Genomic DNA, 107,483 nt, shown 5'->3' on the forward strand with positions numbered 1-107,483 from the left:
GTCACCTAACCCTCTAGTCACATAACCCTCTAGTCCTGTAACCCTCTAGTCACCTAACCCTCTAGTCACCTAACTCTCTAGTCATCTAACCCTCTAGTCATCTAACTCTTTAGTCACCTAACCCTCTAGTCACCTAACCCTCTAGTCACCTAACCCTCTAGTCACCTAACCCTCTAGTCATCTAACTCTCTAGTCATCTAACCCTCTAGTCACCTAACCCTCTAGTCATCTAACCCTCTAGTCACCTAACCCTCTAGTCATCTAACTCTCTAGTCACCTAACCCTCTAGTCACCTAACCCTCTAGTCACCTAACCCTTTAGTCACCTAACCCTCTAGTCATCTAACTCTCTAGTCATCTAACCCTCTAGTCATCTAACCCTCTAGTCATCTAACCCTCTAGTCACCTAACCCTCTAGTCATCTAACCCTCTAGTCACGTAACCCTCTAGTCATCTAACCCTCTAGTCACCTAACCCTCTAGTCCCCTAACCCTCTAGTCACGTAACCCTCTAGTCATCTAACCCTCTAGTCACCTAACCCTCTAGTCACGTAACCCTCTAGTCACGTAACCCTCTAGTCACCTAACCCTCTAGTCACCTAACCCTCTAGTCATCTAACCCTCTAGTCATCTAACCCTCTAGTCACCTAACCCTCTAGTCACCTAACCCTCTAGTCACCTAACCTTCTACTAACCCTCTAGTCACCTAACCCTCTAGTCACCTAACCCTCTAGTCATCTAACCCTCTAGTCACCTAACCCTCTAGTCACCTAACCTTCTACTAACCCTCTAGTCACCTAACCTTCTAGTCACCTAACCCTCTAGTCACCTAACCCTCTAGTCACCTAACCCTCTAGTCATCTAACCCTCTAGTCACCTAACCCTCTAGTCATCTAACCCTCTAGTCACCTAACCCTCTAGTCACCTAACCCTCTAGTCACCTAACCCTCTAGTCACATAACCCTCTAGTCATCTAACCCTCTACTAACCCTCTAGTCATCTAACCCTCTAGTCATCTAACCCTCTAGTCGTCTAACCCTCTACTAACCCTCTAGTCATCTAACGCTCTAGTCACCTAACCCTCTAGTCACCTAACCCTCTAGTCACCTAACCCTCTAGTCACATAACCCTCTAGTCATCTAACCCTCTACTAACCCTCTAGTCATCTAACCCTCTAGTCATCTAACCCTCTAGTCGTCTAACCCTCTACTAACCCTCTAGTCATCTAACCCTCTAGTCATCTAACCCTCTAGTCATCTAACCCTCTAGTCGTCTAACCCTCTACTAACCCTCTAGTCATCTAACCCTCTAGTCACCTAACCCTCTAGTCATCTAACCCTCTAGTCATCTAACCCTCTAGTCACCTAACCCTCTAGTCATCTAACCATCTAGTCATCTAACCCTCTAGTCACCTAACCCTCTAGTCACCTAACCCTCTAGTCACCTAACCCTCTAGTCACCTAACCCTCTAGTCACCTAACCCTCTAGTCATCTAACCTTCTAGTCACCTAACCCTCTAGTCATCTAACCCTCTAGTCACCTAACCCTCTAGTCATCTAACCTTCTAGTCACCTAACCCTCTAGTCATCTAACCCTCTAGTCACCTAACCCTCTAGTCATCTAACCCTCTAGTCATCTAACCCTCTAGTCATCTAACCCTCTAGTCATCTAACCCTCTAGTCATCTAACCCTCTAGTCACCTAACCCTCTAGTCATCTAACCCTCTAGTCATCTAACCCTCTAGTCACCTAACCCTCTAGTCATCTAACTCTCTAGTCACCTAACCCTCTAGTCATCTAACCCTCTAGTCATCTAACCCTCTAGTCATCTAACCCTCTAGTCATCTAACCCTCTAGTCACCTAACCCTCTAGTCATCTAACCCTCTAGTCCTGTAACCCTCTAGTCATCTAACCCTCTAGTCACCTAACCCTCTACTAACCCTCTAGTCACCTAACCCTCTAGTCACCTAACCCTCTAGTCATCTAACCCTCTAGTCATCTAACCCTCTAGTCATCTAACCCTCTAGTCCTGTAACCCTCTAGTCATCTAACCCTCTAGTCATCTAACCCTCTAGTCACCTAACCCTCTAGTCATCTAACCCTCTAGTCCTGTAACCCTCTAGTCACCTAACCCTCTAGTCATCTAACCCTCTAGTCATCTAACCCTCTACTAACCCTCTAGTCATCTAACCCTCTACTAACCCTCTAGTCATCTAACCCTCTAGTCATCTAACCCTCTAGTCACCTAACCCTCTAGTCATCTAACCCTCTACTAACCCTCTAGTCATCTAACCCTCTAGTCATCTAACCCTCTAGTCACCTAACCCTCTACTAACCCTCTAGTCACCTAACCCTCTAGTCATCTAACCCTCTAGTCACCTAACCCTCTAGTCACCTAACCCTCTAGTAACCTAACCCTCTAGTCATCTAACCCTCTAGTCATCTAACCCTCTACTAACCCTCTAGTCACCTAACCCTCTAGTCATCTAACCCTCTAGTCATCTAACCCTCTATTCCCCCAACCCTCTAGTCATCTAACCCTCTAGTCACCTAACCCTCTAGTCACCTAACCCTCTAGTCACCTAACCCTCTAGTCCCCCAACCCTCTAGTCATCTAACCCTCTAGTCATCTAACCCTCTAGTCACCTAACCCTCTAGTCACCTAACCCTCTAGTCCCCCAACCCTCTAGTCATCTAACCCTCTAGTCCCCCAACCCTCTAGTCATCTAACCCTCTAGTCCCCCAACCCTCTAGTCACCTAACCCTCTAGTCACCTAACCCTCTAGTCACCTAACCCTCTAGTCACCTAACCCTCTAGTCACCTAACTCTCTAGTCACCTAACTCTCTAGTCACCTAACTCTCTAGTCACCTAACCCTCTAGTCACCTAACCCTCTAGTCACCTAACCCTCTAGTCATCTAACCCTCTAGTCATCTAACCCTCTAGTCACCTAACCCTCTAGTCACCTAACCCTCTAGTCACCTAACCCTCTAGTCACCTAACCCTCTAGTCACCTAACCCTCTAGTCACCTAACCCTCTAGTCATCTAACCCTCTAGTCATCTAACCCTCTAGTCACCTAACCCTCTAGTCATCTAACCCTCTAGTCACCTAACCCTCTAGTCATCTAACCCTCTAGTCCCCCAACCCTCTAGTCATCTAACCCTCTAGTCATCTAACCCTCTAGTCACCTAACCCTCTAGTCATCTAACCCTCTAGTCACCTAACCCTCTAGTCATCTAACCCTCTAGTCCCCCAACCCTCTAGTCATCTAACCCTCTAGTCATCTAACCCTCTAGTCACCTAACCCTCTAGTCATCTAACCCTCTAGTCATCTAACCCTCTAGTCATCTAACCCTCTAGTCGTCTAACCCTCTACTAACCCTCTAGTCATCTAACGCTCTAGTCACCTAACCCTCTAGTCACCTAACCCTCTAGTCACCTAACCCTCTAGTCACATAACCCTCTAGTCATCTAACCCTCTACTAACCCTCTAGTCATCTAACCCTCTAGTCATCTAACCCTCTAGTCGTCTAACCCTCTACTAACCCTCTAGTCATCTAACCCTCTAGTCATCTAACCCTCTAGTCATCTAACCCTCTAGTCGTCTAACCCTCTACTAACCCTCTAGTCATCTAACCCTCTAGTCACCTAACCCTCTAGTCATCTAACCCTCTAGTCATCTAACCCTCTAGTCACCTAACCCTCTAGTCATCTAACCATCTAGTCATCTAACCCTCTAGTCACCTAACCCTCTAGTCACCTAACCCTCTAGTCACCTAACCCTCTAGTCACCTAACCCTCTAGTCACCTAACCCTCTAGTCACCTAACCCTCTAGTCATCTAACCTTCTAGTCACCTAACCCTCTAGTCATCTAACCCTCTAGTCACCTAACCCTCTAGTCATCTAACCTTCTAGTCACCTAACCCTCTAGTCATCTAACCCTCTAGTCACCTAACCCTCTAGTCATCTAACCCTCTAGTCATCTAACCCTCTAGTCATCTAACCCTCTAGTCATCTAACCCTCTAGTCATCTAACCCTCTAGTCACCTAACCCTCTAGTCATCTAACCCTCTAGTCATCTAACCCTCTAGTCACCTAACCCTCTAGTCATCTAACTCTCTAGTCACCTAACCCTCTAGTCATCTAACCCTCTAGTCATCTAACCCTCTAGTCATCTAACCCTCTAGTCATCTAACCCTCTAGTCACCTAACCCTCTAGTCATCTAACCCTCTAGTCCTGTAACCCTCTAGTCATCTAACCCTCTAGTCACCTAACCCTCTACTAACCCTCTAGTCACCTAACCCTCTAGTCACCTAACCCTCTAGTCATCTAACCCTCTAGTCATCTAACCCTCTAGTCATCTAACCCTCTAGTCCTGTAACCCTCTAGTCATCTAACCCTCTAGTCATCTAACCCTCTAGTCACCTAACCCTCTAGTCATCTAACCCTCTAGTCCTGTAACCCTCTAGTCACCTAACCCTCTAGTCATCTAACCCTCTAGTCATCTAACCCTCTACTAACCCTCTAGTCATCTAACCCTCTACTAACCCTCTAGTCATCTAACCCTCTAGTCATCTAACCCTCTAGTCACCTAACCCTCTAGTCATCTAACCCTCTACTAACCCTCTAGTCATCTAACCCTCTAGTCATCTAACCCTCTAGTCACCTAACCCTCTACTAACCCTCTAGTCACCTAACCCTCTAGTCATCTAACCCTCTAGTCACCTAACCCTCTAGTCACCTAACCCTCTAGTAACCTAACCCTCTAGTCATCTAACCCTCTAGTCATCTAACCCTCTACTAACCCTCTAGTCACCTAACCCTCTAGTCATCTAACCCTCTAGTCATCTAACCCTCTATTCCCCCAACCCTCTAGTCATCTAACCCTCTAGTCACCTAACCCTCTAGTCACCTAACCCTCTAGTCACCTAACCCTCTAGTCCCCCAACCCTCTAGTCATCTAACCCTCTAGTCATCTAACCCTCTAGTCACCTAACCCTCTAGTCACCTAACCCTCTAGTCCCCCAACCCTCTAGTCATCTAACCCTCTAGTCCCCCAACCCTCTAGTCATCTAACCCTCTAGTCCCCCAACCCTCTAGTCACCTAACCCTCTAGTCACCTAACCCTCTAGTCACCTAACCCTCTAGTCACCTAACCCTCTAGTCACCTAACTCTCTAGTCACCTAACTCTCTAGTCACCTAACTCTCTAGTCACCTAACCCTCTAGTCACCTAACCCTCTAGTCACCTAACCCTCTAGTCATCTAACCCTCTAGTCATCTAACCCTCTAGTCACCTAACCCTCTAGTCACCTAACCCTCTAGTCACCTAACCCTCTAGTCACCTAACCCTCTAGTCACCTAACCCTCTAGTCACCTAACCCTCTAGTCATCTAACCCTCTAGTCATCTAACCCTCTAGTCACCTAACCCTCTAGTCATCTAACCCTCTAGTCACCTAACCCTCTAGTCATCTAACCCTCTAGTCCCCCAACCCTCTAGTCATCTAACCCTCTAGTCATCTAACCCTCTAGTCACCTAACCCTCTAGTCATCTAACCCTCTAGTCACCTAACCCTCTAGTCACCTAACCCTCTAGTCATCTAACCCTCTAGTCACCTAACCCTCTAGTCACCTAACCCTCTAGTCACCTAACCCTCTAGTCACCTAACCCTCTAGTCATCTAACCCTCTAGTCATCTAACCCTCTAGTCATCTAACCCTCTAGTCACCTAACCCTCTAGTCACCTAACCCTCTAGTCACCTAACTCTCTAGTCATCTAGCCCTCTAGTCATCTAACCCTCTAGTCACCTAACCCTCTAGTCACCTAACCCTCTAGTCATCTAACCCTCTAGTCACCTAACCCTCTAGTCATCTAACCCTCTAGTCATCTAACCCTCTAGTCATCTAACCCTCTAGTCATATAACCCTCTAGTCACCTAACCCTCTAGTCATCTAACCCTCTAGTCACCTAACCCTCTAGTCATCTAACCCTCTAGTCACCTAACCCTCTAGTCATCTAACCCTCTAGTCATCTAACCCTCTAGTCACCTAACCCTCTAGTCACCTAACCCTCTAGTCACCTAACCCTCTAGTCATCTAACCCTCTAGTCATCTAACCCTCTAGTCATCTAACCCTCTAGTCATCTAACCCTCTAGTCATATAACCCTCTAGTCACCTAACCCTCTAGTCATCTAACCCTCTAGTCACCTAACCCTCTAGTCATCTAACCCTCTAGTCACCTAACCCTCTAGTCATCTAACCCTCTAGTCACCTAACCCTCTAGTCATCTAACCCTCTAGTCATCTAGCCCTCTAGTCATCTAACCCTCTAGTCACCTAACCCTCTAGTCATCTAACCCTCTAGTCACCTAACCCTCTAGTCACCTAACCCTCTAGTTACCTAACCCTCTAGTCACCTAACCCTCTAGTCATCTAACCCTCTAGTCACCTAACCCTCTAGTCACCTAACCCTCTAGTTACCTAACCCTCTAGTCACCTAACCCTCTAGTCATCTAACCCTCTAGTCATCTAACCCTCTAGTCATCTAACCCTCTAGTCACCTAACCCTCTAGTTACCTAACCCTCTAGTCACCTAACCCTCTAGTCATCTAACCCTCTAGTCACCTAACCCTCTAGTCACCTAACCCTCTAGTCATCTAACCCTCTAGTCACCTAACCCTCTAGTCATCTAACCCTCTAGTCATCTAACCCTCTAGTCATCTAACCCTCTAGTCATCTAACCCTCTAGTCATATAACCCTCTAGTCACCTAACCCTCTAGTCATCTAACCCTCTAGTCACCTAACCCTCTAGTCATCTAACCCTCTAGTCACCTAACCCTCTAGTCATCTAACCCTCTAGTCATCTAACCCTCTAGTCACCTAACCCTCTAGTCACCTAACCCTCTAGTCACCTAACCCTCTAGTCATCTAACCCTCTAGTCATCTAACCCTCTAGTCATCTAACCCTCTAGTCATCTAACCCTCTAGTCATATAACCCTCTAGTCACCTAACCCTCTAGTCATCTAACCCTCTAGTCACCTAACCCTCTAGTCATCTAACCCTCTAGTCATCTAACCCTCTAGTCACCTAACCCTCTAGTCACCTAACCCTCTAGTCACCTAACCCTCTAGTCATCTAACCCTCTAGTCATCTAACCCTCTAGTCATCTAACCCTCTAGTCATCTAACCCTCTAGTCACCTAACCCTCTAGTCACCTAACCCTCTAGTCATCCAACCCTCTAGTCATCCAACCCTCTAGTCATCTAACCCTCTAGTCATCTAACCCTCTAGTCATCTAACTCTCTAGTCATCTAACTCTCTAGTCATCTAACCCTCTAGTCACCTAACCCTCTAGTCACCTAACCCTCTAGTCATCTAACTCTCTAGTCACCTAACCCTCTAGTCACCTAACCCTCTAGTCACCTAACCCTCTAGTCACCTAACCCTCTAGTCCCATAACCCTCTAGTCACCTAACCCTCTAGTCCCATAACCCTCTAGTCATCTAACCCTCTAGTCATCTAACCCTCTAGTCCCATAACCCTCTAGTCATCTAACCCTCTAGTGAAGTCCCATAACCCTCTAGTCACCTAACCCTCTAGTCCCATAACCCTCTAGTCATCTAACCCTCTAGTGAAGTCCCATAACCCTCTAGTCATCTAACCCTCTAGTCACCTAACCCTCTAGTCATCTAACCCTCTAGTCATCTAACCCTCTACTAACCCTCTAGTCACCTAACCCTCTACTAACCCTCTAGTCCATCACAACCCTGACCAGCTCATTCTGTGACACCTGTAGTTTCAAAACTGACCAGGCCCCCAAACCAGGCTCTACACTAGCATAATCAAAATGGCCTTGCACTGGGCTGTTAGCTAGTAGTCTAAGGCTTTCCCTGTCAAGCAGATTAGCCTTTCTACACAAAAACGTGTGTGCGTGTGTGTGTGTGTGCGTGCGTATGTGTGTGTGTGTGTGTGTGTGTGTGTGTGTGCGTGCGTGCGTGTGTGTGTGTGTGTGCACATGCATGTATGCTGGGAGTTAGTGAAAGCAAGACAGGCAGAGAGAGCAGAGAGAGAAAGCACAGAGAGTGTGAGAGAATTAGAGTGAGAACAGAGAAGGAGCGAGTGAGAGCAGACAAAGATCAGAGAGAGAGCAGAGAGAGAGCAGAGAGAGCAGAGCAGAGAGAGCAGAGAGAGAGCAGAGAGAGAGAGAGCAGAGAGAGAGAGAGCAGAGAGAGCAGAGCAGAGAGAGCAGAGAGAGAGAGAGCAGAGAGAGCAGAGCAGAGAGAGAGCAGAGAGAGAGCAGAGAGAGAGAGTAGAGAGAGCAGAGAGAGCAGAGAGAGCAAAGAGAGAGCAGGGAGAGAGCAGAGAGAGAGCAGAGAGAGAGCAGGGAGAGAGCAGAGAGAGAGCAGAGAGAGAGAGAGCAGAGAGAGAGCAGAGAGAGTGTGAGAGAATTAGAGTGAGAACAGAGAAGGAGCGAGTGAGAGCAGACAAAGATCAGAGAGAGAGCAGAGAGAGAGCAGAGAGAGCAGAGCAGAGAGAGCAGAGAGAGAGCAGAGAGAGAGAGAGCAGAGAGAGAGAGAGCAGAGAGAGCAGAGCAGAGAGAGCAGAGAGAGAGAGAGCAGAGAGAGCAGAGCAGAGAGAGAGCAGAGAGAGAGCAGAGAGAGAGAGTAGAGAGAGCAGAGAGAGCAAAGAGAGAGCAGGGAGAGAGCAGAGAGAGAGCAGAGAGAGAGCAGGGAGAGAGCAGAGAGAGAGCAGAGAGAGAGAGAGCAGAGAGAGAGCAGAGAGAGAGCAGAGCAGAGAGAGAGCAGAGAGAGTAGAGAGAGAGAGCAGAGAGAATACAGAGAGAGCAGAGCAGAGAGGGGGGAGAGTAGAGAGAGAGAGTAGAGAGAGAGAGGGCAGAGAGAGCAGAGCAGAGAGAGCAGATAGAAAGCAGAGAGAATACAGAGAGAGCAGAGGAGAGAGAGAGCAGACCAGAGAGGAGAGAGAGAGAGAGAGAGAGAGAGAGAGAGAGAGAGAGAGAGAGAGAGAGAGAGAGAGAGAGAGAGAGAGAGAGAGAGAGAGAGAGAGAGAGAGAGAGAGAGAGAGAGAGAGAGAGAGAGAGAGAGAGAGAGAGAGAGAGAGCCGAGAGTAGAGAGAAAGCAGAGAGCAGAGGGGGTCCATTGTGGCTCTTTGTGTGGTTCAGATTGTTCCTCTTCTCTGGGAAAGTGGAAACTCAACACTCCTCTCCAGAGGTCTGGTTACCAGGTGAGAGAGGAAAGAAAAGAAAAACAGAGTGAGAGAGGGGGGGGGGCAGGGAGGTGCAGAAAGAGCAACAGAAGGGAAGGCGAGAGAAAAAGAGTGTGATTTGGACGGAGAGATGGAAATCAAAAGAGGCAGGAGGGAGGGATGAGGAGGTGAACACACAGATAAGAGGACTAGGGGAGAAAAGGCTTGAAAGCCCACAGGACCGCGGGCTGCGCTGGCCGGGTACACTAAGTAGAACCATTTGTGATCCATTTATCTATTTATTTATTTTCAAAGAGAACGCATTGTACATTTGTCATTCGAGTCACTTTAAGATAAGATATTTCTTTATTGATCCCCTTGGGGAAAGACAATAATTTAGTAGACACTCTTATTATGACTTAGTTACAGCCAACTGTGGAGTCATCTCGAAATCTAGGTCTTAGCCAGTGAGGAGCCAGAGAGTCAACAGTATGACGATTGAAGAACAAGCTCAAAATAAAAGTAGCCAATGAGGAATAAGCACAAGGTCAAGGAAGAAGCAATGTGTTTTTTTTTACACTGGCCACTGTGCTGTAATGTGTTTGTGTTCTGAATCGTAACACATGACATCATTACATTATGACATCATTACATACGGCCCATGGAGATGAGTGACAACATCTTATGTGTGCTATGATTAACCCTTATCTATAAATAATGACCTCAACCCCACATTGGAAGACACAGCAGCTATTAAAATCGACAAATATAAAATGTGAGCATATTGGTATACTGTGCCTATACATGCCTAGTACAGTAAGCTGCTGATCCGGCCATTTTTAGAACATAAATATGAGGCTTTGAACGGAAAAAACCTCAAGTGCTTGTTTTCAACTTGCCGATGTTGTGATATACCTCCCCCTAGAGGCCAAGTGTGGGTAATTACACTTGTGTTTTGGTCCCAGTACAGTATAAGAGGAATCCATCTCAACTTAAATTTTAATCTCATCATTCAAACAAAACACCACGCTCCACACACATACATACATACACACACACATGCACACCCACACATTTAAAAAAGTACATTTATTTCACTTTTTACAATTATTTTTACAAACAAACCCTGAAACACCAAAGGTTACAAAGTACAGACATGATGTCGCTTTAACCACGACCATCACCACCAATCATATATGTATGTATGTATGTATATATATATATATATATATATATATATATATATATATATATATATATATATATATATATATATATATATATATATATATATATATATATATATATATATATATATATCATATATCTAATATACTATCATGGAACACAGATGGCACCTTGGGCCTCATTTTGAAAAGATTATTTATGCACACAAATCCTATTTTATGAAAAGAAATTATTATCCAATCATTTAATGTCTATCTTGAACCTAGATCACATTTTTCCATTGCGTGGCATCATAACGATCCACTCCAAACTAAACCGCATTAATTGGACGAAACAGAGCTGCCTAATGTGCTTTTTATTTATGTATTTGACTCTGAACGGCCGACAGAAGGATATATCTGGTGTTTCTGGTTACAGTGGTCCATCTCTACTCTCCCTGTACTGAAGACGATCAAACAGACAAGCAGCAAAGGATCATTGAACCACAGAGTAAATAAGAATAAGGCTTCGGTTACACTGAGAGAGGCCTTCCCGTTAGGTGAAGTGTGTGTGCGTGTGTGTGTGCGTGTGCGTGTGTGTGTGTGTGTGTGTGTGTGTGTGTGTGTGTGTGTGTGTGTGTGTGTGTGTGTGTGTGTGTGTGTGTGTGAATCATGGGAGAGGCCATGTGCATTTGACAGTTGGAGTTTTTCCCCTTTGCTTCCTTGACTTGATCTGGAGTACACTGGACCCTAGAAACAGCTGCTTACGACACACAGAGACAAAGACTTTGTGTGTGTGTGTGTGTGTGTGGGGGGGGGGGGGGGGGGGGGGGGGGGGGGTAGTGATGGTAGTGGTGTTCTTCTAAACAGCCGAGAGGCAATTGACTATCTATTAACTATGACGCTGTCTATGAACCGTTTGTTAGACTGAGTTACTACAGATCATTGTTGCAGTGGAGTTGGTTGATTCAGCCACTAGGAACTCCTCTATAGATCACATGACACCTGCTCTGATGGAGGCGACCAGGCCCAAACGTTAGCATGTTTTGTTTGACGGCCAAAATAAATTGGTGAAACTGAGGCGCTGTCCCTGTGCTTTTCCTCAAAGTCGGTGAGTGCTACCATACATCTCGCCATACATCTCACCATATATATCACCATACATCTCACCATACATCTCACCATATATATCACCATACATCTCACCATACATCTCACCATATATATCACCATACATCTCACCATACATCTCACCATACATCTCACCATACATCTCACCATATATATCACCATACATCTCACCATACATCTCGCCATACATCTCACCATACATCTCACCATATATATCACCATACATCTCACCATACATCTCACCATATATCTCACCATACATCTCACCATACATATCACCATACATATCACCATATATATCACCATACATCTCACCATACATATCATACATCTCACCATACATACCATACATTACCATACATCTCACCATACATTACCATACATCTCACCATACATTACCATACATCTCACCATACATACCATACAACCACCCAACTGAATTTCCCCATTGAATCGCAGCTGCCTCGTGTGGTGGTCACATTGAATCACAGCTGCCTGGTGTGGTGGTCACATTGAATCGCAGCTGCCTGGTGTGGTGGTCACATTGAATCGCAGCAGCCTCGTGTGGTGGTCACATTGAATCGCAGCTGCCTGGTGTGGTGGTCACATTGAATCGCAGCAGCATCGTGTGGTTGCCTGTTGGAGAGCTGCAGTCAACTGGAGAGCTCAGGAAACACAAGCCGCTCTAGTGGTCCAACTGATGAGATTCTGGTCGTAATCTATCAGTATGGGCTCGGTTGAAAAACTGGAATTAAAGGTGCTACAGATCACATTCAACCACTAGATGTCGCACTAGAGCACCAGCGTGTCATTTCAAGTTTCTTTAATAGTTGTCATACAGAAGTACAGATCAGGTGCATTCCAATCAGGTGCATTCCACGTGGGGAAATGGGAAGTAGGGAGGGGATACATGCCTGCAAATGTAAACAACAACATACATTTTGGACCCACAAAAAAATTAAATCTTTGTGGGAAAAGCATTATTTTTATTTCTGACCTTTCTTAAAAGCTCTGTGGATGTATTATTTAAATATAATTATTACCTTTATTATTATAATTTCTTTTATATATATATATTTTTAATATATCTGAATAATAATAATAATAATAATAATAATAATAATAATAATAATAATAATAATAATAATAATAATAATAATAATAATAATAATAATAATAATAATAATAATAATAATAATAATAATAATAGGATAGTGGTTAAGGTATATAATGGACCTCTGCTGAACCGGGTCACATCCTACCAGAACCTTCTCTCCTGTGTCTCCCTCTCAACCCTCCTTCTGTCTCCTACAGGAAACAATCCCACACAAACATCAACTATAGTAAAAACTATACACACATTCTTTCTTTAATCAATGTCACCTTGCAGGCAAAACCTCTGGAACCAAACCAGACACACATGTTGAGGGGAGGGACTCCATGGACAGGTCATAGGTCGCTGCATGGTTGCTCACAGGCTATTCCATGCTAAAACATGCTTTTGGAAGCAGAGTTTTGCCAAACATCATCATCGTTTACAAACAATAAAATGGGTCTATAGTATTCCTGTGAGTTTTTTGTTGTTGTACACTAGTAATACCGTAGTAGTAGTAGTAGTAGTAGTAGTAGTAGTAGTAGTAGTAGTAGTAGTAGTAGTAGTAGTAGTAGTAGTAGTAGTAAGTAGTAGTAGTAGTAGTAGTAGTAGTAGTGATTCACCCTCAAATGTATATACTCTCTTTTTAGACTATTTTTGTACTCATAAACAGTACTGTATATTTGTAGATCTGGTATGTCTTAAATGTCTAGATGCAACAGTACTGTCTACCTGTATGTCATGCATGTCATATATTTTATGATGAATTGAAAACTGGGGACCCTGATGTAAACAAGACGAAAGTCTTTCTCTGGTCTGCATCCCCTTAACAATTGTGTGTATTGAGCCGTACTGTATTGTACCCATTCTGCAATCTGTTAATACAATTTTCAATCAATCAAACCTTAGATTTCTATCATATTTACATAATATTCCACTATATAAATACTGTGGTGAATCACTACAGTATTTCTGTAGTAAAAAAAAAATATATATAGTATGTTGTAACACTTCCTCCGGTCCTGGTCCTATGGGACCAGGACCCAGACATTCATATTCACAACCTCCCATCAATAACCCTCAGTCAACATTGCCAACCGGTGGGCTGATACAGATCTGGCATCAGCTCACACACCAACTTGTTATGATTTATTGTCAGTTATGTTTATTGTGTTTATTGTCTGTTGTCTCCACTTTGTTAGTCTTGTGTTCCCCTGTCTGTGGTTTGTAATTATGTTTTAGTCTGGTTGTTTATTTGTTATTGTTTTCCCAGTGTACTTTGTGTTCTATTGTTTCTGTCTACCACACCTGTGTCTTGTTTGTAAATTACCCTCTGTGTCTATCAGTGTCTTGTCAATTAGTCTGTGTATATAGTCCTGTCTGTCCTGCCCTGCTGGGCGCGATCATTGTTAAATGTTACCTGTGTGTGTTAGTCGTGTATGTACCTTGTTGTGAAGTAAACTGTTCATCGTCACGTTCTGTCTCCGGTCTCATCAGTCTCTACTCTGCCATCTGGGTTCATCATGCCAAAGAAGCGTACTAATCGTAACAAGTATGTATGAAAAAACCCAGGAATACTGTAGGTGTCTATGATAGTTCATAATCATATGGGACACCAAGAAGAGAGGACTGTCTACTCTCATTTAAAAACAAAAAAACAAAACAGATCAACTGACCATAGTATCCTCTACCTGTGTTTCCACCTGGAAGTCAGACAGGAAACCGATGCTGAACTTGTGACTGAAAGCAAGTTGTGTTTTTACAAATGATAAACAGGCAACTCCTGTGTATTTGTGTGTTAATGTGTGTTTGTGTCCTTGTTATGGACAGTCAAGGACATAGAGCTGTGAGTGCTGTTTCCTAAAGGAACAAGCCAACATGGGAAATGCGCTTACCGTCTTCTCCAGAGTCAGACAGTTTCCTCTCTGTGTGTTCAGTAGAAAGCTATCCGGCTGCAAGCTAGCCTAGCTTAGCACAAATGAATGGAAGCGGATATGGACCACTAGCTTAGTTTAACAATCCGGGAGAGGTGTTTTTGGCCAACAGCTAGGCTAGCTGGTACATATACACTTCTATTAATTTGTGCTAAGCTAGGCTAGCTTGAAGCCGGATAGGTTTCTCTACTGAATGCACAGAGAGGAAATTGGTATTTATTTCTTGACTGACTCTGGAGAAGACGGTAAGCACATTTCCTATAATGTTGGTGTGCGTGTACCTTTGAGGTTAGGGTAATAAGGGGTTAAGGGATTAATGTAAGTCAATGGACTGCCACAAGAAATTAAAATGTGTGTGGGTGTGCACGTGTGTTTATAGATGTTTGTGGGTATGTCTTTGTGTCCATGTGTGTGTGTGTGTGGACACCAGAAGGCAGACTAGTATCACTGGCCTCCATTGTAAGCATAGTCTGCCTTGTTGTGCATCACCAGCTGGTTGTCCACGAAGTAGAAGCTGTCTGACCTGGTCTCATAAGGACACTCCACCGTCTGACCAACTGCAAGGCAAAAGACACACACGTCAAACAACGAGGGTTTGGGCGATAAGGTTAGAAATTAATATCAGTATCACAATACTCATGAGGATCAATACACATAATGAGTATTTTAGGAATTTCAGGAGGAAGCATAGACCAGTCAGCACCCCTATTCCTCACATTTGACCTATTCACTCACTGACGGCGGAGGCAACCATGCAAGGTGCCAACCTGCTCATCGGGAGCAATTAGGGGTCAAGTGTCTTGCTCAAGGACACTTTGACACGCTGCCCGGGAGGAGCGGGAATCGAAACCTCCGGATTACCAGACGACTGCTCTACCCCCCCGAGCCACTGTCGCTTGTCATTCGCTCCCACCTTGTGCATTTTCCTCTTTAAATACCTCCCCTTTTCTATTTCTTAACCTAAAACCTGTTCATATTCATTATTAAACACTTTGTAAATATATTTATTTATGTATTTATCACCTTACATGCCACCACTACTAGTATTTAGCATTTATTATATTATATATATACAGTATATTATATGTCAAATCTTACTTTTCAACCTTGTCAGACTGCGAGTTGATGCTGTTCTGCTGTCGTACTTGTAGTTTGTGGTCTGTCGTGGTCAGAGAGTTACTATAGACCACCACAACACTTCCGGTATTTTCAGCTCATGGGAGAGCGCGGGGGGATGAAATTAATTAATGTTGATTAGAACCTTGACGTAAGTGGTTGTAGCTACTGCTGTGGGAGTGCTGGAGACATGTTCCAATAGACCTTTTTACACGCCTGAGTCTCCTGAACACGGAGAGACCAATCCCAAGTCGATCAGCACTTTCTCTGCCGAGCTATAATCACTTTTCCGCACCTACTCCTCAAACTCTGCATGCGCAGATCGCCCAGGGAGTCTCTCTGGATTGTTCTTTTTACCCCGGCCTGTCAAGCCTGCTGTCATTGCCTTCTGTGTTCCTATTCGTCACTCACCTGGACCGCCCCCCTGGCACCAGCCACACTGCAGAATCTGGGCATCTTTGCCCCAAGATGTCCGATACTGCCAAAACCAAAACGTTCTCAGAGCCGAGGACGGCATGGATCATAACTGACCGTCCATGACCCCGTTTCACCGAATGACCCAAGTCGGCCGACCATCATTCACAAACAAAAGACGTTGTCCACCACAGGGACATTTTGTCTGGGACAAACTAAAGATGGCAAAATTTGCAGTGTGGAAAAAACTAAAACAATACGAACACACAGATAAGAGCATAAAGGATAAACATGACTATACTGCTCAGCCCTAGCGGTGACTCACCCAGGCTCTGGGACAGCTGAGGGAACTCGTAGATGTGGTGTTACTGCTGTTTGGTATACAGAAGCCAAAATCAAAGTCAAAGCTCTTCAGCAGCTAGTCACGGAAATAATGTCTCTCGATCATCCGGAAGTTGTTTAAAGGCTGACGTCCCACTGTGAATTCCACTCTGAGTGGATGAAAGAGAGCCAGAAAGAGAGAGTAGTCATTATATTACAACAATGCAGTTATGTCATACAACACAGGCAAAATGGTCTGTGTGTGTGTGTGTGTGTGTGTGTGTGTGTGTGTGTGTGTGTGTGTGTGTGTGTGTGTGTGTGTGTGTGTGTGTGTGTGTGTGTGTGTGTGTGTGTGTGTGTGTGTGTGTGTGTGTGTGTGTGTGTGTGTGGGGGGTGTGTCTGTGTGTATGCTTGTGGTCTACTGCCAGGGGTGCTGATTGTTTTGTTCAGATGTAGAATAAAAATTGCGTGGATTTATATAGCGCCTTTCATGAAACCCAATGACGCTTTACAAATAAAACATAAGCAGAAGAAATAATAATAACAATGGGCCTCATGCATGAAGCGATATAAGAACAGATTTCGTTCTTAACTAGCATTTCCTCTTACTTTGTTCTTACCTGGGATTCAGCAACGTTTTCTTATTGTTGCTTTTTTCTCAGGCAAGAACAAATTATAAGAGTGGTCGAGAGCACTCTTACCGAAATAAGAAACTCTTACCCAAAAAAAAAATAAATAAAAAAAGCATACTATTGGTTAATTGCCCCCAAATACGACTTTAAAAATACAGAACTTTTCAATAATTATTATTATTATTATAACGTATTGCGTGCGTTCTGTCTGAAATGGATAATATATTACTGTTAGAACAGTTATGCTCTGGCCGCCCAGGCCATTGATTGATTGAAGATGTTATTAACAGATTGCAGAATGGGTACAATACAGTACAGCTCAATACACACAATTGTTAAGGGGATGCAGACCAGAGAAAGACTTTTGTCTTGTTTACATGATCAGGGTCCCCCATTTTCAATTCATAATGACATTTATGACATACACAACATACAGATATACAGATATATATCATGACATTTATACAGATATGCAGTACTGTATACGTAGCATAGAACGCATATTTAGAGATAGTCTATATCAGTGGTTCCCAAACTTCGGTTTTATGCGGACCACTAGATTGTTATCAAGAACATTTGCGGACCACCTCGTATGCAAACAGTAAAACATAAATAAATAAACAACTGACTTAAACCCAGTAATACACGAGAGCCCTACCCAAAGCTGTAAAGGAATGTGAATCACTACCCACTTTCAAAAACACTCTCAAAGAACACCTACGGGAGACTGCAATTCGAAACTGGCCCCTACAAATGTCCTAACCCAGTTGTACAGTGAAGACCAAGTATGGCCTTGTCAGTATTCCAATGTACAAAACCTGGGTAAGAACAGATTTGGACTTTAAGAACGGCTTGATGAATGTGGCGGTGGCTTTTCTTATTGTTCTCTTAACACTTTCTATGCCACTCACGAGTTTTCTCGGAATTATTAATATTACGTTGAAAGCCACTCACGAGAATTCTCGGATTTTTTATTTTTATTTTTTTTAAGCGATCTGAAATCATATTGCATCACGCGAGCCTACCCTAGTCTACCCGAGAGCCGCCGGCGATCAGATGTGGAAAAAAGCGCCCCCTATCGTCTCCCAGATGACATAAGGGATTTTGGAATGGACTCAATGAAAATGGATGGGGGAAAAAATCCTGTACTCCACATTTTCCAGTCCACTGATGCAGCCGGGGTTACCACAGTTCATTCTGGAGCCTCTGAGCTCCGCGGAATCATGTGTTCTACTGTACACACGTTAGATCTATACACTTGATCAGGAATTGGAATATACCAGTTGGATATCATCTGATGTCAGGTAAGGAATCTATGTTATCAGTGTTAGGATAATCAGACTCATTTTGATGAAGATATAAGCTGTTTTGTGAAATGTCCTCTATCGGTTTCACTGTAAAAATCCAAGAGGAAATGAACAAGGCTATTATCAGCGCGCGGCTCGAATGGGCGTGCGTGTACGTATAATATTGATCATCTAGCGTTTATTTGAAAACAATTCATAAATAGGCCGACAAATATCAACGTTCTGGAATATTCCAGTAAAAGACGATTATTACAGAATGGCCCAGAATGGGCTGTTTTTTACCTCAAAACGGGTGCTTTTCAAAATGCTCTCAAACGGAAATGAGACGATAAAAAACCAATCTGCCTTGACAGCACTGACTGGAAAAGGATTATTTGATAAGCGACGGGCAGATTAGACACATAGCCATAATTTAAAACATAGATTAGGCGATATTAAGGTTAACATTGGCGCCGATGGTGGCATTCAAGCGCTAACTCTGGCGCCACCTGGTGGCACTGAAAGTGTTAACAGACAGGTAAGCAAGAATATAAGAAAAATAATAAGAGAGTATTGTTTTTTTTTTTTTTTTTTTATATCTTTCTTCCCCTCCTTTTTCCCGTTTTTTCTCCCATCCCACCCTTCCTGGTTGTTGCGTACTTTCCCCTACTGTTGGTCCGGGAGACCGGAGACTGTCACATGCTTTCCTCCGACGCATGTGCAGCCTGGGGCAGGCCAACCTGGCCGCGCAGGTTCTCACCGGGGAGAGTGTAGCGTGTGGGAGGCCACACTATCTCTCCTCAGATCCAACCCTCGCTGAGCAGGCGCCCCGACCGAACTGTAGGGGTCGCTGTCCACAACGCCCAGGACCCACCCTTCAGCTTCCCACCCCCTGATACAGCCAATTGTATCAGCGTGAGAGGACAGCCAAGCTGATAGCAACGCCGGGAGCTGGATTCGAACAGGCGAATCCTAGTGTCTCCCGGTGTTGGTGACACCCACCCACCCACCCACCTCAAAGCCTCCCTCTCCTGCATCCTCTCCATTGATGGCACGAATGGAGGTAGGTATAAATGAGAATTTGTATCTATTGTTTTTAGCTGCAGGGGTCTCCAAATTGTTGGCCGGAAGGCAATAATTGATACTCCGGATTTAGGTGGTGAGAGAGCTGTCCACTCTAATCGATGATGCCTTCCTGAGCACCTGCTCATCATATGACTGAGACAGCTGAATTGTACCGCCACAATCTTGCTAGCCCCCCTCACAATCCCATTAAGGGCATTCTTCTGTTTAATGCCAAGGTTTCCATACCAACAAATGGCAGCAAAGGAAACAACAGACTCTATGAAGGCCCTATAAAACAAGATCATCAAGGACTTATCCACCTGAAATTTGGCTAGCTTCCTTAGACAGAAGAGGCGCTGCTGACCTTTCTTACAGACCATTTCAATGTTTTTGATTGGATTTGATTTTGATTTGAAATCTTTATTTCGGTAAATGAATACAAACAAAATTAATAACTAAACAAAATCAAAACATAACTCAAACAAAATAATAATTAAAAAGAAAGCAAAACATAACTCAATTTACATGTTCGAAAAAGGAGTAGGAAGAAGTATACACTTATTTAATCCTACCCCTTTTCCACTACTCAAATGAGTGTACTAATTTAAAACATTAAAAAAAAAATATATATATATATATATATATATATATATATATATATATATGCAAAACAAAACAAAAAAAACTATATATGTAAAACATGAAAGAAATAAAATACAAATGTAAACACCCGTGAATATCAAGTCCCTTCCTCATCCCTGTACCTCGTGAACATAATTTCCTTATACATCAGTTTGAATTGTCTCATGTTTGGACATTGCTTTAGCACCACATTTAGACTGTTCCACAGTTTCACTCCACATATTGAGATGCAGTGTCTTCTCATTAGAACTTTTAAATTGAGTTCTCCCCTCAGATTATAACCCCCCTCCCTATCAAAGAACAGTTCTTGAATGTTTCCTGGAAGTACATGACCTTTTGCTTTATACATTAATTGTGCCGTTTTAAATTCCACAAGATCATTTAACTTGAATGTTTTTGACTTTAAAAATAATATGTTTGTGTGATCACGATAACCTGTAATGTGAACTATCCTTATGGCCCTTTTTGGAGTATAAAAAGTGGTTGTAGTGTAGAATTATAAGTGTTTCCCCAGACTTCAGCACAGTAATTTAAATATGGTAAAACTAGTGAACAGTAGAGAATGTAGAGTGATTTTCTATCCAGAATGTGCTTTACTTTACTCATGACTGAAATGCTTCTTGACAGTTTAGATTGGACATGTTTTATGTGAGGTTTCCAACAGATTTTATGGTCTATTATTACACCTAGGAATTTATTTTCATAAACTCTTTCAATAATCACATCATTTATTTTAACTTGTACTTGAGTATTTAATCTATACAGTTTCCAAATAACATAATTTTAGTTTTAATAATGGCTTGGATTTATATAGCGCTCTTCATGACACCCAGAGCGCTTCACAGAGTCCATTATTCATTCATACACAGTCATACCGGTGATGGTAAGCTACAATTGCAGCCAGAGCTGCCCTGAGGCAGACTCACGGAAGCGTGGCGAATAATCATCGCCTACGGCCCCTCCGACCACCACCAACATTCATTCACATGCATACACATTCATACGAGGCAAGTAGGTTAAGTGTCTTGCCCAAGGACACAACGGCGATGGGATGGACAAGGGCTTGAGCGGGATTCGAACCACCAACCCTTCGATCATTGGACGACCCGCTCTACCCCTGAGCCAAAGCCACCCCACAAGTGATCATTTGTTTCTATCAAACGATTTTTTTAATTTCTTCATTTCAGATGTGATGACCTCTAAAAGCTGCTGGATATTCTCACCAGAAAAAAAAAGATTAGTGTCATCTGCAAATAAAATACATTTAAATATATTGGATACTTTACATATATTGTTAATGTACAAGATGAACAGTTTTGGACCCAACACTGACCCCTGGGGGACACCACAAGCAATGTCCAAACATTCAGATTTATAATCTCTCATTGTCACAAATTGTCACAAAAAATCTTTTATTTAGATAGCTTCTCACCCAGTCCAATACTACCCCCCTGATCCCATATCTTTCCAATTTCCTGATTAATATATCATGATTAATATTATCAAATGCTTTTTCATCAATGAATCAATGAATACTCCAGCTACATGTTATTTTTAATCTATGGAATTTGTGATTTTTTCAATGAGTTCTATTAATGCTAGTGATGTTGACCGGTGTGTTCTGAATCCATACTGGCTATCGGTGAGTAAATTATGTTTATCAATGAATTTATCTAATCTGTTGTTGAAGAGTTTTTCTAATACTTTTTTAAACTGAGGAAGTCGAGAAACAGGCCTATAATTTGTGAAGTGGTGTTTATCTCCAGTCTTGAACAGAGGTATGACTTTTGCTATTTTCATTTTATTCGGAAATCGACCAGTTTTGAATGATAAATTGCAGATGTGCGTGAGTGGTTTTGAAATCCCACTAATGACATTGTTTACTATGCATATCTATTTCATTACTGTCTGTAGATGTCTTGTTTTAGTCGTTTCTATAATTTAATTGTCATCTACCACTTCCAGAAACATTGAACTAGGATTTCTTTCAATATAATTGTCTTTTATGTCTTCAGGAGTCACTGGATCTGGGATTTTCCCCACTAATTCTGGTCCAATATTTACAAAAAAATTATTAAAGTTGTTAACCACATCATCCATATTGCTAATAGTTTGATCATTTTCCATAAAATACTGAGGATAGTTTATTTGTCTTGATCTATTCCTGATAATACCATTTAATATATTCCAAACACCTTTAATATTATATTTGTTGTTATCTAATATTCTACTATAATGATCCTTCTTACATCTTCTCATAATATTAGTTAACTTATTTTTATATTTCTTATATTTATTTTCTGCCTCTTTATGTTTTATAAATTCTCTATATAGTGTATTTTTCTTTTTACATGCATTCTGTAATCCCCTTGTGATCCATGGGCTGTCTGAGTGTTTATGTTTACCGGTATATTCTTTTATTGGACAATGTTTATGATATAATAAGTTAAATATAGATAAGAATGTTTCATATGCTTTATCAGTGTCTTCCTCTTTGTATACTATCTCCCAATTTTGTAGTAGCAAATCATTTTTGAAAGCGTTCATTGATTCTTCTGTCCTCACTCGTTTAAATTGTAGTTTATTGTCCTGCTTGTTTTCTGTGTAGTTGTTGTCATAAACTGTAAAAACTGGTAAATGGTCGCTGATGTCATTTATTAGTAATCCACTCACTGTATTGTTTTCTATAATATTTGTAAATATATTGTCTATCAGAGTGGCACAATGGGATGTGATTCGGCTGGGTCTTGTGATTTTTGGATAAAGGCTCAAACTATACAATGTTAAAATCAAATTTCAGACGATTGTCAATAATGGAACCGAGATATTTATAAGTGGTCACCAAATCCACTGTCTGGCCATTAATGACACTACTCTGAGGAGCTAGTGAAGATCGTCTAAAATCAATGCACATATCTTTAGTCTTTGTGACATTTAGTTGTAGAAATGCCTCATCGCACCAGGAAACAAAGTCATCTACTGGGCCACCCATGGCTGGCCTCATTGTCACTCAGGAGACTAACAATTACAGAATCATCTGCAAATTTGACGATGTGACTATTTGCATCCTCGGATTTAAATAATTATAATAACAATAAAGAATACGAGAATATTTGTATCATTAACAATTACGTTTTACATTTATAGTCATGATTCAACGAGGCATTGTGATGTCCCGAAGAATGGACACATCTACATTCTGCTCTCAGCACATCCCATTCCTTTCATGTAGGCTATATATTTGCCATTTTGTATTAATAGTCCATATACTGGCTTGTTCTCTATTGTTGTTTTTTATTGTTCGTTTTATTTCTTACATTGCTTAGTGTGCACATTGTAAGAGCCAGTGGAGAACCATTCCACTGCTCATCTTACTGGTATGATGTTGCATGTGACAAATAAAACCTTGAACTTGCACGTGAACTTGAACATCAATCATGTAAAATGAGCCATGCCATCCAATAATCAGTGATACATTTCTAGCCACTGGGACATTCCAGAGGGAGCTAGGAGACAGGGTGGGCATATCGCAGCCATCCATCAGCCGCAGCCTCCAGCGAGTTGTGGATAGAATCATACAACTGGCCACACAATACATCCAATTCCCATATACTGAACAACAACAGATCCCAGTCAAGAGAGGATTCCATGCCATTGCTGGTCTGCCCAACCCCATTGGCGCAATTGACTGCATGCACGTGCGCATCAAGGCACCCTCCCCAGATGAGTTTCCATATCTCAACAACAGAAAGCAATACCACTCCATCAACGTTCAAATCATCTGCGATGCCCAGAACCACCAGCTCAAAGTGGTCTCCCGCTTCCCAGGAGGTGTACACGACTCCTACATCTTACAGAACAGCTCTGTGGGTAATGCGCCTCGAGCAAGGAGATGCTGGAGACGCATTGGCTAATTGGTAAGTATTTGTGTGTAATTAATTGTTCCAGCAACAATAGGCTTCTATTCTTCTAATGACTTGTTTTACTGTATTAGGAGATCATGGATATGCGCTGGCCCACTGGTTGATGAACCCACTCAACAACCCCCAGACGGAGCAGGAGGTGGTCTACGATGAGAGCCACACGCTCGTTCCACCACCGATCGCTTGTTATACTCCTTATCTGACTCTATATCCACATCTGTCTGTGCATACACCTGTACCTGCATATAATCCTTTTTACATATCTGTAGAGACTATATCTATATCTGTACATATCCCTTACCTACTCTTACAAGTTACGCTGCTGGCCAGTCTGACTTACTACCATAGTGTATTTATACCTGTATCACTGTGTACATATTCATTCTACAACTCTGTATATATCTGATTAGCACTATTACTCAGTAGTACTAATTGATATATTTTATACCCAGTTTAATCACTTGTACATTGTATATTACTATTGCACTTTACTGTTACGTTTGCACTCCATTTCCAGATCTGTGTCTGAGGATCGCAGCCTCTGGGAGGGTGTGTAGGGGTGGAGGAGGTCAGATAGCTACTGGGGGGCAGAGGGCATGGAGGGGTCTTTAAGTAAGTTATTTGAGATACTTGACCTGCGTGTACGTATGTTGGTGATGTGAACGTGACTCGCGTTGCTCCCACGGTCCTCAGTCGCAGGAAGGCCCGGGGTGAACTGGTAGCGCACAAATCGTCCAGCAGTAGAATCTATTTCCCCATCCTCCTCATCGTCCTCTGAGAACCACAACACACACACACACCACAAACACTTCAAACCACTGCTACTGGGATTATGTTCAAATAACAAGCCCAGCGGAGGATTTTGGTATTAAATTAATAGAGAGTCATTATCTCCACCAATGTGTGTTTTCACCCCTGTCTGTTTATCTGACTGTGAACAAGATATCTCCAAACACTGTGGTTGAATTACCAAGAGGATTTACTATGAACGATCATGACCACAAGAGGAAAAGGACCTATTGATTTTGGTGACCCCATGACCTTTCCTCTAGTTCCAACATCAGGCCAAACTGAAAAGTGATGGTCGGATTGTCAAAAGATTTGCTGTGAACATGCATGGCCCCAAGAGGAAGAAACCAGGGTGTGAACTACGGGGGAGTATTGTTGGATCATGTAGTAAAGTCAGTGTTAAAGTAAAGAAAACTCCTTTCAATTGGTGTGATTCATGCATGGAGTTAATTCATCACCAATTCACTATTGATAAAGATCCAGCTACCGACATGGTATTCCTACCATCACCATTATGTGGCGCAATGCCATAAACTTTCTTTCTGTTTATCAACTCAAACATCCGAAAATAATTTCCTTTCTCAGTCCTGCTCGGTCCACATGCCGAATCACCTTCATGGGCAAGTACGAATGAAGTAATGTACAAAAGAAAACAAGGAAGCTTGTTAACTTGAAGAAAACTGACACCTGATACACCTGCCGGGACTGCTGCCAGCACAAACAGAATGTTGTAAGGGCCAACGCAGGACAGACCGATAGGGGAAGAGGAAGAGGCAGATGATTATGCTAACCTCATCTGCCCCTCTCTCTCTCTTGGCTAACTGGACAAGCTATAGTGGAGAGAATGGAAGAAAGGCAACTCATTTGACAGCAGGTAACTATTTGCTCCAACTTCGATGGAAACGTGAGATGCACAGTATGCAGAGATACAAAAACTCTTCTGTTTCCTGAAAATGTAACCGACACACACTTCTCATAACGTGCACTTGCTAACACCCGGCGAGCCGGCCAGACAGGTGGTTGAGTTCTGTGACTGCAAGTAAAGACAAAGCGCCAGGCAGAACACGTGAATGATACTGACAGCGAGACGAACCCCTCAACGGATTGCGTGAAAGAAGCCTGTCATTTCCCCTTTTCGTGGATCTTAATGGAACGCCTCTTTGGAGAAATTTGACCCAGCGACTTTTATCTCATCTTGAATTGAACGAGGTCATCGCCAGTCCCTGTCATGGTTTCCAGGATGAACAGTGAAAGCAGCCGAGCCCAGGCCTCTATGGGCTACTGTAAGGGATATTCCTAATTAACTGTATTATTCACTTTTAGTACTGTATTGTATGTGATGGGTTGGCTACCTGTTGATAAGGACTGGAACCCTTGTAGGAAGCCTGGCCTATTTCTGTTAGCATTTACAACCCCTCCCCACCCCACCTACCCAACCTCCTCCAATGTACAGTTGCTTCCCCCTCAAATGTATATACTCTCAAATGTATATAATGTATATACTTTCTTTTTAGAAACTCTGTCTATTAATCAGTTTCCAATGACAGGCGTTACTTTTAAATAGTACTGTATATTTGTAGATATGGTATGTCATAAATGCCTGGATATAACAGTACTGTCTATCTGTATGTCATGTATGTCATATATATTATGATGAATTGAAAATGGGGGACCCTGATGTAAACAAGACGCAAGTCTTTCTCTGGTCTGCATCCCCGTAACAATTGTGTGTATTGAGCCGTACTGTATTGTACCCATTCTGCAATCTGTTAATAAAGTTTTCAATCAATCAATCAATCAATCAATCAATCAATCAATCAATCATTGTATTATCATAGGCTATTTTGTAGCTATGTGGCCCTCGTATTTGACTTATCAATTTATCAGATAACACCAGGAGATAACACCAGGAGATATGCCAGAATGGACAGATTTGAACACAGAAGCCAATCTAACCAGTTGACAAAAAGGAAGGCAGTCCACATCAAGAAATGCTGTTGACAGGCGGCTGGGTGGCGCAGCGATCTAAGCGCTCGTCACCAACGCGTAAGACACCGGTATCGAATCCGGCTGTCAGCATTGCCTCCCGATTGGGCCGGCCATCACACCGGTTCCTGACAGGGAGCGAGCGAGCGAACTCCTGATATCCTGATATGAGGCGGCGCGTGTCCGAGTGTGTCTGTGTGTGTGTGTGTTACCTGGAAGCACACGTGGGGGGGGCCTGCGATTCTTGACCAATAAAAAGTGTTTAGGGGCGGGACTCGGCCGCGTAATCGCTCAACTAGAGACACAGCGAGCGAATATCTGAGGGGTGGACGACATCGCTGCTCAGTTCGCTGTCGCTCGCAGCAGGTCAGGATAGTCTGATTGAAACTAATACATTTTAATCATTTTCGCAATCACGCTCGCTCACGTCGCTCCCTGTCAGGAAGGGGTGTCATACTGACTCAATTGGCAGAGTCAGCGGCAGGGAAGTCGATGGGTGGTAATCTGGTCGTTGTAAACAGCGACTCCTACAGGTCGGTCAGGGCGCTTGCACAGCAAGGACAGGAGATGGCGAGGGTAGTGTGAGCCTCCCACACGTTACACCTCGCCAATGAGAGTCCACGCTGGCAGGTGAAAAGAAGTGGCTGGCTGACTCCGCATGTATCGGAGGGGACATGCGATAGATTCTTCAACCCTCCCTACGACCGACCAGTGGGGGGCACATGCGAGCAACGATCAAGACAGGGGAGGGGGGAATTGGCACGACTAAATTGGGATGGGAGAAAAATAGAAAAAGAAGGAGAAAAAGTTGATAAAAAAAAAAAAAAATGCTGTTGGCAGTATAATGAAACATTATCTTGCGTATGGTATACTTTAGGGCTGGGCGGTTAATCGAGTTTCAATTCCAATTACGATTTTGACTTCCCACAATCATGAAAGATAAAACGATTACTGTGTTGCATCATGCCACGTTGCTCTCATTTTGTGTCACACCCTTCCTTCACAGCGGTGCGCTCCGCCCCTCCCTCAAGCCCAAACAGTGGTTTCAGTTGGTGTTGAGAGGGAGGAGGGAGCCACGGGGTGTTCCAGGTCATTTGAAACTAAATTAATCTTTGGTAACTTGTAGAAGATGACAGAAAGGCAGCCTTTGGTCGGGGAAGAAAATGTAAAACAAATTCAGTCATCATATCAGTGTCATCATATGATGTTCTCAAACCGATGAGTAATCGTGTATAATAATCGTGATTCCAATATCAATCAAAATAATCGTGATTATGATTTTTGCCACAGCCGAGCAGCCCTAGTATAGTTGGACTATCTGGAGATGTCAATAGCCCTCAACCCGAGTGCATCATCTGCACGGTTATGTTAGCTAACTTTGCTATTACCAACTGATGCCAACGGTGCTGCCAAGTGAGTTGAAGAGCCCTCCAGGCTCAGTTGTGACATGAATGAGAGACAGCCACGTTAATGAGACAGCTACGGCAATGAGACAGCTATGGTAATGAGACATTAATAGCGGTGTATTCAGTTTCTCCAGTTAAATTGGACCCTAAATTCTACCCTGTGTCTGATTACCATGTCTATTTTGTAATGACAGCATTGGGGGACACACTATTATGGTGGTAGCTTCTGACTGCTAGCTTTTCAGAAGATCTTTCAGAGAAACAGTACAAGGATGTCTCTGCTGAGCTCCTAAGATGTCTGTTGAGCTGTTTTTCTCTCTCTCTCTCTCTCTCTCTCTCTCTCTCTCTCTCTCTCTCCCTCTCTCTCTCTCCACATAGAAGTGCTGCTTGTGCTGCTTTCTGATCTATGTTTCTGTAATCTCTGATTGCACGTCAACAAGGCACAAATTAGATTACTTAATCCATCATAGGCCTTGATATCACCCCCAAATCATAACAGTTGATATTCATTATTGTGATCATTATGGGCTGGGCAGTGTAGCTGTTGGTCCCTACCTGTCAAAGTTCCTCTTCTTCTTCTTTAGGGACCACTACTTAAATACCAGTAGGGGGCAGCGGAGCTTTTATTACTATCCATAAATTTTTAGCTCACATTCAGAACATCAAACAGAAACATCAAATCAAATAGCCGATGGAATGAATGTACCTTAATGCATAAATATATACGTATGCATTTTATTGTTGACTGTCTTCACATGTTAGGTTCACATTGGACTACTACTACTACACACACACACAAACACACACACACACAACTAGGGCAACACTGCAATATAACACAGAACAGCACAACACTACAAAGCAACAGAACACACAACATAAGAACTGCATAGCATGGCACAACAACAACACGACACAACCACAACACAACCACAACACAACAACACGACACAACACAACAACAACACGACACAACACGACACAACAACAACACGACATGACACAACACAACAACAACAACACAACATGACACAACAACACAACAACAACATGACATGACACAACATAACGGAACACAAGAACAACACAACACGACAACAAGGAAGTGAGCCAGTGCTCAGTACCGGACGCCTGTATCAGTTCCGCAACCGTTCCTATTTCCGGGGTAGGCCTGATTGGCCCCGACAGGCACGTGACCCGCCGCGGCCACGCCCCGCGGCAGCCCCAGCGGCAAGCACGCTACTGCTGGAGTTCGCTTCGCCTTTCACATCGCTGCCGTTGGCGAAAGCAGGATGAGAGGCGAGAGCGTAGATTTCGCTGTGTATCATTTAATCATTTAACATTTGAAAGGCATACATTGTTGTCATACAGAAGTACAGAATACTTTTATCCAAAATGCTTCTTACTGTTACACTGTTAGAGACTGTGCTAGACAAATGAATGACTAATTCGGTCAGAAATAACGTAACTAATAACGTTAGTAAACACTGCTTATATGCTTATTATGTCTGCGGGGTACAGTAAACGTTTCTCCCGGTACATTCTGAAGAGCACACCGCTGTATGTTGGAGAACCAGCGGTCTTCCGAAGTTCCGCTCCTCCTCACTCGACTGAGACTAAAGCCGTGCACAGCTCAGCCCTGTGAGACGCGAGCAGGAAGGAGCTGGGAGTCCTTCCAATCGGAATATGTTGTTTCTTTACACATATGTTGGATTATGAATATGTCTTTATAGCTACAAATGAATGCTGCCAGGCTGGTCCGCGACCCTCCGTGCTGCGATCACCAGCGGGGAGAATATGCTCACGCGAGCGGCATCGCTGAGCTCTGGTGACGGTCTTATTGGGGCTTATGCCGAGAACAGCAGTAACACAACATTGCAACTGTTGTGTTACTGCTTTCTGACCGAATTAGTCATTCATTTGTAGCTATAAAGACATATTCATAATCCAACATATGTGTAAAGAAACAACATATTCCGATTGGAAGGACTCCCAGCTCCTTCCTGCTCACTTTTGTTCTTAAAGGGGCACTTCACCAAAAAAACTATGCTGATTTACTATGCACATAAACTCACACATGTCCCACAACTGTAAACAGTATTGCACACAAATTATTGAATTCGACATTTATTGAGAGTTTAACTATGAGTGAACAAAACACTTTAACTTACCATCTTTAGATAATAAAGTATACTCAACCTCTACTGTCTTTAACTGAATGAACACAACACTCTAACTTACCATCTTTAGATAATAAAGTACTCAACCTCTACTGTCTTTAACTATGAATGAACACAACACTCTAACTTACCATCTTTAGATAATAAAGTACTCAACCTCTACTGTCTTTAACTATGAATGAACACAACACTCTAACTAACCATCTTTAGATAATAAAGTACTCAACCCCTACTGTATTTAACTATGAATGAACACAATACTCTAACTAACCATCTTTAGATAATAAAGTACTCAACCTCTACTGTCTTTAACTATGAATGAACACAACACTCTAACTTACCATCTTTAGATAATAAAGTACTAAACCTCTACTGTCTTTAACTATGAATGAATATAACACTCTAACTTAGCATCTTTAGTGGTTCTCAACCTATACTGTATTTAACTATGAATGAACACAACACTCTAACTTACCATCTTTAGATAATAAAGTACTCAACCTCTACTGTCTTTAACTATGAATGAACACAACACTCTAACTAACCATCTTTAGATAATAAAGTACTCAACCTCAACTGTCTTTAACTATGAATGAACACAACACTCTAACCATCTTTAGATAATAAAGTACTCAACCTCAACTGTCTTTAACTATGAATGAACACAACACTCTAACTTACCATCTTTAGATAATAAAGTACTCAACCTATACTGTCTTTAAGAATGAACACAATACTCTTAACTTACCTTCAAAACCTACCTGTTCTCCCAAGCATTCAACCTTCCTTACCCATAACCACCCTCCTCCAACTCGCCACCATGCATTTCCCCCTGCCCCACGTTCTCTCCTCTCCTGCCACCCCCCACCCCCCTTGGTTTTCCCTTACTCTCCTCTCGACTGTCTCCCCTACTCACTCCCGTATTTGTTATCCGTTACTCGTGGTTTTATGTTTCCTGTGTATTCTTATTGTCCTCCGTTTCCCTGTGGTTCTGTTTCTTTTTTTTTGTTTCTTTTTTTTTGCCTATTGTCAGCGACTTTGGGTCTTTGAAAAGCGCTTTACAAAATTAATTAATTATTATTATTATTATTATTATTATTACCATCTTTAGATAATAAAGTTATACTGTTATTATACTGTTATTATTTTATAAAAGGACATGCATGAATCATGTTTACTGAATGGTTGTATTGGTTGTAAGTGAGTGTATTGGAGACTGGTGAAATGATGGTCTGTATACTAATCAACATCAAACCAGACAATGTTCAAATAGGGCTCTTCATCAGGCAGCAGGGCGGACCTACTCTCACATGGCAACCATTAAACACAACACATGTATTATACGCTGAATTTAGTTTGCATTCATAAAAGAACCTGCTCACGTTATGCCCAAGAGGGACACGCAATTGTGGGTATAGCAGCTCGTCTGTTCGGCTTCACTTCAGTACACCCATCACATACCCCGCATAGCTACCCGCAATCCCAACACCTCCTCGGGCGTGATGTGTCCACTCTGTATCCGTAGGTCTTCCTCTGTGACAGGTTATGATGACGATTATAGAGAGGCTGCTGTTGAGGGACAGGCCGAGTTCTTGTTTTTGAAAGCACATGCCATGACAACTCGTCCAGATCAAGAGCGCGAGGGGATGGTGTGGGGTCCCCTTTTGAGACATCCACTAGAGGGGGACAAGCCCCTTCTTTTACATCCCTGTTAATCGGGATCACCCCCATAGTTGGATGCTCCGCACAGTTTGATTGATTGATGATGATTGATTGAAAATTGTATTAACAGATTGCAGAATGGGTACAATAATAATACATAAAAAAATAGGGAAACAATTAGGCCGTGAGCCAGGGCCCCAAATTTGGGCCACAGCTACCATCTTGGGGGACTAACTTTCATAGTGATTTTTGGGAAGGTATACATCCCTGCTGCTAGAAAATATGTGATAGCAATGCAGCAGTTGCCTCCAAATGTGTGCTATCATATCTTTTATAACACTATACCAAGCATATTTTTCAGGGCTCCTGTCCGAAATTACTTGTCCCAAATTAATCATGATAGCTCCTGAACCATAAGGCCTATATGCATGTGTCTGGTCTCCTTTGATAGGTAACAAGCTAGGACATATGAATCCAGTGTAAGTAAACCCACATATATTACCATTCCAGAGTAAATGGAGATACAATGAAGGAAAACATCATATTTATATCCTCGCCTGGTACATAATCTTAATTTAAAAGGCAATATGACCATTATTACCAATATCACATGGATAATAATGCAACTGAATGTGTCCTCCTAGGCACGTGCACACATAGAGGCCAAGGGGTGCCTGAGCACCTGCCTTTTTGAGCCTCATCAAAAAAGTGCCCTTTTTGAAAAAAAATAATTTTTTTTTTTTTTTTTTTTTTTACTGTTACGCATATAGACTGCCCTTCCAACTGAAAAATGTCAGGATAGAATCAAAATATTAGGTAAAGAGAGAGAGATGCCCCATATTCCATTGCAGTTTGCACGGCCTCCTCAGCATGCCTCTCCGCGGACCTATATATTTTATGCATAGCGTGGGTGGTGATGATGATCATGATAGAAACCGCTGTTGAATGCTGGTATTACACTCATTGAGGGACACAAAGAAGTCAAGTCCGATGGGATTTGGGAATCTCAAATACAAATCGGGATTGGAATAAAAAATGCATTTATATTAAACAATACAGAATATACAGCACTTCTTGGGGTCTGTAGGGTAAGCACTTATTCCCTCCCCCCTGAACATTTATGGAGATGTATGGGCCTTTTAAGTCAGTGATAAAAGTGTCTTTCAAGGATAAGTGAGCTCCTGCACTGATTATTATAGTTCAATATTCAATATTTGATCACCAAAACCCCCCAAAAAGCATAAAAAGGGGGCCCCCCGCCCGAAAAGGGCCCTTACAAATCGCGCTCACGTGCTGCGCGCGCTCGCTTAATATATACACACAAGTGTAGTGCCCTTTTCAGCCTTTGAGCACCTGCCCCTCTAAAGTCCTGTGCACGTCCCTGCTCCTACTCCTTGACTACAAATGTAACTCTGGATCTGATGAAAATACACAATATTTTTTGATTTTTATGACATTTATGATACAATTTATAAAGATATCCCATTTGATCCATGGACATGACTTTTAAAGGCTGTCTAGATCTATAATTATTATTATTATCTGACTCCACCCACCCATATGAACAAACATTTTATTGGATGTCTATAAGCCAACCACTGTTCCACATCATCTAAAGTGGACTGCATTAGAGCCACACCCCTCTTTCAGCAAGCATGGCCGATCGTGATGCTAGGAGAAAGCGTAAGGAACATTTTAATCAAGTAATCATGTTTACATTTTTAACCATCTTGTGGACTGCCTGAGGCTTGCAACCAGCTCCTACAACCCAGACTTTGAAAAACTAGCTACCTCTTCCCAGTGCCAGCGTTCTCACTAAGGTAGAGACATTTAATTAAAAAAAAAAAAAACAAGATAAAGGAGAACTATCAGTGACTGTTGACAGACCTTTTTGTGGAATTGTTTTTTGATTGTATTCCATTTTGCAATGTGACAGCTCTGTTTACACATCATTCCTATTCCCTTTTAATTGTACATATATTTTTGTTTTGATTGTATTGTTCCACTTTTGCTTTGGCAATGTAAACACATGTTTTCTCATGCCCATTGAACTGAGTGTGTGTGTGTTGTCAGTGTGTATGCAGAGTGTGAAATAAACGTGAGAAGTTACAGTTACAGTCTTGTCATTCTTGTAATTCCTACACTACACTGTTACAATGATATATAAAATAGCATATTATATTATATACCCATTCAATAGGCACATGACAGAAAATATTATATGCCATATAATATTTTCTGTCATGTGCATATTGAATGGGTAATACTATTACTACGAATACTAGCCTTATGCACCTTATGACACTGTGAATACTGTGAATATATTTTTCAGTTAGTTAGAATCTAACTAACTGAAAAATATATTCACAGTATTCAGTGTCATAAGGTGCATAAGGCTACACTGTGAGAAAAAAAGCTGCAAGAAAACGGTAAATGTCTGGCATCAATGGTTGCCAAATACTTACTGTCAAATTACAGTAAAATCAAATACATTTACAGATTACAACCTTTATTTAATGGTTAATATTTTGATAAAAGGTAATTTACTGTATTTGTATGGCATTTGCACTTAAAGTAGAAAAACAAAAGTAATCTACGGGTACTACGACTATGCTTGCACCTCATGGTACCAAAGCACCTCAAAGGCGCTAAAAACAAAATTACAAACATCTCAAAACAAACTGGTCAGACTACTGCTTGACCTTACTCCTAGAACCCACCTCACCCTGCCCACTTTGACAACCTAGGATGGCTTAGAGTAGATGACAGCAACTTGCAATGGGCCTGGTCTACAAGATACACTACACGACCAAGGTACCCATGTACATGGCAAAATACTTCCCAAAGGTCAGTGAATACCACGATCACAACACCAGAGGGAGCTCCACAAATCATGTTAAACCCAGATTCGGCTCAAATAAGGGACTAAACACGTTTCGCAATTATGCCACATCAATGTGGAACGCCCTACCCAAAGCTGTAAAGGAATGTGGATCACTACCCACTTTCAAAACCTCTCTCAAGAGACACCTACGGGAGACTGCAATGCAACACTGGCCCCTGTAAATATCCTAACCCAACCCCCTCCAATGTACAGTCATTTACCTAGTATGGTCTTGTCAATAGTCCAATGTACAATTTTGTTTGTTTGTACAGAGTCCCCCCCCCCCCCCCCTCAATGTACAGTTTTGCTTGTTTATACAATGTGCCCCCCCCCCCCCCCCCCCCCACCCACCTCCAATGTAAATTACCCAGTATGGTTGTCAATATCCCAGTGTACCCAACCCCCCCCACCCAACCTCCTCCAATGTACAGTTTCTACGTCAAATGTATATACTCCCTTTTCTTGACTCCTTCTGTATCACAAACAGTACTGTATTTGCAAATCTGGTATGTCATAAATGTATAGATGTAGCAGTACTGACTATCTGTATGTCATGTATGTCATATATGTCCTGATGAATTGAAAATGGGGGACCCTGGTGTAAACAAGACGAAAGTCTTTCTCTGGTCTGCATCCCCTTAACAATTGTGTGTATTGAGCTGTACTGTATTGTACCCATTCTGCAATCTGTTAATAAAGTTTTCAATCAATCAATCAATCAATCTGTAAAATAATACAGTGAATTTCCCGTGAAAAAACATACATTTTTTACAGTGATAGTATTAGTAGTAATAGTATTACCCATTCAATATGCACATGACAGAAAATATTATATGGCATATAATATTTTCTGTCATGTGCATATTGAATGGGTATATAATATATACCCATTCAATATGCACATGACAGAAAATATTATGCATATTGAATGGGTAATACTATTACTACTAATACTAGCCTTATGCACCTTATGACACTGTGAATATATTTTTCAGTTAGTTAGTTAGATAGTAAATTATATTGACCTATTTGTTTACACTGCTTGTGTTGTTTTTACTATCTGTACCCCCCCCCCCCCCTTCCCCCATGCTGCTATTATGCCTGAATTTCCCCAAGGGGATCAATAAAGGAATATCTTATCTTATCTTAGCCGAGAGTAGGACAAATTTGGGCTGGTAGCTCTCGGCTAGGTGGCAAATTAAAAAGTAGATCTTTGTTCAAAAAAGGTTGGGCACCCCTAGTAAACACTATAACCGTGCTGTCAGGGTCCACAAGTACATCTATAAAGCACTGATGAGACTCGCATGGGCAGAGTTCACACTGTGGGTTGAGGACAGCATTCTAGAGAAGAGTGGGATGATCAAATCATTCTTGGACAATGTGAAAGACATGGCCAGTGACTTGAACCAACAGACGGCGAACAATCTGCTGCAAAGTCCACTCTTAGCTGAGCTGATAACCCTGTGGACAGACTTTCTGGAACACCTCCGTCACAACAATGGAGATCTTTCTGCATTCTGGATGTCATACATTGACATGGTAGATAACATAATACTTGGCCTTCTGCGTGCCTCTCGTGAGGGGGACTGGGAGTTGCACCTCCATGCTATAAGAAGCATGATCCCATGGTGTTTTACTTATGATAAGATAAATTATGCCAGGTACCTGTCCCCTTACTTTGCTCAGATGAAAAACCGCCCAGAGAAGCATCCTGCTGTGTATGAGGCCTTCAAGACAGGCCAATTCTTGGTGCAGCTGTCAAGTAACAACCCCTTTGAACGGATCCCTGTGGACCAGGCTACTGAAGTCACAGTTAACAAAGACACACAGACTCCTGGAGGCACAACATGGTTCAGCCTGAATGCTGGAGCTGTCAAGCGTTACTACATAACAGCTGAGCACCGCAGTGCATTCCTGGGACAGTTAAGGGAGATGGTGCAAGGTAACAAATCAGAGGTTTGTCATGCGGAGCTACAGCAGCCAATAATCCTGAAAGATGAGGAAGCAGTTTCAGCAGTGGTTAGCCTCATACAGGAATGGGTCAACCCATTTGCAGAGAAGCGGGACCTCATTAGAATCTCTACAGCAAAGACAGCCCCCAAGGAGATTGACTCCGACCTGATGAAGGCATATGAGATTGGTGAGCAATGCTATGCAATCTTCAAGGATGAGAGACTGGAGAAAGATCCACCAGCAAAGAAATTCCATGACCCAATGAAAACCAACAGGCTAAAAACATTCAGTGATATGTGTAAGAAGAGAGAAGTGAAATCAAGTGGGAGGGCAATCATCTTGAAAGCAAACAGGTCTTTGTTTGGACACATCAAAGTGATGGCACAAGGGCGCAGTCTACATATGGAAGATATCCTTTCTCATCCCCTTGGACGATTTTCCTGGGCCCTGTCCACATTCCACACCAGGCGGATTGCTGAGAAAGACAAATAAAGCTACTTTGGCCACGACCTTGCAGAAAAATTTTGCATTAGCATAGCAACTCCCAGGGAACTCTGCTACAGTGGTTGATGAAATTAACTTGGTCCAAAGAGTGAAAGGTGATCAAGTTACTTTCAGAGATGTTGCCACAACAGTTCTGGGTATGGCTCTGAGGGAAGGCAGTCAGAGTAGCAGAATAGATGTTGTGTTTGACACATACAAGGATAACTCTATCAAGAACAGTGAAAGATCTCTACGGGGTGAAGAGACTGGTCATGAGTTGCAAGGTATCACAGATGGTGAGGCAGTGGAGGAGCTTCCTGACCAAAGTCAGTAACAAAACTAGTCTCATTAGCTGTATAGTCGATGAATGGAGGAAGGCAGAGTACAGAGCAAAGCTACAAGACAAGATTCTGTATGCAACTGTGAATGACAAATGTTACAGAATCTCATCTCAGGACAGTGAGGAGGTGTCAGCTCTTCAATGCCAACAAGAAGCAGATGGCCGCCTACTTCTCCATGCTGCCCATGCCACAAAGAGACGGATACCCATCTGTAGTTATCTGCTCAGAAGACACAGATGTCTTTATCATGTCTTTAGCGTTCTGTGACAAGATTGAGGTCCCATTGTTCCAGATGTGTGGCAGTAAATCCTGTGCAAGGCTTGTGGACACCAGGAAGGTTGCTGCCACTGTTCGCATAGAGGTGTGTATGGCTCTCATCGGGTTGCATGCATATACAGGATGTGACACTGTAAATGCTTTTGCAGGCAAAGGGAAGACAAGTGCCCTAAAAATTCTGACCAGCAATAGGCAAAATCAGGACACATTCTCAGAGTTGGGTCAGGAATGGGATCTCTCCCCAGAGCTGGGGGACAAACTAGAGGCATTTAAATGTCTCCTGTATGCCCCAAAAGCATCAACCACCAAGGTCAATCAGCTCAGATATCACATTTTCTATGCCAAAAAAGGTGAACTTGAAAGTCATCAACTCCCACCATGCAAGGACTGCTTAACAAAACATGCACAGAAAGCCAACTACCAGGCTGGTATATGGAGAAGATGTTTGGAGAAGGACCCACAAGTGCCAATCCCTGTTGGCAGAAGCCTGAAGATGGAGAGAGAAGAGGAAGCTGAACAGTTGGTGGTGGACTGGATGGAAGGCCAGCCAGCACCCGATGCCGTCCTGGATCTACTGGCCTGTAACTGTCCAAAAATGTGTTTACTCCCAAGATGTATGTGTGTTGCAAATGGCCTCAGGTGCACTGACATGTGTAGACTGTAAGGCTGAGCCCGAACGTTCGAACGTTCGTTCGTTAAGCTGACATTCGGACTTTAATTAATGGGTTCGAACGTTCGGTGAAAAAAAATAAAGCAGGCGCAACGACGGTGAGGCGATGTGAAGCGGCGCGTCCCCCGAGTCGCTCGGCTCAACCAGTATGGTCTCTGCCGGGCTGTTGCTGGATACTCAACCAGAGCTCTAGTCTCAACCAATGCAATAGAACAATTTTGATTGAATGACAGGCGATTCTGCCAATTACGTCACACCGCTTGCACCCGCCTCTGCTGTTACCACCAATCGGCAAGCGTTTATTATTTTTTTTACTTCCGGCAATGCCGCCATTGATCTGCTTCTGCTTGAGAGAAGCATTAACGTAGCGTTAGCTCCCCGCCGAGGAAGTAAAAGTCGTAACAACTTTCCATAGGTGAACCTGCGGAAGGATCATTAATGAATACCAGCCTTTTTCGGCCACGGAGCGCGAGCTTCATGGCGGGAGGTGGTTGCGTTGGAAACAACTCTGGCCGAGGCGGCAGGCGTGTTGGGAGCCCGGCGGGACCCCCGCGCCGGTGTCTCTCTGTCTCTCTGCCGTCCCCCGTTCAGAGGTAGACGGTGGAAGGAGCCGAGGCGCGCGCCTCTCTCCTTCCCGTCGACCAAGAGTGAATACCTATGTTATTGAACGTGTAACACTAACTATATAACGTGAATGCCACAAAACGAATGCATTTGTTTATCTAGCCCCTTACGTGACTGCGGTGTGCAAGGGCTATTGTTTATCATTTACATTTACATTTTACATTTAGTCATTTAGCTGACGCTTTTATCCAAAGCGACTTACAAGTTCTGTACGACAAGACAGCAAGAAGGGTACAACTCTATCAGCTGAGTAACAATGTTCATCAAGTGTTGCGTGTTACAGTGTAGGTTCGTTTATTAGGACAAGTGCATGACAGTAAGGTTAGTCAGGGTTAGATTTTTTTTTTTTTTTTTTTTTTTATCATTTCAGATAATGGTTGAAGAAGTGAGTCTTTAGTCGACGGCGAAAGATTGGACGGGATTCGGCTGTCCTAACTGGGATGGGTAGTTCATTCCACCATTGTGGGGCAAGGACTGAGAATAGGCGGCTTCTCTTTGATGACCCTCCGGGAGCTTGGATAGGAGTAGGTCTGAGGCGGCCAGAAGATGCAGAGCGTAGGAGTCTTGAGGGTGTGTAATTAGAGACCATTGACCGGAGGTAGGCGGGAGCGGTTCCCTTTGCTGCACGGTATGCTAGGTCGAGGGCCTTGAAGCGGATACGTGCAGCAATGGGGAGCCAGTGCAGGTCCCTAAGAAGTGGGGTGACATGGGCCGACTTCGGTAGGTTTGATATCAGGCGGGCCGCTGCGTTTTGAATGAGTTGAAGAGGGTTGGTGGCAGTGGCCGGGAGGCCAGCTAGCAGTGCGTTGCAGTAGTCGAGGCGGGAGATGACTGTTGATTGGATGAGGAGTTGGGTGGCTTCTTTTGTCAGGAAGGGGCGTATCCTTCTGACGTTGCTCAGGAGGAATCTGCAGGTTCTGGTTGTCGCTGCGATGTGAGCAGAGAAGTTCAACTGGTCGTCGAGGACAACACCAAGGTTCTTGGCGGTCGGGGACGCGGTCACAGCTGCATTCTCGATTGTGATGGAGAGGTCGGTCAGGGGGGAGGATTTGGCCGGCAGGTGGAGCAATTCTGTTTTGCTTAGGTTCAGTTTGAGGTGGTTGGTCGTCATCCAGGCGGAGATGTCGGACAGACAGGCCGAGATCCGCTCAGAGACGTGGATATCTGAGGGAGGGAAGGAGAGGAAGAGTTGAGTATCATCGGCATAACAATGATATGAGAAGCCATGAGACGTGATAATGTTACCCAGTGATTTAGTGTAGAGGGAGAAGAGAAGGGGTCCTAGGACCGAGCCCTGGGGGACACCCGTCCGGAGGGGGCGGGTGGCCGACAGAGTCCCTCTCCATGACACAACCAAGAGGGAGCATATATAGAGTGAAGAGGGTGGGGCCGAGGACAGAACCTTGGGGGACGCCGCAGGTGACAGGCTCTGTCTGGGAATTTGCGCCCCCCAAGGAGACACGCTCAGTTCTGTCTGTGAGGTAGGAGGTGAACCACTGTAGTGCAGAGTCGGAGAGTCCTATGGAATACAGTACGGCTCAATACACACAATTGTTAAGGGATGCAGACCAGAGAAAGACTTTCATCTTGTTTACATCAGGGTCCCCCATTTGCAATTCATAACACGAACAGTAGAAAGGTCCTCTTCTCCAAGTGTACATCATACCAACATTCACCTCCATGTACCAACATTAAACTTTTGCGCACGCCCATTACCTGGGCCTGGTCTACAAGATACACTACACCACTAAGATACCCATTTACATGTCATAATACTTCCCAAAGGTCAGTGAATTCCACGACCACAACACCAGAGGGAGTTCCACAAATCATGTTCAACCCAGATTCGGCTCAAACAAGGGACTAAACACGTTTCGCAATTATGCCACAACTATAGGGAGGTGTAGTCTGACGTCACTGGTTGTTCCACCCGTATAGGGATTTATCATTGGGAAAATGGATTATCGGCTATTGTAACAATTCTGCCGCATGGAATTTGAAAAACGTTCCACTTTTGCACAAAATTAGTTCCCTTCTATCACTAACATTATTGTTTAAGCATTTTTGATCGAAAAAAAATGCGGCTATTTTTTTTATGATTAATTGCGAATATTTTCATGTTGAGCTATAGATTGTGGATGAATTGTTATGGTTTGTAAGCAACCCCAACAGCACGACACAGACAGGTCAGAGTTAGCCAAAAACGAAGGGCGTATTTATTTTCACAAACAGAAATGTGCGACAATTATGTTACTCCATTTGAGGGGAATGTCCTTTAGCAAAGTTGGGCTCTGCGGCTCTGCAGCTCTGCCTTTAGCGGAGTTGACTCTGCGGCTCTGCAGCTCTGCCTTTAGCAAGGTTGACTCTGCGACTCTGCAGCTCTACAGCACTGCAGCTTTATGCTATCCCACTCGAGGGGGAAAAAGAAACGTAGAATGTCATTAGTCCCAAACGTAAAAAATACGAGGCAGAGTCCAGTAACAAAACAATTCAACAATTCTTCAGTGTTTTAGGAAACGCACAAAAACGGACGAAGGCAGTGAGTCCAGGACAAAAACGAGGATATAAGTTCATAGAAAAATAGTCTTCCAAAAGACTCACCAAGAGCAAGGTCGAGGCGAGGAAAACGAGGCACGGGTCCACGGTGAGGCAGAGAGAGAAAACAGCAACAAACTCCAAGGGACGGCGGAGAAGCGAAACGTCTCGCACTGGAGAAACACGAGAGGGAACAGCAGTAGAGTTGGTGGTGACAAAATGACCCGACAATGAATGTTCTGCAAACCGTGTATAAGAGTCCTCCCGACGAGCTGATTGGAAACTCCTCTCAGGTGCGTGATGGTAATTGACGCTGAGAAGCGCGCAGTGCTGGGCCAGCCCTCACAGTACCCCCCCCTCCACGGGAGCCACCTGGCGACCTACCCGGCCTTGGCTTGTCCGGATGGGAACGATGGAAGTCAGTGATCAGGGCGGGGTCCATGATGAGCTGGCGGGAGACCCAGCTCCGTTCCTCGGAACCGTATCCCTCCCAGTCCACCAGAAACGGGAACCCCCGTCCTCGGCGTCGGATGTCCATGAGCCGGCGAACCTTCCACTGGGGGTGTCCATCCACCATCTCGGGAGGAGGTGGATCTGGGACAGGAGGCATCAGGGGACTGAGAGAGACAGGTTTTACACGGGACACATGAAACACAGGATGAATCCGCATGGAGGCTGGAAGCCTTAGGCTCACCGCCGTGGGACTGAGCACCTTTCGGATCTCGAAAGGGCCGACGAACCGGGGGTTCAGCTTCTTGGCGGTGGATTGAAGCGGGAGATCCTTGGAGGATAGCCACACCTTCTGCCCTGGTTGGTATGTCGGCGCAGGGATCCGGCATCGGTTAGCTCCCCGACTGGCGCACTCCGATGCCCGGAGCAGGAAAAACAGGAAAAACGGCTCACTAGGATCTCCCGGGGTCCCAGCAAGCCTAGTCTTTTGGCCGGGTAGGACAATTGTAGAGTCGATGTCCCACAAGGCCGCAGTAGAGGCAAAGGCCGGACCTGAACCGGGCCTCCCGTTTGGCCGGGCTAAGACGTGTGTGTCCCAGCTACATGGGTTCCTCCCCGGTCACAGGCTGGGAGGTGAAGGACCTACCTAGTCGCGGGGGCGGCAGGACGAGCAGCAGTCCAGTCACGAGTTCGGGAGAACTGGGGAACGGTTGGGGGTCCTAGTCTGGCTTGCTCGCGCCCTCTCTCCCGGAGGCGTCCGTCGATGCTGATGGCGAGGCTGATTAGGGCCTCGAGCAAATTGGGCTCCTCCCGGGTGGCGAGCTGGTCCCTCACAGCCTCGTTGAGACCCCTCAGAAAAGTGAGACGAAGCGCCCGGTCGTTCCAACCACTCTCGGTTGCAGCCAGTCTGAACTCCAGTGCGTAGTCGGTGACCCTGCCACTGCCCTGCTGGAAGGTGCCCAACCGGGCTCCAGGATCCTGGCCACAAGCTGGAAAACCCTTCGGAGTTCTGCCACAAAATCTGAGTAGGAAAAACAGAAGTTAGCCCTCATGGACCAGGAAGCAGTAACCCACTGTGCTGCTCGGCCTGTGAGCAGGTTAGTCATGTAAGCCACCTGGGCTGCCTCCGTCGTGAATCTGCTGGGTTGATGAATGAAAACTAACTCACACTGCATGATGAATGTGGCACAGTCCTCGAAGTTACGTCAAACATTACATTTACATTTAGTCATTTAGCTGATGCTTTTATCCAAAGCGACTTACAAGTTCTGTACGACAAGTCATCAGGAAGGGTACAACTCTATCAGCTGAGTAACAATGTTCATCAAAGTGTTGCGTGCTACAGTGTAGGTTAGTTTATTAGGACAAGTGCATGACAGTAAGGTTAGTTAGGGTTAGATTTTTTAATTTAATTTTTAATTTTTAATTTCAGATAATGGTTGAAGAAGTGCGTCTTTAGTCGACGGACGTGTTTCGGCTGTCCTAACTGGGGTGGGTAGTTCATTCCACCATTGTGGGGCAAGGACTGAGAATAGGCGACTTCTCTTTGATGACCCTCCCAGAGCTTGGATAGGAGTAGGTCTGAGGCGGCCAGAAGATGCAGAGCGTAGGGGTCTTAAGGGTGTGTAGTTAGAGACCATTGACCGGAGGTAGGCGGGAGCGGTTCCCTTTGCCGCACGGTATGCAAGGTCGAGGGCCTTGAAGCGGATTCGTGCAGCAATGGGGAGCCAGTGCAGGTCCCTAAGAAGTGGGGTGACATGGGCCGACTTCGGTAGGTTTGAGATCAGGCGGGCCGCTGCGTTCTGAATGAGTTAAAGAGGCTTGGTGGCAGTGGCCGGGAGGCCAGCGAGCAGTGCGTTGCAGTAGACGAGGCGGGAGATGACTGTTGATTGGACGAGGAGTTGGGTGGCTTCTTTTGTCAGGAAGGGGCGGATCCTTCTGATGTTGCTCAGGAGGAATCTGCAGGTTCTGGTTGTCGCTGCGATGTGAGCAGAGAAGTTCAACTGGTCGTCGAGGACAACACCAAGGTTCTTGGCGGTCGGGGACGCGGACACAGCTGCATTCTCGACTGTGATGGAAAAGTCGTCAGGGGGGAGGATTTGGCCGGCAGGTGGAGCAATTCTGTTTTGCTTAGGTTCAGTTTGAGGTGGTTGGTCGTCATCCAGGCGGAGATGTCGGACAGACAGGCCGAGATCCGCTCAGAGACGTGGATATCTGAGGCAGGGAAGGAGAGGAAGAGTTGAGTATCATCGGCATAACAATGATACGAGAAGCCATGAGACGTGATAATGTTACCCAGTGATTTAGTGTAGAGGGAGAAGAGAAGGGGTCCTAGGACCGAGCCCTGGGGGACACCCGTCCGCAGGGGGCGGGTGGCCGACAGGGTCCCTCTCCATGACACTTGGTAGGAGCGGTCATTGAGGTATGATGTCAGCCATGTCAGCGCAGAGCCAACCACTCCCATTCCTGCGAGGGCCACGAGGAGGATCTGATGGTTGACTGTGTCGAAGGCTGCAGATAGATCTAGGAGAATCAGGACAGCGGAGAGGCCCTTCGCTTTTGCTAAGTGAAGTGCCTCTGTGACCGCAATGAGGGCCGTTTCTGTGGAGTGGCCAGTCCGGAAGCCAGACTGATTAGGGTCTAGGAGGTCATAGACAGCCTATTTACGCGCTGCAGCTCTCTCGCTCTGCCGCGGTCACATGGGCGTAGTGGCCAATCAGAGAAACGCTAAACACAAGTTGGTTGCCGAAAATATTCACTAAAGGTATATTTCACTTTAGTAGAACTTTCAGTGATCTTACCTCTGTGTAAGTGCATCTAATAATAATAATAACTGGACTTTGGAGAAGTCTTTATTCGGCATGCAGGCAGACACACATGTGATGGGCGGCACTCACACAGGAACACATGCAATTAGTTGGGTCGTCGATGCGATTGAGTCTCTGCACTTGACCCATCCCGTCGTCCTTCCCCCCAAGGGCAGCCGGGAGCAGATAGGGGCGTCGGCGAGGGGCCGCGCCCCGGGGGACCAATCCAAGTGCTCCTGTCCGTCTTCGTCAGGGATGCGACAGCGATCTGTTGGTTGTGCATGTTTTTCCATTAGGTTTCTCTTATCGGGGGGGACCCTTGCGAGCACGGGGAGAACATGCAAACTCCACACAGAAAGGCCTGGGAGATACCCCACCTGGGTACCTGGCAATACGGAAACCTGGTCCCCAAGCAGGAATCGAACCCTGGACCTTCTAGCTGTGAGGCGACAGTGTTAACCACTACACCACCGTGTTGCCATCTACAAGTAGTCCCTGTAGTCTGCTGTCAACACCACCATTCCTCCCAGGTGTCAGGCTCCTCATTCACTTCCATTCATTTTGAGGACCTACTGTAGTTTGATTGATTGATTGAAAACTTTATTAACAGAATTGCAGAATGGGTACAGTACAGCTCAATACATACAATTGTTAAGGGGATGCAGACCAGAGAAAGACTTTCGTCTTGTTTACATCAGGGTCCCCCATTTTCAATTCATCATAACATATATGACACACACGACATACAGATAGACAGTACTGCTACATCTATACATTTATGACATACCAGATTTGCAAATACAGTACTGTTTGTGATACAAAAAGAGTCCAGAAAAGTGAGTATATACATTTGACGTAGAAACTGTACATTGGAGGACGTTGTGGGTGGGGGGGGAACTGTACATTGGAGGTGGTTGGGTGGGTGGGGGTAGGGGGTGGGTGTCAATAAAACAGACAGTTCTGAGTTCAAAGGTATGTGTTTGTTTTGGCATTTGATGTGTCTTCAGAGATGTACCTGATTGAATAAAAGATAGATTGAGATTGACCTTTGAAGAATAAAAGCAGATCTGGTCAGTTTGAGTATGCTGTGTATCTTTGCCCTGCATGGAATGTTCAGGGAGTGGTTACCATGGTTACCTGCTGCCTTGCTGGAAGAAATATTCTAATATTCTGTGAAAAGTTGACAGTTGGTCAAACTACACCTCAAGTGAGAAATAGTTCCTTTACTGACTATTTGAAAATGGCAATATATTAGTATGTGACAAGTAGGCCTTTGACACAGAAAATTATATTACTCAGAATAATATTGCTGTATAGTTTGTTTATACTTCAGAAGTATGATAGTGTATAGCCCCACAACATGAATGGAAGTGAATGATGAACAAAGGGTTTCTAATATGTGTTATTCCTTTTTATTCTTTTATTGTTTATAAAATGGAATATTAATGTATGTATGCATGTATTATTGGTATTGCACAGTTGAACAATTTGATTGTAAGTTGTCTGCAAAATTTTTTACAAGTTCTACTAAATTGAAATATCCCTTTAAACTGCACTGAAAATCATATTTAACTGTATAGCCTACACATTATATATTAGGCCTATAGACATGATGGGAGTGAATCTTAGTAAGGCCTAGCCCTAGACTCACCCATGTCTAGGCCTAATAATATATATAATGTATAGGCTATACAGTTAAATATGATTTTCAGTTTGATGACAAAAAAAACATGTCCTAAAGAATATTTTGTATTTATTTCCAGTGAAAATGAATCGCTGAAAACTGAAACGCGAAATACTTCCTCTGAAGAGTTGGATAATATTACAGTGTATGTCATAATCCCAGTCTAGCAGCCAGTGGCGTCTGGTTTCTATGGAAAATTATGAGCACACACAAGGCAAATAATGTAAAAGGCCTAAGCAAATAAGGTCTAAATCTACCGACGAGTGTCGACAAAACCGACTTTTCAGATGTAAAGCAACCTCCGTCGACACTCCCGACGAGTAATGAAATGGATCCTGTCCCCTTTCTCGGTCTCTGGCGTTTCGGGTTCATTCAGAACCTGTTGATCAGGTCCTTTGAGCAGCGTGGTTGACTAGTAGAAGGAAGGAGTGTCTCTCCCTGCGGTCGCAACACACTGGCTGCCTGGCGTTTCAGGTAAACACTCCTCAACGTGCAGCAGCCCAGTGAGCTGGTAAACCATGACGTCTTTATTCTGAAGGACTTGGGGGAAACCAACACGGAAAGACCGAGACGTCTCTCTCAATAAGGCTGTTTCGTACACCTGGATGACTGCTTGAAGCCAAACAGGTAAAGACTATTTAATGTATTTATAAAATTAAAAAAATAAAAGCATAACAAGCAGGTAAATAATATTTACAAAATACAAACGTATAATAGATCGCAACTGGTGGGTAAGGGATCGTTTGTTTTTTAACAGGTGCGCGGTCAATATCTTCCATACATTTTCATATAAATAACCATTATTCCAAGCCTTCAAAAAGGCTGCACGATTACTTTCTTGATAAAATATCCGGTCACACTTGTCTTTTTAAGTGTTTGATTTGACATAATACGCTGCTATAGCATTGGTTCTCGAACTGTTTCATGTCAAGGACCCCCCCCAAATTGATTTGTGTCAGGGACCCCTATCCGAGAAGATCATTGTTTTTAGATGCGATTTAGTCCAGAATCCCCCAGTCTAGATATGTGTGAGGACTGAGGAGATAACAGTGGACAGAGTGACATATGGCCAGAATAGTCGTGATACTTCAAGTTAATAATCATATGAGTGAAATTAAACTATTACTCATTTAGCTGGGGACACATTTGGACACAACCCCCGGACTTCACTTTGAGAACCACTGCGCTATAACACGGCAAAGGTCACATTTGCGCGGATGTTTTTGTTTTTCGTTCCTCATTCACCACCATTCATTAATTCAACAAACGTACGCTGCACCGACGCACCGTGCGCCTTCTGTTGCGCCTTCTGTTGCGCCGCCGTGCAGGAATGCTGCCTTGCAGCTGAGAGCTGAGAGGACTGTTGGCTGATGAGCAGTGAATGTGACTTAACAGCATCATATTCAGTACAGTAGGCCTACAGCCCATGTCTGCACCAGCATGCAAGAACATTTCGTGTAGCCCCCCAAACAAACTAAAAAACAGCGTGACCACTGCTAGTTCAATGACAGAGAGTTCATTGTTGACATGCGCTTATTTTTAGTAACTTATTAACTGACCACAATGAGACCCGTGGGTGGTGGTGTTACTGTAGAGGTAATTGCAATAGTCACAGAACTATACTAGAACACATTAGAGCTTTAGAGACGGAACATCAGGGTTTTAAATAATGATCCCTGATTTCAAATATATGATAGTAAACTATAGCATTTTGCAACACTGAATATGGGAGTTAGAAAAATACATAATGTAGAGGGATTGATATAGTGTAGCCTTGGCGGGTTAGCAGTAACAGAAGGCAAACAAAGATAAAGACTCGAAATGTAGGCCTGGAAACTCTGTTGCACCTGTTTTCCCAGGGAATTTATATGGATGGATTCCTGCATACCAAATGAAAACGAGAAACGCAATGCATAATCCATCAACATCAAAGAAAGGGGCGTTACTTCTGGAGTTCATTATGTTCACATAATATAACGCTTTGGGTCTTTTTTTTGGTCACACTAAATGTGATAAAGCCACTCATTTGACAGGCTGTCCGATTCAGAGTAGTCAGATCCTCAAATACATGCTGATATAGGCGATAGCTATTTTCTAGCCCTTTGAAGGTCATCACAGAGACAAGAATTTAACATCAACATGTTTGGCTTTTTGATCTGCACTCGTCTATTATGTTGCAACATCTATTATGTTGCAACATCTATTATGTTACAACATATATTATGATACAACATCTGAAATTCACTCACTTTTCCGGTAAGGGAAACATTTTAGTTTTGTAGTTTAAAACGTGTTTAAAATCAGCTACATTTTTATATAAGATTTGAACGTTTGTGATGAGTGATGGTAACGGGTAATATCTTATAATCTCAAAGATGGGTTCTAATGTGAGCAGGGTTGGTTGGCACATTTTCAAAACAAAGAGGAGCCTTGACCTCTCACCTCAAGATATCCGAATGGAAATGGGTTCTATGGATATCCAAGAGTCTCCCCTTTACAGATATGCCCACTTTATGCTAATCCCATGCAGATTTAGGCAAACACCATGCAGTTATTTGAGTGCACCACAAATTTATAATTTTTGCCTATTCTAAACATTGTGTATTTTAATATTTATACCTGGGGTATAAAATGACCTCTAAGATAATCACAGTCTCATGAAACTGTACAACCACAAACTAGAGACCTATAGGGTATTCAGGGGAGATGGCCTTCCTAGTGATATTGACAATAAGGGAGATTCCTGAGCATTCTAACATTCTAACCACCCGTGTCGTGGCACAAGTACTTTAATCATTAATGACTTCATTTTAGAGAACATTTGTGTGACATAATATGTTTATTTATGTCCTTAAGACATAAGACCTTAACCTTTAATCTGCTGCTTCTCAGCATATTCTCACATAAATTATGCCAGAGGAATATGGCATAGAGGGTGCCAACCAACCCCGGTACATCATTTGTAACAACATGGTTTTCTATAAACCAATCAAAGTGGGATGCAGAATTAGCCCCAGGGCTGCTGACTGTGACTGTGTTAGTTACATGCATATTGTACTGTGGCGTGTGGATTGACTGGTTTGTGCAAAGCTCTTACAGGAAAAACCAGATAACAACAGAACAATCCCTGCTCTTCTTTTGTTTTAAACAGTAACTGACTGACTACACACTGAAAAGCACTTGTGTCAGCGGGTATCAACGATCTGGCCATGCTATAGTATGATGGAAGACACATCTGATTCATACTTTCATAGAATACCGTGTTGCCTCCTCAAGTGGTACACATCTCCCTTTGGTTTTTGGTGAAAAGTAACTAATTATATTTACTCTAGTTACTGTAATTGAGTTGACTTTTTTTTGTTTTGGTAAAGGTACTTTTTGAGTATTTCTAAAAGCTTGTAGTACTTTTTCCTACCCTTGAGTAAACCTTTATGTATTTACTTCTACTTTTAATCGAGTATGTTTTATTTTTGGTCGTACAAAAAGATAAAACAGTCGTTATTGATATAACGACAGGTTATGTATATAACCTAGTTATATGAGTACTGGCTAAGCGTCCCGCTCTTAAGCCATACCGAGATATACCTCATCTCAGTATGGCTTAAGAGCGGGACGCGATGCCAGTATGAGTATATAACGACAGGTTATGTATATAACCTAGTTATATGAGTACTGGCTAAGCGTCCCGCTCTTAAGCCATACTGAGATGAGGTATATCTCGGTATGGCTTAAGAGCGGGACGCGATGCCAGTACGAGTATATAACTGCCACAAACTTTGTTGGTATAATTAAAAAGGGACTATCCCCAAAGCTTGGACTTACTGTTACTATAGTTACTCTGACTAATGCCAAGTCAAAATGTGGTATAAGAAGGATGTGAACAGCGCTGCCTAATATAGCTAATTTCATCAGCTGATTTCATGACAGCCATTTGACATGTTGTTGCAGGATAAGCACAGGTGTAATTAAAAGCATTAATTACAGTCCTGTTCAATTTAGGTGTGTCACAGCCGTTCCAGTGAGACAGCATGAATAATACCAGGGCCCAGGGCGCTAGCCCATAATGAAACAGGAAGATATCACAATGACAGAGGAAGAGGTTCTATAGAGATCATGATGACAGAGGAAGAGGTTCTAGTTAGAGATCATGGTGACAGAGGAAGAGGTTCTATAGAGATCATGATGACAGAGGAAGAGGTTCTAGTTAGAGATCATGGTGACAGAGGAAGAGGTGCTAGTTAGAGATCAGGATACATTAAATGAAAAAAAACATGATTATAATCACCAAACCTAGAGTTACTTACAAGGTGTTTATGTGATATTCATTATGTACCGGTATGTGTAAAGCAAATTCCCCGATCAATACTTGTGCCACACCACTAAAACTATCTGCTGGCAGTTCCACCAAGTGGAACACACGTTTCTGTGTATTATAGGGAGGTGTAGTGGTTACGTCATTGCAGTTTTTCGTGTTCCACCCTCTGTCCAACGCAATGTATTTCCCCATTGCCCATTTCTAATAAAAAAAACAAATAAAAAATAAAGTTATTATTATTGCCCATTTCTAAATCGCCTCGTTTAAAACAAATAAAGCATTAACATTGGCATGGTGTACCTTTCTGCGATTATTCATCCTCAATCTATAGCTCAGCATGCAAATATTCGCAATTAATCATAAAAAAAAAATCGCGACATTTTATTTCAACCAAAATCTTTTAAACAATAATGTTAGTGATAGAAGGGAACTCATTTTGTGCAAAAATGTAAAGCTTTTCAATTTCCATGCGGCAGAATTGTTACAATAGCCGATAATCCATTTTCCCAATGATAAATCCCTATACGGGTGGAACAACCAGTGATGTCAGACTACACCTCCCTATACCTGCCCTGTCTGCTACCACACAAGAACCTATGGTATTAGTTTCTAAACTTTCTATGTATTATACCTGCCCTATCTGCTACCACCACAATAACCTATGGTATTAGTTTCTGTGTATTATACCTGCCCTATCTGCTACCACACAAGAACCTATGGTATTCGTTTCTGTGTATTATACCTGCCCTGGCAAGCCAGTGCGGGCAAGATACACAGTGGAGCATTGGAAAGAATGATGTGAATGCAGGACAAGAAAGGTGTTGGAGTTTGGGCTATCTGTCTGGGTGGATCTGATGTTATGGTCAGATAAATTAACAGTATGAATGAATGAATGAATGAATGAATGAATGAATGAATGAATGAATGAATGAATGAAAACTTTATTTAACAGATTGCAGAATGGGTACAGTACGGCTCAATACATACAATTGTTAAGGGGATGCAGACCTGAGAAAGACCTTTGTCTTGTTTCCATCAGGGTCCCCCATTTTCAATTCATATAGACATTTATGACATACACAACATACATGACATTTATGGCATAGGGACATATAGGTATTTAGTACTGATACATTTGTGACATAAGCGGTATTCAAATATACAGTACTGTTACCCCTAGATCCTGACAGAGTATATACATATGATGAGGAGGGGACTGTACATTAGGAGGGGGTGGGTGGGTGGGAGGGAAATATACATACGGCGGGGAGGGAATATATACATGCGGTGGGGAGGAGACTGTCTATTAGGAGGTGGTGGGGGTTTTGGGCATTTACGGTGGCCAGTTTCGAATTGCAGCCTCCCGTAGGTACTCTTTAAGAGCGGTTTTGAATGTGGGCAGGGATTCACATTCCTTTACAGCTTTGGGTAGGGCGTTCCACATTGTTGTGGCATAATTGCGAAACGTGTTTAGTCCCTTGTTTGAGCCGAATCTGGGTTTAACATGATTTGTTGAGCTTCCTCTGGTGTAGTGGTTGTGGTATTCACTGACCTTTGGGAAGTATTTTGACATGTACATGGGCACCCCGGTCGTATAGTGTATCTTGTAGACCAGGCCCATTGCAAGTTGCTGTACTCTGTCGTCTACTCTAAGCCATCCTAGGTTGTCAAAGTGGGCAGGGGTGAGGTGGGTTCTGGGGTTCAGGTCAAGTAGTAGTCTGACCAGTTTGTTTTGTGATGTTTGTAATTTTGTTTTAAGCGCCTTTGAGGTGCTTTGGTACCATGAGGTGCACGCATAGTCATAGTACCCTTGAATGAGTGCTCCTGCCAGAGTCTTCAGGGTATTCTTGTTTACCAGAGACTAGAGAGGAGATCCGGTACAAGAATCTAGTTCGTTGGTTGACTTTTTTTATTACATTGGATGCCATTTTGTCAGTACACCATAACACTTTGAATCCCTTTTTAGTTTAGTTTAGATTAGATTAGATTAGATTAGATTAGATTAGATTAGTTTAGTTTAGTTTAACTTTAGTTTAGTTTAGTTTAGTTTAGTTTAGTTTAGTTTAGCTTAGCTTAGTTTAGTTTAGCTTAGCTTAGTTTAGTTTAGTTTAGTTTAGTTTAGTTTAGTTTAGTTTAGTTTAGTTTAGTTTAGCTTAGCTTATTTGCACTTGCACACAAATGAAACAATACATTTAATAAAGTGATTTAAAAGAATAATGATGTGCAGGACAGGTAAAAAAAAAATCAATTCATCATAACATATATGACATACATGACATACAGATAGAGATAGACAGTACTGTTACATCCAGACATTTATGACATACCAGATCTACAAATATACAGTACTGTTTAAGAGTACAACGCCTGTCATATAGACCCTGGCGTTGGAAACTCTGATTAATAGACAGAGTTTCTAAAAAGAGAGTATATACATTATATACATTTGAGAGTATATACATTTGAGGGGGAAGAAACTGTACATTGGAGGAGGGTGGGGGGGGGGGGGTAAACTGTACATTGGAGGGGGTTGGGTTTGGACATTTACAGGGGCCAGTTTCGAATAGCAGCCTCCCGTAGGTGCTCTTTGAGAGTGGTTTTGAAGGTTGGGTAGTGATTCACATTCCTTTACAGCTGTGGGTAGGGCGTTCCACATTGATGTGGCATAATTGCGAAACGTGTTTAGTCCCTTGTTTGAGCCGAATCTGGGTTTAACATGATTTGTGGAGCTCCCTCTGGTGTTGTGGTCGTGGTATTCACTGACCTTTGGGAAGTATTAGTACCTTAGTGGTGTAGTGTATCTTGTAGACCAGGCCCATTGCAAGTTGCTGTACTCTGTTGTCTACTCTAAACCATCCTAGGTTGTCAAAGTGGGCAGGGGTGAGGTGGGTTTTAGGAGTGAGGTTAAGCAGTAGTCTGACCAGTTTGTTTTGTGATGTTTGTAATCTTCTTTTTAGTGCCTTTGAGGTGCTTTGGTACCATGAGGTGCAGGCATAGTCGTAGTACCCTTGAATGATGTGGCAACATACAGTATGTTCCACAGAGAGGGATGGGTACAGGATTCCTCCTTCTGGTGGGATATGAATGAAGATGAGAGTTAAAGGAACACGCCAACATTTTGGGAATTTAGCTTACCGTCTTCTCCAGAGAGAGACAAGAAGATGGATACCAGTTTCCTCTATGTGCGTTCAGTAGAAAGCTATCTGGCTGCCTAGCATAGCACAATGAATGGAAGCCGAAGGCTACCCATCACTGTCCGCTTCCATTCATTGTGCTAAGCTAGGCTAACGTGCAGCCAGATAGCTTTCTACTGAATGCACAGAGAGGAAACTGGTATCTATCTTCTTGTCTCGCCATAAATGTCATGTATGTTGTGTATGTCTTAAATGTCAATATGAATTGAAAATGGGGGACCCTGATGTAAACAAGACAAACGACTTTCTCTGGTCTGCATCCCCTTAACAATTGTGTGTATTGAGCCGTACTGTATTGTACCCATTCTGCAATCTGTTAAATAAAGTTTTCATTCATTCATTCATTCAGTCTCTCTCTGGAGAAGACGATACGCTAATTTCCCAAAATGTTGACATGTTCTTTTAAGCTCAAAGTAACTTTGAAAGAATACGGGTAGTGATGATGGGAGACATTACTTTGTACATAAACCGCTTGATATTTATTCACTTCATATATTGATAATAATTTTCTTCTCGTTTCTTTTTTTTGAACTTTCTTTTATTTTGTGTCATAATGAACATCACATTGCATTGATCATACAGTATAATATACTTGATTCACATAGTCAATGACATTTGTTACTCAGGCTCTTCCATCTTATTCAATTTGTTTTCAAAGTATTCAGCATAATCAAAATAAGCTGTATAATCCGAGTACGCCTCATAAACAACCCAGGGGGGGGGGGGGGGGGGGGGGGGGGGGGGGGGGTTACATTTTTTTCTTCTCTTTTCTATATCTAATAATAAGATCCATCCCCCTTTGTACAATGAAGTACTTGTGTTATTGTGTAATATAGCATAGTGCTATAGCTGTTGTAATTCGCATCATCATCATCACTATGACACAGAGCAGAGCACCTAATTTGACTGATGATGATAATTAACATGATACTCAGTGCTGATGCTATAAGAAGGTGCATTTATCCAGCCTTGATGTATCAGCTTAAATTTTAGATTTACAAATGTTGTAGAATTGTATCCACGAGGGTAAATTTGATTGTTGTCAACAGCCATGTTGAAAAAGGTACATCTGACAGAGGAAGAAATCAAAGGCTGTAGCTTGTTGCTAAAATAAATGTCTCCACTGTTGTCCCTTGGCAATCGAATGTGTCCGTAAGAGTTTATGTTTCTTTAGTCTATGGTAAGAGGTCGCTTAGGTCTCAATGTTTCCCTTCCTGTAGCAGTAGATCAAGAAAATCTAGCCAGACCTGATTCAGTCAAGCTTGTGACATTTTGACCAACCACCTTTCTTCTCGCAGAAAGTAACCATTACATTTAGTCCAAATGTACTGTAAACAAAAGAAAAGAAAAACATTGCACGAAATATCTCAAATAAACCTTAATTTTCCTCCTTTCCCTCTCGTCTTCTCCCCCCCCCCCCCCCCCCCCCCGCCCCTGTGTACAGCCCCAGCAAGAGGAAAGAGCATGGCCGCCCGTGTGGAGGCGACCTCCGGTGAGGGCCCCCGGGTCGCAGGTACCAACGGTTCAGTGGGGATCTCCACCCAAAACAAACCGGGTGTCAAACCCCGGCTCACTCCCAAGCCCTTCTCCCTTCAGAGGAACACCACCCACCGCTCCATCTACGCCCCGAAGACGACCAGCGCCACAGCCCCTGTCCCCACTGTATCCACAGCCCCTGTCCCCACAGCCCCTGTCCCCACAGCCCCTGTCCCCACTGTATCCACAGCCCCTGTCCCCACAGCCCCTGTCCCCACAGCCCCTGTCCCCACAGCCCCTGTCCCCACTGCCCCTGTCCCCACAGCCCCTGTCCCCACTGTTCCTGTCCCCACTGCCGACACAGCTGAGCCACCCAAGGTCTCAAGTTCTTCCTTTAAACCGAGTGAAATCGGCATCTCGGCTGAGAAGACAACAGACAAGTCAGAGACACCACCACAGACTGGAGAACCTGAAGTCAGAAGCGTCATCAAAGTCGGTCCAGCCACCACTGTCAAACCCCGCCCTCAGCGACACGCCGGGGCAGAGCTCGGCTCTCTAGATGTGCACACCAAAGATAAAGGGGAACCAAACAAAGAGGATGAAGTCAGTCAAGGTGAAAAGCACGGTCCTGACCCTAGTTCCTCTCGCACTGATTCAAGTAACTCAAGTACAACTTCACAAACCATTGACCAAAAGATGAATGACCACAATCACCTCAACCAACCGACCCAACCTGAGGGCATCCAAAAACCAGTTATCACCCAAAGTAGTCACAACGTCTCCACAGATGATTCATTAGAAACAGAAACAGAGGAAGGAGGTGAAGGTGTCACGTCTCCTGCTCTCTGCCCAAAGCCCGAAGACTCAGGGAGTGACACGTCTTCTGTGGCCAGTCCATCAGCCAATCCGATGCGTGACTGGGGCGGAACCAGGAAGCGCCTGCCTACAGGACTGACCTCCAGATTTCAGTCAAGCGGTCTGCCTCTGCCTTCGCAGCCGAGCACGACCTCTGCGATCAGCATGACCCCTGCAACCAGCGCCAAGGATGGCGTAAACAAACCAACGTCTTCAGACCCAGAGTGCAGTCCTACAATCTCAGCTCCACCAAACACAGTGAGCGATGAAGGTGGGCTTATGGAGGGCGACAGGGAGGACAGGGCAGGGGGTAGCAGCATCAAAAGCAGGATCAGTCTTCTTCTTGATTCGTCTCCTCATCCAGAAGTCACTAAGAGGGAGGAGCCACAGGTTATTAGCCAACCAAAGAGCCCTGGAGGTGTGAAAGATCGAATCAAAAACTGGGCAGCGGACCCGACGTCTGAGTCACCGAGGGCTGAGAATAAGCCACAGCCACAGCCTCTCCCCCGAACCCGGACTCGGAGGTGAGTCTTGTGTTTGTTTTTCTCAGATGTCCTCAGAAATGTAATAAAGTCCACACACTGAGGAACTCTGTGATGTTTCAAGCTGGGCAGCCTTCTTCAGACATTGAGAAACATACGCTCCATTTGAAGTGGTAGGCCACCTAATTGTTTGATTTATCACCAATAATAGACCTGCACCGAGCCATCTGATCAAGTGTCTAAAGCAGGTTCAACACACGTAATAACACAGATCTGCACATAAAACAGATATGAACAATATGTATGAAACCAAACCACCCTAAATTACATTATTAACAACACCTCGATTATCATTGTTCTTTTGATTGTTCTTCAGACAGAGACACACGTTTTTACAAGGTCCTCTTTTGCCTCTTTGAACTATTTTTTTTACTTCCTTCACAGCTTTGTGTCTGAGAAACCAGCAGACCTGCCCACGGTGGAGAAAGCACCCGGGACACCAGGAGAAGAGCTTCCTGTGACAGAGAAAGCATCAGTCAGGGCCGTGGATCCACCTTCAGACGTCTTCCAGCCAGAGAAGGAGCAGAACAACGTGAGACCTGAAAGCAGTGGTCAACTCCCCGACTCTGTCGTAGTCCAACCTGCCTCTGACAACCTAGCTGCTGAGAAGACTCCCAGATGCCGCTCTGTCCACTTTGGGGTAGTAGAGAGAGATAACGGCCTGCCTCCAGAGGACCTGGGGTCGGCGTCGGACTCCGACTCAGAGGAGGGGGAGGAAGCCCCCAGCCCTGGTCCTGCCCCCCTCTATAGAGGGATTCTGCAGATCAATGTGGATGAATTGGAAGAAAAACAGAGAGCAGAGGAAAGGGAGAGGGAGATACTGAGAGAGGAGGCGAGGCTGAGAGAGGAGGAGAGATTGAGAGAGGAGGCGAGGGCAAAAGCAAGGCAGATGGAGGCAAGGCTGAGAGAGGAGGAGAGATTGATAGAGGAGGCAAAAGAAAAAGCCAGGAAGATGGAGGCAAGGCTGAGAGAGGAGGAGAGGGTGAAAGAGGAGGAGAGGGTGAAAGAGGAGGAGAGGGTGAAAGAGGAGATATTGAGAGAGGAGGCGAGGGAAAAAGCGAGGCAGGTGGAAGAGAGACTGAGAGGGGAGGAGAAAGAAAAGGAGAGACTGAGAGAGGAGGCAAGGCTGAGAGAGGAGAGACTGGAAGAGGATGCGAGAGAAAAAGCAAGGCAGATGGAGGCAAGGCTGAGGGAGGAGGAGAGATCAATAGAGGAGGCGAAAGAAAAGGCAAGGAAGATGGAGGCAAGGCTGAGGGAGGAGGAGAGGGTGAAAGAGGAGAGATTAAGAGAGGAGGCGAGAGAAAAAGCAAGGCAGGTGGAAGAGAGACTGAGAGTGGAGGAGAAAGAAAAGGAGAGACTGAGAGAGGAGAGACTGAAAGAGGAGGCGAGAGAAAAAGCAAGGCAGATGGAGGCTAGGCTGAGAGAGGAGGAGAGACTGGGGGAGGAGGAGAGACTGAGGGAGGAGGAGAGACTGAAAGAGGAGAGATTGAGAGAGGAGGCGAGAGAAAAAGCAAAGCAGATGGAAGAGAGACTGCGAGTGGAGGAGAAAGAAAAGGAGAGATTGAGAGAGGAGGCAAGGCTGAGAGGGGAGGAAAGATTGATAGAGGAGGCGAAAGAAAAAGCAAGGAAGATGGAGGCAAGGCTGAGGGAGGAGGAGAGACTGAGAGAAGAGGAGAGACTGAACGAGGAGAGATTGAGAGAGGAGCAAAAGGAGGTGCAGAGACTGAGAGAGGAAGAGGAGGCAGTGGTAAGACAGCGGGAGCTGGAGAGAGAGGAAGAGGTGGATCGAGAGAGTTTGACGCAAGTGGAGAAAGAGAGAGTGGACGAAAGGGCATCACAGGAGGAGGAAGAAGAGAGACAAAGAGAGGAAGAGTTGAAGGAAAGACTACGAGAGGGAGGGGAAAAGGAAGACAGAGAGAAAGAGGACAAGAGTAAGGAAGAGAAGAGGTTGAGGGACTTAGAGAAGCACGGTGACGGGGACACCCTGGACGAACCCCAACAAACTGCCAACTTGATCGATTTCGATTCTGAAGACACGCCTCTGGCGTCTCCTTCGACGTTCCGCTCCACTCAAAACCCCGAGCCCAAGGTCGCTTACGACGATTTCTCCGTCCAAGAGCCTCTGATCGACATGGTTTACGAGGACTTTTCAGTCAAGACTCGGCGATGGGGATCACACGCCAAGCTTCCTGCCTGCCCGGCAGTGGCTGATCTACAGGCCGAGGTGGTGCTTCCAGCCAACGACCAGGAGGAGAAACCAGACATCCCTCCAGACACTCCTGTCCCGGTGCCAACGGAGGAGGTGGAACAGAAGTCAGAGAGGGAGGCGGGAGAGGAGGCGGGAGAGGAGGAAGAAGAAGAAGAGGAAAAGGACGAGGTGGAGAGGAAGGAGGCTGATGGAGAAGGAGATGACCAGCAGGAGGTAAATACATAGTCTCTTTCATTCAGTCTCATTCTGTTGGATTGCGAGGCAGTTGGGTTTTCAGAGTCCACATTTGAAAGTTAATTTGATCGTTAATTTGATCATGAACAAACTGCACAAGCCTCTATAGGCTACATTGACATTTACATTGATGAAAAATATTACCCTGCACTGATTTGAAAGTAGCACCGAACAAAAGGCCTAGTTTAATCAATAAATCAAGTTTATATGAAGTTAATATGAAAGATTGCAATATCTAATTAGCAAAGAATACAATATGGGTATTTTTCGATTTTGTTTTTGTAGTACACACAATAAAAGTTAAAACCCCCATAAAAGGTAATGGAGACTTCAAACTAGCAACAACTACGGCTGGGAGAAAAAAATCCATACAGCAATATATCACAATATGTGCCGATATTGATGCAGTGATCAACTGTGCGTTATCAACACATTATGCCTTTTATCTCCTACCTCTTCAGAGGAAACTCTCAAGTAGCGTTTGTTTTTTAACCATGGTAGCTAGCTAGATGCAATAGTAATAGTTTGTCTTTTAACCATGGTAGCTAGCTAGATGCAATAGTAATAGTTTGTTTTTTAACCATGGTAGCTAGCTAGATGCAATAGTAATAGTTAGTTTTTTAACCACGGTAGCTAGTAGCTAGTTGCAATAGTAATAGTTTGTTTTTTAATCATGGTAGCTAGCTAGTTGCAATAGTAATATATATATTGTTTTTCTTTTACTTATGGTAGCTATCTAGTTGCAATATTTAGTAATAGTTTGTTTTTTAACCACGGTAGCTAGCTAGATGCAATAGTAATAGTTTGTTTTTTAACCATGGTAGCTAGCTAGATGCAATAGTAGTTTGTTTTTTAACCATGGTAGCTAGCTAGATGCAATAGTAATAGTTTGTTTTTTAACCATGGTAGCTAGCTAGATGCAATAGTAATAGTTAGTTTTTTAACCACGGTAGCTAGTAGCTAGTTGCAATAGTAATAGTTTGTTTTTTAATCATGGTAGCTAGCTAGTTGCAATAGTAATATATATATATATTGTTTTTCTTTTACTTATGGTAGCTATCTAGTTGCAATATTTAGTAATAGTTTGTTTTTTAATCATGGTAGCTAGCTAGTTGCAATAGTAATATAGTAGTAGTAGTTTTATTCAGTCATCTCACACAATACAATATATATACACCATCATTTAACAATATTTGATTTTACAGTGACTGAAAAGGTACAGACTGAAGCATAATGCTTATATATGCCTGTCCTATATTCTATATATATATTTATTTTACTTATGGTAGCTAGCTAGTTGCAATAGTAATAGTATTTTTTATTTTATTTATTTTTTACTCATGGTAGCGAGCTAGTTGTAATAGTAATAGGTACACACAGAGTAAGTAAGTGGGTCATGGCCGACTGATGGCCGACTGATGCCCTTGTGTGCGTTGCATTATTCAAGTTCCACATCACACCCTCTTCCTGTTGTGGGCATGACAGGATGGTGATGAAAGGTGCACCACAGACAGACCGTGCCAAGTCCACTGTATTTACTGCATAAATAGCCTATAATGTTATAAGTGTATTATTCAGATTTCTTTATTTTACATTTCTTTGCTGAATCATATTGTTTCCTCGCTGCCCGGTAGCAAATGTTTTCTGGTAGAGGATGAGGAGAAGAAGCAGGAGAGGACAAGGAGTAGAATTCAGGAAAGGACAAGGAGTAGAAGCAGGAGATGACATGTCTCTGGTGTTTTTTCAACACTGAACCAACTCACTCAACGTACCACTCAGCTAAACACGTCACCTGTACAAACACAGTACAGACACAGTGCCAGTCCTGTGACAATAGCAAAAGTATCACAGACTTGATATACTTGCTACTGCAGAATGAAGTCACTGCAAAGGAAGTTGATGTAGTGTGTGTGTGTGTGCGTGTGTGTGTGTGCGTGTGTGTGTGTGTGTGTGTGTGTGTGTGTGTGTGTGTGTGTGTGTGTGTGTGTGTGTGTGTGTGTGTGTGTGTGTGTGTGTGTGTGTGTGTGTGTGTGTGTGTGTGTGTGTGTGTGTGTGTGTGTGTGTGTGTGTGTGTGTGTGTGTGTGTAGGTGTGGCATTGACTCATGATATCAGCGTGCCCAGAAGTCTACATCTATTCACATTGTACCAGCATTATGTGCCCTTTGAGACTTTTAGGATTTCACTTTGTATCACAAACCGATATGAAAGCACACAGCGTCCTAAAGACATAAAGGTCATAAAGGCTGTTAGTTTAAGAGGTGTGACGGTAGTTAATGCTGTTTCATGGCCTGTGTGAGTGTTGCCTGCTCTCTACACTTTACTTTAAAATCACTGCTCTCTGACACACGATATCAAGTGTCAAGGGAAAGAATAAACAGCCAGTGTCTTCAGTCATTCATACAACCTGACTTTGCTGCCCCCATAAGATAAGATAAGATAAGATATTCCTTTATTGATCCCCTTGGGGAAATTCAGGCATCATAGCAGCATGGGGGAAGGGGGGGGGGGGGTACAGGTAGTAAAAACAACACAAGCAGTGTAAACAAATAGGTCAATATAATTTACTATCTAACTAACTGAAAAATATATTCACAGAATTCACAGTGACACACATAAGGTGCAGTATGCTTAAGGTAGTGTTATAATTAGCTAACTACTGAAATATACATTATTCACAGTATCACAGTATCCACTGAAATATATATTATTCACAGTATCACAGTATCCACATAAGGTGCAGTATGCCTAAGGTAGTGTTATTGTCCTCCTTGGGTTCCTATTAGTCCTAGGTCAATGTCTGGCAGCAGTCGCTGCCCCCTGTTGTGGAGCCTGGAGGCTGCTAGTATGAAGGACTGTCCGAGACGGTTAGTTGAGTGTCGGGGGGGTATGAGTCTGTGGCTGAACGAGCTTCTCATCTTGACTAGCTCGTCGTAGAGGGGGTGGTAGGGGTTCTCCATGATGGCAGCCAGCTTCCTTCTCATCCCCCTCTCTGCCATCACCTCTAGTCTAGGTAGCTCGACTCCCCATCTGGTGGGAGAGAATATTACAAAGACAGAGTGTGAACCATATGAGTGGTTGTACATTGTGATGTTTTGTGTGTTTTACAGTGTGTTTTACAGTGTGGTTTATAGTGTGGTGTACAGCGTGTTTTACAGCGTTGTGTACATGTGGTGAATGCATGTTCGCATTTTTACCATGTTGTGTGTGAATGTAACGGATATGTGCCGCGATAGTGTGACTACGGCACATAGAAGTGTGTAAAACTCACTCCCCAGAGGCATATAAACCGAGAGCTTAGGGGGGAATTCCCTTCTTGGCACAACGGTTTGTTATGTCGGCCCCGGTGCAGACGCTCAGGGTTCGACTCCCACTCGAGGCACGGTCGAATTTCGTGGCAGGTGCTAGGTGGCACCTGCTACAGTGGTGCCGTGACCCGGATGCCTTGGGTGGTGTGAGTTTAGGGGGGGTGAATGTAACGGATATGTGCCGCGATAGTGTGACTACGGCACATAGAAGTGTGTAAAACTCACTCCCCAGAGGCATATAAACCGAGCGCTTAGGGGGGAATTCCCTTCTTGGCGCAACGGTTTGTTATGTCGGCCCCGGTGCAGACGCTCGGGGTTCGACTCCCACTCGAGGCACGGTCGAATTTCGTGGCAGGTGCTAGGTGGCACCTGCTACATGTACATGTTTACTATGTTGTGTGTGTACATGTTTACCATGTTGTGTGTGTACATGTTTACCATGTTGTGTGTGTAGATGTTTACCATGTTGTGTGTGTACATGTTTACTATGTTGTGTGTGTACATGTTTACTATGTTGTGTGTGTACATGTTTACCATGTTGTGTGTGTACATGTTTATCATGTTACCACAAAATATTCAAATTAGTATTACTGTGTGTAGTGATTCAGGAGGTAGAGTAGAGGACAGCAGCAGTGTGATTCAGGAGGTAGACTAGAGCAGGGGTTCCCAAACTTTTCAGGCCGGGGCCCAGAAAATAAGGCGTCAGAGAGCCGCGGCCCAATGCACATCGTCTGGCTTTTTTTTTTTTTTTTTTTCAGGCGACTGATTTTTTAAGCCAAATATCACTTCAATCCTATTAAGTTAGTTAAGTTAAGTTTGACCATTTCTCAAAAACTGAAAATCATAATTTTTTTTAATATGTTTTGGTAGCTTTTTCATTTGTTTATTGGACAAGTCCGGCAGAGAGGAAGGATGGGAGAGAGATATGGGGGAAGACATTCGGCAAAGGTCGCCGGGTCCGGGAGTCGAACCCGGGACGGCCGTGCACCACCCCTGGCACCCTGAAAATCATTATTTAATAAAACACAGAAAAGGATCACCAAGTTACTCTGGATAAAGAACCCCTTTACAGACAACATTGAGACAAAGCTTCCTGACACATCTCCATCCAAACTCTTGGAAGAACTCATTGAAATCTCATCTGATACCACCTGGAGAGCTGGTTTCAGTGAAGTGCCCCTGGAAACATGTTGGTCTGAGTGTGGTGCTGAGTACCAAGTATCTTATGATGCAGCAGTTAAGGTGTTGATACCATTCAGAATCACATATCTGTGTGAAACTGGCTTTTCATCCATGACAGCTCTGAAAACAAAATATAGGGCCAAGTTGAGCCTTGAGGATGACATGCGTGTTGCCTTGTCAAAGATCTCCCCACGTATTGACAGTATTATTAGCCAGCAGCAGCAGCAGACCTCGCATTGAGCTAGAAATGTCCACTGAGTGAACGAGTGCTTATTAGTGTGGGTGAACCACACTATTGTAATCTATACTATTTATTTATTATTTATTCCGCCGATTTTTGTCCGCTAACTCCTCCCAGAGCTTCCGCACCACATACGTGTATCTAAACGACCGGCTTGGTCCAACTTGAGTTGCTATTACTTTTTGGAAAGTTTCACCGCACCGTTTGGCTACAAATCGACTTTAAACGAGACATTTTGGTCCATAAGGAATGAACGGCAGAACATTCTAGAACATTTGTGATGTCACAGTATGATGTCATAGCACATTCTAGAACATTTGTGATGTCACAGTATGATGTCATAATAGGACATTCTAGAACATTTGTGTATCTATTCAACAATTCTCTCAGATCTTTAACAGATCTTTCTCATTGTGCATCTTGGAACAGCCGTTCCAAGGCTACGACTTTAAATGGGACATTTTGGTCCATAAGGAAACCTGCATTTCTCAAACAAGATGCTTAGAAAGGTGAGTGTCCACAACGGCTAGCTAGCTGTCCTCCAGAGGAATACAGATCGGTGCACAGGCATCACCCACACTTTCACAATTTCCCCACGCGGAATTGTCTAGTCTTCTGTATTTATTTATATTTTTTGAGAAATGGTAACTTGGTGATCCTTTTCTGTATTTAAAAGAAATACATGATTTTCTGTTTTTGAGAAATGGTCACACTTATCCAAATATGCAATTTTAATGGAAAACAGTGCAGCTGCAACAGATAGCACTAGTGATAATTTTCTGTAATTTTATTTAAGAATATATGCTATTTGATTTACTACTACAAGCAGTGTAATGTCAACAGTACTAAGCCATTTAGACCTGAAACGAATACCAAATGTTTTCTGGTAGAGGATGAGGAGAAGAAGCAGGAGAGGACAAGGAGTAGAATTCAGGAGAGGACAAGGAGTAGAAGCAGGAGAGGACATGTCTCTGGTGTTTTTTCAACACTGAACCAAGTCAAGTCAAGTCAAGTCAGTTTTATTTGTATAGCACGTTTACAAATGACTAACAGCCAAACCAAAGTGCTTCACAACATGATAAAAAAACACATACAATGCAATAAAAATACACTAGAAAAGAGGTAGAGTACAGTACAGTGCAAAGTGCAAAACTCACTCAACGTACCACTCAGCTAAACACGTCACCTGTACAAACACAGTACAGACACAGTGCCAGTCCTGTGACAATAGCAAAAGTATCACAGACTTGATATACTTGCTACTGCAGAATGAAGTCACTGCAAAGGAAGTTGGTGTGTGTGTGTGTGTGTGTGTGTGTGTGTGTGTGTGTGTGTGTGTGTGTGTGTGTGTGTGTGTGTGTGTGTGTGTGTGTGTGATGTGTGTGTGTGTGTGTTTGTGTGTGTGTGTGTGTGTGTGTGCGCGTGCGCACATGCATATACATCTAGATCAGTGGTTCTCAACCTTTTTTGGGTCAACCTATCTGATGTCCATGTTCCATAACGCCCCCCCCCCCCCCCCCCCCCCCATCTGACGTCCATGTTCCAACTGTCTTTCAACTAAGACATCCAACCAACTAACACATCCAACTGCCTTTCAACTAAGACATCCAACCAACTAACACATCCAACTTTTCTTTAGTTTTTAATTATGAAGTTAGTGGTTGTTATTGGAATGATTGATTGATTGATTGATTGATTGATTGATTGATTGATTGATTGATTGATTGATTGAAAAATGTATTACCAGATGCAGAATGGGTACAATACAGTACGGCTCAATACACACAATTGATAAGGGGATGCAGACCTACTTTCTATAGAACTTCATTCTTAGATGCTTATATTGAAAGTAGGTAAAAAATTAAAAATAAAAAAATATTGCAATTAATCAATCAATCAATTCGCGCGATTTTTATTTTGTTCTACAATGACTCATGACCCATCAATTACATCATCCAACATTGTTTAAGCAACTAAGACGATGTGTGTGTGTGTGTGTGTGTGTGTGTGTGTGTGTGTGTGTGTGTGTGTGTGTGTGTGTGTGTGTGTGTGTGTGTGTATGTGTGTGGGTGTGTATGCGACCGAGTGAGTGTGTCTGGAAGCCAGACAGTGTGAGAGAGTGAGCTCTGGCAAGGAAGGGGAAGAAATAAAAAAATAAAAATAAAAATGTGCAATCAATTTTTTTTTGCAATCAATCAATCAATTTTTTTTTTCAATCAATCAATCAATTCGCCTCGGGCCTAACGACCACCCCTAGGCATGGTTTATTTTTCACAAACCACTCATGCGCGTGATGTAATGCTTAACTAATATCCCCCCTTCTCTCTCTCTCTCTCTCTCTCTCTCTCTCTCTCTCTCTCTCTCTCTCTCAGGTGAAGAAGTGCATGGGGGCAAACAGTCTTGATACAAAAGCTTTGATAGGCAGTGAACCAGATCAGCAGAAGGAGCTCTGCGACAGGTAGGAATCTACCCAATATAGACTACATTACCCATAATGCAACACACACAACCCCCCTACTGCTGGTAGGTGAACTTGCACACGTTCAAGTGTAGTTTTTAATGAGAAAGCATAACTTAAGGTAAATGTATGTTCAAATAGATGTCATATTTCAACACTGCAGCATTCAAGTTATTTTTTAAAATAATGATTCATATTTTGTATTATTATTATTATTATTATTATTATTATTATTATTATTATTATTATTATTATTATTATTATTATTATTATTATTATTATTATTATTAATAATAACAATATATTTTATTTGTATTATTATTATTATTATTATTATTATTATTATTATTATTATTATTATTATTATTATTATTATTATTATTATTATTATTATTATTATTATTGGAAGGTATCCTGCTGAAGCCTCCAGGTAAAATGAACAGAGAACAAAGTGAGAATGATGATCAGTTTCTCTTCTTTGGCGCCACAGTGACATTCAGTCTAAACGTTTCTGAAATTGGTTTGACTTTTACATCCAACTTCCTGAAACTAGACACAACCATATTTCTAGACATAAAACATTTGCCAGGAGCCACCAGTAGGTTCACACTAAAATGCAGCAGTCTTTTAGCTTCCACTGCGACCTTGTGGTTGACATGGTGCACTACAGGACATCAGACATGGGGACTGTGTGTGAAATCAGACCAAAATCACACTTTTGTAATAGAAATACATACATGCATTTAAAGAAAACAGTCCTGGCTGCTGTCTACAACACTCCCAATTAAATCTGGATTCAAACGTGCCCCCTCTCTCTCTCTCTCTCTCTCTCTCTCTCTCTCTCTCTCTCTCTCTCTCTCTCTCTCTCTCTCTCTCTCTCTCTCTCTCTCTCTCTCTCTCTCTCTCTCTCAGGCTAAAGTCCATCCCAGAGCCGGATGCAGAGGCCTCGCTGCATGTGGTCGATGCAGGTCCTCCCCCCACAGAGACAGAGGAGCTGCCTGCCTTGCCAGAGGTCAGTCACAATGATGATCTACAGGTTAGATTAGGTCAGAAGTGGGGCCCCTGACGAAAAGGTTGTCGGTTCAAATTCCCCAGACCGGTAGGGAACATTTGGGTGAAGTGAATGACTGCACCCCCCCCCTCCCCTCCCCTCCCCTAACAACTAACGCTGAGATGCCCTTGAGCAAGGCAGTGAACCCCATCTGATCCAGTGGAGCGGCTCAGACCGGGGGCACACTGGGCCGCTCCCAGGTGAGTGTGTGTGACCCTCCTCCCTGCCAGTGGACGTCTGGACCCTATAGGACACGTTCCAGCGCTCACAGCACCTATAGAGTTTTTACTGAACGTGGGGAGTTTTAGCTTCTGTGCTCTTGAGACGTGGAACATCGTACAAAAAAACTCAACACTTTTGTATCATTTGGTCAGTTTTAAATCCTTGATCGCCGACCATTCCACTATAATCTGTAATTGTTCTAATTTATTGTACATTTTCAAAGGGGTCACTTTAAAAGGATTTACATTTTTTGTGTATTTATTATGTTTGTATGCTCGACGCCATTGGAAATGAGGGCGTGGCCTCAACAAATCTTCAATTTGAAATAGAGATTGAATGAATGAATGAATGAATGAATGAATGAATGAATGAATGAATGATGTACATTCATTGCTTTGTGTTTGTGTCTGTGTGTTTGTGTCTGTGTGTGTGTGTGTGTGTGTTTGTTTCTGTGTGTGTGTGTGTGTGTGTGTGTGTGCGTGTGTGTGTGTGCGTGTGTGTGTGTGTGTGCTTGTGCACAGAGCACCACCCCACTCCTAGACACGAGGGCCCAGAGGTCGAGGGCGGAGCTGGTGAAGAGGCGGAGTCAGCGGACACGTCTGCCCCGGTCCTTCTCTCTCGCCGTCCTGCCCACCGACTGGAGGTCCTGCGACTCCACAGGTTGGTATAGCAATGGTCCCTGTGAAGGCCTGAAACTATTATAGCAATGGTCCCTGTGAAGGCCTGAAACTATTATAGCAATGGTCCTTGTGAAGGCCTGACACTGTATTATAGCAATGGTCCTTGTGAAGGCCTGACACTGTATTATAGCAATGGTCCCTGTGAAGGCCTGAAACTATTATAGCAATGGTCCCTGTGAAGGCCTGACACTATTATAGCAATGGTCCCTGTGAAGGCCTGAAACTATTATAGCAATGGTCCCTGTGAAGGCCTGACACTATTATAGCAATGGTCCCTGTGAAGGCCTGAAACTATTATAGCAATGGTCCCTGTGAAGGCCTGAAACTATTATAGCAATGGTCCCTGTGAAGGCCTGAAACTATTATAGCAATGGTCCCTGTGAAGGCCTGACACTATTATAGCAATGGTCCCTGTGAAGGCCTGAAACTATTATAGCAATGGTCCCTGTGAAGGCCTGACACTGTATTATAGCAATGGTCCGTGTGAAGGCCTTACACTGTATTATAGCAATGGTCCCTGTGAAGGCCTGACACTGTATTATAGCAATGGTCCCTGTGAAGGCCTTACACTGTATTATAGCAATGGTCCTTGTGAAGGCCTGACACTGTATTATAGCAATGGTCCCTGTGAAGGCCTGACACTGTATTATAGCAATGAACTGAAACTGCATTTTGTATTATTTGCAAACCCAATACTTATTTTAATAAAAAACTTGCTGATTCTATCCTGTCTTATAGCGTTAAAGGATAATTCTGGTAAATGTTTGCTGGACATGTGACGCCAGAAGGTGATGCTAGAGGAAAGGTCACAGGACCACCAAAATAAATAGGTTTCATTTTATTGGGGTCATGAATGTGCACTAGTCTGTGCACAGCAAATTGTATGGCAATCCAGCCATTACTTTTCTGAGATATTCTCAGTTTGGCCTGAAGGTGGTGCTAGTGCATAGGTCATGGGGTGACCAAAACAATAGGGTTCTTCCTCTAGGTAAATGGTAAATGGTAAATGCTGCATTTTATATCTAGGGATCCCGAATATTCACAGCGGGTCAAGAAGTACGCTCCTTTGATTTGAACATTTTGGCCTGATGGTGGCGCTAGAGGAAAGGTCAGGGGTCACCAAAATCTCTATATTCTTTTCTATAAGTGTAATATAAGATGTGGAACGTATAAAAAAAAACAGACCCGCTCAAATGAAGCAAGACTGACGCTATGTCCAACACACCTGCCTCTAATCAGTATATTTTGAAAAACAGAATAATCACTGCACCTGTGTCGTCTTGCGAAGTAACCACACTCCACAGCGGTACTTCAGAGACTTCAGAGACGAGCGACAATAACAGTCATCACATTGACATTTAATAATAATAATAATAGTAAACCTTATTTGTATTGCACCTTTCATACAAGAATTCAGCCCAAAGTGCTTCACAGCAGTAAAAATAGACACAGAATTAGCATAAAATAGACTAAACAAAATAGTTTGTAAAGCTAGAAAAGGTCTATAGTGACTATCCAGCTCAGACAGGATCCAGCACAAATTCAGCTCTGGGTAAACTGTTGTTTACATGTATCATAATTAACACTTTGGCGTCCGCACTCTTGCGGCGATTTATGCCCCAGAGGACAGCGGTTTGTTTACAAACCTATGTACTTTCTAAGAGCTATATATATCATTTATAATGGCTTAAAGAAAATAAAAATATAAGGTTTATCGCGCTTTTCGTCTAGTCTTTTTTCCAGGAAGCTAGATAATAGGCTAAACGTTGGCGCCGTTTTATCAAACGCCATTTCTGCTGTATATATACGAATGAAATAAAACAAACTGCGTAGCATCCGGACTATTACAGAGCATCTATGGATGAAATGGGGGCGGCGGGGAACGCCGATTAGTATTATTGATTAGCAATATAGTGTGCGTTCAATCAGCCATGTTCACTGATCGATCACGTTTTAAAACAATGTCCAATCCAGCTGTAATTTGGGGGAATAGTGTCCTACCGTCCATGTGATCGCCGGCAGCATTTCTTCATTAGTCATCGGATTCTGGTAGATCGATATGTCCATTGGCTAATCATAAATCCCATTATTCCAGGCTGAAAAATACGTTCGGTAACTGGATCAAAGATGGAGGGTCTTCGTTTGGAATCGAGGCTCATATGATCTGCCCACAGGACTGTAAAAGATTTTTTTTTTAAATCCCCTCAATGATACTGCAGTGGAGTGATGGCGCCCCTAAGCGGATCTGGCCGGTATTCATTCGAAAATCAAATATGTGGGTAGGTCATGGATCTCGATCACGGACGTTAATAGCGTTATAAATATGGAATAAAACAATAACAACTTGCCACGAGTATATACGTGGCTCTGGTCCACAACGCATGGCACTGAAACACGTATATACTCGTGGACGGAAGGCATAGTGTTAACAAACTACCCGAGTATCTGGGTCCAGCTTAACTAAGCTTGCCTAGTCTTGCTCTATTATCTGGCATCATACTGATTGATTCTGAACCAAAACCTTGTCCATTGGTCCATGTATGAGCGAGTTGTGTTTTTTTTAGCACCTGAATTGGCTGCAGCTCTTTGGCTGCAATTCAATACAGCAAGGCAGCAAGGCTGCAACAAACAAAGACACCAAAGACACAAAAACATGTCCCACTAGAGCACCAGCATGTCTCAGCTAGCATGTGACATGTTGACCTGTGTTCACACAGATGTGAAGGCGGTCAGGTCCAGGCCAGATGGGTCAGACTCTGAGGAGGAGCCGGCCAGCATGAAGAAGGCCTCTCCACCCCCTCCCACCACCAGGAGAGTCTCCATGTTCTCTGGGCTGAACGCCTCTGCCCTCATGGTAGGTCACCTTTTTGCATTGCCTTTTTTATGTTGGACCCCCACAATATTATTTATTATGTTGGACCCCCACAATATTATTTATTATGTTGGACCCTCACAATATTATTTATTATGTTGGACCCCCACAATATTATTTATTATGTTGGACGCTCACAATATTATTTATTATGTTGGATGCTCACAATATAATCTATTATGTTGGACCCCCACAATATTATTTATTATGTTGGACCCCCACAATATTATTTATTATGTTGGATGCTCACAATATAATTTATTATGTTGGACCCCCACAATATTATTTATTATGTTGGACGCTCACAATATTATATATTTTGTTGGACCCCCACAATATTATTTATTATGTTGGACGCTCACAATATTATTTATTATGTTGGACGCTCACAATATTATTTATTATGTTGGACGCTCACAATATTATATATTATGTTGGACCCCCACAATATTATTTATTATGTTGGACCCTCACAATATTATGTATTATGTTGGACGATCATAATATAATTTATTATGTTGGACGCTCACAATATTATATTATGTTGGACGATCATAATATAATTTATTATGTTGGACGCTCACAATATTATATATTATGTTGGATGCTCACAATATTATATATTATGTTGGACCCCCACAATATTATATATTATGTTGGATGCTCACAATATTATATATTATGTTGGACCCCCACAATATTAGTCATTATGTTGGACCCTCACATTTCTTGGCCCTCCAAAAGATTCTTAACTCATTCTGCGCCACGGGTCGGGGCGCCAGAGGGCGCTATTACGCCAGTGCTGTAAGTCAATGGAGCGCTTTGTTCACTTGCGAGTGCTTAAAATATATCTTATGTCAGTGAGTTGCTTCCAGTCAACATGCACGAAACAGAATACTGCTCGTGGAGGTCCGTCCCACATTACCGAGCGTTACACATGAACGGGCGGGCGGGGTTAGTGTACCATGCCATCGTTGTAAAGGCCTGCCTCGTCTGAGTATTTAAACCCCGCCCGCACGGCTCAGATCGGCCCTGAAAAGAAACTACACCATTTCTAATAGAGTGCAATACCTGCTGGAAGGCGTAGGCGGCAGTATTTGCCCTTTTGCGAGCTCAGACCCATTCCCAATGATAACATCAGGCTGGATGGATGAAAATGAATGGATATAGCTAATAAAAGAAATAACGATTAAAACCCGACTATTCTCGTGATTGGCGCTGAACAGTTGGCTAGTTAACCCGACTATACTCATGACTGGCGTTGAATGAGTTAACATATAACATATTTTGTCTAGTCTATTTTGATGCAATGCAATTATATTTGAGGAGTGACTTTATTATTAAAAGGAAAACGTTTATATTAGACCTAAAAGCGGTTATTTACGGTGACAGCTACCCTATATGGTACAAGGTGCTATAGATAACATTCAGCACCAGCATGTCATTTCATGTCATCAGCATGTCATACGGTGACAGCAGGTGCATTCCATATAGGGAAATGAGAAGTAGGGAGGGGATACATGTTTACATGTAAACAAAAAATTCATAAAAAGGAAATGATAACATTAATGCATTAATCAATATTGTTTTGGGGGAAAAGCAATACTTTTGTTCTGCCCCCTTAGTCATATGTGTCAAAAAGGGTCTCCCTGTTCCATTTTTGAAAGTTTCCATTGAGAAGGTGTGTACTTTATTTCCGTTGAGAAGGTGTGTACTTTATTTCCGTTGAGAAGGTGTGTACTTTATTTCCGTTGAGAAGGTGTGTACTTTATTTCCGTTGAGAAGGTGTGTACTTTATTTCCGTTGAGAAGGTGTGTACTTTATTTCCGTTGAGAAGGTGTGTACTTTATTTCCATTGAGAAGGTGTGTACTTTATTTCCATTGAGAAGGTGTGTACTTTATTTCCGTTGAGAAGGTGTGTACTTTATTTCCGTTGAGAAGGTGTGTACTTTATTTCCATTGAGAAGGTGTGTACTTTCCTTGTTATCTCAGGCTCAGCTGAAGAAGAGAACAGGAGGAGGAGATGGAGGAGTGGAAAAGGAGAGCCCCAAGGAGGAGCTAACAACACCTCCCTCCCATCGCTCCCATCCCCTACTCTCTCCCTCCCATCTCTCCCATTCCCCACGCTCTCCCGCCCTCCTCCCTGTCTCCCATCCCCTACTCTCTCCCTCCCCTCTCTCCCATCCCCCACGCTCTCCCTCCCATCTCTCCCATTCCCCCCGCCCTCCTGCCCTCCTCCCTGTCTCCCATTCCCCACGCTCTCCCGCCCTCCTCCCTGGAGCTTCCCGGGTGTTGCCCCCTACGGGCAGCAAGAATGGAGGGTAAGCAGTGAACCTGCCTTAGTGACGGTGGAGGTACAGGATACGGTCGGCTGCAGATCAGGGTTCCGGGTCTGAGTAATAATGGCGCACTTCCTTATGTATCAGTGATTTATTGTGAATTTGAACGGTGATGGCGTCATGGCATTTACACACTGTAGGTACCGATGATCGTTGGCTGTATGTGGCTTCACGGAGATAGCATCAAATCTGTAGCTGTGTCAAGCTAGCTTAATTAAGCTTAAATACAATTTGGATAAAGTTTTTCCAGCTAAGCCAATTCATTGATCACATTAGCACGCTAGCTAATGTTAGCACGCTAGCTAATGTTAGCACGCTAGCTAATGTTAGCACGCTAGTTTTTTTTTTTGATCCACTTTTTCTCCCATTTTCTATATTTTCTCCCATCCCAATTTCGTATCATCCAATTCAACCCTCCCCTGTCACGAACGCTGTTTCTTGCCTCCCACAAGCCGGCTGCAATGTGGACTAAGTCATACATAGCACAAGTCCCCTCCGGTACTTGAGGTAACAGCAGTCGCATCTTTTCACCTGCGCAGCTCGATCTCTCAGTGTCGAGGAGTAACGCGTGGGAGGCTCACGCTGCCCCCGACACTTCCTGATTCTACTGCGCTGGCGCACCAACCGACTTGTAGGAGTCGCTTGTTCACAACGCTCGATCCCCACCCTTCAGTTTCCCTCCCCGTAATACGGCCAATGTGTATTACTGCGGACGACCAGCTAAACTGAAAACAATGTGGAGAGCTGGATTCGAACACGCGAACCCAGCGTCTCCACATTGGTGGCGAGTGCCTTGCCCACTACACCACCTAGCCGCCCCGGTTAGCACGCTAGTTAATGTTAGCACGCTAGCGGAAAAGCATAACGGTGGGGCCATTGTCTCACTTGATGAAGCCACGTACAACCAGGCAATGATCTTTGGTACAGTGTGATAAACGTCTGACGTTTTCTGTGCGATGCTGAAAAACTGACCCTGAACTGATCTTCGAGGCCGACCATACCACCATACCGACCATACAACAACACACTGTACAAACTGTTTAAGTTCTAAAAAAGATTAGACAAACAGCGACATTTTGAAACAACATTACCTTCACATCATAACGACTGTTTACATATAGTGTTTGCCATTGGGTGGTTTCTGAGCAGATCATTTTGCAAATACCAAACCAAAAAAACGTAATGGTTTTAGTACTTATTTGAAGGCTACTTTTATTGTTAAACCAGCAGTAAGTAGGTAACTACCACAGTGGTGGTGCTGGTGGTGTAGTGCTTGGAATGGTATTGGTGGTGGTGGTGGGGGGGGGGGGGGGGGGGGGGGGGGGGTTGACATTTGTGATTCATTATCATGAAGGTGTTTCATTGCTTAGCCGTAGGTAATTGGAGAGTATGTGATTACATTAGGAGAGTATGTGATTACATTAGGAGAGTATGTGATTACATTAGGAGAGAGTATGTGATTACATTAGGAGAGAGTATGTGATTACATTAGGAGAGTATGTGATTACATTAGGAGAGAGTATGTCATTACATTAGGAGAGTATGTGATTACATTAGGAGAGAGTATGTCATTACATTAGGAGAGTATGTGATTACATTAGGAGAGAGTATGTGACTACATTAGGAGAGTATTATGATTACAAAGACCAATGAGCTGAGGTCAAAGTTGAAAACACCCGCCATAGTGAGGCATCAGTGGAGGTGTGACGATGCTTAGCCTGCAATGATCTGGGTCATTGGATAATAATATGAGATTACAAAAGAGAATTGAAGTCCAAAGTTTTAAACTGGTTGGACAGTGAGATCTGATGCCAGATTGAACAGACATGTGCAAAGCTCCATGTGTGAAGCGGATGAAGTCCGTCCTCTGATGTGTTGTGTCCTGCAGGACGTCGGCGTCTCCCTCGTGGCTGAAGGAGCTGAAGTCGAAGAAGCGCTTCAGTCAGTGCGACAGCTAGGCGTGGCGAGGACCGTGTGCTGCAGCAGGTGAACACCAACCATGTTGTCTACCGTGTTTACTTGTTATCTTTGGTCAGATTGAGCTCTTCGTTAGAAGACATGGAGTGGAGTTGATGTCTCTCGGAGACTGTCAGCTTCTCCTTTTTTTTATTTGATATATTTTGTCATTTCTATTTGATAATTTGGTAACACTTTATAATAACACTCAGTTATGAGACCTTTATAAGGTATTTGTAGATAATGAACTAATCGTGAACAAATAATTTATATACATTCGTAAATTATTATTAAATCGTTTATAACTATATTTGTATAACATTTACAAATTAGTTCTACATTATTTATAACTCATTATCAACATTGTTTGTACTTGATTTGTTCATCATTAAATAATGTTGTTTAATGTGTGTAGTAACACATTTGTAGATGCTTTGAAAAATGGATGTGAAAAAACGTCTATACTGTACCTCCATTTATTTGTTCATGTTCAACAAATGATTTGTTAAGACATTCATAAAACATCTATAAATCATTTGCAGATGCGCTAACGTTACATTTGAAGTTTGTTCCTAATGAATGTGTGCTCAGTGTATTGCATGTGATGATGACACGACACACGAGGCGGGTAATAATTATTTGTATTTTCAGGCTGTATAGGCACTGATACAGCCTGAAAATACAAATAATTATTACCCTTGTACGTCTACACAACAAGAGTTGTAGGTCGGAAATTATGGAATAGATTTACCAACAAAAAACTCCTGGGTCCTAGTGCCCCCCAAGTTACACTACAGTATGCACATGTATTTTTATATGTTAATACAATTGCATTTATCTATAGTCCTAATTCTGTCACTGTTTGATGTCACAAAGAAGGGTGTATCCGAAACCTGTCTACAACATTTGTAACAGGTGATGAAAAAGTAAACAAATAATTAACTGTATTAGACATTTGTTAATGATGAATAGGCTTCACTTCAGATTAGGGCACACAATAGCATCTGCAAATGATTTATAGATGTTTTATGAATGTCTTAACAAATCATTTGTTAAACATGAAAAGACAAGTCTGGTAATTGCTTTGTGTGTATTCATAAAAGTCCACAAATAAACAAACTATTAGACATCTGTTAATGATTAATAGGCTTCACGTTAGATTAGGGCACACAATAGCATCTGCAAATGATTTATAGATGTTTTATGAATGTCTTAACAAATCATTTGTTGAACATGAACAAATAAATGGACGTACAGTATAGTCGTTTTTCAAAGCATCTACAAATGTGTTACTACATATTAAACAACATTATTTAATGATGAACAAATTAAGTACAAACAATGTTGATAATGAGTTATAAATAATGTAGAACTAATTTGTAAATGTTATACAAATATAGTTATAAATGATTTAATAATAATTTACGAATGTATATAAATTATTTGTTCATGATTAGTTCATTATCTACAAATACCTTATAAAGGTCTTATAACTGAGTGTTATTATAAAGTGTTACCGATAATTTTTATAACTTTTATGTGAACATTTGTATTTTTGAAATAATAGAACAATTCATTCTGACTTAATCCACTGAGAAAAAAGTGTTTCAACATGCAAATTTGCTAAATGTTTTATGAAATATTAACTACTAGTTAATAGCTGAACCTTAGCTAATAGCTGAACCTTTTGACAAACATCACATAATACAAATTATTTCGTCTTGTTTTTTTGTATTTCAAAACACTGTAAGTGTTTAAAAAAAACCATGGCTAACGTCTGGTTTCTGTGTTATGTGTTGTGATGTTAAAAAAACATGGCTAACGTCTGGTTTCTGTGTCATGTGTTGTGATGTTAAAAAACATGGCTAACGTCTGGTTTCTGTGTCGTGAGGTTGAAAAACATGGCTAACGTCTGGTTTCTGTGTCGTGAGGTTGAAAAACATGGCTAACGTCTGGTTTCTGTGTTGTGAGTTTGAAAAACATGGCTAACGTCTGGTTTCTGTGTTGTGAGGTTGAAAAACATGGCTAACGTCTGGTTGAAAAACATGGCTAACGTATGGTTTCCTTTCAGAAGACGCTGAGCGTTTCACCTCCACCTCAGCTACCACTGCTGATAGAAACCTTGTCCTTGTGGGATTCCATCTAGTGCCTCACAGACTTCAGATGAAACACGCAGGAAAAGGGGGAATGTAGACGTCTGCCGGGCGTCGTGGCCAACAAGCCCTTTTCAAGTAGTTGACTCTTGAGCATTTTTTATGTTTTGCCTACAGAGGATTTGAGAGGAGATAACAACCTGCCTTTCGAGTGCCGAGACCGCAAAGTGTCAGAAGCACATCATTTGATCTACTGTAGTTCCCAGGCTGTACAGCGGAACAAAGCTATGAACCATCCTAATTTTTTATTGTTTTTAATGGTTTCTTTCTTTTGTTTTGATGTATAAGTACATTCCGGAGTGTATTGACATGTTGATTTTCATTACAGTATGTATACTATGCACACATGTGCACACGCGCACACACACACACACACACACACACAGATACACAAATGAAAATGGAGAACAGAAGGTATAAACAATTAAATACACATTTAGTAAAATTCTAACGTCGCTCCGAGGTCCATGCAAATACAACAAGCGCTGTCCCTTTTTAATAAATTATTCAAGTGATTGAGGGTCTTGATCAACAAAGTGTTTTTTTTTTTTTAATTATATTGTATGAGTTATTCCTAGAAAATCTGCACATGTCTTTGGCACCAGAATAAATTTTCAGATGCATATTAGTCTTTCACTTGATGCAAAGAGGTCATTCCACATTTACTATTGTTAGCAAAACAGTGAGAAAAGCTATTTGACAGATTTGTCGATTTAAATAGACCTTAGTCGAGGAAGTCCGGGTGCTTTCACACCCATGTTCATTTGAAATGATCCGAATCAAAAGTGAAATATAGTTATTTTAGTGGTTCAGTTATTTTTCACATTGCCAATTGACAAACAAACCAAACTTTATAAACAAAGCCATGTGATCACGCAGGTCAGCCTTTTATTGTTTCTGGTACTTTGGTCCTCATCCTTTTTCAACGTGTCAGAGGCCGACTGTCATTGAGAAGATGGACGTTCGCTCTGCCAGGTTGTGCAGGAATAATCGAGCAGTGTATATGAAGGAGATTAGACATCTAATCTGACAACACAAATACCCCATAAAAAGCCCGGTTTAATTCACGTCACGGTGACCAAATGCGTCCACATTTTTATAGGATTCTATTACATTTTCATAACAATAGCGAATATAACTTACCCTGCGGCGTTTTCATTGAGGTTTCTTACAAATTAACGATGTTTTATTTGTCCTTTATATGCGGATAACATTCTAATCTTAAATTGTACCATTATGTTTCCCTTTAGACAACAAACATAATGCTAATGATGCATTTTTGTTAAGATAATTAGGTGACCATTCTCGATCACTGTACTCAGGTCCCATTAATAGTTTAACGCTGTTCAGATCATGTTTTCCTAATCCGGTGCTGACCTGTGAACTACTACTGTAGGTGCTAAAGGTCTTGGGAATTGTATTCATTTTGTAGTCATAACATTCATTCATTTTCACCTTTTAAACCAATGCTGCCATCTACTGACAACAGAAAGTGTTGTGTATAACGTCAACTTGAGAGGCTACCCGCCGTTGTAAACACTGTCGCCCAAAACACATTCTAGAGATTCCCACTTTTTACTGGTACATAGGTTCATATATAATAGTCTTTAGATGACTAAATATAGATGAATACTCATGAAATTTGATATATATATATTCTAAAATAAGTATAATTTCACTTCATCTACCTGTCGACATGAAATTCCCAAACGCTGACGGTAAAAAAAAGCCTGGATGTCGCGCAAAATGGGGCGTGACCGAATTTGGTCCCAGACAAAGAGAGTGACTGAGATTGGTCTACGTTCCGTTATACAACTCGATTAAAAAACGTTTTCACTACCACACTAGAAGGTTAACCGTAGTGGTAGTGAAAGGTTAACCCTTTGTAGTGTGGTATTGAATGGGTTAACACTTTGTATTGTGGTAGTGAAAGGATTAACCCTTTGTAGTGTGGTAGTGAAAAAGGGAGAAACCCCAAGAAAAATGTGAGTGTTAGCAGGTATGGAATCCTAACAAACATATGAGGACAAAAATAATCCTGTGATTTTTTCCAATGAGTCTGATTCCAGTGTTTCACACCAACCCAAACGAACCGCACCAACCGGACTAAACTAGCTAGCAAGCACTTTACTGACATGAACAGAGAAAGACTAACCATAGAGCACAGCTAAGCGATAGCATAGACAACTACTGTAGACAACTACTGTAGACTACTACCGAGCTGATGTGATGAAGTTTTGTTATGATTTTATTTTTCTTGACATCATGTTGATGCTGAATGTTTTCTACAATACTTCAAAATCAATAACCCCTTAAATGCATCACTCTGTATCTGATGCTCTCTCTTGGTTTTTAATTAAAGAATTTGTATTTTTTAAGTACTGTAACTTTGTTTGAGAACTTTATGATCAAAGGAAATTGTGGGAATTATACATACACTTTTCTATTAAATATATATATTGGCTGTGTGTGTATGTTTGTATGTATGTATCTTACATAATTTACCACACATCCGGTTATAAATAATAAATACAGATACATACAAAAACATGAAATACAGATATATACAAAAACATGAAATACAGATATATACAAAAACATGAAATACAGATATATACAAAAACATGAAATACATATATATACAGAAACATGAAATGAAAATGAGGGGTGACAGTGGCTCAGGAGGTAGAGCGGTTGTCTGGTGATCAGAAGGTTCCTGGTTCGATTCTTGCTCCTCCTTGGCAGCGTGTTGAAGTGTCCTTGGTTGGCACCTTTCATGGTCACCAAATTACTAGGAAGAAGGCTGATGTCATTGTATTAGTTTTCTTATCGTCAACAGAACCTATGAATAAACCTTCCTGAATTTCCCCAAGGGGATCAATAAAGGAATATCTTATCTTAAAAAGACCAAGACCTATGAAAAGACCAAAACCTACAATCAACATAGCCTACAAAAAGACCAAAACCTACAATCAACAGAACCTACGAAAATACCAGAACCTACAATAAACAGAACTTACAAAGAAAAACCACAATCAACATAGCCTGCAAAAAGACCAAAACTACAATCAACATAGCCTACAAAAAGAAAAGTCATAGAACTCCATTGTTGTCCAAAAAACAAGTCACAGACCCGTACTGTTTGTTTTAGTCAGTATTATTGATCATTGTAATAAACACAAGCATCATACTGTACCTTTTCTCAGAATTACTTTATGAAGTGACAGTTGATCGCCTCCCAGTCTGGACAGGAGCTATAATCTGGTGTTGGCTGGATAGACCCTATGCATTGTAATGAATTGTATAATGTACAATGTACAGTCTTAATGTACACATAATGTAATGTAATGAAAATACAATAAATACTTCAAAATGTTAAGATAATTTGATTTAAAAAAATACTCAAGTAAAACTAAAAGAATAGCATGCTAAAAATATACTCAAGTACTTAGTAATGTGATTATGATGATGATGCGACCCTATCGCATCTATTCTTTTACCAACGGATTTCCAGTTCCGCGTTCTGCGATCTGATTGGCCACTGATGTTTCTGGTGCGATCTGATTGGCCACTGACGTTTCTGGTCATGTGACATGTGCGCCCAATCGTGTGACGCGCCCATTTCCGCCTCGAACAGCAGCAAACTACCTAACGCCTAGTTTATCACTGGTTAAGCTTAGGCGACTCTTTCGAAGTTGGTTAAGGTTAGAGTTTGGAATCAGGGCTGGTGTTCTATCGCCCTGCTCTAAGACAAACTCTAACCTTAACGAACTTCGAAAGAGTGCCTAAGCTTAACCGGTGAAAGAAACAGCGTCACGCGATTGGCGCGACCAGAAACGTCAGTGGCCAATCAGAGCGCTGAACGCGAACACGGAACTGGAAATCCGTTGGTGAAAGTATTCAGGCGACCCTATCTGCGCCGCCCTTCGCCTCAAATAGATCCGCTATCAGCTCTATCTTTAATCTTTCAAAAATGTTCAGTTGCTATCGCTATCAGCTCTATCTTTAATCTTAATCTTAATCTTTCAAAATGTTCAGTTGCTGTCGCTATCAGCTCTATCTTTAATCTTTCAAAATGTTCAGTTGGTATCGCATGCACTTATCTGTGTTTCACTACACATATGAGTGCATGCCTACCAACTGTCCGCCTGTTTTATTGCAACACTACTATCACCGACATCTAAGAAGGGAGATCCCCCCTTGAATGGCCCTTCTAAGTTTTCTCTCCTCCACACTGTCTGTGGTGCATTTTTTCCTATTGCTAGGTTTTAGTGAGTTTTTCCTTACCTTCGCGTGGGGTATGTCTGGGAGTGTTGCATTTATTTATTTTGCATTTATTTAAAAAGAAAAAAAAATTTACTTTATGGTGTTCTTGTTTTGTTCTTGACTTATTGTGATGTTTTCTTCTTGACTTGTTTAAAGAAGACGTGTTCGGCCCATGTGGACATTAACGTGTGTTGTCGGGCCTTACAAATAAATTTGATTTGATTATGATGTTGTGCATATGACAGAGGTTGGGGTCACAGGGGATAATGTGCTGTTATGTTCCAGGTCCTGGACAGTCACAACCCAACACACTGTTAAAACAAGAAGGATGACGTGAGCTCAAAATGTCTTAGTTGATCCAGGCCTCATTCCTTGCCAATCCTACCCGCCCTCCTCTCCCTCTCAAACAATGCTCTGCTGACATGTCAGGCTGCCCCCCTGATCCTCCAGGCAGGACGCCCAGGCATTTGTAGCCCCCTGACAAAGGTCTCCGAGTGGGTTTGGCGTGGGGTGGGGTGGGGTGGGGTGGTGTGTAAACTACTGCCAGGGGTGGAAGGAGATGTTTTACCCACTGCTTTAATTTAACTCCACTTAAGACTAACTCCACTTTAGACTAACTCCACTTTAGACTAACTCCACTTTAGACTAACTCCACTTTAGACTAACTCCACTTTAACCTAACTCCACTTTAGACTAACTCCACTTTAGACTAACTCCACTTTAAACTAACTCCACTTTAGACTAACTCCACTTTAGACTAACTGCACTTTAGACTAACTCCACTTTAACCTAACTCCACTTCAGACTAACTCCACTTTAGACTAACTCCACTTTAACTCCACTTTAGACTAACTCCACTTTAGACTAACTCCACTTTAGACTAACTGCACTTTAGACTAACTGCACTTTAGACTAACTCCACTTTAAACTAACTCCACTTCAGACTAACTCCACTTTAGACTAACTCCACTTTAGACTAACTCCACTTTAGACTAACTCCACTTTAGACTAACTCCACTTTAGACTAACTGCACTTTAACCTAACTCCACTTTAGACTAACTCCACTTTAGACTAACTCCACTTTAACCTAACTCCACTTTAGACTAACTCCACTTTAGACTAACTCCACTTTAACCTAACTCCACTTTAGACTAACTCCACTTTAACCTAACTCCACTTTAGACTAACTCCACTTTAATCTAACTCCACTTTAGACTAACTCCACTTTAGACTAACTCCACTTTAGACTAACTCCACTTTAGACTAACTGCACTTTAACCTAACTCCACTTTAGACTAACTCCACTTTAGACTAACTCCACTTTAGACTAACTCCACTTTAACCTAACTCCACTTTAACCTAACTCCACTTTAGACTAACTGCACTTTAACCTAACTCCACTTTAACCTAACTCCACTTTAGACTAACTCCACTTTAGACTAACTCCACTTTAACCTAACTCCACTTTAGACTAACTCCACTTTAGACTAACTCCACTTTAGACTAACTCCACTTTAAACTAACTCCACTTTAGACTAACTCCACATTAGTCTAACTCCACCTTAAACTAACTTTAACTAAAACATTCCTTTCATCCTATGTGAAATACATTTTACACAAGGAATATATATTTAGTTTGAACATTATTTAACATTAAAGTGTAAATCCACAAGATCCAAATTTCTGTTTATTTTTTGCGACATCTACTGGTGACAAACGATCAATGCTTTCCATCTGGAAAGGTGAATAACTGAAACCAGTTCCATGGTAAATGTATGATCTACACTGATCCCTCATCTTCCAGGAAGAACGGTGTCTGGACTGTCTTACAATCTTTAAAAAGCTTTATTAGAGGGAACATGCAGATATTGAACACAAGTCGCTTTACGTTTATTGTACAAGGGGTGTGGGCATAAGAAGTACAAAGGAATCAAAAGTGTGAAAACATGACGGGCACATGATATATCACTATGTCGATGCTAATAATTGTCCAAGTCTTCTGGAAGGGAGAGGGACATGTTACTCTTCTTCCTCTTTTTCCGTGTGGCTGATGGAGGCGTTCCGTGACGACGTGACCGACTGAGTGGCTGAGTGAGTGAATGATAGTCTGTGTCTCCTCGTCAAGAGATGGTGCAACATGCTGGTCTCGCTGTGCTACTCCTGGTCCTTCTCCTCTCCGTGGGTGATGATGTGGACCAGGTGCTACTCCTGGTCCTTCTCCTCTCCGTGGGTGATGATGTGGACCAGGTGCTACTCCTGGTCCTTCTCCTCTCCGTGGGTGATGATGTGGACCAGGTGCTACTCCTGGTCCTTCTCCTCTCCGTGGGTGATGATGTGGACCAGGTGCTACTCCTGGTCCTTCTCCTCTCCGTGGGTGATGATGTGGACCAGGTGCTACTCCTGGTCCTTCTCCTCTCCGTGGGTGATGATGTGGACCAGGTGCTACTCCTGGTCCTTCTCCTCTCCGTGGGTGATGATGTGGACCAGGTGCTACTCCTGGTCCTTCTCCTCTCCGTGGGTGATGATGTGGACCAGGTTCTTGTAATCTAGGTTTCCTGACACGTCTGGGGGAAAGGCGGTGAACATCTGCTCCATCTAACCAAAAACACACAGGGTTTCCAGGTCAGATAGAATGTGCTGTAGGCTACAACAACAGGTTAGGGTTAGGTCAACAGGTCAGTGTAAGCTAGCCTAGCTCAGCACAAATGAATGGAAATGGATACGGACCACTTGCCTATAGCTTAAAACACCAGGAGAGGTGTTTTTGGCCAACAGCTAGGCTAGTTGGTCCGTATTCGCTTCCATTCATTTGTGCTAAGCTAGGCTAGCTTGCAGCCGGATAGCTTTCTACTGAACGCACAGAGAGGAAACTGGTATCCTCTTGTCTGACTCTGGAGAAGACGGTAAGAACATTTCCCATAATGTTGGTATGTTCCTTTATGATATGGAGTCCAGCCATGATGTTACAAATGCAATAAAATAAACTTGTATCTTTATAACTTCACTGCTAATGGCAGTGTGCCATTCAGCTCCATTGTATTGGAGTGATGGCAAATATATCTCTACTGCACATATCTCTACTGCACATAATCTCTACTGCAGACATCTCTACTGCAGGTATCTATACTGCAAACATCTCTACTGCACATAGTCTCTACTGCAGACATCTCTACTGCAGGTATCTATACTGCAAACATCTCTACTGCACATAGTCTCTACTGCAGACATCTCTACTGCAGACATCTCTACTGCAGACATCTCTACTGCAGACATCTCTACTGCAGACATCTCTACTGCAAGTATCTCTACTGCAAACATCTCTACTGCAGACATCTCTACTGCAGACATCTCTACTGCAGACATCTCTACTGCAGACATCTCTACTGCAAGTATCTCTACTGCAGACATCTCTACTGCAGACATCTCTACTGCAGACATCTCTACTGCAAGTATCTCTACTGCAAACATCTCTACTGCAGACATCTCTACTGCAAACATCTCTACTGCAAGTATCTCTACTGCAAACATCTCTACTGCAGACATCTCTACTGCAGACATCTCTACTGCAGACATCTCTACTGCAAACATCTCTACTGCAGACATCTCTACTGCAGACATCTCTACTGCAAACATCTCTACTGCAGACATCTCTACTGCAGACATCTCTACTGCAGACATCTCTACTGCAGACATCTCTACTGCAAACATCTCTACTGCAGACATCTCTACTGCAGGTATCTCTACTGCAGACATCTCTACTGCAGACATCTCTACTGCAGGTATCTCTACTGCAGACATCTCTACTGCAGACATCTCTACTGCAGACATCTCTACAGCAGGTATCTCTACTGCAAACATCTCTACTGCAGACATCTCTACTGCAAACATCTCTACAGCAGGTATCTCTACTGCAGACATCTCTACTGCAAACATCTCTACAGCAGGTATCTCTACTGCAGACATCTCTACTGCAGACATCTCTACTGCAAACATCTCTACAGCAGGTATCTCTACTGCAAACATCTCTACTGCAGACATCTCTACTGCAAACATCTCTACAGCAGGTATCTCTACTGCAGACATCTCTACTGCAAACATCTCTACAGCAGGTATCTCTACTGCAGACATCTCTACTGCAGACATCTCTACTGCAGACATCTCTACTGCAGACATCTCTACTGCAGGTATCTCTACTGCAGGTATCTACTGCAAACATCTCTACTGCAAACATCTCTACTGCAGATATATCTACTGCAAACATCTCTATGGCAGACATCTCTACAGCAGAAAACTATGTGAATCACACTGAAACAATCTGGATGGATAGATAGCACTCTGGATAAGGGTGAATTATTTATTAAGAATTTTGTGTGAACTGTCGACCTATAAGTAAAGTGTCATATTTTCTTATAGTTGTATCTGATGTGGGTGTAGAGCGTGTTGTCAGGTGTCAGACATGGTTTGTCCCACACACAGAGCGAGGTGGTGCGATAGTGACAATACAGTGGTGCTCTAAACAGTCGCTTACCTCTTCTGGTGTGAATCGGTCTGCTTGCGTCGTCAGCATCTGTGTGACACTGGACAGTGAGGAGAATACGTCACTTGGTATGACTGGACCCATGATACAAATGTAACAGTGAGTCTGTCACAGGGGGCAGTAGCCTGCCAATGAGGTGCCTGGTGTAGGTCACGTGACACATTGCAGGAAATTAAATCAACTTGGTTAGTCTCCCTTTGAAAGGCCTACTGATACCAGCTCAAGTAATACTGATACCAGCTCAAACTCACTATCAAAACTCCTTCCAATCAACCTGACTCAGAATCGACCATGCAAGTGGAGTTAGTTTAATGTGGAGTTAGGTTCAAGTGGAGTTAGGTTCAAGTGGAGTTAGGTTCAAATGGAGTTCGTTTAAAGTGGAGTTAGTCTAAAGTGACTCTAAAGTGGAGTTAGTCTAAAGTGGATTTAGGTTAAGGTGGAGTTAGTCTAAAAGACAAGTGGAATTAGGTTAAAGTGGAGTTAAGTCAAGTCAAGTCAAGTCAAGAGTTTTATTTGTCACAGCATACAAGTATACAATGAAATGCGGGTGGTCTTGCCCGCAACGATGTGCAATACAGTAGTACAACATATAATGGAATCCAATAAACAACATTGTGCAATAAACAGGTAACATAGTGGGACATCACGGTATTTGTACATAGTTATTTACAGAGCATGAAGGACATGCTAGGTCCCTTGGTAGTGCAATACACTGTTACTATACTATTTTTAAAGTGACCTTTCCTTTGTGGCCATAAGTGTGGGCGTGTGCAGCATGAGTGAGTGCTTTCTCATGTTAAAGTGGCTGCTAGTGTGCGAGCGTGCACAGCGTGCGTGTCGTGTGTGTGCTAATGTGTGCTTGTGTGTGGAGAGTTCAGTGTTCATTGTTCAAGGCTCTGATGGCCTGGGGGAAGAAGCTGAGCCGAAGCCTCTCTGTCCTAGTAGCTGGTGTTCGCAGGTGTCTGCCTGACCTCAGCAGCTGGAACAGGCTGTTATTGGGGTGGTGAGGGTCTTTCATTATTCTGCAGGCTCTGGATTTGCACCTCTTGTTGTATAGAACCTGCAGGGGAGGTAGTGCAATACCCGTGGTACGCTCGGCAGAGCGCACCACTCTCTGTAGGGCCTTCTTGTCCTGTGCCGTGCTGTTTCCATACCAGGCAGTGATGTTTCCAGTCAAGATGCTCTCTACAGCTCCGGAGTAGAAGGACTGGAGTATCTTCCCCGATACTCTGAACTTCCTTAACTGTCTCAGGTGGTAGAGGCGCTGCTTCGCCTTTTTTACGACTGTGTCTATGTGTGTTGACCATGTCAGATCCTCTGAGATGTGGACCCCCAGGTACTTAAAGCTGCTCACCCTGTCCACGGTGGCCCCGTTTATCCTCAGTGGTGTGTGTGTCTCCTGCTGTCCTCTCCTATAATCCATGATCAGCTCCTTGGTTTTACCAATGTTCAGGAGCAGGCTGTTGTCCTGGCACCAGCGTTCCAGTACCTCAACCTCCTCCCGGTAGGCCTTCTCGTCGTTGTCCGAGATCAGCCCCACCACCATCGTGTCGTCTGCAAACTTCACTATGGAGTTGGAGCTGAACTTGGCCACACAGTCGTGTGTGTATAGTGAGTACAGCAGGGGGCTCAGAACACAGCCCTGGGGGGACCCGATGCTCAGGGTGATGGTGTTGGAGGTCTGACCCCCCACCCTGACCGCCTGGGGTCTTTCACTCAGAAAGTCCAGTATCCAGGCGCTCAGAGCGGAGCTCAGACCCAGCTCGATCAGCTTGTCCACCAGTCTGGTGGGGACTATGGTGTTGAACGCTGAGCTGTAGTCAATGAACAACAGTCTCAGGTGAGAGAGGGTGCTGTGCAGTACTTGGGAGACCGCATCGTCAGTGGACCTGTTTGGCCTGTATGCAAATTGCATAGGGTCCATATCACTGGGGAGGGAGGCACAAATGTGATCCTTGACCAGCCTCTCGAAACATTTCATGGCCACAGAGGTGAGTGCCACCGGTCTGTAGTCATTGAGACCTGCTGGGGAGGGTTTCTTTGGTACCGGGATAATGGTAGACATCTTGAAGCAGGCAGGGACCACTGACTCCTTCAGGGATCGATTAAATATGGTGGTGAACACAGGGGCTAGCTGGTTAGCACAGGACCTAAGTATGCGTCCTGTTATTCCATCTGGGCCAGCCGCCTTCCTGGTGTTCACCTGCATAAATGCTCTTCTCACACTGTGTACCGTCAATGAGAGAGCGTCCCCGCCCCCCCGCGGATGCCCCCCCCCCTCCACAACAGCCGGCGCACCAGTGACGTCACTAGCCGTTGAGCTAGCAGCGCCACTGTTTGCACCAAACCGCGCGTAGAAGGTGTTGAGCTGGTCCGCAAGGGAGGCGTCGTCGCTCCCCATTGAGGGGGCGCTGACTTTGTAGTCAGTTATAGTCCTCAGTCCCTGCCATAAGCCTCTTGTGTCATTCTGTGCCATTTGTGCCTCCATCTTGTCGGCATACGTCCTCTTAGCAAGTTTAACAGCCTTGCGCAGAGTGTAGACTGTTGTCTTGTACTCTTCCATGTTTCCTGACTCTCTGCCAAGGTTATAAGCAGTGGTGCGAGAGTTCAGAGCTGCTCTGATAGTACTGTCCACCCATGGTTTCTGGTTCGGGAACACCCTCGCCTTTTTTGTGGGGACAATACTGTCAGCGAGTGTTGTTATGAAGGACACCACAGTGTCTGTGTACTCGCTGACGTCACTGGTGCTTCTCTCGAACATTCCCCAGTCGACGTCATCGAGTGCGTCCTAAAGCGTGGCCTTTGATTGGTCGGTCCATCTTTTTACCTCACGTGACACGACGGCGTCACGTGATCTATGTTTGTAAGCGGGGACCAACAAGATGGCGGCATGATCCGACGTGTTCGTCGCTCCCGCTAATGGTGGAGCCGGTACAGCCTTGTATCCGGCTCTGAACGGGGTGTAACAGTGGTCGAGTGTATTTCCTCCTCTTGTGGAGCAGACGATGTGCTGAAAGAAAGATGGCATGACTTTTTTCAGATTCGCCTGATTGAAATCCCCGGCCACAATCATGGCCGCGTCTGGATGCTTGATCTGGTGTGTGTTCAGATGGTCGTGTAGTTCCGCTAGCGCCCTGCCGACGTTCGCCTGGGGGGGAATGTACACTGCAGTCATGATTACCGCAGTGAACTCACGTGGAAGATGGAAGGGGCGACATTGGATCGAGAGGTGTTCCATGTCGGCGGAGCATGAACGGGAGAGTATCTGCACTTCCCCGGGGCTAGTCCAGCCGTTGTTGGTCATAAGGCAGAGACCCCCGCCGATGCTCTTCCCGGAGGCCTCTGTACGGTCCGCTCTGAAGATGGTGAAGGAGTTGGAGGGAGAGATGCTGTGATCAGGAGTCACTGGTTTCAGCCCGGTCTCCGTGAAACACAGGATATTGCAGTCCTTCATCTCTCGCTGGAATCGGACCCGTGCTCAAATCATCCATCTTACTCTCTAGCGCAGGGGTTCCCAAACTTTTCAGGCCGGGGCCCAGAAAATAAGGCGTCAGAGAGCCGCGGCCCAATGCACATCGTCTGGCTTTTTTTTTTTTTTTTTTTGTCAGGCGACCGATTTTTTAAGCCAAATATCACTTCAATCCTATTAAGTTAGTTCAAGTTAGTTATTCATTTATATGGGCTAACTTGTTGCAAAATAATAATGATAATAATAATAGCCTCATTAAAATACTATTGTTGCTTCGGTTGTTTTCAGCGTTTTATGTGCATAATCTGTTATTTAGTTTGAAATGTTCGTTGAAATAAGTAGATTTTTTGTTTTTGTTTATTTATTAAGTTAATATAAAACCATATAGTCACATTTTAGAATACAATAGAATAGAATTTTAGAATACAACTAGAAACACTGTCCTGGCCTGCTTCTAAGTTCAGTGGCCTGACAAAAAAAAATTAAATAAAAAAATAAAAAATTATAAAAAAAAAAAAACTGTGTTTTTTTTATTTTTTTTTATTTTTTTTTATTTTTTTTTAAATCATCTCGCGGCCCATCCGTGGCTGCTCGCGGCCCACCTTTGGGTCGCGACCCCAACTTTGGGAACCACTGAGTCTAGCGAACGTGCATTCGCCAGGAAGATAGATGGAATAGCCGGACGGTAAGCAGATCTTCTTAGTCTTAATCTGATCCCGCTCCTCTTCCCTCTGTGTTTCTTCTTTGTCCTGCGGCCGTCTCTGTCTCCCGCGTTTTCTTTGTCCTTTCTGATCTCCGTTGGCCATTCTTGGCATGATAAAGTGTCTCTAAACTCCTCTTTGAGTCCGGAGTTTAGGTCAATAAGTGACTGGCGGTCGTATGACGTCCCCGCCAGTGATGTTTCGATAAAAAAAGTAGTAAAAACAAACATAATAATGAGCAAAACCCACGGCGACTGACTTGGGTCGCGCCATCTGGTAGTTTAATGTAGAGTTAGTCTAAAGTGGAGTTAGTTTAAAGTGGAAGTAGAGTCTGTTGTAAGGTTACTTAGGTTACTACTTACTAGTCCTTCCTCAGTGATCCTTTTCCTTCTGGGTCGAAGACTTTGAACGCGTTGAGGATGGTCTCCTCGGGGTCCGCACCTACAGTACACACATTCACATACAGTAGTGCTTACAGTCACTATATTATCACCTACACACATCCACATAGTGCTTACAGTCACTATATTATCACCTACACACATTCACATAGTGCTTACAGTCACTATATTATCACCTACACACAAGACAGACAGACATGCTTTTGTTTATAGGGTGAGATTTCTTTTTGCTAATGCTTTGTGTTCACCAGTCTTGGCCATGCCTGGCCTTAAACCAGCTGGCACTCATTAGTAATCACGGGCAGTATTTCTACCTGCCCGTTTCTCACATTCCTTGTCGCGCCATTGTCATTGTTTTGTTTTGCAACCTTGTGTTCGGTCACTCACTCTGTTCGCTCCTGTGTTTCCCTGTGAGCCTGTTCCTTATCCCTAGTCCACATTTTTCCAGCACTGCTGAGTTTTATTTCCGGGTTTTACAGTTCGCTTTTGTTTGTAACCGTTTCAATGTGTATCCTTGTTTGCAACTGTTATAGTAAAAGCCCGGTCACTTTCATTCCGTCGTCTCTGCCTCTACTCTCTCTGATCTTGTTCTGCATTTGGGGTCTCCTCATCTACCCTCCACACCGAACCTTCACATATATACATACGAGGGGTAGGGAAATGTACATTAGGAGGGGGTGGGTGGGTGGGACGGAGTTCGGATGTTTACAGGGGCCAGTTTCGAATTGCAGCCTCCCGTAGGTGCTCTTTTAGAGCGGTTTTGAAGGTGGGTAGGGATAAAAAAAATAATTACGGCTGTGGGTAGGGCATTCCACATTGATGTTGCATAATTGCGAAACATGTTTAATCCCTTGTTTGTGCCGAATCTTGGTTGCACATGATTTGTGGAACTCCCTCTGGTGTTGTGGTCGTGGTATTCACTGACCTTTGGGAAGTACCTCGACATGTACATGGGTACCTTAGTGGTGTAGTGTATATTGTAGACCAGGCCCATTGCAAGTTGCTGTACTCTGTTGTCTACTCTAAGCCATCCTAGGTTGTCAAAATGGGCAGGGGTGAGGTGGGTTTTAGGAGTAAGGCCAAGCAGTAGTCTGACCAGTTTGTTTTGTGATGTTTGTAATCTTGTTTTTAGTGCCTTTGAGGTGCTTTGGTACCATGAGGTGCAAGCATAGTCGTAGTACCCTTGAATGAGTGCTCCTGCTAGAGTCTTCAGGGTATTCTTGTTTTCCAGAGAGGAGATCCGGTACAAGAATCTTGTTTGTTGGTTAGTAGTTGTACTACTACTACTACTACTACTACTATTACTATTACTACTACTACTGCTGCTACTATTACTACTACTGCTGCTACATAATTTATTCTGCTACTGCTACTATTATTACAAAGCAGGCTTATAGTCTATTCATATTATTTGGCATTGACCAGCTCACAGCAGTGAGTTCATTCCTAATTCCCGTCATCCATTTTGTCCCGATCCTCACCTTTTAGCTTCTCTCCAAACATGGTGAGGAAGACGGTGAAGTTGATGGGACCAGGAGCCTCCTTCAGCATCTCGTCAATCTCCTCCTGCTTCACATTCAAACGACCTGGAACACAGTGAGCTAAGATTATAGCTGCACTGTAGGATCTACAGGATACTCTGTTTCTGATTCACACATGCTATACACAACATGCTCTACTACAATGCATCAATTCATGTAACGCTATAGGCCTATAGCCTACCTTGCACAAACACTTTTATTTTTTACTTATATGTTTTATGCCTTGTTTAAACTGTGTCTGTTGACTAGTAGCCTACAGGTCATTATTTCACGTTAGCACTATGCTGTATCCTCTCACCAGACTCCCATACAATACAAGTGCTTTAGCCTTCAAAAACCATGACACGTCCTTTTCCAAAACAGGAAGCTTACAGTATAATTAAAAACAAATTATGTATATATGTTGTTAGTGCGCAGCTTCAAATCTTGCATTATGGGCGTTCCAACCAGCATTGGTACTGAACATTTTGTCTACCTTACAGACAGCCAATCATATACCTGGGATGGTACAGTAAAGTGTTAAACCACACCCCCTGTGCCTATATAATGCCTTATCTACAACGTCTACAAACCAGGAACTTCATTAGCGGCAACGACGGTGAGGACAGTGAGGACAGTGAGACATTAGACAGCAGCGTCATAGTTTGACGGCAAAGAATAAGATGAGTATACAGACCCTCAGCCTCCTGTCTAAGAGGCTGCCTCCATCAGCCCAGCTTCCTGTGTAAGAGGCTGCCTCCATCAGCACAGCTTCCTGTCTAAGAGGCTGCCTCCATCAGCCCAGCTTCCTGTCTAAGAGGCTGCCACACCCAGCCCAGCTTCCTGTCTAAGAGGCTGCCTCCATCAGCCCAGCTTTCTGTCTAAGAGGCTGCCACACCCAGCCCAGCTTCCTGTCTAAGAGGCTGCCTCCATCAGCCCAGCTTTCTGTCTAAGAGGCTGCCACACCCAGCCCAGCTTCCTGTCTAAGAGGCTGCCTCCATCAGCCCAGCTTCCTGTCTAAGAGGCTGCCACACCCAGCCCAGCTTCCTGTCTAAGAGGCTGCCTCCATCAGCCCAGCTTCCTGTCTAAAAGGCTGCCTCCATCAGCACAGCTTCCTGTGTAAGAGGCTGCCACACCCAGCCCATCTTCCTGTGTAAGAGGCTGCCTCCATCAGCACAGCTTCCTGTGTAAGAGGCTGCCTCCATCAGCACAGCTTCCTGTCTAAGAGGCTGCCTCTATCAGCACAGCTTCCTGTCTAATTATCAGACAGCTTCCTGTCTAAGAGGCTGCCACCACCAGTCAGAGCGTTCAGCGTGTTAGAACCATAGAAATATCATCAGTTGCCAGCTCTCCTGTTGGTGTGGGGAATTGAACCAGCAACCTTTTTGTTATCGGTAGGCCTCTCTAACAATTGAACACTGATTCTGAGGAAGTCATAGCACTTGCGGACATGAATCAGCTAGCCTAGCTGTTGTGCTATGACTTGTTTACAAGATCCAGTGATAAGTCACCAAATTATTATGTTTTTGTTGATATATTTTGATATATGTTGACATATAGCAACCATTGTTCTTCCATTGCCATGTACAAAACAATGGTTGCTATGTTGGAAGAAAGAGAACTACACAAACATGCTGTGCAAGTCCTCTATTTTCCGAGATAGTACATTTGCATCTACTTGCTTGTCTGAACACAGGTGATGTGATGAAGACATCATTGACATGATGACAACTCACATAGACTATGTAATGATGTCATTACTCTCTGCCACCACAGAACCTGGGCTGCCTGATACACAGACACACACTGTCACTTCACAAACTCACTGCCACTTTACTTTACTGCCATTATTTTAGTTTACATTATATTAGCTTACTGCCATATCTATCATCTCACTGCCACTTTACTTTACTGCCATTATTGTATTATACTGCCATTATTTATTAGTTATACTTACTATGTACCACTGCTGCTAAAAAAAAATATTTGCACTAAGTTCCTTTACCTTCTATATTTATTTCAATCATACATTCTTTTTTTAGCCACTGTTTATACTGTATATATAGTCCTGTATAGTGTATGTACATCATGTCCGATATGTTACTTATGTTTATAGTGTCCTATATGTCACTTTATGTTTATTTATATTAGATCTTTTTTTATATACACCGTGGGAAGGGGGAAACGCAATTTAATTTCTCTGTATGTCTCGCACATTTTGAGAAGGACAATAAAGCTGACTTTGACTTTGATGATGATGTCATGATGATGACAACACACCCAGGGCAGCGAAGGTGTCCCTCAGGTCGTTCTTGTCAATGAAGCCGTCTCTGTTCTGGTCCATGATGGTAAACGCCTGAGATCAACACACAATAACATGAACATGTCAATCAATCAATCAATCAATCAATCAATCAATCAATCAATCAATCAATCAATCAATCAATCAATCAATCAATCAATCAATCAATCAATCATTCAATCAATCAATCAATCAATCAATCAATCAATCAATCAACCAATCAATCAATCAATCCATCCACCCATCTCTTTCTCTGTTTGTGTGTGTCTCAACTCTAACCATATGAAATACTGATTTCATTTGGAATGCAAATATATCCAATCACACATGGCCAGAGGTGGAACACAAACATTCATACAACAATATATAACATTTAGTGCAGTTTTGAGGCACATGTACTTAACTGTAATATGTGTTACTGTACCGGATCTTAAAGGTGGGCTAATATCCTCCTCCTACATGTACCGGATCTTAAAGGTGGGCTAATATCCTCCTACATGTACCGGATCTTAAAGGTGGGCTAATATCCTCCTACATGTACCGGATCTTAAAGGTGGGCTAATATCCTCCCACATGTACCAGAACCCTAACAAAAAGGTGTCACATACAAGATGTGACGTCAATGAAAATTCTGTACTTTCAAAGTTCAACTTCAAATGTGCTATTTCTAAGATTTTCAATTATTTGCGAGGACCATGTACACTCAACCATTATACAAATTTATATTCACCCATTATCAATAAAGCAAACACTGGTATGTGTTCATTTTTAAGGCCCTTATTGGTAAGCTACCTCACACCATTATTGGAATGGAATTTTGGAACCTATGGAACCCGTTCTAGTGACAGTGAGGTTGCTCAGAACAGGGTAAATCTGCATTTTGCTATGATGCCCCTCTAGCTCATGGAATGAACTCCAACAGTCCTTAAAGCTTGAGATTCTCCCCTCTGTTGCAGAGTTTAAAACCTTGATCTCCAACCTTTGTCAATCAAGTTGTACGTGTTTTAAATTATTTGTTATCCTTGCTTTTTGTCTCACCTTGTTGTCTTTTTGTTATGCTGTGTGATTTATATGCTTTTATGCTTATTTCTGTATGTACACTCGGCGTGACTGTAAATGAGGGAAACCTCAGTTGCCTTTCAAGTTTAAATAAATGTTTGAAATTAAATTAAATATCGAACCAAAATTTCACAAACAATGTTTTCAGGGGAGCTCATGTCTTTTCAAAAGCAAAGGAGTTAAACATCAATGACAGGAAGGTGGTCTTTGTTAAGTACATTCAAAGGAGTTAAACATCAATGACAGGAAGGTGGTCTTTGTGTGGTTAAGTACATTCAAAATCAACAACTGTTTCAACTGAATGGGGGACTTTTACTTTAACCAGAGTAGCTCTATTGTTCTCAGGTTGTTTCTACTCTTACTTTATTAATATTAATTAATGGATTACTTTATAATGAGTATCATGCTCACCTCTGACGGTCTTGTACAAATTAATGTGGTTTGGGATTTATTGAGTTAAAGAGTTATGTCACTCTATGTCACTCTTTAACTTTCGAACCAAATGAATTTGTAAAAGACAGTTTATAGTTTACAGTTTATAGTTTGGGGATATGTGTGAGAATGTCAGTATAATAAATCAGCGGTGTGTTTTCTTGGTAATGAATGCCTTTGTTTCCCACCGCGGCCCGGCACACGCGTTTAGATTCACTAGCTCTGTGTGATCCATGCTGTTTAAACGAGAGCCGCGCGGTATTTATAACCCGCCCCGGGCGGCCCGGTCCCCAGGGGTTTCAGGACAGAGGCATCCGGGACACGCGGAGCATCCAGGGCACCGGCGGTAGATCTGCTGCCCTAATCGCTGATGACAAGCCTGGATGTCATGCCATCGTAAGCCCAGCATTCATGACGGGGACATAGGGCAGACAGGTGCACATACTGGGACAATATGAACAATGGAAGATGGAAAGACGGAGAGGGAGAAGAGAGAGAGAGAGAGAGAGAGAGAGAGAGGGAGAGAGAGGGAGGCATGGAGGAAGGATCTGATTAGTTACAAACGGAGTCATTTCAGTCCATCTTTGTTTGTGTTTAGAAGGAGAAATGACTGAGGTCCTTGTTGTGAAACAGTGGTGCTGAGTGTCCAGCGGGTAGCCTGCCCGTATCTTCAGTACCGGCTTCTTCTTCTGGTGCGTTTCAATGGAAGCGGTACACTTGATCACATTCTCCACAGCGCTGAGAGGAGAGCATGTTGTCAGAGCGCTGAGAGGAGAGCATGTTGTCAGACCTCAGAGCGCTGAGAGGAGAGCATGTTGTCAGAGCGCTGAGAGGAGAGCATGTTGTCAGACCTCAGAGCGCTGAGAGGAGAGCATGTTGTCAGACCTCAGAGCGCTGAGAGGAGAGCATGTTGTCAGAGCGCTGAGAGGAGAGCATGTTGTCAGACCTCAGAGCGCTGAGAGGTAAGCCTGTTGTCAGAGCGCTGAGAGGAGAGCATGTTGTCAGACCTCAGAGTGCTGAGAGGAGAGCATGTTGTCAGACCTCAGAGCGCTGAGAGGAGAGCATGTTGTCAGACCTCAGAGTGCTGAGAGGAGAGCATGTTGTCAGACCTCAGAGCGCTGAGAGGAGAGCATGTTGTCAGACCTCAGAGCGCTGAGAGGAGAGCATGTTGTCAGACCTCAGAGCGCTGAGAGGAGAGCATGTTGTCAGAGCGCTGAGAGGAGAGCATGTTGTCAGACCTCAGAGCGCTGAGAGGAGAGCATGTTGTCAGACCTCAGAGTGCTGAGAGGAGAGCATGTTGTCAGAGCGCTGAGAGGAGAGCATGTTGTCAGACCTCAGAGCGCTGAGAGGAGAGCATGTTGTCAGAGTGCTGAGAGGAGAGCATGTTGTCAGACCTCAGAGTGCTGAGAGGAGAGCATGTTGTCAGACCTCAGAGTGCTGAGAGGATGTTGTCAGAGCGCTGAGAGGAGAGCATGTTGTCAGACCTCAGAGTGCTGAGAGGAGAGCATGTTGTCAGACCTCAGAGTGCTGAGAGGATGTTGTCAGAGTGCTGAGAGGAGAGCATGTTGTCAGAGCGCTGAGAGGAGAGCATGTTGTCAGAGTGCTGAGAGGAGAGCATGTTGTCAGAGCGCTGAGAGGAGAGCATGTTGTCAGACCTCAGAGCGCTGAGAGGAGAGCATGTTGTCAGACCTCAGAGTGCTGAGAGGAGAGCATGTTGTCAGACCTCAGAGTGCTGAGAGGAGAGCATGTTGTCAGACCTCAGAGTGCTGAGAGGAGAGCATGTTGTCAGACCTCAGAGCGCTGAGAGGAGAGCATGTTGTCAGACCTCAGAGTGCTGAGAGGAGAGCATGTTGTCAGACCTCAGAGCGCTGAGAGGAGAGCATGTTGTCAGACCTCAGAGCGCTGAGAGGAGAGCATGTTGTCAGACCTCAGAGCGCTGAGAGGAGAGCATGTTGTCAGACCTCAGAGTGCTGAGAGGTAAGCATGTTGTCAGACCTCAGAGCGCTGAGAGGAGAGCATGTTGTCAGACCTCAGAGCGCTGAGAGGAGAGCATGTTGTCAGACCTCAGAGCGCTGAGAGGAGAGCATGTTGTCAGAGCGCTGAGAGGAGAGCATGTTGTCAGACCTCAGAGCGCTGAGAGGAGAGCATGTTGTCAGACCTCAGAGCGCTGAGAGGAGAGCATGTTGTCAGACCTCAGAGCGCTGAGAGCATAAAGTTTAGGTCCTGCGATAGTGCAATACAATGTTAGCTACGGATGAGGCACTGGCTCTTATGTACACTACTATACAATCTACAGTTATACTATATATCTTTATGCTATCTTGCTATATCCATCTATTTACTATACAAGAACCACTCCTGTTCTTTTTTTTAAAGTGACCTTTTCATTGTGTAAAGTGACCTGAGTGTGAGCGTGTGCAGCATGAGTGTGTGTGTGCTCATGTTAAAGTGGCTGTTAGTGTGTGAGCGTATACAGTGTGTGTGTTGTGTGTGTGCTCATGTGTGCTTGTGTGTGGAGAGTTCAGTGTTAAAGACTCTGATGTCCTGGGGGAAGAAGCTGAGCCGAAGTCTCTCTGTCCTAGTTGCTGGTGTGCGCAGGTGTTGGCCTGACCGCAGCAGCTTGAACAGGCTGTTGTTGGGGTGGTGAGGGTCTTTCATTATTCTGCAGGCTCTGGATTTGCACCTCTTGTTATATAAGACCTGCAGGGGTGGTAGTGCAATACCAATAGTACGCTCAGCTGAGCGCACTACTCTCTGTAGGGCCTTCCTGTCCTGTGCCGTGCTGTTTCCATACCAGGCAGTGATGTTTCCAGTCAAGATGCTCTCTACAGCTCCGGAGTAGAAGGAATGGAGTATCTTCCCCGATACTCTGAACTTCCTTAACTGTCTCAGGTGGTAGAGGCGCTGCTTCGCCTTCTTTACGACTGAGTCTATGTGTGTTGTCCATGTCAGGTCTTCTGAGATGTGGACCCCCAGGTACTTAAAGCTGCTCACCCTGTCCACGGTTTATCCACAGTGGTGTGTGTGTCCCCTGCTGTGTTCTCCTAAAATCCACGATCAGCTCCTTGGTTTTACCAATGTTCAGGAGCAGGCTGTTGTCCTGACACCAGCGTGCCAGTACATCAACCTCCTCCCGGTAGGCCTTCTCGTCGTTGTCAGAGATCAGCCCCACCACCACTGTGTCGCCTGCAAACTTCACTAACTCAGAGCAGAGAGATGTATACCCGCTTTAGGGAGCGTAACTACTCCCCTAAGATTCAGCTCGCTCTAAGGCCAGCACCCTAGAACGCCAATCACTTTTAACCAGGAAGCCCACCACTAGCCCTAAGAATGACCAGGTGTACTTCTGCACTAGATACAGTACAGAGGCTCCCGCTATACGGAACATTATCAAACGGAACTGGGACATCATCAAATGTGATGAAACTCTGAAAGAAATATTTCCAGAGCCCCCTGTGCGCTCCTTTAGGAGAGCTCCTACTCTAGGAGACAGACTAGTACACAGCCACTTACCAGCTGAGGAAAGAACCATATGGCTACATAAAGTCCCTAATGGAACGTTTCAGTGTGGCCACTGTAAACAGTGTGACATTGTGGTGAAATGTAAGGGCTTTACCCTTCCTAGAACACAGCAGGCAGGGCTGCCTCAGGGGGTGTGCGAGCAGTGCGGTCGCACAGGGCCTCGCGGGAAGGGGGGCCTCGCAAAATAATTTTTTTTTTTATTTATTTTTATTTTTTTTCGAGGCCCCCCTTCCCGCGAGGCCCTTTTTCATCACAGACCTAAAATCTAGTTTTGCTTATATGCTTATATATTTCACATTAGACACGTTTGTAGAATGTGTCTGACTTGTTCCTGGGTCTGCAGACATACTCACTATTGGAGCTCAGCCTCTGGGGTTCTGCAGCAGACATACTATTGGTTTCAACGAAGGGAGTGGTTTTACTTACATCATGTGTAGTACGCCGGCGTGAGTCAGCTGCGTTTGACTATTTCGCGCGTGCAGCTTTTGACTATTATGCTTAGTTATGCCAGCCAAGACGAAGAAAGAGGTCGGTCATTATCAGTCGGTCGGTCACCAAGGAACGTTGACGAAAGGCCTCTCGCTAGCGGGACAAATGGCCGGAGCCTTGTCATGGTATAGCCATGATGATGTCGGCTAGTAGCTAGCTTAGCTAAAGGCTAACTAGCGTTAGCTAACCTAGAGACAGCGCATACAGCCAAGATGAAGAGGATGGTCGTTTGGCAGATGAACTTCGTCAACTCCACGCGGTTGTCTCCATCCTCTTGGACGTTTGGTGAGTTTTTAACCTATTCTATTAACTCTATTCTATTCCCGCCGTGGACATCTCTCTCTCTCTCTCTCTCTCTGGAGCTAAACTGGCCGACTAGCTGTTGTAGTACTACTAGTAGCTAACGGTGTGTGACCTGGTGTCAGCACCTGTATGTAGCCGCATAGCTTGCTTCTGCGTTAGCTAATGGTTAGCGATAGCCTGGTTGAGCTAACTGTTAGCCAGTTAGCTGTTTAGCTACGACGTTAGCTGCCGGCTGCGCTCGGCTGGGAACGTTCGTTTGATGCTATCAGTTAGCCTTGAGTTAGCTGTTAGCTTGTGCTACGACCATTGACATTAGCCGTGAGAATAGCAGGGGGTTATTTTTGTTCCGCCAGCGAGAGGCCTTTCGTCAACGTGGAGACCTGTGTTGCGGCCTTTCGCCCTGCGTTCCTTGGTGCAGGTAAGATTAATGAAAATCATGACATTACCCCACTCTTCCTTCCTTCCCCTCCCGAATGTTTTGTTAATAACGATGTTTTTTTCCAGGCAAAACATATGTTACTTCACAACATTTGGAGATACGACATGTGCTGTGTGTGAATTCATTGTCTTGGTCGTTTGTGTAGCTTGGGTAGCGTTGGGCCGTTGGCCAAAGCTGTGTGTGGCCTGGTGTCAGTAGCCTACCTGGCTAGCCTTTAGCTGTCGGCCATTGGCTCCTTGCTGCTTTGTTTTCTCTGGTATAGACCCTCTTCTCTTTGGATTTAAGTGTTGATCTTTGTCCTTTTGGATCTATGTATATTCATGTTGCCTTTGTGAAGTTATCTTTTCCTTCTGTTTTGTTCTTTCATTAAAAGTTGAATATCCTTTAGGGGGTCATCTTTGCTTATCTCTCTCATACATGCTCTCTCTCTAACACACATGCTCTCTCTCTCTCTCTCTTTCTAACACACACAGTCTGCCTATGGCGGCCTTTCTCGATGGCTAGGCTGTGCTCGCTGAGTCTGTACCTAGTCAAGGATCTTCAGTCACAGTGCTCAGGTATTCTGCCACTGTGTACTCTCTGTTTAGGGCCAAATAGCATTTCAATTTCTTTCCAATGTGTCTCTCTCTCTGTACACTGTATATTGACTGTAGAACGGGAGCTCTCTCTAAGATTCAAAACTGTGACTATGCTATGGTTAAACATTATATGGATAAACATGCTGACAGTTCCATTTCTTTTACAGCTCTAGGAATCGACCATGCCCCCCTCAATCCTCGAAGAGGGGATAGAGAGAGAGCACTGAACCAATTAGAGAGTCGCTGGATATATAGACTCAAAGCCATGTGTTATCCAGGGATTAATGATACCATAGATATGGTTTCCTTTTTGTAAATATGGGAATATTTTGTGTTGGTGTTTTGCTTTTCTAGTTTAAAAATGTATATGTATATGAAGAGTTATGTCAGTTTTGGACTCTATGTGGGAGGACCTCTGGAGTCTAGAGGCATATACAATTGTGACAATGGGTTCTGCTGAACCGTTTAAGATCTGGGGTTGGTCGCTTTAAAGCATCATTAAAGAAGTGGGGCCTGGCAGACAGCGCTGCATGTGAGTGTGGAGACCCTGAGCAGACTGTTGACCACATCCTGACCATCTCCCCCTATACAAACCACCCTCGGAAGCCAGCCTCTTTGATGTGGGACCAGAGTTAAGGGCATGGCTACAAGATACGGAGTTGGACCTCTGACGTTACACGAATTGTGACAGCTAGACCTCAGGATGACTAGGTGCTCACACCTGAGCTCAATAGGCTTGACTACTGCAACACACTGCTCATCGGGATCCCTAGCAAGAGCATCCAGAAGCTCCAACACATCCAGAACTGTGCTGCTAGGATCCTGATGAGAGTGCGGAAATATGATCACATCACACCCATACTCCATTCCCTCCACTGGCTCCCTGTCTCCTCCAGGTTTGAATACAAGGTCTCCCTCCTCAACCATCAGTGCATCCATAGCAACGCCCCCTCCTATCTAAAAGAGCTTATCGCTCCCCCGACCTCCACCTGCTCCCTCCGCTCTGGACACTCAAACACACTCCAACCCATACACAGGACACACCTCTGCACCATGGGTGACCGGGCCTTTTGCTCAGCTGCTCCTCGGCTGTGGAATGCCCTCCCCGACCATCTGAGAGCACCACAGTCCGTTGAGGTTTTTAAAAGGGGCCTAAAAACATTTCTTTTTAACAAGGCATTTGCCTGAATTATTCTTTTACTTTTATATTTAATTTTTTTATTTTTATGTTCTTCCATTTCATTGTTGTTTTATTCATTTTAATTGTTTTTATTCATTTAACTTTTTATCTTTATCTCCTGTAGCACTTTGAGATTTTCACAAATATAAAGTGCGGTACAAATTGAATTTATTATTATTATTATTATTATTATTATTATTATTATTATTATTATTATTATTATTATTATTATTATTATTATTATTATTATTATTATTATTATTATTATTATTATTATTATTATTATTATTATTATTATTATTATTATTATTATTATTATTATTATTATTATTATTATTATTATTATTATTATTATTATTATTATATTATTATTATTATTATTATTATTATTATTATTATTAATAGAGCAATTAGCACAGCCTCCACCTCGAATATAGCTCAGTTCACCCATTTGTTTGTATAATAATAATAATAATAATAATAATAATAATAATAATAATAATAATAATAATAATAATAATAATAATAATAATAATAATAATAATAATAATAATAATAATAATAATAATAATAATAATACATCTATTTTATATAGCGCTTTTCCAGGTGCTCAAAGACGCTTTACATGGCAAAACAAAACTATGGCAAAACAAAAAAACAGAACAAAAATAATACATGACAAAATAAAATAAAACCGACAGAATTAGAGGTCAAAAGCAAGATTGAAAAGGTGAGTTTTGAGGGCTGATTTAAAAGATGTCAGGGTGTTTGCATCACGGATATGGCTGGGGAGGGCATTCCAGAGGGAGGGGACAGCAGCAGCAAAGGCCCTGTCGCCCCAGTCGTGGGAGGTGTTAGGAGGTTGGCATTTGCAGACCTAAGGCGACGGGTGGGCGTGTGACGGTGGATGCCCTGAAGAAGGCCGATAGAGAGGCCGAAACATGTTGGTGTTTTTTTAATGGTTCTATAATGAACTAAGCGATTTATTAAAGCTTTTTTATATACATGAAGAGTGCCTGGAACTTCCTTATTTTTTTCAACTGGCTCCCCTCATCCAAGAGCACCTTCAAAGAAACACTGGATTCACACCACAAAGACGCTGCAGCCCTCCTTCCTGTTCAAGTATGCTTCAAATCACATTGACTTCTGTCAACGTCTGTCTACTTCTGTTAGCGTCTGTCTACTTCTGTCTACTGCCAATGTCTCAAAATCCAAACCAGTGGTGAAAGGTCTAATGTGTTACAAATCAGATATGATTATAAAAATGGGTGAAGTATTCCTTTAAATATCCACTTGAGAGTGTGTGAAACAGAGAGAGAGACAGTTGGGTGTAAAATACATTCCATTTAAAGTTTTTCCATCATTCATAATCTACCCTTTGTGCACTACACTCAAGAACACAGACTTGGTATTAGATAATATCCATCTACATGATAACGTTGTGTAACTCGCTGACCCGTCTGATTCTCCATATCCTAATATTGACATTTAGTAGTGGGACATGGCACTGGACTGCCGCCAGGGGGAGCTGGTGCGACGTTGGGCTGGTGACGGCAGGTGAGGCAGAGGCTGGCGGAAGGAGGAGCTCAGACAACGAGATGTTCTCTTCGCCGTTTTCCATTGAAGCAAGCAGACGTGTGGAGCAGGAGCTCCCAGTACTAAAGACACACGAAATACGACTCCCGCCACGGTGGGGGATAGTAACGTTGTATGCGATAGTTTAGCTTCCCAGTTAGTGCTTAGGGTACGTTTGAACCAAGAAGAAGACATTCTACTGCCGGAGAGTGCTGTGGATATTGCACACGCTGCGTTTTAGTAAAGTATAGGCGGAAGGCTAGGGGGTCACACTGACCCAAAGCTTAGCTTCAAGTATATAGGCCTAGTAGCACAGTTAGCTCGCACGTTGCTCCACCGTCTCCCAGCCCCGCAGAGGACACCGCAACAGACGTCGCCGGACCGCACCCGCCTCCAGCATTCGCCTAGCCGACAGCCAGTCCAGCTGTCGCCTGCCTAAACGTCCGCCCAGCCAACCCCTTGCTATCACAGGTGACCACCACGGGACCGTTCGACGGCCATCTCGCAGCACGGACATTCGTTGCGGGAGCAGGCCAGCACTCGTTGGTACACTCAAGCCAGGTACTGTTAGCGCTCAGAGCGCTGGAACTTTATCGGCGAACATTCTCCTTTTCGAGAGCATGCCCTCTAAGGGCGAAGTGAATAGATACATTGAACTGGCACGTGCACCAGTGACTAGGGGCGCCCCGACGTTTGTTGTTTTGTGTAATGCCGGCTGTGTTGTGTGGTTAAGGCGTGCAGACCGCACGTGTGTATAATAATAATCATTCCCATTGAGTAGCTCGCGGAGCTCGCCAGTACCCTCTCTCCTCTCCCTGCGGACGAGTGCAAATTATATTAACCCTTCTACACGTGTAAGATCTAAGTGCCATGCATTGTGCCTTGTAGTAATTGCATTCTAATTTATATAAAAGGAGAGGCGTACAAATGGGATCACTGTGTGCGTGTCCATTAATGTGCATTATTGTTTAACCCCTTCCTTTCGATTAATGTACATTACTGCTTAACCCCTTCTTAACACTATGATCGGCGATGACGAGTTAAGACGTCATTCCTAGCCATGCTTATTCTGCCGAAGACGCCGTAACTCGTCTTTGATGTCAATATTTCAAAAATCTGTGATCGAAATCATATTTCCCCTCCGGAGCCCTGAGACACACTGCAAAGCTCCACTCAACTCTCTAGCGGTTCAAGAGCGCCACCTGGTGGCCGATCGGCAGATCGCCAACCGGAAATGACCCTTTGAACCGGTAGTGCTCATCCATATGTGGTCCGGGCACTCGCTATCGTTAGAGAGACTCCGTCTTGACACAGTGAACATCGATCAGTGCAAATAACTCGAAAAAACAACATGATTTGGACGTATATACTATTATACAACCTGGAAATGGATCGGGCATTTCTCCATCCCATAATAGAAAAAATTCTGTTCCGCGCTCATCTGCCAGCGGCGCGAGGAAGCCACGGTAAGATTCAGCGTTATATTCTAACGTGTTCCATATAAACTGCTATGATGAACATATGACCCACTCTGGATGAATCATCTAACGCTGCCCACGGAATTATAAACGATCCCCCGCCCATCCGGTCATCATCAGATGTAGTAACTCCTAGAAGCACATCCAGTTGACATTTTTTATCTCGCACAGATTCCTACCAAACTGTATTTGATCATCAATATAATGCATTTAGGGCTATAAATCACGTTCTGAAGAAAGCTGCAGAAAACGATAAAAACATACTTATACTTTAGACCATATTTTAGTATGAATATGTGAATGAAAAAGTTTAACGTTGCTACACCCTGAACAATACATATAGGACATTGAATGGGCCATAATAATGGCAATTTAGCAATAGAATTTAAAAAGTTATAGCCCTGCAAAGAAGGGGAACTTCTCCATAGACAAATAGAGATGGCGAGGGATGGTAAATTATGAATTTAACCCATGGCGATCAAAGTGTTAACCACGGCCTATGTACCATTGGGACAGGTCTCCGTTCGTCAACAAGGAAAGGTACTGCTTTGGGGAGAAATTATATCATCTATCACTACTGCCACCGGGTGTGGGAGGGTGAGGGAAGTATTAGGGGAAGTGTGGGTGTTTGGGGAATTACTGTGAGTCGCCCTGGAGGGCAAGAAGGACCAGCGCAGCACCCCTAGGTTAGTAAACCCTAGGCCCCATCCGCTCCCTCTGCTAAATCCCAATTTTAATACCCCTACACTACAGTCGGGGACTCAGCCGGACCCAAATCTGCTGTGTTCCCACTACCTGGTGACAGTGCACATCTACTCTCATAAAGTAGGGATAATCCACCCTTCTACACATGGTAGATAAGAAAGATGTTGTACTGGGATTCTGGCAATCTAAGGTGCAAGTTAACGGAACAAAGAGCCAAATAGTGAATCTCTCACCTCCTTGAACTCCTGGATCTGGGCTTGTTCAAACATGGAGAAGACGTTGGAATTTGCCTCCGCCGTCCTCCTCTTGGCTTTCTTGGGCGCCTTTTGACGAGAAGAACGGAGAGGTGATGAAGAGCAGAGGTGGTAAAGAAGAGAATACAGTATGAGAGAGAGAGAGAGAGAGAGAGAGAGAGAGAGAGAGAGAGAGAGAGAGAGAGAGAGAGAGAGAGAGAGAGAGAGAGAGCCTGCACATTTTCGTAGCTCAGCAGAGACATGCTTGTATCATTGTGTTTCTCTGAAAGATCTTCTTAAAAGATAGCAGTCGGAAGCTACGCTACCACCATAATAGCATTCAAAAAGAA

General features: G+C 43.4%; 2 protein-coding genes and 1 pseudogene across 4 annotated transcripts; 1 reads left to right on the forward strand and 2 right to left on the reverse strand.

Moving 5' to 3' along the window:
* Positions 1-14,973: 14,973 nt before the first annotated feature.
* On the reverse strand, positions 14,974-31,826 carry LOC311229742 (protein unc-119 homolog B-like; annotated as a pseudogene). Its single transcript has 4 exons — positions 31,751-31,826; positions 24,593-24,702; positions 16,385-16,550; positions 14,974-15,086 (listed from the first exon to the last, which is right to left on the reverse strand). The product of its transcript is annotated as a protein unc-119 homolog B-like (transcript).
* A 15,322-nt stretch (positions 31,827-47,148) lies between these two features.
* On the forward strand, positions 47,149-80,581 carry LOC311231093 (uncharacterized protein). 2 transcript variants are annotated; one of them, XM_084317577.1, is made up of 10 exons: positions 47,149-47,285; positions 55,612-57,022; positions 57,425-59,462; positions 66,585-66,670; positions 67,583-67,682; positions 68,465-68,603; positions 71,341-71,477; positions 73,488-73,816; positions 75,723-75,820; positions 77,862-80,581. In XM_084317577.1, exons 2-9 carry the CDS (start codon positions 55,632-55,634, stop codon positions 75,790-75,792), a joined length of 4,290 nt encoding a protein of 1,429 aa, XP_084173703.1. In that variant the 5' UTR covers positions 47,149-47,285; positions 55,612-55,631; the 3' UTR covers positions 75,793-75,820; positions 77,862-80,581. The 2 variants fall into 2 exon arrangements, with proteins under 2 accessions (XP_084173703.1, XP_084173704.1); XM_084317578.1 differs by having other exon boundaries at positions 77,865-80,581.
* Positions 80,582-84,667: 4,086 nt separating this feature from the next.
* On the reverse strand, positions 84,668-107,220 carry LOC311231101 (myosin regulatory light chain 2, ventricular/cardiac muscle isoform). Its single transcript, XM_084317590.1, has 6 exons — positions 107,134-107,220; positions 95,119-95,194; positions 92,800-92,904; positions 91,280-91,358; positions 86,739-86,787; positions 84,668-84,805 (listed from the first exon to the last, which is right to left on the reverse strand). The coding sequence occupies exons 1-6, from the start codon at positions 107,167-107,169 to the stop codon at positions 84,701-84,703; spliced, it is 450 nt and encodes a 149-aa protein (XP_084173716.1). The 5' UTR covers positions 107,170-107,220; the 3' UTR covers positions 84,668-84,700.
* Between the last annotated feature and the right edge of the window lie 263 nt (positions 107,221-107,483).

The sequence above is a fragment of the Notolepis coatsorum genome (genome assembly GCF_963971535.1).
Source record: "Notolepis coatsorum genome assembly, chromosome: 6".
In the NCBI taxonomy this organism is placed as follows: domain Eukaryota; kingdom Metazoa; phylum Chordata; class Actinopteri; order Aulopiformes; family Paralepididae; genus Notolepis; species Notolepis coatsorum.

Excerpts from the sequence above, each read along its gene's own strand:
- LOC311231093 (XM_084317577.1), top strand. The coding sequence starts at position 55,632 with ATGGCCGCCCGTGTGGAGGCGACCTCCGGTGAGGGCCCCCGGGTCGCA. Across the intron at positions 71,478-73,487 it reads TGAACGCCTCTGCCCTCATG|GCTCAGCTGAAGAAGAGAAC; the intron begins GTAGGTCACCTT and ends TTGTTATCTCAG. Across the intron at positions 73,817-75,722 it reads ACGGGCAGCAAGAATGGAGG|GACGTCGGCGTCTCCCTCGT; the intron begins GTAAGCAGTGAA and ends TGTGTCCTGCAG.
- LOC311231101 (XM_084317590.1), bottom strand. The coding sequence starts at position 107,169 with ATGTTTGAACAAGCCCAGATCCAGGAGTTCAAGGAG. Across the intron at positions 86,788-91,279 it reads GGATCACTGAGGAAGGACTA|TGTCACACAGATGCTGACGA; the intron begins GTAAGTAGTAAC and ends CTCACTGTCCAG. Across the intron at positions 84,806-86,738 it reads ACCGATTCACACCAGAAGAG|ATGGAGCAGATGTTCACCGC; the intron begins GTAAGCGACTGT and ends GTTTTTGGTTAG.